Source organism: Rhineura floridana, chromosome 15, assembly GCF_030035675.1.
Source record: "Rhineura floridana isolate rRhiFlo1 chromosome 15, rRhiFlo1.hap2, whole genome shotgun sequence".
Lineage (NCBI taxonomy): Eukaryota > Metazoa > Chordata > Lepidosauria > Squamata > Rhineuridae > Rhineura > Rhineura floridana.
The window spans coordinates 12,805,637-12,947,115 of NC_084494.1; the positions used below are offsets into that span (position 1 = coordinate 12,805,637).

Sequence of the window (141,479 nt, forward strand, 5' to 3'; positions counted from 1 at the left end):
TCACCAAGGCACTGTGTGAAAAGGCACTGATAGCTAAGCAACCAACTCGATGCTTAAAACCTTTGAGGACGGCCACCCCTCGCCAATACCCAAAATGGCGGCTGCACCTCAGCAAGGAAACTTCTTGCCCTTTTTCAAGATGGGAGGGTTCCAACCTATTATTCCTCTAACTGTATTTTTTCCCTCGTTTCGCCCTCATCCGAGATGGCGACTTTTGCCCCTCTCTACCTTCCTCGGTTGAGAAGCTTTTGCCAGCGCCCAACATGGCGGAGCCCGACCTATCGAAGAGAACAGCTTGTAGCAGCCTCTTTACGACGCCGTCTTTCTTTTTGCCCATCACAAACATGGCGACGGGCGAAAAAAAAAAGGAAGGCAGTGAGACTAAAGGTTCGGAAGAAGGGAAGCCCCGAGTCCTCCTGGGTAGACGGTGAAGCAGTGGCCACTTCCGCCGTGAAGAGGCCTCGCCAGCAGTAAAAATGGCGGAGTCGGTGCTCGAAGTTGTAGGGAAGCTGCAGTCGCGGCTCACGGGCAGTTCGGAGCCCAAGAAGGTAAAAGACTCCCTGAAGGGAAGGGGGAAGCAAAGGTGGGGTGCGTGGGTGGGCCCCTCTGGTAGCCTAGTGGTTTGGAGAGCTCTGGCTAACTGAGTGGACAAGAGGGCCCCTCTTTTTGTAAGGGCCCCACAGCAAGAAAGACGGGAACTGGGGAGGGGTCCCTGAGAAGGAGGTGGGGAGGGGGCTCTGAGAAGGGGATGCCTCGGGCGGTGGGATCACTGGAGGTGGGGCCCTTTAATGTGGGTGATCGGGGTTAAGGGTTCCACCCCCTGCTAAAATTGTGACAAAGGGGTGGGGTGGGGAAGAAGCTTTGACTTTTTCCGCACCTGGGAGATGGAGAGATCAAGAGATCCTCTTCTCCAACGTCGGGGGGCGGGCGGTTAGCAGAGCTCGATTTCCAAGGACACGTCCCTTAATGTATATAAAGTTATTCTCTCTCCTCCCCAACGGTATCGCGGGTGACATCTCAGTCGGGGTGGTTGAAATGAGGGCTCCCTTCAAGTCCCCTTTCCAGTGAGTTGCTTGAACCCCCTTTTAAGTGTGTGCCGATCAGGGTGTGGGGGTTGTCAGCATGGACCTCTGGAAGGGTTGTTCACATGCCAGAGAAAGTTATCCTATGTGGGGGTGAAGGAAGAAGGGGGATCTCCCTTCTCAAGCTTGAATGAGGGATGTTGGGACTCCCCCCCTCCTGTCAATATCAAGGGAGTTATCAGAGACATCTGAGGCAAGGCAGCCCTTTAGTCCTGTCTGAATGATCTCCAGCCTTTTAAAATCCCATCGGGACTGATGCAGCATTGTGATTGCCCTCTGATTTTCAAGCTGAAACTACTTTAGTTGTGTTTATGTGGGAAGAGTACATTGTATCCTTATTACTTGTAAGCACCATGTTTGGATGTATCCCAAAAATGGTTAAAGCATGTGAAGAGGTAACTGTGATATGTGACATTCATTATGTGCTTGGGGGGGGATATGAAGGGTGTGTGGGGCAGACATGGTATCTCTGAATAGCTTAGCAGAAAAAGCAGGTTGAAGAAAAGGGCTGGATTTCTTTTTCTTGGGCTTGTAGGAGAGGGGTATTCTAGCAGGTCAGAATAACTTTAGCATCTGCTGAATACCTTGTTGTAACTTTGGACTGAACCGATTTAAAGTAAGAGCTAGGGGAGAGAAGAGAAGGTTTCTGCTTTATGTACTTGAATACATTAAGTGCTGGAGGGAGAGCACCTTATCTCTGGTGCACATCCTTAAACTGTGAAGCAAAGAGACTTTGGATCCTGTGTTTTAAGGGTTTCGGATTTTCTGTTTGCTCGGTTCTGTGCAGCAATCGGGGTTGCTTTTTCTGCAAATTCTTTGAAATCATATGGCCCTCTTCCTTTGGAATTCTGGGAACTTTGACGTGGGGCTTCCAAACAGTTCAAAAAGGCTTTTGGATCTGCATGTAAAATGCTATTTTGTGGTGGTGGTGGTGGTGGGGAAGTGGCTGATTTTTACAGAAAGTTTAGTAGAAAGAAACCCAGAGCTATGAAAGGAAGGAAGGCTTCACCTCCACCCTTACTTAACTCTCCCTAATCTGCATGTCTACAAGCATATTGTATGTGTGATCTTCTGTATGTATTTGGGAGAGGGGGTGGGGAATAGCATGCATAGCTAGAATCTGGGGTCTGCTCTGGAAAATCTTGGCTTCAGCTTAAAGAAAAACGTGAAGGTTCTAGTCATCAGGAGTGGGGAGCAGACGACCGCTTTCCAAATGGTAGCTTATCATAGTGTACCTGTGATCATGTGAGATATCGGGATAATCTGTGATATCCTGTCAAGTGATAAGGGGACTGCTACCTCTCCCCTGGCTTTTTGAGTGAATGCAAATGCCTGGCAAAGTTCTCGTAGTACAGCCAGTTGCCCCATGTGGCTGTGTGGGTACTGTGATAACACTTGGCAAAAAATACTACCCGTGTCCACCCCTCAGCCTGAAGAATCAAGTGAACTGTGTCTGGAGCACAGTTAGAAACCAGTAAGACAACTTCCAAGGAAGAGCTTCCACTGGAAAAGCGAGCTCAGGTTATTTTGGTGCTCCAGGCAAAAGTTTGAGTTTTGCTTTACCCCTGCTGTGCATATTTTGTATGTTGCAGGAAGGATTTTATTCCCTCAAGAGTTTTCCCGATTGCAGTCCCTCTTTTCCTTCCTTCACAAATTGTCAAGGGGAATGGGCTGCAGTTAAGAAAAAAAAATTGTGTCGGGTGGCATACCTGTATGCTAGACCACTGTTCTTCAACCTTGGGTCTCCAAATGTTCTTGGGCTGCATCTCTCATCATCCCAGCCAGCTTAACCAGTGGTTAGGGATGATGGGAGTTCAACAACTTCTGGGAACTCAGGGTTGAAGAACACTGCACAAGACCATGAAGCACGGAGGCTCTGTGCTGGGGGATTTTATTTAAATCGTTTCTACCCTGCCCTTTAGCCAATAAGGCTCCCAGAGTTTCTGGCTTACATTCTTAAAAAAAAAGAAAAGAAAAAGACACAGAAGGAAAAAGGGATAGAATGGAATTATTCCTCTCCTCCTCTCAAATACCAATTTCCTAGGCAGTCCCCCTCCTGCACTTTCTATGAGGCTTGAGGTCTGTTGGTCAGGAGACAGGGTTTTTGCATGCTCTATAAATCCCAGGGATAGCCAACATGGTGCCCTCTGGATGTTGTTGCACTAGAACTCCCATCAGCCCTAGCCAGCCTGGCCATGATCAGAGCTGATGGGAGTTGTAGTCCAACAACATCCGGAGGGCACCATAAATCCTTTTTTCTATCCGCTTGTTCTTTCCTCTCTACCAGTTGCCACCTCTTTCCCCATTCATTTTTAAATAAATGGCGTGTGTGTACCTTTATTCTCTCCCCTTCCAAATTTTGTGTAAAGGAAACCCCGTTTCTGGGCTCAGGGTAAATGAGACAGACTATGTGGTTTGTACTTTTCCTTGTTATTTTTACTTAAAACTTTTCAAAGATGTTGATTTCTCTTTTGGGGAAAGGTCTGAAGTAGCAAGGTGGCTAAAAGGACTGAAGCTCTCAGTGCTGGGTTTTTTTGCACCAGTAAGTCTTGTGGGGGTTCTGTGGCCAGGGAAGAGGTAGTTGGGATCAGAGGAATTCCTATTCCACCTCCCTCTGGTGTTTATGAGGCATTTTCTGTGTTTCCTTACAAGATTTGTCCATTATTACTTTTTTTTTTTTTGAATGGGGATATTAGCTGGGAGCCTCTAAGTGCTAGCCACTAGCCTATGCAAATACATGCTCAACCCCCTGGGATGCAGAACACAATACAACCTTGGCTGCAAGTGGCTGGAAAATGTTTGCTCTCTAACTGAAACTTTTGCCTCTGTGCCGCTAATCCAGGATTGGGCAAGTGCGTTTGTGCACATGGTGTTGCTCAGTGGTCTGAATTGCAAAAGCTCTTTACAGCTCATGAAGCATTTCTTTTCTTTTTTGTTTTCGTAGACTGGGTTTCTTTCTACAGAGAGGCAGAGAGAGGGAGAGAGGTTGACCAGAGGCAGAAGGAAACGGAAGCAGAGCTCTGGCTGCGCTGGGTGTAAATAATTTGGCATGGCGTGTTTCGCCTCATGTGGCTCTTGTTGAGGCCAGCTATAAAAGCAAAACTCTGCACTAAGAGAGGAACATAGGAAGTAGCCTTCTAGTGAGTCAGACCATTGGTCCATCTGGCTCAATATTGTCTGCACTGACTGGCAGGGGCTCTCCAGGGTTTCAGACAGGGAGTCTCTCCTAACCCTGCCTGGAGATACCAGGGCTTGAACCTGGGATCTTCTGCATGAAGGGCAGATGGCCGTACCCCCTAATGGCAAGACAATTGTACAGGCTCGCTTCGTAATTTCAGTTCAATTTAGTAAATGAGTTTGGGCTTGACCATCGCCATGTTAAAATATTTTTTGGGTTGTGTCCGATGTTAGTCCTACTCAGAGCAGACCCATTGAAAACGATGGACCATGAATTTCAGTGTGTCTGCTTTGAGCATCACTTGGATGAATACGACCCTTTGCTTTTACACCCGCTAATGAAGAAAAAGCAGCACTGCTTGAAACACGTTGGCCAACCAAGTGACTCTCGGAGTGCCTTTGGAGGCCACCTCTCCCGTTTGTCTTTAGACTCGGCAGATGGGGAGAAGGAGGGCCGTGTTCCTGTGTTTCTGATAGTCGTGTAAAAGAAAAGAGTTTGGTGGAGGCTCCTTTTTTACCCCGGAGAGCTAGTGTGGTGTAGTGGTTAAGGTGTTGGACTACGACCTGGGAGACCAGCCATGAAGTTCACTGGGTGGCCTTGGGCCAGTCACTGCCTCTCAGCCTCAGAGGAAGGCAATGGTAAAACCACCTCTGAATACCACTTACCATGACAACCCTATTCATAGGGTCGCCATAAGTCGGAATCGACTTGACGGCAGTCTGTTTCCATTTTCACTTTTTTACCCATGAAAAGACAAGTTGCCCTTGGAAGAATTTCTTCTCCTCCACAACGGGTAAATCTACAGGAGCTCGGCCGTCGGGGAAGAGCCATAACTTAATGGCGGAATGTCCCGGTTTGATCTTTGGCATCCTCTGGTAGACCTGGGAGAGATCCCTGCCTGAAGCCCTGGAGAGCCACTGCTAGTCTGTGTGAATACTGAGATAGATGGCTTGATCTCTCTTTGCCACTGGATGCGCAAGTTGCTTCTGCAGCTCAGAGTCCCTTGCGTCAGCAGAGATAGCCTGGCCGTGGTTATCCATGCTGTGGTAACCTCCAGGGTAGACTACCATTGGGTGTTCTATGTGAGGCAATCTTATTAGACTGTAAGGACTGTAAATAAATTATATCCATATTCATGTTTGAAAATGGCAGGTAGTGCAGAATGTGGTGGCTGCATTATTGAGTAGGTGCTATGATCCTATTGTACCTGTGCTCTTTCAGCTGCAGTGGCTCCAGTTCATTTCTGGGCTCAGTTCAAAGTAGAGATGTGAAGGCTAGGAAAAACCCCAGCAAGATTCAGGGGGAAAGGGGAGGCTTCCCCCCATTTTTCTGGTTCCCCCCCCCCAGGCTTTCACCTCTTCAGTTCAAAGTGCGGTTTTGACATTTAAAACCCTTCCCAGCTTAACACTTGAAGGCCTGACTATCTCCAGATGTACCTTCCCATACATTAAGTGGAGGGCCTCCTGTGGACTCATCGAAGGTGAGGTGGATGGTTACCAGAGAGAGGACCTTCTCAGTGGTGACACCCTGATGATGGAATGCTCTTCCCAAGGAAGTTTGCCTGGCCACCTGCCTTATTACCCTTTTGGCATAGGCAAAGACCCTTTTTATTTTTCCAAGTGTTTTAGATAACCATTGTAATCCTGCCTCAAAATTCCTTGAACTATTACTAGTGGGCTGCTTTCTGCCTTGGCATGATGTCTGGCTGGGCCAGAGACAGTGTACTTCTGGCTTTATTGGGCATTGTGCAGAGATGGCACAGCCATCAATAGGCCTATTTAGTTAGTTTTTCTATCCTACCCTTCCTCCCAAAGGAGACCAAGGCAGCAAACCAACAAAGCCGTAAAACAACCCGGTAAAAATAAATAAAAATGTCTTGAAACATTTCCAAACAATCGCATGTCCTCGCAGTTAATAATTTAATGCTTGCCAGGAACACTATCTTTCAGCCAGGGAATAATGAGGGGAGACAGATGCACCTCACCAAGGAGAGTATTCCACATAAGGGGAGCCACCATTGAGAAGCCCCTGTCATGGGTCAAGGCCAACTGGGTAGCAGCCAGTGGTGACACCGCTAACGGGACCTCACCTACCCATTGTAGGGCTTGAGATGGTTGAGACTGGGGGAGTAGCTTTTTTAGGTACTTGGGTCCCTAACCCTTTAGGGCTCTGTATGCCAGTACTAACACCTTGAATCGGGCCAGGTAGCTCACAGTGGCCAGTGCAGTGCTTTCAGGACCGGTGACTCATGGTCCCATCTGACTGCCCTGCTGTCGGAAGGCAGAGCTGGGGTCCCAATCCCGGGGAGCTGGATCCCGGAGAGTTGGGAGAAGAGTATTCGGATGGATGGCAGAGGGAAGGGGGAGGAACTTCCCCCCTTTGGAGCGAAGACGAAACAGAGGAACTGCCAGTGATAAGGTTGCTTAGCAACGGGGAGCCTGAGCCCTCCCTGGACATTCTCACGCCTCCCCCTCTTTCAGGCTCAGAGCAAGAGGGGGAAGAGGGAGGGCTGCTCACAGCCGAAAAGCGGGGAGGCAGTTTACCATCAGCCCCTCCCCTATCCCCCATCCTGGAATCGGAAACTTCAGAAGAGGAGGGGGTGATGCTTCCCCCCTCACCGTGCACACGCAGACAGCTGAAAAGACAGGAGAGAAGGGGGGGAAGGCGGGGAGTACCTGAGGGGCAGTTAAGGAGGAGCGAAAGATTGCGCGCCCGTTTGGCCCCTTCTTAAAGAACAGGCGGGAAGAAGTCCCTTGCTCTGTCAACTTTCTCCCAATGCCGCAGGACCTGTATCCCTGTATTGATTCATGAGAAAATGCAGTCTTTGTTTGGACATTACCCTAATAAAACACGAATTAACTACAATCGTTGGTCTGGTTCCTGAGTCACATCCTGGGCCTGACAGCTTGACAGAGCCACCTAAATCACCCTCAACGCTCTCTTCACTTGACTGGGACAAGGTGTCAAAGGGAGCAGTGGGGGGGACGAACCCCACTTCTGAGACGGAAGAAGTGGAACTCCTGAGGACTAAGGTAGCTGATTTGCAGACGGATGTTCAAGCCCTGCTAGCAGCAGTCAAGGTGCTGAAGACGGATAATCAAACCTTGAAGGCCACGATAGACCAGATGCGAACAGCCCCTCCAGCTGCCGTAGTAAAGGTTCCCATTGGATTGCCCCCAAAATACGCGGGACAAAGTGATCAGTTGGCAACCTTCGTGGCTCAATGTGAGTTATATCTGGATGTCAGGCACACGGAATTTCCAGACGATGGGGCTAAAGCAGCTTTCGTGATTAGCCTCCTGGAGGGAGAAGCTACAAAATGGGTGACTCCGTATCTCGTGAGAAAGGATACTGTCTTAGGAAGGTACAGAGGATTTATACAGGAGATGACGGAGATGTTTCAAGACCCGCAAAGGGCTGAAACAGTAGCGCGGCAACTAGGCGCTCTGAAGCAAGCTAAAGGGACTGTTTCCGAGTACACTAACGCTTTTAAAATTCTGTCCCAGGAAACTGGTTACAATGACGCCGCCCTGATGTTTATGTACCGGAGTGGATTAAATGCTGAAATCCTGGATGAGTTGGCCAGGACCTCCCCCTCCGCTGACCTACCAGGGCTCATCCGGCTATGCCTACAGATAGATCACCGGATGGAAGGAAGGCGCCTGGAAAGGAAGCAGGAGGTCCTGAGATACTCAGCCTCGGCATCCCGCAACAAGACCCTTCCCACTACAGGGATGGCAGGTAATGCAACTGAGGGACAGGGAGGGGCTAGGCCAAGACTGTCGGAAGAAGAAAAGGAAAGACGACGCCGGGAACGTTTATGCTTTTATTGTTCAAAGCCGGGCCATGTGGCCAGAGACTGTGGACTGAAAGGGGGGAAAGCCGAGCCGTCGGGAAACTAGAACACCGAGTCCACGTGCAGGCCGGTGGACTGGGGGCAGCGTTGTATAAAGGCCCCCCAATGATCCAACCTCCCTCAAAGGGGGTGTTGGTCTTGCCTATTCGGATTACAACTTCCAGAGGAGTGGTGTTTAATTCCACTGCCTTAATTGACAGTGGAGCCTCCACAAATTTTATTGATGCAAAGTTAGTCAAGCGTCATGGAATTTCCCGGTGGAAACTGGACGCTCCCCTAGCTGTGGAGACTATCGATGGGAGACCCCTGAAGTCAGGAGGGGTGACACAAGCCACGGAGGAAGTGAAACTTCAAATCCCTGGGCACGAAGAGTTCATTTCGCTATACGTGTCAGATCTCTCGAACTTTGAGGTGATTCTGGGAATGCCCTGGCTAGCAAAGCATGAACCAAAATAAGTTGGAAGGAGGCGGTGGTGTGGTTCACCTCACAGTATTGCCAGGAGAACTGTCAACCTGAAGGAATCAAGAACACCTTAGCGGGGGCAGTGCAAGAGATCGAGCAAGTGACCCTGCCGCCAAAGTATGAAGAATTCAAAGATGTGTTTGATGAAAAAGAGGCAGAGACTTTACCCCCCCCCACCGCCCTTACGACTGTGCGATTGATCTAGTGCCAGGAGCCAGCATCCTATCAGGGAGAATCTACTCTCTCACAGAGAATGAGAGGGAGGCCCTGAAGGAATTCCTGGATAAAAACCTGAGGCGAGGATTCATACGCCCCTCACAATCCCCTGCTGGAGCGCCACTATTGTTTGTGAAAAAGAAGGGGGGGGAACTCAGACCCTGTAACGACTATCGCGCATTGAACCAGATCACCATCCCCAACAGCTACCCGCTGCCCCTGATCTCAGAGTTGCTGGACCGACTGCGCTCTGCCAAAATCTTCACGAAGTTGGATTTGAGAGGAGCGTACAATCTGATCAGAATGAAGGAGGGAGATGAATGGAAAACAGGATTCTTGACTGCTTACGGACAGTATGAATACCTGGTCATGCCGTTCGGGCTTTGTGGAAGTCCAGGAATTTTTCAAAAATTCATGAACGACGTGTTTAGAGACTTGTTGGACACGTATGTAATCTGTTACTTAGATGATATCCTGGTGTTCTCAAAGAACCAGGAAGACCACGACCAGCATGTGAAGACGGTGTTGAAGAGACTGAGAGAAAATCACCTGTATGCTAAATTAGAGAAATGTGGATTTGACCTCAAGTCTCTAGACTTCCTTGGATATCGAATCTCAGCGGAAGGCGTGGAGATGGACCCAGGGAAAGTAAGCTGCATATTGGACTGGGGCCAACCTGTCACCAAAAAGGATGTACAACGGTTTTTGGGGTTTGCCAATTATTACAGAAAGTTCATTCCAGGGTTTTCCAAATTAACAGCTCCTCTGACTGACTGTTTAAGGGGGAAGAAGAAGTTTCAATGGACAGAGAACGCCACCGAGGCCTTTGAGGAGCTGAAGAGAAGGTTTGCTACTGAGCCCATTCTGCGCTTTGCTGATCCGAACCGCCCTTTCGTAGTGGAAGCAGATGCTTCAGATTTTGCCATCGGGGCGGTCCTGCTACAATTAGACCAAGAAGGGAAGGAGCTGCACCCCTGTGCGTACTTCTCTCGGAAGTTAAAGCCTGCAGAGAAGAACTACACAGTTTGGGAGAAGGAGCTGCTGGCCATCAAGGACTCTTTTGAAAACTGGAGACAATACCTAGAGGGGACCTCTCATCGAACTGAAGTGCGCTCCGACCACAAGAATCTTGAAAGCCTCCAAACAGCCAGAAAGCTGAACCAGAGACAGATAAGATGGTCCCAGTTCTTCACTAGGTTTAACTTCCAGATTACTTACCATGCCCAAGCCAAAAACCAGAGAGCGGATGCCTTATCCAGACAGCCACACTACAAAGAAAGTGAATCCGAGGACCAGCCTCAGTACGTAATTCCGCCAGAGAAATTAACGTTGGGAGTATGCCAGCCTTCATGGGAAGAGGAACTCAAAAAGGCACAACAAGAAGATGCTGACATGCTAAAATATCAGCAGGAGACGGGACAAGGTCAAGACTCAGAAGTAACCTTTCACTGGAGAAATGGACTGTTATGGTTCAAAACCGCCAGCGGCGGTTCATAAAAACACTGATTCATAAAAATTCATAAAAATTCATAAAAGAAGTCTACCGGCTGCATGGATTGCCAAACAGCGTAGTCTCAGACCGAGGAACTCAGTTCACAGCCAAATTTTGGAGAGCAATGTGGAAACAGTTGCAGACGGAATTAAAACTCTCCTCCGCCCATCACCCCCAGACAGATGGGCAGACGGAACGCTTGAACGCCATTTTAGAAAGATATTTACGAAGTTATGTGTCCTATCAACAGACTGACTGGGTATCATATTTGCATTTTGCAGAGTTCGCCTACAACAATTCTCTGCACTCCAGCACTCAACAAACCCCGTTCTTCGCTAATTATGGATTCCATCCTAAAGTCTTTCTAAGCAGCTCAGAAGGAATGCTGGTACCGGCAGCTGAGAACTTCCTTAAGGAATTGCAAGCGGCGCAACAGACACTGAAACAGCAGTTAAACGAAGCCAAAACGGAGTACAAGCGAGTTGCTGACCTGCACAGGAAGGAGGGCCCCTCCCTTCAACCGGGAGACCAGGTATGGCTGTCTACCCGCTTCCTCCAGATGCCGGGCAAATGTAGAAAATTACAAGACAAGAGGGTGGGTCCTTTTGAAATAGAAACTCAAATCAATCCCGTGGCGTACCAACTGAAGCTGCCTGACACGTTTAAAATACATCCTGTGTTCCATCGATCCCTCTTAACGAAAGCCGCCCCTCCCAGTGCGTTACGGCCGGAGGAACCTCCCGGAGCTCCACTCCTGGTAAATGAGCAGCTTGAGTTTGAAGTTGAGGAGATCTTAGATTCCAGGATCAGACGCCACAAGCTGCAGTACTTGATTCACTGGAAAGGCTATGGGGTGGCTGACAGATCATGGGAAGATGCAGCTGATGTGCATGCTCCAGAATTGGTAAAACTTTTCCATCAACGTTTTCCCCACCGTCCCAAGCCAGACAAGGGGAGGGGGGCACAGCCTGGGAGGGGGGATGGTGTCGGAAGGCAGAGCTGGGGTCCCAATCCCGGGGAGCTGGATCCCGGAGAGTTGGGAGAAGAGTATTCGGATGGATGGCAGAGGGAAGGGGGAGGAACTTCCCCCCTTTGGAGCGAAGACGAGACAGAGGAACTGCCAGTGATAAGGTCGCTTAGCAACGGGGAGCCTGAGCCCTCCCTGGACATTCTCACGCCTCCCCCTCTTTCAGGCTCAGAGCAAGAGGGGGAAGAGGGAGGGCTGCTCACAGCCGAAAAGCAGGGAGGCAGTTTACCATCAGCCCCTCCCCTATCCCCCATCCTGGAATCGGAAACTTCAGAAGAGGAGGGGGTGATGCTTCCCCCCTCACCGTGCACACGCAGACAGCTGAAAAGACAGGAGAGAAGGGGGGGAAGGCGGGGAGTACCTGAGGGGCAGTTAAGGAGGAGCGAAAGATTGCGCGCCCGTTTGGCCCCTTCTTAAAGAACAGGCGGGGAGAAGTCCCTTGCTCTGTCAACTTTCTCCCTATGCCGCAGGACCTGTATCCCTGTATTGATTCATGAGAAAACGCAGTCTTTGTTTGGACATTACCCTAATAAAACACGAATTAACTACAATCGTTGGTCTGGTTCCTGAGTCACATCCTGGGCCTGACACCTGCTCACCGACCTAGCACCCATCTTCTCACTAGCTGCAGCTTCAAGACCGTCTTCACTGGTCTGGGTTTGGCAACTGCTTGACTCTGTCAGCTTCTGGTACCGGTCCTGTACTGCATCCTTGATTCTTTCTAGACAAGCCCCAGCAGTGGAGGGCTGAAGGCAGGGTGCCTTTTGCTTTGAGAGGCCTTGGAGAGCTTCCAGCGATTCGGATGGGAGAGAGAAGGAATGGGGTTGCCTTTTGCTGCATCGGCAGGATTCTCGTTCTGCATCATTTGCCCACAAATGGTGTAGCTGTTATTGCTCAGCAGGACTGAGTTCCCTCTGTGTGGCTGCCATCGTTGATGGATTTGTTTCTTCTTCCCCTTCCTGCCTCGCTTCTACAAGGAAAACCTCCCTTTGCTCCGCAGACGCCTCACTCCCTTTTCCTTTTTGTCTCTGCAGCTGATGAAGAGTTTGAAGCGGCTTTCAGAGTTGCCTATTACGGTTGATATCCTTCTGGTAAGAGCTCTTTTTGTTATGGTATTTTTTTTTTTTTATGCCCAGATGTGCAGTTGCGGGGATTCCAAGCATCACTGGGGGTATGCTCTAACTTAGGACCGTAGAAAGCTGCCTCGTACCAGGTCAGACGTGCAAAAAAGAGAAAACTGTATCTCAAAGATCCCAAAAAGAAAGTTTTCTGTATTTATACAGTAGGCCCGTTGTGTTTTGGCCGAAAATGCCTTGATCGAGGGCTTGTTTTCTTGTTTCTTAACAAACCAGACTCCAAAGCTTCTGTTGTAAAAGAACCAGCAGGGCAAGGTCATACAAAGCCAGACCATTGGCCTGTCTAGCTCAGTACTGTCTACACTGATTGACAACGGCTCTCCGGCCCTACTTGGAGATGCCGGGGACTGAGCCTGGGACCTTCTGCATGCAAAGTAGATGCTTTCTCACTGAGCTGCAGCCCTTCCTCAGAACTTTAGGGATAAGCAGTTGGCGGCTGGATCTGGCTCCTGAGGACTTTCCATCTGACCCCATCATCGTTCCTGATCTTGGGAATTCCGCCACTAATATCTCGGTAACTCTCTTCCAAGCTGAGACCCAAGCAAAGGACTCTTTCATCCTTTCCCTTTTCAGCGCCACCAGCAGGAGAGGCTTTGGCCAGGCCATTCCCCCTTTTGAGGCACAGGAGCCGCTCAGTCCTATGTGCAAGCCAAGGTTGGGGGCGAATGGTCATGACCTGGTATTTTTCCTTCTCCTAGAACCCCAAGATCCAAACAGAGCCAGGTGCAAAAGATACGCACTTGGAATTAGAGGAATCTCAGCCCAGGGATTTGTGCCAGAACTGAAGGGAGCTCACAGGCCATACAGACACGCACACAAATCCACTTCTGGTTACCACCAGCGGTGGCTGGTGCCCGTTGGGACTAATAGGGCAGAAGGCAGGGAGTCCAAGCAGTGCGTAATGCCAGTGCCAATGACAGGCAGAGCCAAACCAATTCTAGTTTTCTCCTTTTCCTTCTCCCCTCTGCTCAGTTGCACATGGGCAACACTGAGACTGGAGGAAGGAGGAGGAACCTGCCAGCCGCTGCCACTGCTTTGGATTAGTTGCAAGAAGACAGGCAGGTTGGGAGGACGGCTGGGGGCAGACTGAGATTGGTGGGGCAGTGCCCCATTGGCCCCAACTGAATGAATGAATGAATGAAACTTTATTTTTACCCCGCCCTTTTTCCAAACTGGAACTCAGGGCGGCTTACAAATAAAACTACATGTAGTGAAAAACATACAAGAATATACAATTAAGATACAATTAAACTATACGCAACCTTAAAACCATGAAACAGGCACTTAAAATACTAAAAAAACAATTTAAAATAATACAATAACAGCAGAAAACAATAAACAAGCCTTGTAGAGCCCAATCCTAAACACTTTCTATCTCAAAAGCCTGTCGGAATAAAAAAGTCTTTGCTTGCCGACGGAAGGATGGCAAGGAGGGGGGATTCGTGCCTCCCTAGGAAGGGAGTTCCAGAACCTAGGAGCAGCCACTGAGAAGGTGACCAGCTTCCCCCCCCCCGCGCTTTCTTTATTTCAGCAATATGTTGTGTGTATGTTTGTGTAATTTTATTGTTGCCATTGCTAAACAATGGGGTGCTGAAAATCCTTGCCCATCTACTTCAGATCCCCCAGAGATCTAAGTGCAGATCCTGATCTACCTTCTGCCCACCCTTGTGTTCCTAAACTTTGGGTCCTCAGGTGTTGTTGGACCACTGGCTTTTTTTCACTGTGCTCTTGGGTTAGATTAAATTTGCCCATCCGAAACACACACACCCCCAATATTAGTTTCTGTTCTTTTTGTCTTTCTGTTGATTTTTATTTTTAGTGGATTTTTATTTGGTAGTGTTTTGAGGGTTTTTAACTTACAATCCATTTTAGACGTAACTGTTTGAGGCTGAAAGGAGGGGTAAGAATAAACCAGCAAGCTTTATTTTATGGTCTTTTGGGGGAGTGGAAATGACTTTGCCTGTCCGAGGTAATACTAGATCTATACAAACTTAAAAAAAAAAAATACACAATGACTACCATTTATTGTCCAAACCTGAGGTTTTCTATATCCCTTCTACAGGAGACTGGTGTGGGGAAAACTGTGAACGGTTTACGGAAACATGAACAGGTTGGAGACTTTGCCAAGAACTTGGTGGCGAGGTGGAAAAAGCTTGTGCCGGTCCCACAGGAAGCTGAACGGTAAGCCAGATTTATCCCTTCATTTTGTTCTCTGATGTTAGAGCGGTTCAACAATGGAACCAATGACCTAGGGAGGTGGTCGGCTCTCCGACACTGGAGGCATTCAAGAAGCAGCTGGACAGCCACCTGTCGGGTATGCTTTAAGTTGGATTCCTGCACTGAGCAGGGGGTTGGGCTAGATGGCCTTACAGGCCCTTTCCAACCCTGATTCTGTGATGTCTCTTTACACTGGTTGACATCTGGGAGCTTGTACTTCATCAGCTGAAGGCAGATCTTGCCCCAGAATAATCTGAAGAATCCCCAAGTGCTCTATGTGGGTTGTTGTAGCTGTGGATAGAGACCTGCTCTGTGGAGTATGCTGTGTGGGCTCGAGCCCAGGAATTCCATCTGTTTTGGGGTACTCAGTCCAGTCACTGTGTCTCAGCCTAACCTACCTCACAGGGTTGTTATGAGGCTATAATGGGGAAGGGCAGAACCTTCTTTTTTATTATTTTAAATGTATTGTTATTATTTCTTGCTTTTTGCACACGTCTCAAGGCAATATACAAAATACAACACAGCAGCTACAATTAAAAACAACACTGAAAATAACAGCAGATGCATTTAAAAACCACCCAAAGTAGGCATCCATGGCAGAGGGCTATTCATCCAGCTGGGAAAGCTTCTCAGGAATAAAGTATCTTCAGTTGTTAATGGAAAGCTCAGAGAGTGGACGCCTGTCATTTATTTATTTATTTATTTTCATTTCTAGACCGCCCATAGCTAATAGCTCTCTGGGCGGTGTACAAACAGGATTAAAATACAATATAGAATAAAATCAGTAACAGAGAAACACATTAAGCTAAAAACATTAAACATAAAGCATATCTCGATAGGGATGCTGTTCCCAGAGCAGGGGCAGCCACACTGGGAAAAGACCCTTCTCTGTTTGAAACCCTGGAGAGGTGCTGACAGTCTGTGTAGAGACAATGTGCGCCAATGGTCTTGCTCAGTAAAAGGCAGCTCTCTCCGTTCCACAGGGCAGAACATCCCCCTTGGTCTCTGGTCTGCCCTGTCCTGCTCTAGTCTGTGAACATTAAGAATATAAGATGGGGCACTTCTGGTGGTTCCCCACGCCCTTGCGGGTCGGTTGGCCTCCACCAAGGACTAACCCTTTAGTGTGGCAGGGCCTGCTCTGTGGAACCCCCCACCAATAGATATTCGGCAGGAACCATCCCTTCTTTCTTTCAGGCATCTCTTGAAAACTGAGCTTCTTAGACAGGCTTTTTAACATGATTTCCCCCCCCCTTCCAACCAATGCAGGATTTGTGATGATTTTATTGTTCTTTTTAATGATATCTTTAGTGGTTTTTGATTTTATATGTGTGTATGTCTTGATGGACTTTTATGAACGTATGGCCTATAAATACTTCAATAAATAAACAAAATAAATAAGAAAAGCCCTGAAGCTGGTGCAGGTCTAAAGGCCAATCGTTCCAGCAGTCAGTTCTCACAGTGGCCAACCAGATGCCTATGGAAAGCCTGAAAGCAGGACCGGAGTGCAACAGCACTCTTCCCACTTGTGCTCCCCAGCAACTGGTAGGCATGCTGCCTCCAGCGCATACTCAGAATGCATGCTGCCTCCGGTACTAGAGGGTAACATTTGGCACCTTCATTATACAGTTTTCTTCTCATGCTGAAGACCTCTTTACCTTGACCTTGGACACTTGAGATGCTTATTTTGAGAGCCCGCCCAATTCTTGTGATTCTAATTTGTTTTAAACTGTTTTTGAAGTTGTGTTTTACATTGTTGTGAACCGCGGAATCAAAATAATAACAATAATAATACATAGCCATTGTGGCTAATAGCCATTGATAGCCTTATACTCCATGAATATGTCTAATCCTCTTTTTTGTAGAATCTTTTTATTGATTTCCCCCCCAAATACATGAACAAACAATTCAAAGACCAGTTCAAACCTGTAAAAGGAGGGTGAAAGGGAGGGAATAAAGGAAAAGGCATCTGAAAGATACGAAGGGGACGAGATACATCATCATTTGTGTGGTTCCTTAAAAGAGTTTCATTATAATTGCATTCATTTCCAGGTGTTTTGAGGTTGGCTGTTGTAGTCCAGCCGATAAAACAGAGATGTTAAAATGTCTAATCCTCTTTTAAAGCCGTCCAGGTTGGTGGCCTTCATCACATATTGTGGCAGTGAATTCCATAGTTTAACTACACACTAGTGTAAAGAAGTACTTTTTGTCTGTCCTGAATCTTCTCACATTCGGCTTCATTAGATGACCCTGGGTCATCTCCCTCACTAGGAGAGAGAGAAAGAATCTTGCCTTTGTTCACTTTCTCCACATTATGCATAATTTGCCCACTCCGGTATTTCTCAACCTTCTGATCATTCAGATACTTCCCCCCCCCCGGCATTACAGTTGGAGGTACGTACCATTCTTACAACAAAATTTTATTTGTTTCAGAGAATGTCAGTACACATAAACTTTTAGTTGGAAGGGAGGGTATAATTTTTAATGAAGAAGAGGAGCTCTTTTCTCTCTGCCCCTAGTATTCCAATAGTAATCGGTGATCTGGGCATGCCATGGGTGGGAAGAAGACAAGCCCAGAGCAGCAAATCACACAGAGACACAGCAGGCTGCATCTCCCTACCAGGAATGCCTGAATGACCTGATTTTGCTCAATCCAGAGGGGGAAAAACAGAATTGTCCACCTCTATGAGATGAGGGTAGAAATATGGGACTTGTCCAGAGGGAGAATGGGCAGCCTCCTCTGGGGTCAGATAACCGGCTTGGTCCCTGAATCGTGTGCAGTCCAATAATCTGCCTGCATCTAGTCCACAATTGGGTCACGGCAGGAATAGCACGCCTCCAGGAGAGGGTGGCTGAGAGGTGGCATGGTCCTATTCATGGAGAGATAACAGCAAGCAACTTCCTCCATGTGATGGCTCCTTTGGGCTCTCAGGAGTCTTTAATTTTATTTATTTTTATTGTGCGTCACTAGCCGCTCTATTTTAGTGCACAGTCTGGGAATTGCTAGCCTCACTGCTGCTTAGCAAAGAATGGGCACTGAGAAGTGCTGGTAACAAAGGCAAAGCCAATTGGCCTCTCCTGCCGTTTGTTAGAGGAGGGCAGCGACTAAATGTGTGTGCGCATGTCTGTGTAATTTGAACTAGAGAGGGTTGTGCCATCTGCATTGCCCTTTCCTGTGCTTTGTGTGTGATCGTGGAACCTGGGTGCTGATGTTTGGCTCTCTTGAATGAAGACTGCAGAGCGCTAGTTCTACAAATCCATAAAACACACACATACTTTGCTTAAACCTGTTCATTTGTGTGTGTGTTTTTTTAAATTCCGCCAAATCTCAAATAACAGATTCTGGATTTGGACTGATAGTGGGAGGGAAAGTAAATAAGACACTGTCAAGGTGGTTCAGTAAAAGAACGTGATGAAAGATAGAAGCTGTGCTCCTTGAATGCAGGGGCATGTCATAGACACACATAAGACATGTAAGCGGTATCTTCGACCTTCAGGACATGAAACCTGGTCTCAAAAATCTGAAGAGTAGAAGCTCTGCAGCAGTCTGCATATTGCAGAACAGGGAAGGGGAATCTCCGGCCCTCTTAACGCCGTTGGAGTACAACTCCCATCATCCTTCATTTTTGGCCTTCTTGGCTGGGCTCATGGGAATCGCAGTCTAGCGATAACTGAAGGGCCACGCGTTCCCCACCCTTGTTGTAGAACTGCTGAAGTCAACAGCCTGGGCTGTATTCTCTTTCTGCCTCAGTGAAGGAAGGGTGAGTGTGGGGATAGCCAACCTCAGAAGCAGCTTAGTATTCCCTATGTTGGGTCCCCCTGATCTGCTGTTTTTTCTTTTTTTCACAAAGGCATAACCTTGAACCCGTAGAGCGCAGTTATGACCGAAGCATCTCTAGGAAACGGCAGCGAGAGCCTTCCCCCAAAGAGGACGATGAGGTCGATCTAGACTACGCAGAAGCGTACCAGCCTTCTTGCAGCCAGTCGTACGAACCAGACTACGGGGCAAAGAAGCCCAGGAAATACTCTGAGCCCGAGAGAACCCATCAAGCTGTGAGCTATGGCATTCCACAGGACAGAACGTGGGGCAGAGACTCCCCAGTGCTCTCCTCTGACCAAGAGTGCTCCGACTATGGGCATGCGGCCTCGCCCGAGCCAAGCGAGAGCCCTCAGGAACTGTACATGGACCTCTGTCGAGCTGAGGAACAGGAGAGGGAGCCGAAGTCCCTTAACCGGAAGGCCAATAAAGGCCACGGCTTTCAGGACAGGCCAGAGGGTAGCCACAGCAGAAACTTTGGTGACGCCCAGGACAAAGTCAGCTCCGGTCGGGGCAAAGAGCACAAATCTCACAAGGAGAAGCTGCGGCCGGATACCAAGGCGGAGGAGAGAGGGCCTACATTTAGCCCGGAAAGGCTGCTGCCAAAGGGCTCCTCCAAAGAGCCCCTCCGAGACTCTTCCTTGGCGGGGGGCAACAAGGAAAGGCTGAAGCTCTTGGAGGGCGCCAAGCGGGAAAAGAAAAGGGAACGCGGGAGCGCCAAGAAGGAGAAGCTGCACGCTGACTTGGAGGAGGCGTTGGACAACCACACGAGGAAGCAGAAGCACCAGGACTCTGAGAGGGTCAAACCGGAGAAGGCGAAGCTCAGTGGCATGGAGGCTTCTCCCGGAGATCGGGAGAAACGCAAGCCGGAGGGTGACCCCTCCAACAAGAGCAAGGAGAAGAAGGCTTCTGGCAGCTCCAAGAACCCCGAGGGCAAAGCCAAAGCCTCCGAGTCGAGCAGAAGAGCCGCCGGCTTCTCTCCTCCAAGCGCTGGGGAGGTGGAAGTGGACGATGAGTACGAGAAGCCGAAGATGTCCTTCGAGTCCTACCTGAGCTACGACCAGCCGCAGAAGAAGAAGAAGAAGGTAGTGAAGCCCTTGCCTCCCGTCCCGGAGAAAGACAAAGGGCACGGCAAGCAGAACGGTTCCAAGTCCAGTGCCAAGGGCTCCGACACGAGCCGGAAGGCCCACAAGCAGGCCAGGGAGAAGAAGCAGCTGGGGGCCAGCAAAGCGAAAAAGGTGAGCCTTGTGTTGGGGTGTTGCCCCTTCTCTCTGAGAACAAAGCAGAAGCAATTAGGAAATGTGCACTATTGTGCCGCTTGATTCAGACGGCCTTTTTAATGGCTTGACATGAGAACTGGGCCAGTGTGGCCAAAGTATTGTATTTGAGATGGTTGCTGGGAGATACCTGGCGAAGGTCATAGAACACTGTGTTTCATCCTATGTGTACTTATTGCGTATCTGTGCACCCAGGCTATTAAGTGCTTGTGATCCTACCCATTCTCCTGTATTGGCCCTTTATGCCTTGGAACTCCCTCCCACATTTCCTATATCAGGGATTGGGGAACCTGTGGCCCTGCAGTTATTGTTGGGGCTCCCAACTCCCGTAGGCCTGAGCCAGCATAACCAGGGTTGAAGGATGTTGAGAGTTATAGTCCATAATCGTCTGGAAGGCCGTGGGTTCCCCATCCCCGGCCAACATGACGCCATCTCTCTTGCCCTGCCAATCGCTCATTGAGATTGTGTAAAGCTTGCTTAATGTCTAGATTCTTAGGGGGTTCTGTGTTCCCCAGGCACTAGTCCACAGAGGCCAGATCAAGCCAGAGGCTCTGTAATAAAAATTGGAGCTGCCAAACAGTGACAGCTTCACATGTATGGAGTGCATGTGCTCGCATGGTGTGAGGTCACAGGGCTGGGCAGAGTGCCAAGGAACAAAAATGCCCCCTGCACGATCCCCCTCGGTGGCCATGCTAGCGGGGAAATACACTCATGCAAATGATTAAGAAGTATATCAATGTTTTAAATAAATAAATGTCATAGGGCTGCTGGAAAGTAGGTAGAAGTGTGTTGGGGGCTGCATTCAGCCCTCCAGTTGGCCATCTCTGGCTTCACCCCTTTGTCTTCATCCTCAACTGAAAAGAAGATTAAGCGCTTGTGATTGTATTTACTCTTGTTCGTAGGGGAGGGTGGGGCCACAGCTTGGTGGCAGAGCATGCGCTTTGCATGCAGGACATCCCCGGTTCAATTCCCGTCAACTCCAATTAACAGGATCAGGTAGTAGGTAATCTGTATTCAAAAACCCAAAAAACTTCTGCCTGGGACTCTGCAGAGCAGCTGCCAGGTCAGTGTCGATCAGGCGTGGAGAACCTCAGGCCTGTGGACCAAATGTGACGCTCTAGGCCTCCCTGTCTGGCCCTTGGAACTCTTCCCTGGGCTTCCTGGCTCTGCCTTGCACCCCAAGTGTGTTTGCCTGGCTGGAGTGCATCCTTGAGTTCTCTTAATGCTTGCCTGGACGGAGGGTGTAGTTTAGAGCTGTGTGTGTAGAAAGCAGCCCATCGCACAAAGGTAAACTTCACAGTTGTTCGGTCACTTTTGCCTCTAGCCTCACCTGCCGCTGGCGTGCGGCCCTTGGAAGGTTGCCTGGTAGGGGATGCAGCCCCCGGGCTGAAAAAGATTCCCCATTCTTGGTCTGGATAGTATTGGGCTAGATGGGCCAATGGGCTTCTGTGGTGAGCAGCGGGAATTGCCTGTGGGCAATCAGGCAGGGCAGTGTTTGCTCACTGAAAGAGGTGCCGCAAATGGCTAATCAGGGTACGGGGAAGAAGGCAGGCTAGTGAATATTCTTATGGGCTAACAGCTTTTTCACAAACTATTTTGCGGTGCTGTCTTAACTCAAACTCTTTCTTTCCTCCCCCATCTCAGGTGCTCATCGACGTGGTGCCAACACTTCCTGACATCCCCTTGCCTCCAATCCAGGCCAACTACCGCCCCCTTCCTACGTTCGAACCGATCCCCCTGCTCCAGCCAAAAAGGAAAGGTAACTTTTGAGCCAGGAATGGAATTCCCTGGAGAAAATGGTTTGAAGTTGGGGGGTGGGAGGCGGGGAGGCTGGAAAGAAATAACTTTTCCTTGGCGGTGCAAGTCCAGTGCAGGTTTTCCATGGTCTCTGTTGTGAATGTCGTCGTCTTTGTTTCCATTTGTGTGCCTGCCCTTTTCACCTAGTGGCCCCCCCTTGAGGCAGCTTAAGAACGTAAGAACAGCCTGGCCCATCCGGTCTAGTATCCTCTTCTCACACCTGCCAACTAGATGCTCATGGGGCCCCCGCAAGCGGGGTCTGAGTGCAAGAGTGCACTTGCAATTCCCAGCATCTTGCATTCAGAGGCATGCCGATTCTGACAGTGTAGGTAGAACATAGCCACCAGGGTTAATAGCATGCTTGCATCAATAGTCAAAACACTTCAGTTCTTTCATTTTTTTTAAAAAAAGGACAAAAAACAGCTTATAAAATGAAGCAAAACAATCCGCTTACTAAAAATGGCTGCTACAGAGAATAGCCGCAGAGGCAGAGCTTGGAAAAGTTACTTTTTTGAACTACAACTCCCATCAGCCCCAGCCAGCATGGCCACTGGATTGTGCTGATAGGAGTTGTAGTTCAAAAAAAGTAACTTTTCCAAGCTCTGCGCAGAGGTCATGGAATGCTACCTTCTAAGGGCTCTTGGAACGCCGTAGTTGTTCCTTCAAGGCCTCTAAAGATTTCACTATGCCACCCTCCTGAGGGAGAGCATTCCATACTTGGGTGCCACTGCTGGAAAGGCAATGCTCTGAGTCGCCCTCAAGGTATCTAGAAAAGGGCGTCCTCTGAAGATCTTGAGCAGAAGCAGAGAAAGTGTGGTGTTCCAGGTGTTGGACTTCCAACCCCCATAATCCTCGACAGTTGGCCATGCTAGTTGTGGCTAATGGGAGCTGGAGTCCAGCAACATTGGAGGGCCACACATTCCCCACCTTTGGTGTGCAGGGGAAACAAGGTGCACCTTGGACCTTACCTCATTGATATATGCATGTTGGACTGAGGAACAGGGTTACTTAAATGTTTATCAGGATCTGGTAGCTCACACTTTAGAAAATGTAAGCACCTCTGAGCCCGGCTGGAGATCTTTTCTCGACCTCTGTTTGGCTTACTTTGAAATGCAAGCAGGGATTTCTCTCCCCCTTGTCAGCGCTTTGCCCTGCAGCGTGTTCCAAAGAGGGGAAGAGTGTCTTTCGTAGGCTGCTTTTGGGTGCCTGGTAAAAAAGACCTGTGATCCATGCTTCGTTCCAAAGCCCTTTCCTTCTCTTTCGTTTTGCTCATTATGCTCTTAATGACAGAAGGGCTGCATTTCCGTTAGTAGAGCAGCTGCGTTGCAAGCAGAAGGTCCCAGCTTCAATCCTTGGCCTCTCCAGGTAGGGCTGGGAAGAGACTCCTGGAGAGCTGCTGCCAGTCAGTGTAGACAATACTGGGGTAGATGGACTAAAGATCTGACTCGGCATGTAAGGCAACTTCTGATGTTCTTGTTGTTGTTAATGATATTTTTAGTCACTTTTTCCCCAGAATGAAACTCAAAGCGACTTACCAAAAAATCTCAGAAATATATGCCAAATAAAGATAACAGTACAAAAAGGAAAAAAAATATATATCAAGCAAAACTCAGGAAACAATAATTAAATAAATAAACTGCAATACAATAAATAAGTAAATTACAATTCAAATACAGTACAGCATACAGTTAGGAGTCATATTACAAGCCTAAGTAGATAAAAAAATGTTCTTCACACCACAGTTAAATTATAAAATAATAACCATTAAAACTGTGTAGTAGTTGTAGTAATTCTTATTAAGAGAACGTGTAAGCCACCTCTCCAGGAATCTTAATGGCACATGTTCATCAATTTAAAACAAAGTAATACAAATTAAAAATGGTTCATTATCATATGATGGCTATACCAGCCTTTCCCAACCTTTGGGTTCCCCAGATGTTGCTGGACTACAACTCCCATCAGCCCCTGCCAGCATGGCCAATGGACAGGAATTATGGGAACTGTAGTCCAGCAACATCTGTGGACCCAAAGGTTGGGAAAAGCTAAACTGACAAATTCATGGAGTCAACAGCTAGAAAACCAGGCATGGCCCTCCAGATGTTGCTGCACTACAGCACCCATCGTTAGAGACAATTGGCCATGCTGGCAGAGGCTAATGGGAGCTGCATAAGTTTCCCATCCCTGCAGTAAGCCATGATGATTACCCCATAGAATCTCCCATGTTCAGCAACATACCTGAGTACCTGCTACAGGAACTGTCAGCTTCTTAGAGGCAGCTGTTGGGCCAGTGCTGGAGGACAGTGCTGTCCTAGGCAGATCTTTGATCGGCTCCAATGATGCAGTTCTTGGGAAGGGCTCAACCAGCCATGGACATATCCTTGAGCCTCGTGTTGTATCCATGTGAACGTTGTTCTGGATCCTGAGAACTGACAGTGATGTGTTTCTCTGCTTTTATCTCTCTTCCCCCTCCACTCGTCTCTCAGTACTGTCCTCCCCCATAGAGGAAGACGAGGCTGGCTTCACGGGGCGCAGGCTGAATTCCAAGATGCAGGTATACTCGGGCTCAAAGACTGCCTACCTCCCAAAGATGATGTCTCTGTATGAGCAATGCATCAGGGTACTGAGCAATAATATTGACTGTGAGTATTTGCTGGCTGGGCTCATTTACCATAATGGGGTGTCTTTGGGGGTGGATGGGGCTCTGGCTGACTGATCAGCTCTGTACATCTGCTGATCTAAATGTGGCAGAACTGAAGTTTCTGGTTCCCTGTGATGGCTAAACGTAACCATCCCTCAGGGGTGAATATTTGCAAGGGCAGAGGGAGGGCTGCCTAGCCATGTTTATTTCCTGTCTTGGGGCTGTTTTTTGGAGTGGCAGAGAGTAGCCAGGGGGACAGGTTGTGGTGGAAAATTGAGTGGGAGAAGAGTTTCGTATATTGTAGTCTTTTCACCTGACATGTCGTCCATGCTTTGTAGTCTTTCCTGCAAGACTATCATGGGCTGGAGAACCCCATTTTTGCCCTCATAATATATAGTTCTGCCCCGTATCCCACCTTATACCAGACTAAGCAAATGCTTAAAATAACCTGGGGTTTAATATCCTCCCTGCTGGACCCTTCTTCCCCCCCCAAAAAAAAAGTGCCATAAAAGGGAGGAAATGCTTTGGTTGCAACAAGATGGCATCATGTGGATCTTTGCCTTCTAAAGGAGATCTTGTCCCAGCAGAGTTTGTTTGGTATTTCTTCTTCCTAGTTGAACACTTCCTAGTCCGTGTGTGTGTACCTCTTTCTTGGGTCCTATGGGGCTCGTTGAAACGAATACTGCAAACACAATTACAATGTTTGTTTTATATATATATATATTTAAACAATAACTGAAAGGAACATAACACCATGTAGGCCAACAGAATATATCATATATCTTCTTAACATAATAATCTCCAAAGTCCAATGCATTCAGCAAGACATAAATGAAGAAGTTGCTTGCAGAAAGTCCAGTAGAGAAAATTTGGAAATTTCCAAATTGCAAACTTCAAAGCCCTAAATAAAATATAATTTAAATTCAAATACATAAAGTCACAAAAGAATTAATTTACTCTTCCATCCCCTTTACACACATAATTGTAAAACCCCATTACCTAATTCAAGGTGACAAGGGCCTAGTCCTTACTCCCTGGCATTAACAGCTCCTTTTCTCTTCAGCTTCCTCACGGTTTGTACTCAACTCCTTAATACAATCCTTCCATAAGGTTTCTCCACCCGCTGGACCAAACCAATATAACTCATAGGGGTTACATTTGCATCCCAGGGGAGTGAGAAATGGAATGATTCCTTCCTTCCTTCTGCATCCAAAGAGTTCCAGTCTCAGCTCGGCCTTTGCTGGCCCTTCTGGCATTGGGCATTGCCTAGCAGCAGAGCACCTGCTTTGCATGCAGGAGGTCCCAGGTTCCATCCTGCCATCGCCAGTTTGGGTCTGGAAGAGCAGGCTCCTCTCTGAAACCCTGGAGAGTGTGGATGGGACTGAGCGAGATGGGCTAACAGTATAAAGCATGATGGACCGAGGGTATAAAGATGGACTTGGTATAAAGCAGCTTTCTGTGTCCCTCTTGCCTTGAAGCGGCTGCCACTCGTAACTGCCAGTGCCAGGCATGTGCGGCTTTCACCATAGAGATGCAGAGCTATAGCAACTTACTTATCTGCATCCATAAAATCGTGACCAATAGCAGCTTTCAGTTTACTTTCGTACGTTCTGTCTGTGTATCGCTCTGGCTTTTTCTCCTTTCTGTCTCTGCATCAGGGTCCTGATGCAATCAGGGACAGGGAACTTGTGGTCCTCCAGATGTTGCCGGACTACAACTCCCATCATCCCTGACCATGGCCATTTAGTGGAACTGATGGGAACTGGAGCCTAACGACCTCTGGAGGGCCATAGGTGCCCTATCCCTGTCCTAAGTAGTGGCTTTCAAATAGAAACAGGAAGTGGGCTGCTTCTCTGTCTGATCTCTCCCCCCCACCCCCGTTCACTTTCTTCATTATCGTCTTGCTATGCCTTCCTCAAACCCTTCCTTGTGTGGTCTTTCCCATCCTTGCTGGGAGAATGTTCGCCCTCCAGGTAGATACCAGGAACTATTGCCTTGGGAAGGGGCCGTAGCTCAGTGGTGGAGCGTGTGCCTTGCGTATAGAAGGTCCCAAGTTCAATCCCTGGCAACTCTGGGTAGGGCTAGGAGAGATTCCTGTCTGAAATCCTGGAGAGCTGCTGCCAGTCAGTGTAGACAGTACTGAGCAAGATGGGCCAATGGTCTGACACTGTATAAGGAACAAATTATCCAGGGAGGTGGTGGGCTCTCCAACACTGAAGGCGTTCAAGAAGCAGCTGGACAGGCACCTGCCAAGTGTGTTTTAAGCTGGATTCCTACATTGAGCAGGGGGTTGGACTCGATGGCCTTACAGGCCCCTTCCAGCTCTCCTATATGATTCTAAGGCAGCTTTCTGTGTTTCTATAAGCCTGATGCGCCTGCACCTGCAGGCGGTCCAGTTGCAATAACCTCTTCCCACATCTTTGCCCATCACCACCACCAGTCTCTGTGGCTGGTTAAGCTCAAAGCAGCCTGGGCCTCGCTGATGCTTACTGCCCACTCCCTTGCCGGTCAGTGACCTCTTAGGGTAACATCTGCGATGATCTGGTTCAGCCTTTGCCAACCTCGTGCCCTCCAGATGTTTTGGACTCCAACTCCCATCAGCCCCAGCCAGCATAATAGGTGTGGTGAAGGTCAACCGAGGCGATTCCGACACTCCCCTGAGTTTCAGAAGCTGCTGTAGCAGCCTGTCCATTAGAGGGGGTCAAACCAATAAGCTTGTTTGCCCTCTCTCTGGGGCGTTGCTTGGAAAGTGAGAAATCTGACTGTCTCTTTTCTCCTAGCCATCTATGAAGTGGGTGGCGTCCCTTTTTCTGTACTGGAGCCTGTCTTGGAGCGATGCACCCCGGAGCAGCTGTACCGCATTGAGGAGTGTAATCACGTGAGTGTTATAAGATGGAGGGGGGGGGGAGAGGGGGTCAAGAACTGTATACGTCTGTTGTTACTGTTTGTTCACTACCAGCTGCAATTAGTGTGTATGCTTCTGCCACTGCCGCGGTCTGCGTTCGCCAAAATGCTAGCCTTGTGTGGCCTTTCTCCAGGTACCCCCTCTAAAGGAAGCTCTAAGGGTGGGGATAAGGGAGAGAGGGCTTTTTCAGCTGTGGGTCCCCATCTGTGGAACGCCTCCCCCCACTGAGGTTCACCTGGCGCCTTCGTTGACATCTTTTTGGCACCAGGTAAAGACTGATCATTTCTCTCAAGCCTTTGATAGACTTAAGTGGTTGTTATTCGTGTGTGCTGCCAAAGCTTCCTGTGGCTGTTAGGGTTGCTTTTGTTTGCTTCCTTGTTTGGTTTTTAGGGCAAGAGCAGGGAACCTTTGTCCCTCCAGATCAGGGGTCCCAAACTGTCGTCCGTGGCGTCACTCAGGTGGTCTGTGGCGTGTCTGTGGACTTGCGGTTGAAGATGGGAGATGGCACTTCAGTCGCATGAAATGTTCATATTGATTTTTAATTGTGCTTTAATGGCTTTTTTATTTCTTATGTTGTATTTTATTGCATTAAAATCTGAGTTCTGTGCAATACAATAAAATACAATATATGCAAAACAAAAGAAGCAATAAAAATGCAATTTAAAAATCATGCAGCGTCTAGCACACAATTGCTATAACCGGCAGAAAAATGATTCAGCGGTCTGTCAAGACCCTCAACAATTTTCAAGGGGTCTTGGGGGGGGGAGTTTGGGAACTGTGGCTCCAAATGTTGCTGAACTACAACTCCCATCAGCCCCAGCCAGCATTGCCAATGGCCTGGCATGATGGGAGATGCAGTTCAGAAGCATCTGGAAGGTCACAGGTCCCCCACACCTATTTTAGGATATCATGTATTTTTGTGTTTTTAAAAGTGTTGTAAGCCATTTGGAGACCTTTGAGTAACAAGCAACTAACAAAGCTGACTGGTGATTATGATGATACGGCTTTTCCCCTGGGCCATAAACTTCCATATCCCTACCTTCTGTTGGGCGGGTCTAGGCTAGGTATTGCCCAGCATCCTTTCCAAGTGAGGTGGTGGTTGTTGCTTTAGCCTTGGACCCAAGGACCAAATGCAGCTCTCTAAGCCTTTCTGTTTGGCCCTGGAGAGTCTCCCAAAGCTATGCCTCTCCTCACCAGCCCTACTGTGTCCTCACCGCAAGTAATTTGTCTGGCTGCAATGTGGCCTTGAATTGTGATCATAACTCTTGCTCGCTTGGGTGGATAGAGAGATGTGGGTGCGTGGGGGTCATAGAATCATACCATTGGAAGGGGCCTATAAGGCCATCAAGTCCAACCCCCTACTCAATGCAGGAATCCAAATTAAAGCATACCCGACAGGTGGCCATCCAGCTGTCTCTTGAAGGCCTCCAGTATTGGAGAGCCCACCACCTCCCTAGATCATTGGTTCCATTGTCCTACTGCTCTAACAGTCAGGAAGTTTTTCCTAATGTTCAGTTGAAATCTGGCTTCCTGAGCCCATTATTCTGTGACCTGCATTCTGGGATGATTGAGAAGAGTTTCTGGCCCTCCTCTGTGTAGTAACCTTTCAAGTACTTGAAGAGTGCTATCATATCTCCCCTCAGTCTTTTCTTCTCAAGGCTAAGCGTGCCCAGCTCTTTCAGTCTCTCCTCGTAGGGCTTTGTTTCCAGTCCTCTAGTCATCCTCGTTGCCCTCCTCTGAACTTGTTCCAGTTTCTCTGCATCTTTCTTAAAGTGTGGTGTCTGGAACTGGATGCAGTACTCAAGATGAGGCCTAATCAGTGCCGAATAGAGGGGAACCAATACTTCACACAATTTGGAAACTATACTTCTGTTAATGTAGCCTAAAATAGCATTTGTCTTTTTTGCAGCCACATCACACTGTTGGCTCATATTCAGCCTGTGATCAACAACAATCCAAAGATCCTTCTTCCATGTAGTATTGCTGAGCCAAGTATCCCCCATCTTATAACTGTGCATTTGGTTTCTTTTTCCTAGTTGTAGAACTTTGCACTTATCCCTGTTAAATTTCATTCTGTTGTCTTCAGCCCAATTCTTCAGCCTATCAAGATCCCTTTGAATTTTGTTTCTGTCTTCCAAGGTATTAGCTACTCCTCCCAATTTTGTACCATCTGCAAATTTGATAAGCATTCCCTGCACCTCCTCATCCAAGTCATTAATAAATATGTTAAAGAGCACTGGGTCCAGGACTGAGCCTTGCGGTACCCCGCTTGTTACCTCCCCCCAGTTTGTGAAGGAACCACTGATAAGCACTCTTTGAATATGATTCTGTAGCCAACTGTGGATCCACCTGATAGTTGTTCCATCCAACCCACATTCAGCTAGCTTGCTAATCAGAATATCATGGGGCACTTTGTCAAAAGCTTTGCTGAAGTCAAGGTATATTATATCCACAGCATTCCCACAGTCAACCAGGGAGGTTACTCGTTCAAAAACGAGATAAGATTAGTCTGGCAGGATTTGTTCTTGATAAATCCATGTTGTCTTCTAGTAATCACTGCATTGTTTTCAAGGTGCTTACAGATTGACTGCTTTATAATCTGCTCCAGAATTTTCCCAGGGATTGATGTCAGGCTGACTGGTCTGTAGTTCCCCAGTTCCTCCTTTTTGCCCTTTTTGAAGATAGGGACAACATTAGCCCTTCTCCAGTCATCCGGCACTTCGCCCATCCTCCATGATTTCGCAAAGATAATAGACAGCGGTTCTGAGAGTTCTTCAGCCAGTTTCTTCAATACTCTAGGATGCAGTTCATTGGGCCCTGCAGATTTGAACTCTTTCAATGTGATTAGGTATTCCTTGACCACTTGTCGATCAATCTCAAGCTGCAATCCTGCCCCTTCAACTTCACATTTGCCTGGACGGTCATAGACCCTCTTTTGGGAGAAAGCTGAGCCAAAGTAGGAATTGAGCACTTCTGCCTTTGTCATCCGTGATCATTTTGCCATCCTCATTGAGTAGCTGTTCCACCATTTCTTTTCTCTGTCTTTTACTATGGACGTACCTGAAGAAAGCTTATTTGGTGCTTTTAGCATCTCTTGCTAACCTCAGCTCATTCTCAGCTTTAGCCTTCCTGATGCCATGCCTGCAATTCCATGCTACCTGTCTGTCCTCTTCCTTTGTGGCCTGGCCTTCGTTCCACTTCCTGTATGTGTCCTTTTTTGTTTTCAGGTCATCTCTAAGCTTTCTGGGAAACCACATTGGCTTCACAGTATGTAGGAACGTCTTATTTCTGTGTGTCTGGAATGTACCCTTCTGTACACAGGAAAGAGTCTCATCTGTTGCTTTGCCTCCTTCAGGTGCGGGGAGTCTTTGGCCTTGAAGTTGTTGCTGAACAACAACGCCCATCATCCGTGGCCATTGGCCATGCTGGCTGGGGCTGGTGGGAGTTGTACTTCAGTAACATGTGGAGGTTCCCCATGCCTGCTTTAGAGAATATATCCAAAGCAGTCGGAAAACTCTTTAAAATGCTGTATAATGCCAAGTGTTATTAAATGACAAACGGGCATTGACAGGTGAGGTGTGTAAGGAGGGAGAATATATCTGTTGCAAGGCTCCCCAAGGGGGTACAACCCGCTGCAGCCTCCCTGTCAATTAGGGCCTGGCTACCCAGTGACAAGGGTGGTGGGAGGTTTTGCCCCTACTGCAGTGGAGGCTGATCCATTAGGGCAAACGGGGCACTGCCCCACCAACCTCACTCTGCTCTCAGCCAGTTGCTACCTGCCTGCTTTCTTACTTATATCCAGTCAGTGGGTGGTCTGCTTGTTATTGGCCCTGGCTCTGCCTGTCATGGGCTAAGGCTCCAGCTACTTTTGGTCTCCCTGCCTTCCGCCCTCACAGTCGCAGTGGGCACTAGCCACCCCTGCCCTACTGCGGCCATATCCCCAGTGCCAACGTGTTACAGTCTCCCATAGAAATGAAAGGCAACCATTCACTTACATTGGTGATAGCAGAGGGTGAAATAAACCTGCTGCTGGCAGTCCCAAGCACGAAGAAGCCAAGCCTCTCTGTGTAGCTCTGTATCCTGGGTCCTGTTTGCACTAAGGTGTGCCTGGATTTTAGGTATTTATAAGTTGGACCCCCAAAAAAATGTTGCATTGTGGAGCTCTCCTGTCCAGGGTGCCAGCCAGTCAGTCATGCCCTTCCATAGGATGTTCCATTCCTTTCTCCCTCTGCCAAACTGCTAGCTAGCATTCCTTGGCCACAGAGCATGCTCATTCTTCAATGGGCTTTTCGAGGGGAGATCGCCTCCCCCTTTAGGGGGTTTTCGCTACACTGTACTACTTTAAAGCTTGCATTTCCCCTAAACTTGCTGATACCTCCTCCTTGTATGTGGATGATGCCATTTTGGCTGCATAAGGATCTGAGCTTGGAGAAATAAGTTCAGTATTAGTATATACAATATGATGAAGTCTTGTATTTATCTGGGCTTTCCTTCTGAGCTCAGAGTTGTGGTAAGTAACCTCACAACAATCCAGTCAGGTAGGTTAAATTGAAGGTCACCCAGTGAGCTTCATGGCTGAGTTGAGATTTGAACCCAGGTGTTGACATTCTAACCCAGCCTTCCCAAACCTGGACTTAAAACTCCATCAGTTCCAGCCAACCTAGCCCAATGTTCAGGAATGATGGGAATTGTAGATTGGACCAGGTTGAAGAAGGCTACTCTAGCCATTACACTGCATAAGTGGTGTCTTTGGTGAACAGAATGCAGTTACCCATATAACAGTCCTGCTTACAGCAAAGAGGCATCTTCCTCGGCTTTGCCAACCTTACCAAGAGTGTAAATCATTAACTCCTTAAAGTTTGTGTACAATACTGAATACAGTGAGCCTGATTGCTTTGCAAGGGGAGGTCCCATTTGAACAGCATCTGCACTGAATAGTAAAATGTTGAGTTCAGAACTCATGGATTTAAAGTTGGGGCTTGCCGGCCTACATTTCTGGCATGTAAGACTTGAGTGCTGATGTGAAACTTGTTCTACCCTCTTAGGCTTTCTAATTCAGATTTTGAATCACAAAAGTAGCCAACCTCTTGGGTCCCCGTCCCCCCACATTGATGGTTTTAGGGAAAAAAAGCAGCACAATTTTAAACAGGATGCGTGTGTGTATGTTTCCTTCTTGAGGCAACAAAACTCTCTGTTAAATGCCACATCTATCGTGCTTTGATGAGAATCCTTATTACAGCTTTCCTCAACCTAGTGCCCTCCAGATGCTTTGGACTACAACTCCCATCATTCCTGACCACTGGCAATGCTGGATACCCCATGGAACATCTCCATGGGAGTTGTAGTCCAAAGCATCAGGAGGACACAGAATTGGGGAAGGCCTTATTATCTCTGCTGTCTGCGAGGAAGAATCTCTTAGAGCACAGCTGGATTAGGACTTCCTCACTTGCAACGGAGAGATGCTGGTTTTTTTCTTCCAAGTGGTATTCAGCAGAAGGAATTAGATCTTTGTTAGAGTAGTGAGTAGTGCATGTTGGTCACCAGCTGTTGCAGTTGTAAATGAGCCTCTGGAGTATAAGTAGAGGGGAAAAGAGAGAGAAGTGCCACATGTTTTTGGAGACTGAAAAACACACACTAAAGAGCCCTTTAATTTCCTTGTGCTCCAAGGGGGACGAAATGCATCCTCCCTAGACAACCAGGAGGCAGGTGGTACAAGTGGTCTCTCAAGAGCAGCGGAGAGGGCACCGAATAGAGAGCAGTTTGTGTGTAAGCAACAAAATGGCTGCTGTAATGACTAATCGCCAATTCGGTGCACTGTGTAGAGGGCCCTCAGTTTTCCAGAAGTGGCTCTTGGCACTGATCAGAGTTGCTCCCTCCTCCCTCAGGCAGTTAACCCCTGAAGTACCTTTCCCCCCCAAAAAAGAAACCATGTTGGCTCACATTAACGATAGAGATAATCTATCATTCCTAATTTAAACATATGTTACTATTATGATGATTATTATATTCTGCTTGATTGTAAACCTCTAAGTGGTTTACAAAAAAAAGACATTAAAATTGTCAATAAAAGACAAAGTTAAAAACAGGGTTTAAAAAAAAAACCCAAAAATGTTGTTGTTGTTATTTGCTCTTCACCAGTAGATCCCAGGGCAGGTCGCAACAACATACATTATTAAAAACAGTTTGAAACATACTGCATTCACAACTAGAGAGGGTCCTAAAATATATATATATCAAGTGTCAATATAATTAAAATCTACAGTTAAACTGGAATTACAGATTAAAAGGCATGCCAACGTCTACATGTCTGGATAGGAACCAAAATGTTTTTAGCAGGTGCCAAAAAGAGTATAATGAAGGTGCCGGCCTGATGTCAAAAACAGCTTAGAGTGAAAGAGGATGATGTCAACAGTTTCTAGCAACCCTTTTCTTTGGGGGGGGGGAGAGGAGCTGTGTTTGGACCCTGGGTGAGAACTAGGGTGGATGCATGGAGTCCTGGGTGAGAGCCAAGATGCTGAGAGGTGAGATGTGTGAGAAGGAGAAGGAACTGATAGCGGTTTATATTTCTCAGTAATTTGTATTCATGAAACACTGGTATATGTAACATAGTGTGTTTTTGTATGATTTGTTCTTTAAGTTGTTTTAGTTTTCTGTAAATCGCTTAGTGCTTATATATTAAGCGTCATAGAAATGGTCTAAATAAATAATAAGCAGGAAGATCCAAAGTGTAGGTCTTGCCACACTAAAAGATCAATTTCTTAACAAGTACAGAACGAATAAGTACATGAGAAGGTTGGAGGGGCTCGATCCAAATCCTCCCTCCCACTTTGCTCCAGCTCATTTGCACCCTTTGCTTCTTCCTCCTTGTTTGTCAAACGCTGCCAACCCCAACCCAGACTCTTAATGGAAATGCGGGGCTCGTGACAATTTTGTACATGGGGTGGACTCAGATGGGGAGAGAGTGGCTTGCCTAAAACCCTCTAGAGAGTTCATGGCAGAGATGAGATTTGAACTAATGGCCTACACAGAAAGAACTACACTTTTGCCTAAACACTCACTCTCTAGGACAGGCAACAGATTGATTTTTTATTAAGGAAGAACCACTGGGAGTGAGGTGCGGGAGAGGAGCCAGGAAGGAAAAGATTCCGGCCAGTCAGAGCCTGGGGCCAACACAAGGAGGAGCCAATTTTGACCAATTAGGCAAGAGTTCCCATGTGATATCACAGTTCTCAGGGTGGTTTTTGATGTTTTCCTACAATAATTTGTGGTTATTGTGGTTCTCCTAAATACTGCACTTTTTGTCTCCGGTGTTCCCGATTTTCATAGAATTTGGGATATTTCTCACAAGTGTTGGATGACACTGGGGAAAATGAAAGGAGGAGGTGGACATGATGCAGAGTGGTCTGCATGGGTGCGATCGAACTAAACCATACTCAATAGTAGACCCAATGAAATCACTGGGCTTAAGTTACTTAAGTCAGTTTTTCTTTCAGTGGGTCTATTCTGAATATGACTAATATTGGATATTGCCTTATTTTTTCCCCACACACACAAGGACTAGAAACCTGGATATTTATTATTTTTCTTAAACAGAATTCTCAAGTTGGCAAGTTCTGCCTCAAGAAAGCTGGTTCTTTGCTCAGCAAAGCAAAGTGAACGGGTGGAGTATTAAGTTAATCTTTGAGGTGTTAGCCAATGCATTGCCTTCTGATATTCCCAAGCTCTGGGCTCAAGTCTTTTTTTTCTCTGCTCCAGGTTTTAATCGAGGACACCGATCAGTTGTGGCGCAATCACTGCATTCGTGACTTCAAGAAGGAGAAGCCTGAGGAGTTTGAGTCGTGGAGGGAGATGTACTTGCGCTTGCATGAAGCCCGAGAGCAGCGGCTGCTCATGCTCACCAAAAACATCCAATCAGCTCATGCCAATAAACCCAAGGGTATTTTTATTTATTATTTCATTTATAGCCCACCTTTTCTTCCAAAGAGATCAAGGTGGTGTATGTGGCTCATGTACTATTCATTTAATCCTCACAACAGCCTTGTGAGGTGTTGGGAGTAAAGTACCAACACAAGCAACCTGTACCCAGTGGGGGGCAATAGACGGAAAGGCAATCTATTGTTCCCACTGCTGATTCCTCCTCTAAAGTGTTTGTTGTCTTTCACGGGCTTCGCTCCTCCCCTTCCTCCATTCTCCTCCTGTCTTTGTTTTCTTTCACTAATGGCTCCCCGAGTGGAAGCTGAAATCTTCAGGATGTAAGACTTTATGTCTTTGTAGACCTTCTTTATCCTTTCAACGACAGTTTTAACAGACTAGTTATTTCTGCCTCTCTCACATGAGGGGGGTTAGATAGTGACTGACCCAAGGTCACTCATTGAACATCAGTGAGGATTTGAACTCTGCTGTCCCAGGTCCTTTCCCAGCAGTACACCACACTGGCTGGGTAGTCAGCCTGGGCCTTGAGAGAAACATACTAGCAGTTTGTTTCTGAATCTGAAAGGCACTGGGAATTTGGACTGCCCACTTCTTTTTGTATATATATACTCCTGCTCTTGTGATTTTAGCAATAACTTGGTGGACAGAAATTTAACATCTAGGCTAGAAATAATGTGAAGGAAACATCTTATTTCCTTTTCATTGGTGAATTATTTATTATGAAAACCTCAAAGTGATTTAACAATAAAATACCTTCAACAATAAAAAAATGTTTCTAAAACAATTTCATGTATAAACACAATTTCAAATCCAGTACAAGACTGGGATAAAAATCTCCATTTAAAAGTCTTTTTGAAAAAGGAAGGTCTTCAGTTGGTGCCGAAAAGACAATAGAGACGGCGCCTGTCTGATGTGTAACAGGAGGGAATTTCAAAGGGTAGGGGGTACCACACGAAAGGCTCAATTCATATATGGAACAGATGGTATCTCCAATTATCTTCATTCATTTAGCTTCTCCATGTCAGACTAATGTTTGTTGAACGCACAAGAACAGGACATAAAAGGTTTGGCAATCTTGTAATAATGCTGTGGGTCTTCAGTCATAGCTCTTGTACAGGCATGGCTGTGTCTGGTAACAAAAGTGAAAATGTGAAGGCTTTGACTCCGTCCTAGGAAACAAGAAATTGTGCTGCAGCCCTTTTAACAGCTGCTTCTCTAGGGCTGCCAACTAACCAGTGAACTGGTCTGGCTTGCTTTTTAAAACAAGAAGCTTTTCACAGTGTGAAGTGAAACATTATTGCCTGCTAACATCTGCAAATCCAGTTGCTGTTAAAGGAGCTATAAAAAGGCCAGTTGAAAAGTTGGCAACACTGCCTTGTTCTATGAAGCAGAGTTACCACACTCCCTCTGAGATTAGGTTCCCTGTTCCTTTAAGAGTGCCAAGGAAGGCAGAGGTTCTAAAGGAGTAGCTTCTCCCATCTCAGTGCTCCAGTGAGGGGGGGAGTTTTCCTGCTGAATATTTCCCAGATTTGGTACTTTTAAAGGGATGGCACCTATTCTACGAGACTGTGGTTCTGGTGATGCATGCTTGAGTTGCTCTTGGTAGTTAGCATAGAAATAGCCTGTGTCTCCCAGAAAAGGTGCAGAGGGAGGAAGCCTTCATTGGAAGAGATACAACCTGCCTGCTTGATGTCAGGAGGTAGCAGTCTGTCTTTTCTCATCCCCCAGTGGCTTGAGGCCTTGAGCAAGGGGTAGGGGAAAGATATGTGGGACTTCCTTGCACAAGGTTTTTTGACTAACCCTGAGGTTCCCATTCATTCACCTTTTAGGCAGAGTAGCCAAGATGGCTTTTGTCCATTCAGTGGCCAAGCCACCTCGGGATGTGCGGAGAAGGCAAGAGAAATTTGGGACTGGAGGAACTGCAGCCCCGGAGAAGATCAAGTGAGTCTTAAATCATATCTTTACTCTGCTTTTAATATTGAGGAGGAGAGGACCCGAGGGTGTTACCTTGGTGATCTATTCTGGGTTCAGATTTGTATTTTAGCAACCCAGCAGGTCAGGGAGTAAAGCTTAACCAGAAATGAAGGCCACAGACTCGAGACTTTAACTGAAATGAATAAGTTAATTTAAGAACATAAAAAGAGCCTGCTGGATCAGGCCAGTGGCCCATCTAGTCCAGCATCCTGTTCTCACAGTGGCCAACCAGGTGCCTGGGGGAAGCCCGCAAGCAGGACCCGAGTGCAAGAACACTCTCCCCTCCTGAGGCTTCCAGCAACTGGTTTTCAGAAGCATGCTGCCTCTGACTAGGGTGGCACAGCACAGCCATCACGGCTAGTAGCCATTGATAGCCCTGTCCTCCATGAATTTGTCTAATCTTCTTTTAAAGCCATCCAAGCTGGTGGCCATTACTGCATCTTGTGGGAGCAAATTCCATAGTTTAACTATGCGCTGAGTAAAGGAGTACTTCCTTTTGTCTGTCCTGAATCTTCCAACATTCAGCTTCTTTGGATGTCCACGAGTTCTAGTATTATGAGAGAGGGAGAAGAACTTTTCTCTATCCACTTTCTCAATGCCATGCATAATTTTATACACTTCTATCGTGTCTCCTCTGACCCGCCTTTTCTCTAAACTAAAAAGCCCTAAATGCTGCAACCTTTCTTCATAAGGGAGTTGCTCTATCCCCCTGATCATTCTGGTTGCCCTCCTCTGAACCTTTTCCAACTCTATAATATCCTTTTTGAGATGAGGCGACCAGAACTGTACACAGTATTCCAAATGCGGCCGCACCATAGATTTATACAACAGCATTATGATATCGGCTGTTTTATTTTCAATACCTTTCCTAATTATCGCTAGCATGGAATTTGCCTTTTTCACAGCTGCCGCACACTGGGTCGACATTTTCATCGTGCTGTCCACTACAACCCCGAGGTCTCTCCTGGTCGGTCACCGCCAGTTCAGATCCCATGAGCGTATATGTGAAATTAAGATTTTTTGCTCCAATATGCATAATTTTACACTTGTTTATATTGAATTGCATTTGCCATTTTTCCGCCCATTCACTCAGTTTGGAGAGGTCTTTTTGGAGCTCTTCCCAATCCCTTTTTGTTTTAACAACCCTGAACAATTTAGTGTCGTCAGCAAACTTGGCCACTTCACTGCTCACTCCTAATTCTAGGTCATTAATGAACAAGTTGAAAAGTACAGGTCCCAATACCGATCCTTGAGGGACTCCACTTTCCACAGCCCTCCATTGGGAGAACTGTCCATTTATTCCTACTCTCTGCTTTCTGCTTCTTAACCAATTCCTTATCCACAAGAAGACCTCTCCTCTTATTCCATGACTGCTAAGCTTACTCAGGAGTCTTTGGTGAAGTACCTTGTCGAAAGCTTTTTCACAGTCTTAAGTACACTATGTCTACTGGATCACCTCTATCTATATGCTTGTTGACACTCTCAAAGAATTCTAATAGGTTACTGAGACAGGACTTTCCCTTGCAGAAGCCATGCTGGCTCTGTATAAACAATGTGTCATTCACAGAATATAGCATTTTGTAACATTTAAGTTTCCTCCTATTTTGAAACAGTCCATAAATTACACAGACAGTGCCACAGGATTCTGTTGTCTTCAGCTGGGGAAATGTGTGTGTGAAGGCAAGCTAGCGAGTGAGTGAGAGAGAGAGTTCTCTTTGAACATCTCTTTTATTGTCCAGGAACTGGAACAGAATTGGGACTTCAAAGTACCTTGCAAGGCACTGCTAAAGCAGTTTTTTCTTACATTTTAGCAGGAGATGCCAATGCAAACCACTTCCTGAATCAGGGGTTGCATGGAATCCTGCTGAATTGAGGAGGAATAGTTGTTGCTTAAATTTATATCTTGCACTTCCTCCCAAAGGAAGCCCAAAGCAGCAAACAAATGATAAAGCTCTAAAAACATATTAAAAACAATTCCAGTACCGATGCAGAACAGGATAAGGCATCTACTTAAAAGATGTGTTGAAAGAGTTGAAAATGCTGATGAGGCAGGGTTAAATCCTGCTTGGTTTGCCTGCGCACCCCCGTTCCCCATTCTCTGCTGTTCCTTTCTATCCTGCCCATCAGATGATGACACGAGGGTGGTTTGGGGAAAATGGCCTTGCAAACCACCTTGGATCGCCTGACAGGGCAAGGCCCGCAGGCAAGAGGTTCTCTGCCCCTGGCCTAATGGCAGGGCCAGCCTTACCTTCAAGTTTGAGCCCCACCAACAAAAGCTTCCAGTTGTAAATAAAGCAGATTGGTTATGCAGGGTTTACTTAGGACATTTTAAAAAAAAATCTCCTTCCTTGTTTCCCCAAGGAGCCCGGAGCAGCATACACAATTTCCTCCTGATATTTTATCCTTGCAACAACCTTGTGATGGAAGGTTAGGCTGAGAAAAAGAGACCTGCCAGGCCCAGCTTTGCTCAGTGAGCTGACATCTGAGACATGTACTTTTAGTACCCACCCTATTTTGGGATTTTAAATTGTTTTTGATGTCGTATTTTAAAGTTGTTGTAACCCGCCCTGGGACCTTTGGGTGAAGAGTGGGTAATAAATGATGATGATGACGATAATAAAAAACTTGACAACTTATCCTCTACACTGTGCCAACTTCTTAAAGGCAGAGTGGTTGAAACTGTATCCCTTGTTCCAGTAACAACCTGTTTTCATGGTTGCACGCAGAGCGAACACTCACCCAATCCATGCTTCCCTTTCTAGGATTAAGCCAGTGTACTTCATGCCAGTGAAAAGCAGCACCGTTCATGCAGAAGAGGAACAGTCGTACGATGGACCCAGCACTAGCAGCGGCCACTCGGGTCCGTCCGCGGGCAGCGCCTTCTCTGTGAGCTACGACCCAAGGAAACCCCCTGTGAAGAGTAAGTCAGGCTGACGTGGGAAGGCCGCTTTCTCCAGTGATCGTGCTCTGCTTGAAGCTGCAGCTGCTGGTATACCTTGTAACACAGCAGGGATCAGTGCTGGAGCTGGAGGGCATCTTGGTTTTAAGGAGGTGGCAGGGAAAAGTGTTTCCCTCTCTGCGACAGGGATGGGGAACCTCAGGCCTCTCTAGCTGGCCTCGGGACTCTTCTTAGGCCACACCCCTTACGGGGCCTGCTTTGCCCCCTCCTTGAGTGTTTTTGCCCAGGTGGAATGTCTCCTTGAACTCTGATGATGCCTCTTGCTTGCCTGGGTGGAGGACAGAGAGGGCTGTGTGAGCGCATTCAGAAACTGGCCCACGGTGCAAATGTGAAATTCACACTTGTTGCTCCACTCATTTTTGTGCCTCTGGCCACGCCCGCCACTGGTATGTGGCCCCTGGAACGTTGCCCAGAAGGGAATGCGGCCCTCTGGACGAAAGAAGTATCTCCCATCCCTCCTCTGTGGCTATTGCCTAATAGCCAGGACTCTGGCTTTTCAGCTGTTTTCTGAGGAGTTGTAGGGGTGTCTCGGAGGGTGATGATGTTTGTTCCTCTGTGAAAAGGTGAGCCACAGTGGATGGGATTCCCTGAATGGTGGCTTGTCCACTATCACTGACCTTCCTTTGTGGTGTGTAGTCATAGAAGACTGTTCTGCGCTCAGTTTGCACAGGGTGACCATGAGGCACATCTGGGCCAGCCAGTGGAGTGGGGTGTGTTGTGTGCGGAGCAGGGATGGGCAACCTGTGGCCCTCCAGAGATGGGTGTTCCAACAGCTCTCAGCCCACCTAGCACGGTCAGTGATTGAGGACAGTAGGAGTTGTAATCCCCAACGTTACCTGGAGGGCTGCTGGTTCCCCATCCTTGGTGTAAAGACCTGACTTCAAATCATGGTACCACCATACGCTCCCTTAGGGAAATCTTTAGCTCTCTGCCTTGAGTCCCCTGTCTGTGAAATGGAAAATAGAGTGACTGCAGAGGTGTTTGCCCTCTTAAATGGTTTTATGCTTGCTTTTCTTTAGATCTGGAACTTGGCCTTTTTAAAAAAGTGATGGCTGGAGGGGCTAATGCATTGTATCCAGTGAAGTTTTACTCAGAGTAGACCCACTGAAATTAATGGGCCCAATTTGGTCATGTTCATTAATTTCAGTGGGTCTTCTCTGAGTAGGACTAGCATTAGAGACATCTCAATATTTCTTTGGCATAACGGGTCGAGAGAGAAGGGCTGGGGGTGACTTGCAAGCCCCGTGTGAAGACGAGTTATGAACTAGGGTAGATTGGGCAGGTTTGAGGGATGGGGGGGATCTTAGCTTTTGTATGGAAGGTTGATGGGGTGGAAAGTCCAAAACATCTGGAAGGAAACCAGGTTGGCAAAGGCTGCCAAAAGATAACACAGTATGAGCCAAGGAAAGAAGCCCATACCCTGTAAGGGACCAAACCCCTTGCCCAGACCTCCTCTTATTTCTAAGTGAAAGATAGCCCAGTTTGGAGAGTTTGCCTATAACAGTCAGGACTAGAATTTTTCTCAAATACAAATTTGGAGCCTTAGCATTCCACGGGCACTTACTGGAATCTGCATGTTCTTCAGTGTGTTTGTGATCAAGCACACTCTTGCGCAAGACAGTCTCAACTTTTCCTTTTCCTCCCTTCCCCCCCCCTTTGTTTCAGAAATTGCACCGATGATGGCAAAGACGATTAAAGCATTCAAAAACCGATTTTCTCGGAGATAAAGACGCCCACACGCAAGCGAGAAGGGAATTCTTCTCCTCTTTTCATGGAAGCAGTGCTTAACCGGAAAACAGGGAGGGTTTGGGGGTGGCCAAGAATCCCCCCAAGCCCCACTTTTAAGACCAACAGCACAGTATTGTTCAAAGCAGCCCTCTGATTCCTTCCTCTGCTCCCATAACCTGGTCCGTTTGTCTGGCGTTTTTAAACTGTGAAGTCTTGGCACTTGCTGAGATAAGAAGGTCCACAGACTGTTGCTCTTTCTTCAGACTCTTTCTCTGAACTCCGGAATGGAAAGGAATACCTTCTTCCTCTACCTACAGTGTTCTTTTCTCAGTCCCAATGTGTAAGGATCCAGATCTCTCCCAGCATCCAGTTTGGAGGGTTCTTTTTTTTTTTGCAGATAATGTAAAGAGAGGCCTTTAGTTGGAACTCTAGCTTCTGCTGCTGCTTTTCAAGCCCTATTTGGAATCCTAGAACCCTGGATCACCCCACAGTTTTGCTAGCCCCCCTGGTCTGGTCATCCCTGCCACATCACTCTCTTATCCCCTCTGTTCTAAAATCCCAGCTTTCAAACTTTCCTCCTACCCATAATTTTGTTTATGCCAGATACGTGTCGATTTGGCTTTTCTGTATGTGGGCACGAAAGAGTTGCTGGAGGTGGCCCCTCTTGTTTCTCACTTGCCTCCATTTGGCAATAGGCGAAATAAATATTTTCCTCTCGTTTTTTTATTTTATTTTTTTAACTCATAGGAAAAACAGCACAAAATTTGAGAGGAGATGAGGCCTCAGGAGGGAAGAGAAAACGTCAGTTTGCACAAATCTAAATTTTAAGTACTCTCCTGAGTTTTTAAATTGATCTCTGCTTTTGAAAGCCACATTTATTTTTAAAATGAGTAGTGATGTGTCAGGTTTTTCGGGTTTGGTTCTCTTTCACCCACCCCAACTGCCCTTAGAAGAGATATCTCTCAGCTTTTTTGTTGTTCCAACTCAGACTTCTAGTTTTTGGTCAAACTGTTTTCTGACCCTTTTTTGTTTTAAATGACAACAACTGGCACTTTAATCAGTTCCCTGCAAGGAACTGTGGGGGAGATGCATGGAGTAGTTTTACAATCTGTCTGCATTTTCACATCCAGCTCCTTGATGGGGAAATGATGAAACCTCTCTCACTCGGGAGACTTAGATGGCACCTAATCTTAGATGCTCCAGGCGAACGAAGCAGGTGTTTTGTCTGCCTGAGAGCGGCGCCAGCAGCTTCTGCCACCGAACAGAGTCTGGATCAGCATTTTCCACACAGAAGGAACCAAGGGAAAACATACTGGGAGTTTCATCTATCTTGTCTGTATTTGGAGAGTTTGAGGCAACTGTACTTCTTGGGTCCTGCCGTTTTAGCGCTGGAGTGGACACTGGGACTAAACACATTTATTTATGCTGACGGTCATGGGTATTGTGTGTGTGGGAAGATCTGCATCAGTTCTGGGAGACGTGATGCCATGTGTGTCTCTAGCTGTCAAGGCTGAATGAACTTTGACTAGGAGGGTTTATAAAGGAGCCTGGTCTTTTCCCTGGTAACATGGAGGGGAGGGGAAAAAACACTCTCCTGGGCGGTTTTGCTCTTGTATACTCTGGCCTTGCAAGGATGTTCAACAGTTTGACTGACACACAATTGGTGGTTGCTGAATTGCAGCAGCTGAAAAAGCCCTGCTAACTTTTTTTTTTTAAAACTGCGAATTCCTCGATGATGCTTCGGACTGGATGGGACCTTCTGAAGTGTGTGCCATGCAGGGTATGAAAACCCTCTTGATATTCTCTCTGTCCAATCTAACCCCCCTCCATGTTCCTTGAAGTTCCAAGTTTTTTTATATATATATATAAATATATATATAATTTTTAATTATGACGGTGTTTGAAAATAGGACTCTTGGTCTCTCTTATGCTTTTTGGAGCTGATTAAAGTTCCCCGGAAGCTTTAATGACATTGTGTAGCATTTCAAATTGTGTTGTGATGTTGGGGAAAGAAACGAAAATAAAATCATGCTCCTTTTTTGCTTTTTGCTGTATTTAATTTGCTGTATTAATTTAGTGTATTATATAGATAAATCTTCTGCCAACTGTTGTATTTTCTGTGTATTTTCTCCTTTTATAATTGGGAGTGGTGGGGGCGGCAATGGGGGAGAAATGGAAGAGTTCTCAACCACTGAGGGAAGAGTGTCAGATGTGTATCCACAGGATTCTCAGGTGTGGCAAATGTTGGATGCCTAGGGTGCGACCCTGGAAAATCTCCCCTTTGTTAGCCACAAGGAGAAAGGGAACATAGGCAGTGGTGGCTGGTGACTCCACACCACTGGGTCAGTGGACAGCTCCATGGAAGTTTAGACTAAAACCCGGAGCGGATTCCACTGCCCCACTGATGTAGATCCACCACTGGACATAGGTCAGTTTCCCTGCTTTTCTTAACCAGGGGGAACATTTGAGGAATTGCATACTTGGAACAGTCACCTGGCTGTAGCCCCTCCCACCTTGTAAAGTATGTGATGTCATTGGTCTGCACCAGGCTTGGTGTGCAGGAGAAGTCTCTGTAGCTCCACCATTGATAGGTCACAGTTGGGGGGTAGCTGTGGCAGCTACTGGGTTGGGCTGATGTGATCTCAGGCTTGCTTGACTGAGAAATGGGCAGCTGAGTGGGCTTGTTCTGCTTGAGATCAGGTTTTGCCCTTTAATTTCTGACTGTTGTTATTGCCATCTTATTGGTAGAGATCTGAATCTGGATGATCCTCACTGCACTGCTGGTGCTTCGCTGTATTCCAACCCTGAAACTGAGTTGTCTGATCTGAGAATTCAGCTGCCTGTCAGTATTTTGGATTAGCTAGGTGGCTTTTTCCAATGAAAGTTGCAGTGCTAATACTCTGACCTCTGCCTTGGCGATACTGGAACACATTTTCTCAAATTGGAAAAGCAGATCCAGTGGGGAAGAAACTTGCACATTGCTCAAGCCTCTCCAAATTGGAGGTTGGCTTTTTCTCCAGTCGGCTGCTAAACCAATTGGCTTGAAAAGATCTTCTTTTTAATGGATGGGCATGACACACAATCTCTTGCAGAGTAAAAAGATTCTTCTTCGGGCGTCCCACACACTTTTAAATGGGTACAATTTTCAGAATTACTCTACATGTCAAGGAATCAAATGGAAGTGCCCGTTCCCCTCCTTTCTTTCTCAATTGCATTTGTATTTTGTTCCCCCAGCTGTAAATAACAATTTTCTATTTTACTTTTTTTTGGTGGTAACTATATGGAGATGAATATTTTAACTAGATAAGTTATATGAAAGGAAGAAAATTCTGTCTCAATAAAAGCCAAACACTGGACTTTTGTGTCTTTCTGATCATTCTCTGTGTTGCGGTGTGTGCCTCTTGTTTACAAAATGAGTAGTTTTTTAGGGTACATCTTCTCTTTCTTCTTAGTGCAGGGTTAGGGAAACTGTAGCCCTCCGGATGTTGTTGGACTCTAGCTCCCATCATTGGCCTTGCTGGCTGGGGCTGATAGGAGTTGCAATCCAACAACATGTGGAAAGCCACAGATTTTTTTTTGTCCTTGTCGTAAGGCACTAATTCCCAAACTTGTCCACTGGGCCTTGCTAATTTTATGTGAAAGAATGGCTGGAGGACTATGAAAAATACAACAAGCATGTGAATTCAAAATACCAATCTACAGAGGGGTTGCCTGTTGCATCTTTGAATAAGCTGGTGCTCTGACCTTACTGACTCCTAGTCATCCTTGGTTGTGGTGTGTATTTCTGGCATGTGTATGTGTGGGGTGTATGGCCCAGTGATCTGAAAGTGGTGTAGTGGAATTATTTCAGAGGAGATTGCCTGTTCTGTCTCCTTATGAGTCTTTGTGCTGGTTCCAGGTTTTGGGAGCCCACATTTACTTGCCCCCTCCCTCTCGGCCCAATCTTCACAATAGCCTGGATGGAGGTCACCAGGCAAGTGAGAGATGCTATTGTTTCCTTGCTGTTTGTGTGTGCAGAGAGGGTAAGTGAACAGGCAGTACCATTAGGCCTCTCTACCTAATGGGAGGGCTAGCCCCCTGGAACTTCAGAGCTGACAGTGCAATCCTAACCACATCTACCCAGAAGTAAGCCCTGTTAGTTCAGTGGGGCTTACTCCTAGGAAATGGGGCTAGGATTATCATCAAAGGGGTATATCCAATATAGAGCTAAGTAATTTGTTCCATCAGCGCAAAGATTTAAGCATGCACAATGGAATCTCCTCTCACTGCGTGCACCCTTCCCAAACCTGTTCTGGAGGGTTGGGGTAACCTCCAGAACACATTTAAGGGGTGCAGGGGGAGAGGAGAGGAGGAAAAAGTTTTGTTGTGCAAGTGTAAATCCTTGGCCTGATGGAAGAAATTAGTTGGCTACCACCTGAAAGGTGGATTTGATCCTAGGATTCCCACACCTAAACCACATTTATTATTTCCTGGTAGATGGAAGGCCTTCCTCACTGGGCTTGATCAGCCAGCCAGTGTGCCTGTGTTGAACGATGGCACCATAGTGATGCAATGGGGCACAGATGACTTTCTCTGTCTGCCGCCACCCTCATTAAACTTTGAGAAATAGCAGCAGGGAAGCCCTTCTCTGTGTATCATCTCCAAAGGAAGTCCAGAGTCTGGGAAACAGAGAAAACACCTTTTTTGTAGTTGCTCCTCTCCCTGTTATGGAATGCTCTCCTCAGGCAGGCCTGCCTAGCACTAACCTTGTCATTGTTTCAGGTAAAGGGATTTCGTTTTCCTGAGCATTTGGTCAACACACCCCTGATAGGATTGTGTTATTAAATCTGTTTAGTTTATGTGATTTCATTACTGTGCATTTAAAAATTTGGCTGTAAATTGCATTGAGCCTTTTTTAAACAGGAAAAGATTGTAATGTAAATCCTGGTTGAGTCTCTCTAGGGAAGGTGTCTCAAAGCCAGGGTGCCACCACAGAAAAGACTCTCCTTGGAGTTGGCTCTGAAACCTGTGAAACAGGATGTGGATCATTACCTTAGGCGCTTTTGGTAGTACCTTATGTAAGGCGATTGTTATGGTTTTACTACTTGTTTTTATTGTTTGGGTATATTTCCTTTTGTTTTTAACAATGTAAGCTGTGAGACCTTTGGGTAAGAAGCGACTCATACATCTAATATTACTATTATTAATATATTTTTAAAATATGGGCTTCAGAGGCCTGAGAAGCGGGCGCAAAAAAAATCAATTTCCAATGCATTTATTTATGTATGGGGCTCCATAGCTTTCTTCAGATTCTCAAAGGGGGTCTGTGCTCAAACCCCCTGAGTTAAAGACACTAATGACAATTGTTAGCGGAAGTTGAGGCCACTCCACCCTTTTCCTATCTCTATGATAAAACGAAGGCACGGCTTGTAAGCGACGCGGGAGGAGCCTCTTATCACGTGACAGCGAAAACTCCTTTAAAGGCAGCACTGCGCATGTGCCACCATTGTTGACATCCGGGTTCTTTTTCTCCAAGCTCCGCGCGTGTGGCAGCGTGCTTGTTTACTGCGGGGCAAGGGAGTGAGGAGGGCGGTGGAGTCTCGCGCTCGGCCATGTCGCACGGGCACAGCCACGGCGGGGGCAGCTGTTGCCATAGTGACGATCACGAAGAGCCTCCCGAGCGGCGCGGCCAGGCCTGGGGCCTTTACCTGCGCATCGACCATGAGCGCCTGGAGTGCCTCAACGAGCGGAGGGAAGGCAGCGGGGCCCTCATCTTCCGCGCCTGGGAAGACCGCGGGGACCGCCAGAAGGTCGGCCTCCCATTCTCTCTCCCTCTCGGTCTTTCTCATGTACCTGGGTACACTCTGAGTCGAGAGTCTGTGTCCGTGTATGTGTTGCCGGACTACAACTCCCATCATCCCCGGGCATTGGCCGTGCTGGCTGGAGCTGATGGGAGTTGGAGTTCTACAACATCTGCACAGCCCCGGGCTCCCCATCGAGCAAAGGAAGGGGCTGGTCGTAGGTAGCGTCTGAGGTAGGGTCGCGCGCGCGCGCGCGCGCATGAAGCACTCAAGCCCTCTCCCGCCCATTCATTGTTGGACCCCGCCCGGTGGTAACTTCACGGAAAAGTACTTTTCGTATATAAATTACGACTCGGATCATAAAATGGAAACTTTTTGTTCCGAAAAGGGGTGAAAGGGGCACCAGTCGTATGTTCTAGAGAGCTCTCTTGAGTTTAGTCTGTTGCACTGGAAACAATGAGCCTTACAGTATTTATTTAAGGCGTTTAAAATATGCCTTTTAAAGTAAGTCTTCTGAAGGTGGTTCCTAACAATGTTAAAAAAAACTGGCAAATTTAAAACCAGCAGGACAAGCACATTTATTGTGGCATATGAGATGGACTACGGCCCACATGGTTATGATGAAAGTGAGCTCCATAAAATGAATAGGATTTACTTTTCAGGGAATATATTTAGGATGGAAACATTAATGTGAAATGTGATGGTATTTTTCTCTTGCAAATTCAATATATGGGACAAAGTATTGAGGGCTGCCAGCGTTCTAGAGAGATAAGACATCCCTCCTTTGAAGCAAAAACTTTATTGGCTCCAAGTACTGTCTGTCAGCTTAAGCAGTACATTTTTTTAAAAAAATTATGTTTTATTTTTCATGGACATAATACAAAGACCAAACAATAAACCACACACAGAGTACAGTGTATGTAAAAGAAAGCTGTTTGACAACCACAATAATCACATTTCACACCCGAATTCTTGAAGGTTTCATTGTGTAACATAGGCATTATATCTTTTAGTTTTATCATTACCGCATGTTAATCTCTGTTAGTAGAGGAGAGTATCCCCAGTCCTCTGCATAGCGAGATATGAGAGATAGGTGGAACACAAGTCGGCATAGTCCTATTAATACAGGCTACGAATGTGTACCGTGTTTCATCAAAGTTCTCATTTGGGGCTATGCTCTGAACTTTTCTATAGTGCTGCATCTTCTCTGATAGCCCTATTTCACATATTCTACCCATCCATTTCTCAACTGTAAGATTATTGGCCAGTTTCCATTGATATGAGATCTCCATGTGAGCAGCCTCTGAGAGCAAGATTGTGAATTACAGGCATCTCCCGGTGTCTCATGAGAGACAATAAGGCAAGGGCAGATGTAGGAATTTACAGTTGCCTGGTGATGTCTGAGATTTTTCTCAAAATTGTTTAACTGGAGTGCAACCCCACCACATGTAACCCACTGAGCCCATAGCATCGCAACCTCTCCAACCTAAGCAGTACATTGATTGTGAAGAGGCAGGTCTAGTTACACCCCCTGTTTGTGTGTTGACAAAACAGTTTGTGTGTTGACTGGAACATGCCAGCGAGGTGGTTTTACCCCCACCCCTTGAGCTATTTTGTCTCCGGATGGATTCCCAATGCATGAAATGGGTAACTGAGTACTTATAGGACTATTGCGTAGGTAGATGAGATAAGAGAGTTGTACTTGACTATATTGGGTTTAAAGTATAAGGAGCCTGTAGGTCTGAAAGATGGTGGACTTGGATTTGTATGTGTTGACCAAAAAGTCCAAAATTCTGTGTCTAGAAAATTCTTGTATGTGATGTGCTAGATGCTGTATGATTTTTAATTGTAGTTTTATTGCTTCTTTTATTTCATATAGCATATTTTATTGTGTTACAGTTCGTGTTCCATATTGTAATGCAATAAAATACAATATAAGAAAGAAGTATTAAAAATACAATTAAGAATCAATGTGAATATTTAATATGGACAGGCCGCATACCACTTGAATGAAGTTCACAGACCGCTAGTGGTCCACGGACCACAGTTTGGGAAACTCTGGGTTAGAGTGTTGAACCCCAGGCTCCCAGCCGCTGTCTCTCAGCCTAACCTCCCTTGCAGGGTGGTTGTGAGGAGAAAATGGAGAGGAGAAGCATGTGCGTTACCTTGAGCTCCTTTAAAGAAAGGTGGTTTATGAATGTACTGGTAATAAAAATAATGTAGTATATACACTATAATTGTACATTTAAATATAGTGAAGCAAATTAGGTTATATTGACATATGTTTTTGTATCCATGCCTCTAAAATTGAAGTTTTCAGGTCACTTATAATTGAGGGAAGAATGGCTAGGAGAGGAGGGTTAGATAGATAGCAGGTCTGGTCTGGAGGCTCAGGCAATAGTACTGGGGAGGCATAAGAGACGGCCTCTTGTCAGCAGGCTTGGAAATAGCCACCTGCATGGGGAGAAAGGCCACAGGACTTGGAAATGGCCACCTGTGTGGGGTGCATAAGTATTGTTTCCAGGCAACCCAGCAGGGAAGCTTTTGCAGATTTTGAAGAGGATTGTTCTGTCATTATTTTTTTTTAGGAGGAAATGAATAAGTAATGTGTAGGTTACTAAAAAGTGTGGGCTGTGGTAACATATGTGCACTTATTTGCAAGGTTTTCTTGCAGTTTGAGTTGCTACTGCGTGGCCTCCGTGTTTCCATACTTTTCTTTGTAACTGTTTCTTTGAAACCTGTTTGCTTAAATATATATATATATATACATCCCCAAAGTAACCTGCAATGACCTTAAGGTGCCATCAAACAGATTGCATGCGTATGTAACAAATGTGCCTTACAGTGTATCTTTCTCATTGACTGGATGTGAACACTCCTTATTATATTTAATCCAGTTTTATGTCTCTTCTAGTTTGTAGAAAGTGATGATGATGAAGAGCTTTTGTTTAATGTTCCGTAAGTATCTGTTTTGCTTGGATGCGTGACTTATTGACATTTGGGTCTGTCCATGTTCAGTGCTGGCTTTTTCTTCTCTTTTAAAATATAACTTGAAATGCAAAGATTTTGGTGGAAGCGAAGCTGTGAGAGGTAGTTCTGGAAAATGGCCACTATCATCTTAATTTTTTTTCTGTCTGATTTTCAGCCAAGACTGGCTCCCAAAGCAGCTTGCAATTTAAAAACCCACAAAAACGGCAGTATATTAGGGATGTGTGAAGAGTTTATGGCAGTCTCCAGTACATAATACAGGTTCCAGACTCTTCCACTGAGAGAGGGAGGAACAGAAGGAGCTGCAGGTGGATTTGGATAAAGGTTGGTAATAAAGATGCCAATCGTAGCAGCAGCCTTTCCAGTTGTCTACAGAGTCCTTTGGTCCCAGTAGGAATGCTAACAGTGGGACACTCACCTTTGCTTTTTAATATAAGGTTTTAGTCATAGGAATGAAAATATTTTTATGTACAATTTTGTACACCACCCTGAAATCTTCTAATATAGGGTGGTTAAGGAATATTTTAATTCTACTTGGAAAACCACCAACCTGTCTTTTCTTGCAGTTTTACCGGCAATGTGAAACTGAAAGGGATCATTGTGATGGGAGAGGATGACGACACACACCCATCAGAAATGAGATTGTAAGCGGGTCTCGAGGGGAAATTGTTCACGGAGGAACTGTTGTGCTGTGGAAATTTCTAGTCTTGCCGAGGCAATAACTGAGCCGTTACTTAAGTCAGTAGTAGTAGCTGGGTAGTATGCAGTAAACAGTCACATGCCAGTTGATTTGAAATAGTCCATGCTCAAATGCTACAACCAAAGACCTAGCTTTCTTTGTTCCCGTAATTTCCAGGTCATCATGCAACAGTGGCAGTAAAAGCCACAATTGGCAGAATTTGCCGAGGTCTATCTCCTACACCAGTGGTGGGGAACCCAAGGCACAGGGGCTGAATTCGGCCCTCCATGCCCCTCTCTGTAGCCCTCCGGATTCTTTCCAGGCCACCCCCCCATTGTCCGTGCTCTGCCCCCTCCGTGAATGCGGGAATACTGGCTGGAGTGTGTCCTTGAACTCTGATAATCCTCTTGGTTGCCTGTATGGAAGATAGAGAGGAGTGTGAATGTTAGCCTACTATAGAAAGGTAAAATTTACATTCATTACTCTGCCAACGTTTGCTTTTTGCTCCGCCCACTACTGGCAAGTGGCCCTGGGAAGGTTGCTTAGAAAGGGATGTGGCCCTCAGGCTGAAAAAGGTTCTGTACCCCTGTTCTACACCAACGGCTGCCCTTCCCTTGCTTTCCCATTTCCTTACTGCTGCTGGTGAACAGGCTGTAGTCTAGGCCTTCTCCAGTCATTTCTCCTGGCTCCTCTCTTTGGCTCCTTGTTTCCTCATATGCTTGCGTTGTCCCCCTTCCTTTTAACCATCTTGTCACTTGGCTTGCCTTCCTAGCTCTCTTCTCGCACCCCACCACAATAGCAACATTCTCCTCTTAGCATCTTTGTCTCCTCTAAACAACATACGGGATATTAGCTCTTGGTAGAGCAGACAAAGTAGGGCTGTTTAAAAAAAAAAGTCAGGATGGGACCTGTGTGATTATGGGTACATGGTCTTGCCTCCACACCAGTAGGAGTCTCACACAAATCCCTCTCATTCATCAGGGGCAGTGCACATGTTTAAACTCCTGCCTGCAATGATGAAGACTGGAAACATAGAATCATGAGAGCCTTCTTTAGAGCTGCAGGGGGATATTGCTGCTTGGTTCTGTGCTCTAGGCAAACCTCCATATGGCTTGGTTGTCGTGGCATTTGCAGGTTGTTGCCCTTAACAGTTGTGGGTTGCCATCTCTGGTGATTTGAGGACAGAGTTGTAAAGGGACAGGGAGGTGGTAGATTGGGGGTGTGACTGAAGGTCCTTTAATTGCTAAAAATGTATTAAGCTAATATTTCTTTGAATTAGCAGTGTGGATACTACTGACCTACAACCCCAGTTAGTCAGAGGTCCATGCAGTTCCTTTTATTTTCAATACGGGGAGCAGTTCCCTTTTCTAAATGGTACGTTAGAGCAAAAGTCTTCAACTTTTTCAGACCCAGGACCCCACCTTTACCTCAAACATGCATTTAGGGACCATTTTTTTTACCACATATTTGTATGGTGGTAGTTCTGCTTTTGCAACACACCTTATTTATTTATTTATTTATTTATTTATTACATTTCTATACCGCCCCATAGCGGAAGCTCTCTGGGCGGTTTACAGCAATTAAAAACATTAAAAACAAATACACAAATTTTAAAACACACACAAAAATTTAAAAACACAATTTAATTTTTTTTAAAACAATTTAAATTTAAAAACACATGCTAAAATGCCTGGGAGAAGAGGAAATTAAAAAATTTCCACAAAGAAATAAAGAATTAAAAAGTTTCTACTGACAGTTGCAAGTGCTGCAGGGAAAAGCTGTGAAGGCCAGAAGGAGAAAGTAGCTTATTACAGATTTTGCCAAATTAGCCTATTCTTAGATTAGACTGCAACCCAGGAATGGGTCCTGACCCACCAATTGAAGACCAAGGCATTGGAGCAGGAGTAGCCAACCTGTTGCCCTCAGATGCTGCTAGACTACCATCATCCCTGACTTCCAGTCATAACAACTGGAGGGCACCAGGGTGTGAAGGCTGTCCTAAACAGCTGAAAAATAACTGTTGTTTTTGTCTTCTGATTTTTACTTTTGTATTATGCTTGTGCCATTTGGGCTGTGTGTTGGAGTACAAAGCCAAATTCCTAGTGGTTGAGTGCTGGCTTTGTAGACTTATTTGTGCAGGCTGACCCTTGCTATTCTCTTATTTTTCTTTAGGTTTAAGAACATTCCTCACATGTCCTTTGATGATACTGCCAGAGAACCAGATCAGATGTTCAGCCTGAATCGTGACATTACAGGAGAACTGGAATATCCTACAAAGTATGTCATTGTTCAGTTCTCACTGGGGATGCGCAGCAGTCCCTTGGCCTGAAATGACTTGGCCATACAGGGTTGTTGTGCTTCAGCAACATCTCTCTGGTCTCCATCTAACTAATATCAGGATTAGAGATGTCAAATTTTGAGAAATCTTGAAGCCATGGAGGAAAAACATTTTCTGGCAGTTTTCAGGAAAAAGAAATTTTGGGGAAAATGAAAAAAATGTGCAATACTTTTTTTAGCATTTGTAGAGATCAAAAGTCACTTTGTTATGTTAGGAACATAAAATGTATTATGTATAACTTGGTTTGCCATTAAATTATCATGTCTGGTATATTAAAAGTATAGTTTAAAAATATTTTTTGTTAGAAATGCAGATACAAGCTGCTGAATTGTAAGGAACCTAACATCTCTTTTGTTTTGCCAGCTTATGAGGAGCAGTCATAAAACAAAAAAAGGAGAAACCATCAACATTATATATATATATATATATATATATATATATATATATATATATATATATGAACGTAATTGTGATTAACAAAACAGAGGTTTTTATTGTATTAACAAAACGTTTCAGCTTCCACCTTCATCAGCTGCTAACATACAAATGCTGTTACCAAGGTGGCAGTTATAGAGCTTTGAGGATGGAATGCTCAGAGGGGCTTCATTTGCAGAAGCTAAGTAGTGGCGGTACTGTCCTCCAGGTTCAGGCCATGTGGTGCCAATGTGTCCAGAGAGTAAATCCAAAAGTTCTCCCTTTTAGTCAATGCTGCTGGATCCGTTGGGGTGTGTATGTGTGTCCGTCCGTCCTCTAGTTCTCCAGGGTCAAGCAGACATAAAGCACTCCTTTTCATAAAAACAGCTGAGAAAAATAGGGGAGAAAACCAAGATTCACTGAATACTACATAAAATTTAATCAGTCTTATTTTCTGAGCTATCCGTATCAGTTTCTGCTTCTTTGTGTTTGTCATCATACTTATCATGGACTTTTAATAACTCACAGTTTGCCCAGATTGAAACAAGCTTGTATGCACTTTCACATGTCATAGTTCAACATTTTGGGGGGGAAATTGGAAAAAACCTCCCCGTCCCCAAATTTTTCCAGGTTTTTTTCAGGCTTCACATCTCTAATCATGACTTTCTCTTTTGAACTATAATTCACAGTGTTCTTGAGCACAAGGAGCCATGGCAGTGAAACTGATTTAGATTTCTGCTGTACAGACATGCATGGTGTATGAGAGGGAATGGAAAGAGAAGGGTATCTGTCTATTACCAGACTGTTTCTTAAGTATATTTTATTTTCCTGGATAGTTCACAAGCAGCAGTTTTGCCCTTCCTGCTTAATTGCTGCTCCTGAAGCATTGAATGGGAACTGAGCACCATCGTTCAGTGCATGCAGACTGAGGACAAAGATAGGGAAGGAAAGTTGACTTGATTCCTAGAATGTAGATAAGCCTTTTCCTTACCCAGCTGCTCGAGTTTCCTTCTACAACAAAGGATTAGAGAGTCTCTCAGCAGCTGGAGAGGAGTTGAAATGTAGGAAAAGTTATCTGCCATGGGTTCCAGCCTCCTGTGTGTGTGAGACATCCACCAGCTGTCATTACTTAACTCCCATTTCCTTTTCTGTTATTATAATTATTGATTATTGATGTAAAGTTTTGTTATTACAACAGAACAGGTGATTAAGAACTCCCTTTTCTGGAATAAAACTTAGAGGAAATTTTATGATTGGGGGAGTTGCAACCCTGACTTTGAAGTAATTCAGCTTCTGAATAAGCCTGACTTCAAGGTGGCATGAATCACACGTGTTGCAGAAGAGGAAAGGCAAGAAGAGGAATGATGTAGTAGGTTTGTTGGTATTGTTGAAGTGAACAAAACTGGAACTTCAGAAAGAGTCAGAAGCCCTCTAAATGGGGGATGCTGTGAAACATATTTAGCGAACGGCACGTCTCTGAAAGCCAACAGTAGGGCAGTCACTAAAAAAAATCAAACGAACAAGGAGTAAATATAGTGGCTTTGAGGGGCAACATCTGATAGAAGGGTGTTTCAGAAATGGGTCAGCAAGTAATAGGACTCTCCCAGAAAAGCAAGTTTGCATTGGTGGTGAGTGTGCTCTGATCTGTGTGTGGAAATAGCTAAAAATGCTCTGGGTGCTGCTGGAATCCAGGAGGGCAAAGTGCTCCCTTTTCCCCTTCAGGCTTTGCCAGTTGCTGAGCTTGCCTCTTGGTCTTGAGCTGGTGGAGGCAATGAGTTCAGACCCAGCAAAACCTGTTTTCCCATCCCCGTATGACATACTGAGATAGCCATTATTACTCCAGAGACCAGAATGCAATCTCTTGTGTATCTGTAATGAGAATTTAATATTCAGAGCACCAAACTTCTTTTCTCTTTCAGAATTGCTCGCTTTTCAAATGTTTATCATCTTTCCATCCACATCTCCAAGAATTTTGGTGCTGAGACAACAAAGATCTTTTATATAGGCCTGAGGGGAGAATGGACAGAAGTGAGTAAGGGGCAGAGATGATAAATGGAAAAAGCATACACAGGAAGAAGGAGGGTCACAGCGGCATAAATGTGTATAAACCATACATTTAATTAAGAAACAAGATGACTCCTGTCCATGTGCTTCTTGTTCAATGGAGACAATACAAAAGGAAAGAGGGAAGGGAAGGAGAACAAATTCAAGTGCAAATTCTTAAAGTTACAAATTGATCTTGTGCCAGCAGGGATGGCTACTCAGGAGAGTTATGGTAGAGACATCAAACTGCATACAACTTTGTGTATGAGCAGTGGCACTTGGTATAGATCTAGAAAAATCAATGGGACAGCCAAGGTTGTTTTATATTTAAATGGCTCTTCCTGGCTGTTCTCCACTGTGTGTTCTTGTTAACAGCTCTGTTGGTTTAGTGCACAGGGGTGTATGAAAAGTTTGGCAAAATGGCTTATGCTGCAGGTCCACCCATATGAAGATACGAATAAAGTTTAAATGCACCTATTATGTCCTAATAGGTATCCCACCCTTATGGTTACTAGTGCTGATGGTGATGGCAAGGAGTCTAGAATATATCATAGCAGTGCAAGTATGCCAACCTTGCAGATAAGTCCTTAAAGGTTACGAGCTTCTTGAGCTTATACGGCTTCCTGAGGTTTACTTTTAGCACACCATATAAAGGAGCCACTCTTCTGTAAAACAAAAGCTTTCCTGCCTCATTGCATGTTGGTGCATCTTATTTCTCACACGCAATTCCGTGAGTGCAGGCCTGAAATATGCCCTTGATTTCCAACTAGTTGCTGTTTTTACGCATCTGCCAAATGATTGCTGTTAAGCTGGCCTCAAGGCTTGCTGTCCAGGGTCCGTTTTGAATATGTGGAAGTGTCTAGAGTGGCCTTCCTCAAATGGGTTGTCCCCCTGTCTTTAACTCCCCTCCCGGAGTGTGGGTTGTAAACAAATCAGTTGTTGCTATTTCCCCCCAGTGCAGTGCCCTGCTAAGTTACGCAGCCACTGACTTGACAATCCTGCTAATTTTGAACCGTGCTACCAGCAAACCAAAGTAATATGACATGTGATTCTAGGTTGTTTTTAAATTGTTTTTAATTACGTACAGTAGGGCCCCGCTTATATGGCAGGTTAGGGACCAGGCTCCCACCGTAAAGCGGAACCCATTGACTATAATGGGCCACGTGAAAATGCTGCAAAAGCGCAAAATCGGCTTTAAAACAGGGATTTTCCCCTAATTGAAAGCCGCCGCATCAGCGGAACGCTGGAAAACGGAACGCTGTAAAGCGGGGCCCTACTGTACATCCCTAATGGGTAGGTTCCCATCAGCTTAAGGCTCCTCAAAGAAAGCACAAGTTATTCTAAGTGTCTTTGCATAGTGGGCCAAATGTACAGAGTTGGAGAAAGAAGGTGGTGCTCAGTGGAAATAGGATCAAAAGGCTGATGTGGCTTTTAGACTCTGACATTTACCAGACAGCATCTTAAGTCTTTTTTTTTCTTTCTGTGCAGCCTCATCGGCATGAAGTGACCATCTGCAACTATGAAGCAGCGGCAAACCCAGCTGATCATAAAATTGATCAGATCACACCACAGACGCACTTCATTTCCTAAATGCAGAGGCTTATGCAGCCACAGACCATTGGGCAGACTTGGAAGAACATCAAACACATGAGGCAACAAGGAGCGTTGTAGCTTTCATTCTTTTCTGGGTGTATGTGCGTCTGCTTTGGAAAAGCAGGACACCAAATGTTTGCAATTAGGTATAACGCAAGGACAGTTGTGGCTTGAGACTTTACAAGTATCAAAGGAGCAGGTCTTGAAAATATTGGCCCTTGCCTGCCTGCACTGTGGTTATCTCAACTATATTGTATTGGTTAGGGGCAGAATTTTTTTTCCAGTCAGTTATCTTCCTGTTTAGTTGCTACTTCTGCTGCTGGCATACATGAGGTGTGAGGCTGCTGGGGTACTTGATCTGGGATTGTTGCACAATCTGGGATTCTGCGCTTGAATGTAGTTTATACAGAGGAATAAGCTACTGGAGTTCACGGTGAGCTGTTTGCTGATTTCAAAAGTGCATAAATGTGACTTAAACATGGCAGTATAGATTTGGCTGTGCTTCAGAGAGCGCACCAAAGCACCACATGCTGCTTCAAAAATACCATTCATTGAGTTTTTGTCAGTTTGCAACAGCTTTAGCTGTGTGTCTTCAGCCTGGAAAGCTAAAAACCTGGGAGTTTGTCTCTTCTAGGCACAACTTTCTAACTAATATGGCTTATTTTTTTCTAATAAATATGGCAACAAGTATGTCTTGTGTCTTGCTTAAAGCACTTTTTTTTACCCTCCAAGCAGGAAGTCTGTTTTGAGGTGTGACACAATTGATAGGTTCAAAATAAATGTGGACAAACACCAAGAACATAAGAGCCCTGCAGGATCAGACCAAAGGCCTATCTAGTCCAACATTTGATTCTCACAGTTGCCAATCAGATGCCTCTGGGAAGTCCAAAGTAGGACACCAAAGTAATAAAACTCCTGTATGGAAAGGTTGGGAGGCTATGGAATGCTGTCAGTATTAGGAAGGGTTTGGTGGCCCTGCACAAAAGCAGATTTTAATTTTTTTTATCTTGCCCATTCTTCAAGGAGCTCGGTATCGTACATTTAATTTTCACAATAACCCTATAAAGGAAGATTTGGTTGAGAGGGAGAGTGACTCATCCGAAGTAACTCAGTAAGCATCATGTCTGGCTAGGGATTTGAGCCTGAATCTCACCAGTCCTAGTTTAGTACTATCCATTGAATTACACAAGCTCTAGAAATGGCTTCTAATCTCAGATGGATCACTTGAGCGTGATGCACGGCAGAAGGAAGGATAGAAAATAGCAGCAAGTGTGCGTCTAGCACTTGGTATTCAACAGTCATTGCTCCCTATCATCACAATACTTATATCCCACCTTTCCTCCAAGAGCTCAAGATGGTGTACATGGTTGTCCCTCTCTTATGACAACCCTGTGAGGTAGGAAGCTGAGAGACAGAGATGGCACCCAGTAAGCTTCATGACCAAGTGGGGATCTGAATTTTGGTCTCCCCAGTCCCAATGCAGCACTCTAATCCTATGAACGTTGATTTAACTAGACTCATCCTTTGTGAATGTGCATAACCCTCTTTAATAAAGCTATATAAAGTAGTGGACATTGCCACATCCAAGTGGCATTGCATTTCATGCTAATTATGTTTCCTGAAAAAGAAGAAAACATTACTGTTTCTTGCATAGGTAGTTGGTAGCTGCCAGTCCTTAACTAAGGCTGTCTTATACCCTTACCTCAGAATATGCCCCACTGAACAGTGGGACTTGGAGCACAATCCTGTGCATGTTTCCTTAAATGTGCCAAAGTGAGAAAACTTTTGTTGCCACCAAGTAAAAGCTAAACAGCTAACTACAGCTGATTCCAGCTTTCTGTACCTCTTTGATAACCCTATTTTCACAGAATGTGCATTCAGTGCACATTTTTTAGGCTAATCCTAATACTTTAACATCAGATGGAGAAGCTTATTTGTTTCATATTTAATTTCTCAGTGACAGTAGTGAACAAGCTGCTTTCATGGAATTCCCTAGAATCTTAAGAGTTAGAAGGCTTGGAGATCATTTAATCCAAGCACCCAGTCAGTACAGAAATCTGCAACTATAGGACTCACTATTAAGTAAATATCTCAAGCACAAGAGAGTCCACTGCTTCCTAAGGCAGTCTGTTCTACTATGAAACAACTCATATGGTTAGGAAAACACTCAGAGTTTACCTGAAATCTGTTTCCTTGCAATTTCTACCCCTTGGTTCTAGGCTCCCTTGAGAGCAACAGAAAACTGGACTACAATCTGGGAGACCAGGGTTCGAATCCCCACACAGCCATGAAGCTCACTGGGTGACCTTGGGCCAGTCACTGCCTCTGAGCCTCAGAGGAAGGCAATGGTAAACCCCCTCTGAATACCGCTTACCATGAAAACTCTATTTGTAGGGTCGCTGTAAGTCGGAATCAACTTGAAAGCAGTCCATTTCATTTTTCATGTTCAAAGTGAGAGTGGGCAGATGTCAGGCTTGTTGAATGTACTTTTTTTTTTTGGAACCCCAAGGGCTACCAACCAGAACCAGTTGCAAAAGACACAGAATTAAAGAACAGGGACCGTCTGGGCTGGGGAATTTGTTTTCAGTACCAGAACTGAAGTCTGCTCACCGTACTTTCACACAAAAGTCCACTGCTGATCAGCTTTCTTCATTTCAGCAGGCCAATATAGGCGAATAGAAAAAAAGCAATTTTTTTGTTAAAACAATTGTGTCAGAATCCCTTGCTGATCTACTGCAAATGACCTAGAGATCTACTAGCAGACTCCAGTCTACCTTCTGCACACAGTTAGGTGACAGCCCTTGAGGTTTTTGACGAAAGCTATTATGGAAATTATTAGTGGAATGCTTTGTCGATAGAAGTGGAATGTTACTTTCATAGGAACAGCATGCCCTACAACTTGGGATGCTCAATATAGCCATGTGTTCAGACTTAAAATCCAAACAGGCAAAATTTATCCTGCTCCCTTGGTTCAGTTAGCAAGTAAGTATCAAAGCAGATCATGCTGTCAGACCCACAGAGACAAGAGGGAAAGTTACGTAGGATGTTGTTAAAACTAACTATAGCAAAGAGCTGCTGGTGCTGCTATTAAAAGCACAAAAAGAACAACCAGTAACGCCAACGCTGGTGTTCACCGTAATGATGAATTGGACGTAGCATCCAATGTTAATATCGCTTCCCAACAAAAAAGAGCCCTGTTGCAATATTGTTACCCCCTTAAGAAGGAACAACAGGGGACCCCAAGTCGTTGTTATTGCAGTTACTAAAAGAAAAAAGCCGCACAAAAATACTAAGCAACGTGGCTTTAAAGCCATGAATTAAAATACTGGCAAGAAGATCCTGCGGATTATTAGCGCAAACAAGCAACATGGCCGCCCCCTTTGTAGCTCCTTTTCCCGTCTCTTCCGGATTCCCTTCTAGTCGGGAGGAGCGGCGTGCGTCATCTCCGGCGGGGGTTGAAGCTTGGGCGGACCTTGCCCACTTGGCGCGCGCGCGCTGGCGGCGGAAGTTCCGGAGCGGTCTGGTGAGCTCCAGACTGATTGAGTTTTCTTCAGTCAGAAGCCGGTTAGAAAGCGACCGGGGAGGGAAGAGGTGAGGGAGTGGAAAGAGGGTGGTGGAGGAGAAGCGTGATAGGCACTGACCCCAAGCGGAGGGAGAGGGGGAAATATTCGCTATGGGGTCTTTGGGGAGGAGGTGGCTTCTGTGTGGGGAGAGGGGTGGGCCAGGCTGCTTGTAGAATTGTGGGGACCTAGGTCTGTGAGGTAACGGAGGGGGGAGGGGTGTGCTTGGCGGTGGGTGGGTGGGATTGGGGGGCATCGGTTATAGGGAAGGAGGCTGTAAGGGTTACTAGGAGGAGGGCGTGGCATGGATGTGACACCTGATGGGAGGGAAGGAACGCTTGAGCGGGGGTTGAGTTTTTTTATTTTACTTTGGCGGGGGTGAGTAGTAATGTACAGGAGTATCAGATGGCGGAAGGTGAGTGTTGGAGGTTTGGCAGCACGAGGAGGTGGTAACGTGGCCAAGGTACAACGGAAGGCAGGGTTGTTGGTCTTCTGAGGCGTGTGTTTAAAAAAGGGCTCCTGGCAGGTGTACGTATTCTTTGTCTAGGCACAGTGAAGTCGTCTGTCTTTGAATATTCCTTGTAAGTACAATTGTTCATGATGCAAGAGACTCCACTCTTCTTGGCATGTGGTCATCCTAAGAGAAAAGGGGATGAGAAAGAGGGATGAGCATAGGCTGGAAGGTGTAGGCAGTAGTAGGTAGAAAGGATGTGTGTGAAGACGAATGGGGGAAATCTGGGTAGGGTGGGACTGAAATGCAGGTAAAAAGCTACTTGTTTCCTTTCTGGAACGGTAGGAACTAAAACTGTGCCAAACTGTAGGAGAGAAGACAGGTCATTATATCTTGAAGTATTTGATATAAGCTGTATTTGACTGTGAGTAGCGATATGAATAATTTCAGGCAGTCTTACTAATAATGGATGATATTCACTCACCTTGTACCATCTTCAAGATTGGGTATAGTTGGTATTCTCTACCTTGTGCCTAGAACAAAGGTGGTCAATGTATTTATTATTAAAAGCACATATATCCTGCCTTTCCATTGCATAATAATATCTAAGGCAGCATGCAAGTAAAATAATAAAGCATGAAACATAAAAATAAAACTAAGCAACATAAAAACCTATGTTCGGGTAATCATACCTAAAAAAATAATTCAGCTGAACCCCAAAGCTTCTTGAAACAAAATAGCTTTCACTATAATGTAATAACTATAAACCACATTGAAACTTGTCAATAGGAAACAGGAAATGGTTGTCTTTGGAGGCCTGGAAGCTTAGTATTTAAAGAGAGAGACACACAGACGTGCATTCTTGTTGGTGGTTGTAAGTTGATGACATGTTGGTCTGAAACTTTAGTTAACTTACAAATTGAATCTAACATTTTTCTTGGAAGTTCCACTGTACTGGATGCTTAAGATTGCAGTCTGCATGCCAGAAGTTGTAGTTTGACTTAGACTTCATCTGCACCTTATTTTAAAGCACTGCTACTCGACTTTAACAATCCAGACTTCCCTGAAAGGCTTCTGGTGACTGTAGTTTGTAAAGGGTGCTGACAGATGTTAGTAGACCCCTTTCCCCCTCACTGAACCATAATTCTCAGCACCCTGAACAAGCAACAATTCCCAGGATTCTTTATAATAGTGCCTTAAATGTATAGTGCAGATGAGGCTTTATAGTTGGTAAAATTGTTTCATGAAAAACGCACAGAACTGATTTGTAAGTTAATCGATTTAGCAAGGCCAGAGTTTCCAGAGCAGATTATAATAGAAGCAGGCTGATTACTTGTAGCTTTTGTTGAAGATGCCGGCACAGGGTTCTTCATTACAGTTCATAACAAGCAGCCTTGCTAGATCTGGCTAAGAACCCACTAATCCTGCATGTGGTCTTCAGTAACAGCCAGGGCTGTGGAGTCAGTACGCCAGACCTTTGACTCCGACCTTCATAAATGGCAAATGTATATTAACTAGTAATAACACATTTACTGTAGTAAAATGGTAGCACAAGGCATTTCATCACCACCACGTGAATCCAGAGCTTGGAAAAGTTACTTTTTTGAACTACAACTCCCATCAGCCCAATCCCTGGGTCTGATGGGAGTTGTAGTTTTAAAAAGTAACTTTTCCAAGCTCTGGATTCACGTGGTGGTGATGAAATGCCTCGTGCTACCATATTACTATTCAGAGCTATTCGCTATGGGCGGTTTAAAAATGAAATAAATAAAAAAAATAAATAAATTACTACAGTAAATTTGTTATTACTAGTTAATATACATTTGCCATTTATGAAGGAGTCGGAATTGGTACATTTCTACCAACTCCGACTCCACCCAAAATTGCTCCCGACTCTGACTCCACGACTCCGACTCCACAGCCCTGGTAACAGCCAACTATAAATGCCTCTAGAAGGGCACAAGCAGGATATGGAAGTAAGAGCTGTGGCCTTTTGTCTCTGCCACCATCTGATGCTCAGTTGTACTGTCTCTAAACGTGGAGGCTCTGTTGAAATGTTGTGGCTAATAGCTGCTGTTAATCTTCTCCTCCATGGTTTGGTCTGATCCTCTTTAAACGCCATCTTGGTTAGCATCATCAATCACTAATTCAGTAGTGAATCCCATCAGTTGATTTCATGATGTGTTAAATACTCTGGTCTGTTTGCCCTAAACAGACAAAAGGTTGGAACCATCACAGAAATATATAGAATGTTTGGAAAAGGTTTGAGGGAAAGATAATTTATTCTTAGCGTAGTCTTCTTTCCCACAAATCTTGAACATGAAAGTTGTTCCACATTGTAGTATAGAGAATTGGTGAACATCTTCCAGCTTGTTGGGTTATATGCCTATAAGAAATGTGGTATTTCTTTACCTATTAAAAAGATGGTCAGAAAAGGGATAATCTTGAATCTGTGATCTACTATTCTTTTGACTATAGCGTAAAAACTGAAATTGGGGAATAACAATTTATTTGGGTAAAATAGGGACTAAACAGTTTTCCCCAAGCAGGCATCTACTGATGATATCCTGTTTAGGAGGCACTAGGGAGAGACTTCTTGGAACTAAAGGTAAAGGTAAAGGTGTCCCCGCACTTGTAGTGCGAGTCGTTTCCAACTCTTAGGATGATGTCTTGCGACGTTTACTAGGCAGACAGTATATATGGGGTGGGATTGCCAGTTCCTTCCCCGGCCTTTCTTTACCCCCCAGCATATGCTGGGTACTCATTTTACCGACCACGGATGGATGGAAGGCTGAGTGGACCTCGACCCCTTTTACTGGAGATTCGACTTCCTCCTTCCGTTGTAATCGAACTCCAGCCGTGAACAGAGCTTCAGCTACATTACCGCTGCTTACCACTCATTGCTGGTAGCTGGTTGGTCTGTTAGAAATAAGTCCAGAAGCAGTATCCCAGTGCCTTTATTAGGGCCCCCTAAAACACCACAAAGTAGTGAGCAACATTTCAGGTTGTTTGAAATGCCACTCACTCCCTGTTTTGTGATGTTTTGGTTGGTCCTGATGAATGTAGTATGCTACTGTTGTTTTTGGACTCATTCATGTTGGGTACTTCAGAAGCTTGCTGGGGCTGACTTTGTTAGCAACATGCCCAGCTCTGAGAGTGCTGTCATTACTGAACAAGTGTAATTAATATTGTATGGCTTCTCTTTGTTAATAGAAAATGAGCAGAGAATACAGTTGATATCCCATTAATAATGTGAATAGCTTGCTTCTCTCCCCATCACTCAAATGTGGGCAAGGAATGGTTATTTTCCCCAATCTGTTTGACTCATTCTTCTAAAGAAATGCAGGTCATAAGAGCATAGAATTGTCTTGTAGAGTCAGTAGAGTCTCTTTAGCATAGCTTTCTTTTCCAACTGTTGCTAGCCAGATGCTTATAGAGGGTATGATAAGCAGGGTATGATAAGAGCCATCCCTTGCTCCTCAGCAACTGCTTTTCTGAGGTATACTACCTCTGAGTGTGGAAGTTCCAACTCTTTATCATGGCTACTGGCCAATAGCCTAGTCTAAATAATGCTGTATCTTTTACTGGTATCTCACTGTTTCCTCCAGCTCTGAATAATTTATGAATAGACTAAATATCACAATTCGTAATTCAGTATTGAAGGAGGGCTAGTTTGCTTCTAGCCATTGTGAAAAGTGACAGTTTATTTCTACTGTCTGTTTCCTGTTTTTAACCAGTTAATCTATCCACATCTCATGAGTGCTGAGTTTTTTCTTAGAAGCCTTTGATAAAAAGTTTTGTCAAAAGCTTTGAAAAGTCATTATATTATTGGACTTTCTAAACCCTTTTGAAAGAATATGTCTAGCAGGTCTCTCATATTCACATGTTTGACATCTTCAATGAATTCACAAAAAATGGCAAGGCTTCTCTTTGCAAAAGCCACACTGATTCTTCCTCAACATATTAATTCCTCAGCTGACTCTTCTTCCTCTGTATAAGTTTAACAGCTTTAGTCCTTAATAAGGACTATCAGTGACAGGGTCAGCAGTTAACCTAATTAATCTGTAGTTTCTTGGATCCCTTTGAAAAAATAGTGTTATACCGGCTGCCTTCCAGTTGTTTGGTGAAAATGGAAATGGACTGCCTTCAAGCCAATCCCAACTTATGGCAACCCTATGAATAGGGATTTCGTGGTAAGCGGCATTCAGAGGGGGTTTACCATTGCCTCCCTCTGCGGCTAGTCCTCCCCAGCTGGCTAGGGCCTGCTCAGCTTGCCACAGCTGCACAAGCCAGCCCCTTCCTTGTCCACAGCCGCCAGCTGGGGGGGCAACTGGGCTCCTTGGGACTATGCAGCTTGCCCACAGCTGCACAGGTGGCAGGGCACGTAACCCTTGAGCCACTCACTGTGGGATGATCTTTAGCTGGCCCTTTGCACCCAGAAGATACGAGCGGGGATTTGAACTCACAGGCTCTGGACTCCCAGCCAGGCTCTCCTCCCCACTGTGCTATACCAGCCTAGTTCTCTGGTAAGGAAGCTGATTTCAGTGGTGTTGTAAGTGTTTATTAAGTGCTGAATGTCTTAAATTCAAGCCAAACCCTCATTGTTTTTGAAAACTACCCAGCTCATTCAGATACTGGCTTAAGTTTGACAGACTCATTTCACTTCTCCTCAACTAAGGATGAATGAACCCTACATGCAAGTATTATTTCCTTTTTTATAAAGGGGAGGGGAGCTTGATCTGAAGTATTGTGCAAAATCTGAAGAAAATATTAGAATATGGGACCAATATTAATTTCAAGGGGCCTTGTATAGGAGTGAAAATGTACACAGGGTTCTGAGATACCAGTGTCTGCTTTTAATTTTTTAATGCAGATGACTAGGGATCTTAAACGTTTTTCCATTCTGACATAGCTGTTTCTCATTTACACTTGTGGGGTATTCTTCATAAAAAAGACCCTGACATGGGTTTATGGGGGAAGACGGAATTGTGATTTCTGAACTGCTGGGGACTATCTCACAATTTCCCCCCCTTGAGCGAAGGCCCAGTGGGCAAGTAAATCCTATTTTCTACCCCAGCATTTTCAGCATCTTGTGCCCACAGATCCTGTAAACTAGGGATGGGGAATCTGGTTCTCTAAATAATGTTAGACTACACATCCCATCATACCCAACCTTTGCCATGCTGGCTGGGGGCTGATAGGAGTTGGAGTTAAATAACATCTGGAAGGCCACAGGTTCCCCACTCCTGCTGTGAATATAGCAATTTAAATATTGAGATCACAGTACATCACAGCCCGACATAGAATTAAGCACCTTTAACTTCTTCGCTTTTCGGTGTAGAATCTCAGCCCTGACCTTTACCTTTGTGGAGTTCTAGCCTTGAATACTATATTGCACGAGCAGTTTTTCCTTAATTTTTTATTAGACTCCAAAATGATGGTCTGGAATAAACAAGCTTGGTAGTTTCTGATCCCACTCTATTTCCGGGTAGGTTACTAGTCCAGTGTTCATTTGTGGAATGCGTCGGGTAGGTCTGTGTTTAAACTCTGCTCAAATGGCCTTATCAAAACCATCCAACTTTACTGCATGAATAACTCAACATGGTATTTTCCATGGGGAGGTCAAGAGCTAGGCTGATGGGTTTATGAAAGCTCAACTTCCAGATAAAATGCAGGAGGGACAGCAACGTCAGGAGGACTTGGCTGCTATGTATTGTTGATATCTGCCTTGGGGGAGATTGATTCAGAGCTGGTCATCTGGTCCACCTCTCTCTCACCCTGCCTGCACAAAGATATCCACTGACCCCTCTGCATACCACTCCATTCAGTCCACATACCCGTGTGCCATAAGCAAAGAACAGTTTTGTGATGAGAAAAAATAAACAGAGCAAGTTGCTTCATGTTGCTGAAATAGCAACTGTGCCCTCTTGCAGTAGAGGTGGAAGTCCTCATGAGCTGGACCTCTAAGATTCTGTGCTTGAAATTCCTGCAGGTGGTGATACATTAATGCGTATTGGGCATCTGAATGAGCTGCCATTGCATGGATGGGTGGGTTGTGCATGTGATGACCAAACAGTGTTTTTTTCACACAGTTGTGGTTTTTGTATTGGATTTCCAGGGGGGGGGAATCAGGGAAGAAGAGAAGGGAGCATGGACTTAAGAAATTGTGGGCTGTAGCAGATGGGTGCACTCATAAGTGAAGAATGATTGCTGTCTTGACATTCTGGAATTCGTATTCAAGCTTCCTTCGTGAACTCTTTCTAGCCATGTTTCTTTGCATGGCAGAGGAAACTAGAGCTGGTGTTTCCACTACAATCATAAGGGGCTAGAAACTTGATTTTTATTTTAAACAGAAGCTCACATTCTGGGTGGTATTCTCAGTCTCTGCCCCAGGCTTTTGTGGGCTACCATAGCACACAGCTTGCCATTGCTCCTGGCTGAGACTCTGCTTTGTTCTTTTAGGTGAACCTGGCAGCAGTTGAGTCATGATATGATGATTTGCACTGCATGATGAGGGCAATGGCATGCTGCCGGATATACTGGCAATGTGGCAGTGGCTTGATATCTGCCTGGCCTTTGTGGTCATACTCAAGCAGGCAGCCATCAGGTATAGCCCTTGCTTTTCATGTGTTGGTTGCATCAGTGCAGCTCCAGTGGCAGCTGAGGCACCGCTGGTTCTTGAGCCCTCATCTCTCTGCATTGTTATCGGCAATTATATAAATAGTCTTGTCCCTTTACTGATGGTATGGAAGTAGCAAAAGCTCATTTTAACCCTTCAGCTTTTTGGTTGCAGGAGGGATTTGCTGGGGCACAAATTTCCAGACAACACTGTCTTTCTTTATGCTGCAGTTCAGCATAAGCCAGTGAGTTCCTCTGTCTCCTTCATGTTTGCCTCCCAAGGCCTTAGGCAGGGCAGTACAGGGGGACCCTTGTCAAAAAGGGGCAAAGCCTTAGCTAGGAGATGACATGAAGAGGAGAGAGTGCAGGGAAGCGCAGAGTTTGGCGTTCAGCGTCTGAGCTGGCTTTCTCTAGGCTGCAAGGAATAGCATTCTGTGAGAGAAAGAGGGAGGATCTGAGGCCCAGCCCCGCTTCTCATCCATGCTGGCTGATGCTCCACCCGCTCCTCCAGCAATCTAGAGAGGCATGATGACTGAAAGGTCAGGACACTACTGAAAGTTGTGGGTTCAAGTCTTGCAGAATGAATCCCTGCCTAAACAGTGGCCTGATCCAAGGGGAGCAAGGCTTTTGGGGAGGGTGCTAATATCTGTATTGCTCCTGTAAGCATATGAAGCCCTATACAGCTTGGGACCAGGATATCTGAAATATTAACTCACCCTTTAAAAAATCCCAGTGGATCACTATGCTGTGCAGGTGAAGGTGTCCTGCAGTTACCATCTGCACTAAAGGAATCAGGCCTTTAGTGTGGTGGCACTTAGCATTTGGAATTTCCTCCTGTTAGTCAGACAGACAGGTACTGTCTCTGTTGCCTTTTTGGCACCAACTGAAGACCTTTCTCTTCCAACAAGCCTTTTAAGTAAAGATCTTCCCCAGCCTGCATCTGTTCTGGAATTGGTTTTTAGATGTTGTATTGTTTGTGGTAGGATATACATTTAATAAATACTATAAGCTATATGTCAGGGAAAGAAAAGCTTTGAGTTATTTTTTTCTGTTTTATTGTTTTATCCTTTTTGACTCTCTTTTGTTTGTGTGTTAAACTGTAAACTGCCATGAGTAACTTGGTGAAAAGGCAGTATTTAAAGACAGCAAAGTCATGGGCTGTATGTGAACAGTAGGGTTCCTTTATCCTTGATATTGGTGGACTTCATCTTGCCTTATTTCAGGTATAGGGAAACTTTGGCCCTCCAGATGTTGCTGAAGTACAACTCCATCAGCCCCAGCAAGCATTGCCATTGGCTGGGGATGATTGGAGTTGTAGTTCAGCAACTTCTCGAGGGCCAAAGGTCCCCTGCATCTGCCTTATTTCTTCCACCTGGAGATGTTCAACTCTACGGTAGCCTGAGCAAAACCTGCCACCCAAGAAGTCTAAGAATGTAAATAAATGTAAATGTACTGCCTTCAAGTCGATTCTGACTTATGGCGACCCTATGAATAGGGTTTTCATGGTAAGCGGTATTCAGAGGGGGTTTACCATTGCCTTCCTCTGAGGCTGAGAGGCAGTGACTGGCCCAAGGTCACCTAGCGAGCTTCATGGCTGTGTGGAGATTCGAACCCTGGTCTCCCAGGTCGTAGTCCAGCACCTTAACCACTACACCACACTGGCTCTTAAGAATGTGAATAGCATCAATTTAATCCAAACTCTGGACTGTTTTGATTGTAGCCCAGCCTTTTAAATACCACAGGCAACTGGGCAAACGTTTGCTTTTGCTCAAGAAGAATCAGGCAGACTGGAGAGAAGTTGATTTTACAGTCTGCCTGTGCTAAAAATGCCCATCTGTCTGGGCAGGTGAGCTAGTTCAATAAACTTTTAAAAACACTTTTTGTTTGTTCAGAAGTTGCCTTAGCTTGTTAATCAATCTGGGATCTTTGCAGTAGGATATCTGAAACGCCCAGCTCTTCTAATTTGACTACTGTTGATAGCCAACATGTTTTTGCAAAGCTGGCACAAGGCAAAGTAAATGTGTGCAAAGAGGGTGTGTGTTGGGGAGTCTTTTTGCAGTGAAAATTACAGAGCAACTCCTTCAAGTCTCTTTCCCATGAAAAGATAGCCAATTGGATGGTAGCTCCCTCTAAGTTCTTGTGGGAGTATTTAAGCTTCCGCAATACTGGCCATTGACCCTATTGTAGCCTTTTTCAAGAAGCTCACTATAAATTTCTCAAATCTTTACAGTGCCACAAGACTCCTTGTTGTATTTGCGACAGCACCGCACACAGATCTCTCTCTGAAGTTTTGTCGCCTTAGCACGAATTTCCTATCTTCAGTGGGTGGTTCATGTTAACCTCATCTCTATTTTAGGGCAGCAGACGTGCATACTGCCGGTGGTGGTGGTGGTGGGGGGGGAAAGGATAGAGGACAGGATGGAATTGTCTCTCCTGGCAGCCAATTGTTTGAGGTGAAAGAATGGGAATGCAGCCAGTCAGTTCAATAGACCAGTCTCTGCTCAACAGTTAATTGGCGTAATGTGAGTCTAGGGATGCAATCTGTCTTTCATTGAGAGCAATTCTGAACAATGGCTAATTTGCACATCATATTGAATGCATAAGGAACACAATTTGCATATTACTGAATATAACAGACAAGCATTATTAGAGAGAAAAATCAAGATGGCCTTGAAAATCCTCAGATTTGGGGAAAAGAATTAACTTTGGCTCCTCTGCACTTTTTCCCATTGGGTGTACCTAGCTAACTTTTACTCAAAGTAGATCCATTGAAATTAATGGACCTAAGTTAGTCATGGTCATTCATTTCAATGGATCTACTCTGAATAGAACTTAGATGGATACAATCTATTGTTTCTATTCTTTATTACTTTTGCTGTATTTTTTTCCTTTCAGTATTTGTAGCTCTGAGGACTCAAAATGTATACAGGTTGTTGGGATTTTGTAAATTCTTTGAACTCGTGGGCCACCCCGAAACGCTTTGAAGAACCACATGCTATCCTACCCCAGTCTTAGCAATCCCTCATTCTTCCTGTCCCTAGGCCTTTTCTGAAGCTAGTCCTAAAACAGCTGATCTAAACTATAGTGTTCTTTAATGTTATGTGTCCGTGCATTCTCTCTCAGCAATGAGAAAACATTTGGGAGTTTCCTGGGATTCTAAATCAAATATGGGGAAAGAGTGGGGAGTTCAGCTACTGTGTGACAGCCAGTTTTTGGGATGTTAGTTACATATATAGATATTAGAATGGTATCCAGTGCACTCACTCCTTTACTGCAAGGGTTTATGCTTCCAGAGTTGAACTCCCCCCTTTGTACCCCCCTTAAATCTGTTCCGGGAACTCCCCCAACCCTTTGGAGGAGTCACTTGGCCCTATATTAAATCAAAGCCTACATTTCTCTAGTTGCATCTTTGTTTTGAATCTTGCCTTTGAGAATATAGCATTTCTTACTCTTACATCTGTACATTAAACAGACCCAAACATAAATTGTGGGAAAGTACCTTTTGATAAAATACTAGGGGGGGAAATCAAGGATGTTTTGGTGTAGAATAGGATGTTATTGATTAGATCAGGGGTTTCCAGCTGTGATCCATGAACCACCAGTGACTTGCGAGCTTCATTCAGATGGTCCATGGAGTATCTGTAAAAATACAATCTAATATGGTACTTTGCAATTGCTACAACAGACAGAAAAATCATTAAGTGGCCTGCTAAAGACCCCCAGCAATTTTCAAGTGGTCAGTGGGGGGGGGTGTTTGGGAACCACTGAACTACATAATCCATTACAGACTCAAACTCCTTAAATTCTATGACATGAGTCTAGTAGAAGACAACTATAAAAAGTGTGCAGAAATGTGTTCAGAGGCTATGAATAATCTGAATCCCGGCATCCAGAGGAATATTTGTAGCTCAGCATTTCAGGCAGCTCAGACTATTACTATTTTTCCTTTACATCCCTAGCGCTACATTTTGTGTTAAATATTGCTCTGAAGAAGAACTGTACAGCCTGAAATAGGTTGTGATTTAAAGAATTTTACCAATTGTGTTATCCATTAGTCTTTTTGCACTTGGCCTGGGTGTACGACCCTCTTTCTAGCATCTCAAATCTCCCAGAAACTCAACAGAGTCTCCCAATGAACTTTTAAAGTAAATGTGAAGTCTCTCTGAATCCAGGCTGGGTTTCGCTCTGTGGGCCTAGAGATGGATGTTCATCCTGTTCTTGATGGGGTTACACTCCCCTTGAAGGAACAGGTTTGTAGCTTGGGAGTTCTTTTCGATCCTTCCTTGTCTCTTGAGGCCCAGGTGGCCTCGGTGGCACGGAATGCTTTTTACCATCTTCGATTGGTAGCCCAGCTACGTCCCTATCTGGACAGTGACGACCTCGCTTCAGTTCTTCATGCTCTGGTAACTTCTAGATTGGACTACTGCAACGCGCTCTACGTCGGGCTGCCCTTGAAGACTGTTCGGAAACTACAGCTAGTCCAGAATGCAGCGGCCAGATTGTTGACGCGGACCAGAAGGTCCACTCATATAACACCTGTTCTGGCCCGTCTGCACTGGCTTCCTATTTGTTTCCGGGCTAGATTCAAAGTGCTGGTTTTGACCTATAAAGCCCTACACGGCATGGGACCGCAATACCTGGTGGAACGCCTCTCCCAATATGAACCTACCCGTACACTGCGCTCAACATCTAAGGCCCTCCTCCGAGTACCATCCCATCGAGAAGCTCGGAGGGTGATGGCTAGAACCAGGGCCTTTTCAGTGGTGGCCCCCGAACTGTGGAACAGTCTTCCTGATGAGGTGCGCCTGGCGCCGACGCTACTATCTTTTCGGCGCCAGGTGAAAACCTTTTTATACTCCCAGGCATTTTAAAGTGTATTTTAACAGCATTTCTGTATTTTGGACGCTGTTTGGTTCTTTATTGTTTGTTTGTTTTGTTTCTTGATTTATTGTATTTATTGTATTTATATATTATGCTTGTTTTTATCTTTTTGTACACCGCCCAGAGAGCCTTCGGGCTTAGGGCGGTATATAAATTAAACTAAATAAATAAACAAATAAATGGGACAGTCCCTTTGCCAGTGGGAGCTGCTGGAACTGGCTGACCCAAATTTCCCAGCTGTGGACACTCTGCCTTGAGACCTCATTGTTTGCAGCTTTTGTTGTGTTTGGCTCCTAAGCCAGGGTGCTCTGGGCTGTTTATTTATTTATTAAGTTTATATCCCGCCCTTCCTCCCAGAAGGAGCCCAGGGCGGCTACAACCCTGGCTCTGAAAATCTTGGTTTTTGTTTTTAACCCAGGAACAAGCTTCTAGTCCTCATGTGGGACAGGGACAGAGATGAAAGGAGATGGACTTTAGGATGGGAACTTGTACACTGTGCACTCATTTGGAGAGAGGCCTTCACATGCCATTTGCTTCAGTTCCCTGCCTGGTCAGCTGGTTATAAAAGTGACTGAGCTCATAGCATAGTTGTAAGGCCAAACCAGATCAAGTGTTGGAGAGGGGCTTTTAAGTTAAATGTGCTGTGTAAATAAATATATTTGTGTATGTTTCTTTCTCTTTCCCTCTGTCCCGCAGGTGTGAGCTGTTGAAGCCTCTATTGGTGTATGTGCGGTAACAACATGTCTGTCCCCCTCCTCGCTGATGCTGTGACCGTTTCAGGGGCAGAGCGGGAGACTGCAGCGGTAAGGACTTTGTCACTGTCTCTCCCTGGCTTGCCATCTGTTGGGATCCAGGAAGATTAGGGGAATTAGCTGCGTTTCTTTCTCCCCCCCCCTCCTCTCAGTTGCTACTAAGTGCCAAGGGGCTGCCCTCCCTTTAACTCAAAAGCTGTTTGAGAAAAAGGGGTGGCAGAGAAGTTGTGTGGAGAGAAACCTTTGTGCGGGGAGGGGTGCGGGAAGAGATCAACATGGTTTTGTTCCTTTCCAGTAAACCATGCAAATGTTGTTTGTGTAGGGCCTGCACAAAAACAGCACTGCTGCCTCTGGCAGGTAATTAGCCCAACTGTATCAAATTGTATTGGCCTTGCTGCTGCTGCTCCTCTTGCACTAACAAGGAAATATATGACCAAGGCTTGCTTATCCCCATCCCCATTAATGCAAATGTGGGGTTGCTGTGGTCGACCACTGTGGCCAGGCACTTCTGCAGAAACAATACTGATACCCACCAGGCTCCAAAGCTCCTGTAATCCTCAGCCTTGTTGCTGACCCTGCCTGTATTTGCACCATCAGATGTACCTTGCTGTTTTATTTCCTGCCTCTGTGTTTGAGCTGTGCCCCCCACCCGCCACAAAAGATCCAGATTTTGCAAGGATAACACATTACGTAAATCAAACACATTTTGCCTACATCAGCTTATTTTATAATAATCCTCTTTCCAGGATTCAGCCTCCTGAGGGTGGGGGAGAGAGATGCTGATATATGGTCTGTTGGGGCATGGCTATAGGGGACGATAAAACAAGGGGCACTAAAACTGCATCCTGTTGGCCACCATTTAGTTCTGCCAAGTCCCCATCACTATCTTGGGGGATTTTAAAAAATATATATTTTTGAATATCAAAGCTTAACTATCTGAGACTGGGAGGGGTGCATTAAAAAAAAGATTTTTCTGCACTTAAACATACAAATAAATCTGTTATTTCTTGGTTGCCTTTGCGAAATCTATAGGTTCTGAAAAGCTTTGGTGACTTTGTTTTATTGTCTACCATCCCAATCGTAATGGCTAGGAAATTGCTCTTCTGTTGGAAGCAAAAACCACATTTTTCGGAACTCCAGAACGCTTTTAGCCATATCGTATATATCAAGATCTGCAACAGGAACAAAGCTTAGGAGCCCTCTAGCTCTCTTTCAGTTCTGGCTTGTGAACAGTCTTGGAGGTTGAAGCAGGTCAGGAGGCATGACCTCAAGGTATCTGATGGCGCAAACAGGCCTGCCTGCCCACAAGTGGGTCTGTCGCTGCCAAAAGATGGCAGGGGTTAGCATTGTGGGAACCTGACACAGATGTAGCCAAGCAGTTGGTGAACAGAAACTTTTAACCCCTTCAGCTGGATTTGAATTGCTAACTTCCCTGAACTATCCAATGAAGAATCCTGTTTTTCTTCAAGAAGGCTGGAACTCCTGGTAGTCAATAGAAATGGAGAAGCAAAGCCCGACCAACACTGCAGCAAGGGATGGTGTTGGTAATGGTTTCCTCTGTCTGGGCTGCTGGTCAAGAAGAATTAATATTGATAACCGGGGTGGGTGAAGAGAGATGTGAGTGGTGGGGAGCTGGCCACCAGGTTTTCTATGTGAATTTTCTAAAAGCTGAATTCCATTGCACAGATAGGCTCCTTTCTAAATGGGACCTGTACACCAGTGTGTTCCTCACTTCTAAAGTAAACTCCCCAGTTCTTCAAGAAATTCTGAATTCAACCTGTGTAAATTTTTGCAAATTGGCACAATTTCTCCTTATTATGCAAAACCTACTGCACAACTTCTCCTGTTTCCATCCTCAGCAAATATGTTTTGCGGAGGGGACAGGGGTTTTGTAAGGTATAGAAGCCTCAACCACTGGGAACCACATTGGGCCACCTCTTTGGCTCTTGAGACTTTGGCAGGCATCGCTCAATTCCAAATAGACCTCCACATCCATAAGGGGTAGAAGTTGCTCTTTTTGAAAATGAAAACAGATTCTCAGGAAGCCAGTGTTTGTGGTCCTGTGAACATGTTTGTTTTCTTTATGGTGGGGGATCAGATGATTGAACTAGGCAAGAGTTGGGGAGCAGGTGATAGCAGCCTGTCAGATTAACACACATGGCAATAACCTTGGCCAGAACTTATTGTGGCGGCAGGGGATATTTTTATTTAACAAAAATTATATATTGCTTGCTCAAAGAAAAGACCTCTAAGTGGTTTACAAAAGGCAATATAAAATATTCATTTAAAAATACCAATGAAAACAAACATTAAAATGCAAAAGAAAATCAGTAATTTTAAAACAATTGTACTTACTAAAATCACATGTTAAAATTGCATGCTAAAATTACATGCCTATATGGGTTTGCTGAAAACAGTACAGCGAAGGCACTTGCCAAATATCACTGAGCAGGGAGTTCCAAAGCGTAGGTGCTGCCATACTAAAGGATCTTGCAAGTCTAGAATGTACATTATGTGGCATGTGTAAAAGTGCCAGTTCCAGAGAGCTAAGCAGTCATATAATGAGGGAGGTGATTATCTTGCCTGGTTTTAGAAATCCTAGGTGACAGGCTTCCCTGCATGGCTTAGTTCAGGTTCTGTGATTGGCCTCGGTCTTCCAGATGCAGATGTGTATGCAACCTGTTAGCAGTCCTTTTTCCAGTCCGTTCTCTGACTACATCTGAGGCACAAACTTGGTGACGGGCAGATAGTCTCTAGTCTTAGCCTCTCCTTCTCACCTTCCTGCTTTTCCTCTTCAGCATAATCTGCTGCTTCTTTTTTGCAACTAATTGGCCTCACAGGATGCTGCCAGTGTGCTTTGCCAGTGCTTTGGAACTTGTTGTGCTGGCTAATGTGTTTATTTTCTGCTTGGTTTCACAGGTCATTTTTTTACATGGGCTTGGAGACACAGGGTGAGTATTCAGGGTGGGGAGAGCTGTATAATCAAAGCTGTGTGGATGATGCAGGGGGTGGGGTGGGGAGGGGGAAAGTCCCTCTTTATTCCAGCAGCCTGGACCAGAAGGAGACCAGTGGCCCTGTTTCTAGCTGGGAAATGTAGCAGGTCTAGTTAGCAGGAGGAGAATATTTGCAGCAACAGGATTGGAACAAGAAGATGCTGAGAGAGAGAAAGGGAAAGGCTTACCAGTCCAAAACATGGTTTCACATAGGAAGTTGCCCTACACCAAATCAGACCCTTGGTCTATCTAGCTCAGTATTGTCTACACTGCCCTTCCCCAACCTGGTGCCTTCCAGATGCTTTGAACTACAACTCCCATGTCGACGTGGCCAGGTAGGATGGGAGTTGTAGTCCAAAACATCTGGAAGGCTCCAGGTTAGGGAAGGCTGGTCTTTGGTTACTGACAGCTGAGGTGTCCTAGGTTTTGGACCGTGGTCTCTTCCACCCCTACCTGGAGATGATGGGGATTTAACCTGGGACCTTTGTGCCACTAAGCATGTAGACAAAATGTGTAATGTAGTTCCTAGACTTTACTTGGAACATGCAGGTGTGGGGGATCACGCGTTTGATTGCTGCACCAATGTGAGGACTGTTCTACTTAACAGGATTGTTGTTACCAATGCAGCTTATAGGAATTTACTTGACTCTTTAGGCAAAGCTCTGCATTAATGCTTTTTATCATAACGGGCAGCTATTGGAATGTCCTACCCTTGCTTTCCAGTGGAATGTCTTTCATTGGATTGGCAGAGATAGCCAATGAAAAATGTTTGCTTCTCTTGACCTTTCATTTGTGTGCTATGCAGTTCGAGTTCTGATCTGTGTTTTGTCTGCCTCCCCTACTTAAGGCACAGCTGGGCTGAGGCCCTGTCCTCCATCCGGCTCCCATATGTGAAATACATCTGCCCTCATGCGTAAGTGTTGCCTCTGCCCTGGGTTAGGCTGCCACAAGCCTCAAGAAAGAGGTCTCCACTCGGGGGGTGCATGTGTGTATGTGTTAGCCTGATCAGTCTTGTTTTTCCCAGCCAGAAATAAACTTCCCTGCTGACTCAGGAATGTCTCTCTGTCTTGTGATTATTTGATTTTTCACAAAAAGTGACCCAAAGCGACTTTCAAAGTGGAACAGGCATTAAAACCAAGTATAAAAACCAGAATAAAATACAAACCTGAAAAGCACATTTATGTATATTATAGAGATCTAACTCAACCCCCAACCCACTAAAAAAATGAGGAAAAAAGAGGCCACAAATACATCTCAATACCTTCTAGATCAAGGGCCAAAAGCTTGGACAAATGGAAATGTTTTTGTCTGGCACCTAAAAGCAAGTAATGATGGTGCCAGGCATCAACCTGATGCCCTCCAGATATTTTGTACTCCACTTCCCATCAGCCCCAGCAAGACACATCATCCCTGACCATTGGCCATCCTGGCTGGGGCTGATGTCCAACAACATTGGGAGGGCCACAGGTTCCCCATCCTTGCTCTGGGGCCTGTGTCTGGATTTAAATTCCAGCCAAAGTGGACATGTTCTCTTTGCTCGTGGAGACTAGGTTGCAGACAGCTTTGTTTCGTTTCCCCTTAATTTGGACCCTTATATGCTACCTCCAGGTTCAGAGGCAGCCTAGGGAACAACAGCAGTAGAGGGCTGTTGCCTCATGTCCTCCTCCTTCCCAGGGCTTCTGGCTGGCCACTGTGGTTGCTTTTTTTAAACAACAAAGACAGAATGTCAGCTTCATCCCAGTTTCTTCCTAGTTGGTTTGAGCCAGCTCTGGCTGTCTCAGGGTGAGGGTGGCACTTCCCTACCACAGCTTAGTGACTGTGTGCTGCTTTTTAAGGCCTGTGGCTTGAGTTTGGGCTGCCCTCCTGAGATCCTGCTCTTGCCAAAGAACCTCTAATCATATCCTAATCTGTTTTTTAAAGAAATTATTTTTTTGCCAATGGTAATACTGCAGTCACACAAGCATCACAACAACAACAAAAACAATGATTTGGTGGGAACAATAACAACAGCCATACTAAGCATTACAGTTTGAGGGTAACACCTGGATCTCAATAATGGTCGCCCAATCCCAAATCTAGACATCAGGCACATTATCGACTTTTGTATTAGACCGGACCAGAGTGGGAGTTGAACACCTGGAGGTTGGTTAGTGCAAAGCTTCCTCGCTGACAAAAAGGCCACCATTTTTGTCTTCACAAAGGTATCAGCTTTAATTAGCTGATATTCTAATCTAGTGGCTGGAAGGAGCCCAGTAGATCTTGGTAGTGAACCCCACACTGTACCCCGATGCCCTATGCTTCAGCTCAATGTGGCATGCATGGATTAGCCTGCATCAGCCATTCGGGGGAAGCCAAGCACCAGAACCAAGAAGGTGGGATGTCACATAGAGAGGTGCTTATTTCTAAAAGGCTTCAGTAAATCAACCCAAGATCTTGGGGCACAAAGACACGCTGCCTCCCCATCTCACCCCTTGGCACGAGTTAACATGAGGTGGACCAACGGAATCTGTGCCAAGTGCTTACTAAGGGGTTCACAAATAATTTTGTCTGTGTTACTGTTCCAGACAGTGAACTGTGTAATGGCTGTATGCTTTGGCATGGGTTTCCCCCCACTAAGCCCCACTAGCAGTAGCTGCCAGGTGGGCCGTAGTCAGACATTCACATGCCAAACTGGGCTGCAGAAGCCACTCAGGAGATGTGGCTCTTGCATGTCGTCACGAGAGTGCTAGCAAGCAAGATGGGGATGCATCAGTTGGGGTGCAGCTAAAGCAGGGTGGTGGTGGCCACGGCTAGCTTACAAATGACAAGCAGGCGTCAGTTTTCTTTCCTAGGTAGCCCCATGGACATGGACTTGCTAATGATAATGGCAGGATGAAGGGGGAAAGGGGTCTCCGAAAGAGCGTTCTATTAATGCAGGTGTGGGAGACCTTTGTTCCTCCAGATGTTGCTAAACTACAGCTCCCATCATCCCTGGCCATTAGCCATGCTTGCTGGGGCTGATGGGAGCTGGAGTTCACCAACATTTGGAGGGCCAAATGTTCCTCACCCCTGCACTAACGCCTGCTTTGTCCCACATTCTGTCTGTTGAAACACTGGAAATTGTTAACTGGGAAGACCCACGCAGCTCTGCCGTGAGCCTGCTACCCTCTCCCTCTTCCTCTTACCTTGGAAAGCAGCCATGCCTGTTCTTGTGACACTGCCTGGGTCAGGCTCAAGACAAAACGGAGCAGCTTGCTGACTGCCCCTGACTTGAGTCTGGCGCTTTTCTCAGTCGCAATATGCTGATGCTTTCAGCCCTGGACTCACTTTGGCAAGCGCAGCCTCCGGAGCCTTTCAACCTGAGGGAAGTGGCTGATGCTTTCTCAGCACCTCCCCAGCAAAAGCGCCAAGCTCAGGCTCCAGTCAGTCCCCATATGTCCAGGTCCCAAGGTGGGCTGCTAGGCAACCACACCAAACACGGCCTGCTCCAGGAGGGACTGTGTGTGTCATGTTTAGTATGGAGGTTGGGGCAGGCAGAGCCAGCTGTGTGTGTGTGTGTGTGTTTGTACTGATCCTTGCCACCTGATTCTTTATAAAGCTAACCCAGCCTGGGCAGTCCCTGAGGTTGGGTGTGTGGGGGGAGCTTACAGCTGGCAGCTCTATAGCCAGACCTGGGTCTTGTGTATCCCATACCTTTTGGAATCAGACTGTGCAAGTGCAGAATTCAGGTTCATTAGGAGCCTCGTGACCTGTACGCTTCCTACTGGAGCATAACGGCCTGCTTTTCTCTCCCTCCCTCCCTTCCTTGCAGGCCTAGGATCCCCGTCACCCTCAACATGAAGATGGTCATGCCATCCTGGTTAGTATCAAGCAATATAAATGTAATTGCTGACAGGTGATCGTCAAGCCCTGCCCTGCTGCCCTGAGAGGCCTTCTTTCCCAGGCTCCTCCTGCTGTAGGGCCTGTGCTGCACATCAGAAGGAAGTACGCTAGTGGCCGCCAGCAGGAGTAATGGGAAGAGGTGCAGATGAAGGGCTGATGGGAGGGGAGGGCAAAGGTGGCGGCGGCGGCTGCGTGGAGAGGTTTAATGGACCTGATGAAGTCCCTCGGCTGCCTGTACCTGGCCAGTCCTTTTTGCAATGAATGAAACTTTATTTTTACCCCGCCCTTTTTCCAAACTGGAACTCAGGGCGGCTTACAAATAAAACTACATGTAGTTAAAAGCATACAAAAACATGCAAGGAAGGGTTGGTTTGTGCGTGTTTCAAAGGGGACACACCAGGGTTACTCCTATGGGGCTGGGGAACACATTTAACCCCACAGAAGAGTGGGCCTTTTAAACAGGACATCTCGGCCATCAGATGGAGGGCTGCTGCCTGCTGAGTTAACTGTCGTTGCCTGTAGCTCTAACCCACAGCCTTTTAACGGCCTTTTAACAATTAAGTGTCTCTTGTTTGAATGTCCATATATTTCACTTACATCTAGGTACTTCTACAGACTTTGCCTCCGGCTCTACTTACTTTTCTGAGCAACAGCATTAATATGTATTTTTCATATACAGTTATGGTCTGAAGGCACATGAGGCCAGCTCCTGAAGCTAAGCAGGGTCAGGTCTGGTCAGTGCCTGGATGGGAGACCGCCTGGGAGCCATATGTAAGCCGCCTTGGGTTTCAATCATGAAAAGAAAGGCAGGGTATAAATGTAATAAATAAAAAAATAAGACTTGGTGGAATGAATGTCTGAATCGATGCATGTCTCAAGCTACCGGAGAGAGTGGCGGGTGGTGGAATCCTCTCCACCTTCCCTGCAGAGGCCTTCTCTAATCGCTACCACGATTCTCCCATGCAGAAGAGTTTGGGATGGTGAAGCTGCCATTGCACCGTGCAGCCGTCAGTCTGTTTGCTTAGCCAACCCCATGCAGGCTCCTGGTAGGCCAGAGAGCAGCAGCTGACTTTCCTTTCTTCTTCCAGGTTTGATTTGATGGGTCTAAGTCCTGACGCTCCTGAGGATGAAAGTGGAATTAAAAAAGCTGCTGAGAACAGTAAGAGAAGCTTGCCTGGGGTAGCTGGAGGGTTGGCCTCCCTTTCTCTGAATTGTAACATTTGAAAAGCCAAGAGAAAGGGAGAGACTCCAAGTTCCTTTCCTTGAGCCATAAAGAGCCTCTGTCCAGCTGATGGGTTGTTGGGAGCACGCCTCACTCCAACTAAGGAACAAACAGGAGCTGACTTTAAGCTCCCAATTATTTGTTTGGAGCTCCGCCTTTACCTGCCTCACATGATGTCTGGTGTAGGGCGAGTGGGTGTGGCTTCCCCAAAACAGCCTCATTGGCCAAATGAGGAGGCCTGATGGGCCAAGTCTGACCCATGGGCTGCAGGCTACCCACCTCTGTTATTCAAAATCAGACCCATTTCTTAATATTGGCTACACAGATGGGCAACTTTTAGGGGTCTTTCCAGCCCCACCCATACATTTCTGGGAATTGAACCTGGAATCTCCTTCATGCAAAGCAGGTAATCTATCACTGAACTACAGCCCTTCCCAAATTGTTAATGCTGGCCGGAGAAAGAGAGGAGGTGAACCCTTTCAGCAGGAAGGAGCTGGAGAGAGAGAATGTGTGCTCCCAAGATGAACTCCTCATTTGCAGATGTCTGGCCCTTTTGCATCGTGCCTGCCTTTGTTGCATTTCAACACCAAAGGAGAGCTGTTGCTGGATTTTGGAGGTCTGCTGTGTATGGTAGACTTACCCCAACTCTCTCCCAGCAAAGGCTGGGAACTGGGAACTCTCTGAAGAGGTCTCAGGCAAGCTACAAATTCCAGACAACAGCCATGTTGACCCACTGCAGCAAAGCCAAGAGCCCTCTGGCAGTTTAAAGGATAGCTTGTAAGTTGTGGAGTCACATTCATCAGATGCAAACCACGATTCTCTTGCACTCCTCCCCCCCCCCCCGTTCAGAAACTGCATTCCTTTCCCCTTGATCTCTGCTGCCCAAGGCGTTGTGGGAGAGAACATCTTGCGCTTTTTAAAAAAATGTGGTATTTTGAAGCAGAGTAAACTCTGTGAAATAAGTCTGCACCAACAGATTTTGCCTTCATAACTTACTGTGGACCCAACATATTTGGCGCCAAAGATGCAAGGCCTGTGATATTGGGCCACCTTGAGCTCTCTCTCTCTCTCTCTGCATTCCAGTTAAAGCAGTGATCGAACATGAGATAAAAAATGGGATCCCAGCCAACCGTATCATCCTGGGAGGCTTTTCGCAGGTGAGTGGGGTGGGTGGGCAGGCTGCATCCCTAGGATTGCCTCTCTGTGTGTGGACAGTGGGATTGGAAGTGAGACATCAGCACTGATGCTGGGGAGAGATGCAAAGCTAGCTGCTGCTGCCGCCTTGCTGAGGGCGAGAGCAGTGGAAATGCCTGGCTTCCACTCAAGCCACTCCCTTGAACGTATGTAGCTGCTCCTAGGGTGCCGAGGCGACGGACCATAGTGAGGGCCTAAAGCACTGAATTTAACATGTGCTGCAAAAAGGGGTGTCCTGAGTCTCACTCCATTTAAAGCAAGTTTCTAGCTCTTATGGCCATGGGAAAGCTAAGGATGAGAGTGGGGGCAGAACTAGACTTCTGGAGTAGGGTGCCGGCCTTCCTAACTGCTACTTCCCTGTTTCCTTCTGGTAAGCAGATTATTGCATGCCCCCAAAAAAGGGAAGCCTTCGAAATTTGTGTAGACAGACTATGGCCAAGCTACAGAATTTTGGCTCTTTATTTTTGCAAGGTTTAGGTGACGTCATGCTAGGCCTGTCTTTGTCGAGCAGTTAATTTGAGCAGGAGGTGGTGAGCATGCTTCTCTGGGAGTGTGTTTGTGGAGCGTGGCCACAAATGTTACGTGCCTTTCGTGCAGGTTGTGTTTTCTGAGAGCCAGGAAGTTTCCTACAGGGGGTGGGGAGGGTGCTTCACAAGGGTGGTGGCAGGTAAGAGTTGTGTGCACCCTTGGCATTGGCAGAGGGTCCTTTTAGGGGCAATCTCTGACCTGCTTTCTAACTGTGGCTGTGCCCCCCCTCCCCAGGGTGGCGCACTCTCCCTCTACACGGCGCTCACTTGCCCACACCAACTGGCTGGCATTGTGGCCCTCAGCTGCTGGCTCCCCCTGCACAAGGCCTTTCCTCAGGTACTGTTGCCTCCCCCCCCCCAATATTGCTGTTATCTCTGTGGGTGGGGCTCAGTGCATGCACTGGTAGAGTAGCTCTTCTGCAATGAACTTGCTAGATACTACTTTTCCCAGAATGCAATGTGTCACTCTTCCAGTTTTCCTGGGTTGTTCACAGCTTGGTTTTCCTGCCCTGCTGCTGTTTCCCCCTTCCCTCCTCCCCCCCCCATTGCAGGCAGCAAATAACGGCATGAACAAAGACATCCCCATTCTGCAGTGCCACGGGGAGGTCGACCCCATGATCCCAGTCCGCTTCGGAGCCCTCACTGCCGAGAAGCTGAAGGGCATTGTGACCCCGAGCAGGGTCCAGTTCAGAACCTACCCAGGAGTGATGCACAGCTCCTGCCCTCAGGTTAGTTGGCAGCTGATCAGCCTCCTTTCCCAGGATGCCTGACTCACCTTAGCCCAGTTTAGTTCCACTTCTTGTAGCTGGGGCCTGGTTGCATCCAGGGTGCATGCTGAGATAATTGGGGATAAGATGCCCTCTCTCTCTTCCTTACTCTGGGGGGGTCCAAAAAGGCCCTGCACCTATCGCCTTAGTCTTCAGAGGTTCACTGGTGGCATCCAAAAGCAAGGTGTCCTTTGAGGTGACCCTTTTGAAATGCCTTCTGCTATGAGCCCTTATTATGGCTTGCAGTTTCCCAGGAAGGCTGTGCAGACCTGACTGTCCCAAGGAGCCTATTTCTGATCTTGTGCTGCTGCACTTGGCTATTTTCAACTGGATCTGTATTTTCTTTTAACTGATAAATTCCAAAGAGGTGGCAGTGTTGAAATGGAAATGGACTGCCTTCAAGTCGATCCCAACTTATGGCAATCCTATGAATTGGGTTTTCATGGTAAGCGGTATTCAGAGAGGGTTTACCATTGCCGTCCTCTGAGGCTGAGAGGCAGTGACTGGCCCAAGGTCACCCAGTGAGCTTCATGGCTGTGTGGGGATTCCAACCCTGGTCTCCCAGGTCACAGTCCAACACTCTAACCACTACGCCACACTGGTGCTCAGCAGTATTTGGAGTAATAACAATAGCAGGAGTCCTGTGGCAGCTTAAAGGCAGACCACAGCTGTCACGGCCCAGCCCAGCCCCCCTCTCCTGAGAATGCAGAATCTCACAGTACTTTAATTACTGCTTTTCTTTTAGATTTGACTTCTGTAAACTGACTTATGTTTGGGTTTGAGCAGTGAAATAAATTCCTGTGAGCTGCCTTGTCAGCCTGTTTTTGTGGCAGCTAAAAGACTGCTTAATTTAAGGGGGGGAAATCAATATGCATGTGTGGGCAGCAACTCATGCAGCATAGCAAGGAAACTGGCCAGATTTTTTCCCCCCTGGACTCCTGAAAAGCTCCGTTCTCATTTCAGGTCTTGGAATGTTTCTCAGTTATGTGGCCCCTATTGCGATGCAAGGAAGCTTGATGCTCCCTGAGTACATGAGCAGGGCTTTCACTGGTTATTGCTTTGGGGCTGTTCCATCTTTGAAAGAGGAGAATGCTTCCTAGATGTGTATGTGTGTGTCTGTCTCTCTCTTTCTCTGCCTTGATTCCCCCCACCTCCTGCTTCCCCAGTGTAAAAACCTCTCCTTTTAATCTGTGCAGGAGATGATGGCTGTGAAAGAATTCATTGAGAAGCTGCTGCCCAGGATTTAAACCGAGCTACTCGAGACTGTTGCAGGGAGAGGAGATGGAGGTCACCACCTGTGACCTTTAACCCTTGACCTGCCAGCTGCAAATGGGAAGCCATGGCAATCCACCTCCACTTCAGCTGGTTTCTTTTCTCTGGCCTTTTCCTTCCTCCTGCACCGTCCCCCTCCTGTGCAAAGGGAGGGGTACCCTCCCTCCTGTACAGGGAGTGAAGGTATGGAGCGGTTTTAAGGTACAGCTTGAGACCGTTATGTGGCTGCCTCCTTGCAAATATACTGTTTGGGTCACCTGATTTCAGCCTTTCCCTGCTATTCCTCCCCCCCTCAACCCTACACAAGTGCTTGCTGTGGCAATGAACTGGTGGTAGCCAAAGGCTACACTTACAAAGGTATTATGAGACTGTGTTGTGCACTCTTACAGTATTTGCAGGCAGTGTCTGCAAGGTATCTGAGCTTCCGGGCGGGGTTGCCACCGTCACACCCACCGCTGCCACCATGCCTCCCCTTTGCCTGCAAAGTAGAGCCTGAGCCTGTCCTGGCTTACGTCCTGCTGGAACCGCCTTAGTGGAGCAGGGTGGGTCAAGGCCCCCCTCTCAAGCTGCTGGTGTGTGGCTTTCTCTGGGCTGGGGAGGCAGAAAAACTGCTCCTGCCCCACCCAGTTGCTCATTCCCTAGAGCTCTGTACCTTAAACCCTGCTCTGCGATCCCATCAGCACTGTCGGGCGAGAGGAGGAGTGGAATGGTGCTGGCTGGCTGGCTGGTTGGCAGCAGGGCATCACCCAGACATCTCCTGGGCCCGCTTCTCTGCAGACATCCACGTGCAGCTATTCAGTGTGCGCACAACTGCCAGGCCGTGCTGGAGTTCCCATTGGTTGGGGCACAGAGGTGGGGGAGGGGCTCCCACCTCCCCAGGAATTGCTTCTAATGTGTGTTCTTTTTTAAAAGCTCTGTTTCTTTCTTCCTTTCTTTCCATCTGTCTTTTACAGTCATCTCTGCCATGGTTCTCCTCTGGCACACTCACTTGAGTCTACCTTGCTTTATCACTACATGGATAAGGCAGTGTTTGCCCAGAGGGAGCTGGACACACAGCAGGCTCTCTGCAGCCTCCTGGGCATTATACCTCTCAGAAGGACCCACCGCTGCCACTCCAAACCGCCAGCAGCTCCCCCTGCAGCCGAGGCAGTGCCTCAGATGCTGTTGCTGGGACGCCCTGAATGCCTGGCTCAGGGCATCTACTTGGGTCCATTTCCTATCCGGTCCATATCAAGTAGATGCAAGCTGGCTTTTTGTGGGGTGGTGGGGTGCAGCCTCCCTCTTTTTTCCCGCACCCCCGTTAGTAGATTTGCCAAGCGTGGATCCCTTTCCTAGCCCTGGCGGCTGGCATCTTTTGGGGGCTCTTCCCTGAGTCTTTTGTCTGTCTGGTTTTTTTTGCTTCACAGCCCTTCCCTTTCACCCAGGGTAAGTCTCTCATGCTCAGTTCTGGCAGGAGGCTTTTCTGTGGACAGCAAAAGTTATCTCTCTGCCCTCCCCCCAGCCACTTCCATACCAGAATTACCCTCCTAAGTGGGCTGACACCAGTGCTGACAGCCAGGGACAGGATCTATCTTTTAAAGGAGCTTTTTTCCTGCTTCTTGTGAAGGGCTAATGTTGCCTTCCCCATTCTCCTAGTGTGTTCCTCGTTGCATGGGCTCACTCTGCTCACTTCCTTCCCCCAGCACCACATGATCCTTGTGGTTGATAGCAGAGGCAACAGCAATGAAAAGGAGTGCTGGGAGAGCCCGGCAAAGGGGAATACGACCATCTCCCTGTGGGATACGTGCTGCATCCCTGCCAGAGCTTTCAACACATTACGGCAGCCCTCAAAGGAAGAGTGGTGGCGGCTCTCCTTCCTGCTTTCAATGCAAGACTGTCCTGTTTGCCTTTTGAGGAGTGGCTGTTGCTGCCACCTGAGCTGCTGCCACTCCCCCCCCCCAGTCTGCTGTTTGCTGACCGTGGGGCTAATTTGGCTTCTCTCTGCCAGGTGAAAGGCTTTCCCTGCTAAGAAGAAAGCCTCCAGTTTAGGGTTGCTCTGTCTTGGGCACAAGGAGAGGCCTAACTCCTTTGGACAGTACCCTTTTTAGCAGCTTGCCAGCTAGGTCCTTCTTCAGGTTGCAGAGACTTCCCAGATCTAGTTATGTACAGGGCCAGTCACATGCCTTGGTGCCAAAGACACTCACATTCACGCAAGCGGAAAGAAAGGGGGTGGCCTGTTTGGAATGGACTGGAGCAGTCTGCATGGCCTCTTCATCACCAGAGAAGCAGAAAGCAATAATGCTTTCGTAAACTAATTTACGTTAGACCCATTTTAAAGGATCTGCTTAAAACAGCAAAGGTGCCTGTTGCTTGCTCCTTGGAGGTTTTGAATCCTGTTATTCTGCTTTGTATTTGGACTGCCTAATGGGTGGAAGATCTGTGGCCTGGTCTTGCACCTGCAGCAGAATGAAGTGGTAGAACCCTGAGGTGGTAGAGGTGGCTGTCCCACTTAATGATTCCAAGGTGTGCTTATGTGCACCATTCACGTAAGAATCAGATCCATGTAATCAAAATTGAAGACACAGCACATCAGAGAGAGGTTCTTACTTAGCCCTCTCCTTGCCTGCTGGCTTTCTTCTCGCAGGGACCTGTGTGTGTGTTCTGGGAAGCGGTGCAAGTCATGTGGCCGTCCTGCTCCCTCTGCGTTCTGTTGTATTGGCTGGCTGCCAGGCCTGGCTTCCCTTCTCTACCAATTGAGCGTGGGTGAGCAAGCAGGCACGAGGGACCAGTCTCCTGCGCTTGGGGTCTGGCTCGCTGGCAGCTGCCTCTCTCCGCCTCTCTGGCCACGAATTGGATTGTTTTGCAGAGGAATTACACAGATAAGTGCCCCGGCCTCTGCTGCCACCACCATTGTGACTGGATCATCCTCACAGCAGTTGTCAAAGTGGCCTGCAAGTCATGGGTATCTCTGGAGGGAATGTGTTACGAATATGGAAGCCAAGGAAAATAGTGGCTTCTCACTGTTCCTGCACGTGACTTAACTTTCTTCTTCTCCTCCCTCTCTCCTTCCCTTTTGTCGTCCTCATACCTAGTTTTTATTTTTGTGTTCCACCAAGATTAAACAAACACAACCACCTGTGCCTCACCTTGTTCTTTCTTCAGCGTAGCCAAAATATGTGTTTCTCCTGCAGTCATTAAGTGTTTAATGCACTGTACGGCTCTTGTTTAGATGAGTCACTAGCCTGTGAAGTTAGTAGACCATAGATCAGGGGTAGCTAATCTGGAGCCTTGCGGCTGGTGTAGACCTACATCTCCCATCATCCCTGAGCATTGGCCATACTGTCTGGGGCTGATAAGAGTTGTAGTTCAGCAACACCTGGAGGGCCACAGATGAGCCACCCCTGCTTTATTAGATCACCTTCTCTCACAAGACGGGCAGCAGGGGAAAGAGGACCTGTGTGGTCTTCATGAGTAAACCAGGATTTGATGAGCGGTATTCTCAGTATAGGCCCAAATAACGATAACAATACAATAATTCCTGCAAAACGGAACAGAAATTACTAGCTTCTATTCCTAGAGTGCAGTCTGTGTCCCACAGATGTGTCCTTGTCTTTCAGGAAAATACTTGTGTTTTTCTCCCTTCTAAAATAAAATAAAAAAAAAGTCCTTATTGCTACACACACAAAAAGCCTCTACAGCCCAAACTGCTGGATGGCTCTGAATCCTAAAGTGTATGTTGTGTGGGAGGAATACTCTGACATCTAGTGCTTGAATATTGTGTGTATAAAAGGGCTTTATGTAAAAGGTTTGAGTATAAGATGTTCTTCCATTTAACATCAGTTTAGATCTGTTTTTTGGGGGAAAATCCTTCTAGTTCAGTCGCAGCCAGCTCTACCATTAGGTAGATGTTAGGGAGAGGGGAGCAGCTGCAAGGTGATGGGAGGACAGAGCTGTGTGTGCACCATGTGCTCTGCCCTGTACTTCTTCAGCTGGTCTGCTACTCCATCTTGTCCCGTGGAGAATGCTAGCATTGGAGTAAGATTCATCTGCCACTCTGGTCAGTTTCCATAGGTGAAACGGGGTGTGTACATTATTTAATTTTTCAGGCAGCTAAATCTCTTGGGCAGAGCTTCTCCAGAGGCTCGTAGTTTATTCTGTGGAAGATCTCTCCTGGCTCTATTACTTGAGAATTATTTCAGCTGAAGCTGGGGACTTTCTATATACAGAGCAGGAGCTGCTATTGTCCTGAGCCGTCACCTTATTCACCCAGGAAACTGATAACCCAACCAAGACAACATTCTTGTTGCAATAGGTCTTTGTTGCCTGGTGGTGGTGGACATCGAGCTGAGAGGTCTAAATTCTTGAAAGTGAGAACAAGGAAGTTCCTGCTCTCTACATTTTCACTCACCAAAAAGGTTAATGTATTTTGCCTCTTGAGGAAATGGAGATCTAATCCTACTCTGCCATGCCAGCGTATATTAGTCAAGGCTTTGTAAATACCTGGCTTTGTAGGCAGGAAGCCTTAATCTTCCACCTAATTGCACACAGTCTCATTGAAGTCAGTGGGCTCTGTTTCAGCATCAGGACATGCTTGCATTTTACTGCTGGTGCTGTAATAAAAGCTGGAAGGGATACTGGCACTTATCACTCTCTGCAAATCAGTTTGTGTACATTTTCCAGTATTAACAAATGTAAATACTGATTAAAAAAATACAATTTTTAAAAAAGCAAACCCTCAACCCCCTTTGTCTCAAGTCAACAAACTAATGCTGGCAAGATTAAATGTTGGTGGTGGTTTCTGGGAAATGTTCGAGCATGTTTTATAAGGGGATTCCTCTGTGCAGCCTTGTTAACCAGGGTCAGACCGGAGCAGTACTCTAAAAGAGCCGAATTACTAAGATGGGTCTAAAGCCATGTTTTGTATACTTCCCCTCCCTTTTACCTGGACAAACAAATGAGAGCCACTGAACGCCAGAAAGCTACAGCTGCCAATCAGAAAGTAAGTGGTTTTATTCAACATTTTCACCATAACATAAATAGGGGGTGCTTCTTCTACCTTAGTGTTTAATCTGGAACTGGCACTTTTGGTTGATTCACTTTTTCCAGGGCCTGGACAAGAATGACATTGTTATCAATAACCATTCACTTGCATTTTCCCCATCCAGCCTTACAAATCCCTCTGAAAACTCTAAAAAAAATAAACTGGCTCTTTCTGGACAGGAAATAGCAGCAGCACCATCCCTGCTGCTGTAGATCACCTTTCTGCTGCTCCCTTTGTGTTTTGAAAGATACTAGGGTGACGTGTGTTGCCATGTTGCAGGGGGTTGAGGCGATTGCTTCACCTTTATGCTACAGCACATGCTCAGTGTGTAGTTTAATAGTTTTTTTAATTGATGCTTCTGTTGGCATTAAAAAAATATGCACAGTAGTCTCATGATGGTGTGTAAACAAAGACGCATTTTAGTTCTTCTTAAGCAATGCTGCTGAAAGGACATTCTTCAGTTCGTTGTAACTCACTAGGTCAGGGGCTGCCAGCATGGCACAGGCGAGCTCATGTGGCTGCTGGTACCTTCAAAAGAGCTTAGTAAATACCTATGATGAGAGATTGTTTGATCTTCCTGCTCAGTTTGTGTTTGCACTTGGCCGTGGAGGCCGGGAACAGACACCCACCATCTCTTCCATCCACAACAGGAGTGTTATACCATGTGTTACACACATAGCAGCCATTTTGTAACTGGCACTAACAGCAATTTCTCCAAATTACAGATGTGCCCATTGGCTCAAAAAGGTTGGCACTGGGTTATGCTCAAAACTCTTGCACTAGGTTATGCTCACTAATGTAGATGGAATACAGTGATATGTGCACCTGTGTGCTACTCCTGTGCCCTCCCCCCCACCAAATGTGAAAACTGAGCTGCAATTCTACTTGTAGCTTACAGTGGGAGCACTAACGTGGTAGTGTTAAAAGATGCTGATCTGGCAGCATCCAGAACTTAAAAACAAGTTTTCTTCCATTGGAGGAGAGTAGCCTTGAATGGGTTGCTCCTTTTGCTCATTCCAGTAGGCACTGCTATGTAACCACTGATTTGTATGTGCCATGCAGTTGGGGGATGAGGGCTCCCTCCCTGTTTCAGAGGCCAGCAGAGCTGTGTTGAACTTGAAAAGTGTCTACCTTTTCCCTGGCAATACAATATTTTGCAGAACTTGCTAAAACAATATTTGATAATGCAAGAAAACAGAACAACTCTTCCATGAGGCATTTTAATAAGGCCCCCTCAGGTTAGACTGCAATCCTATATACTCTTCCATGGCAGTAAGTCCCACTGGCCTTAGAAATAATTTCTTCTGAGTAGACAGGCACAGCCTTCGGCTGACAGTGGGGCTGAAGTACCTCTGGCACCTGTTTCATATGTTTGGGTGGTGTAAAACGGCATGAGAGCTCAAGCTTGAATGGTGAGTTGCTTGCCTACTCTAATGCAGTGAAGGGTGCACAATTGTTTTGTTTTTTTTAAATTAAAAATCAAGTGTCTAGTCCTGTTTATAGAAGAAAACACCTTGGCACCAACAGCACTGTCTGAGACATAAAAACAAGCTAGGATGGCAGAAAGAATGACCTGTAAATCCAGTGTTCTTCAAATTAGGGCCCCCAGATATTGGATTACAACTCCCTTCATCCTTGACCATTGGCTAAACTTGCTGATGATAATGGGAGATCCAACAAGATCTGGGAATCCTAGGTGGAAGAACACTGCTATAGTCAAGCAAGGAGAGCTGTTTTCTCCATACAGCAGTTCCTTGGCAATCTGTTCTGACTACATGTTCTGGTTTCCCATAGTGTGAGATACACACGCCCATGCCACTAGCATCATTCTCTATAGCAAGACTACTACAGCAGGATTTTGATTCAGTGGCATGTAACAAACAAATTATGACTGCTGTTGCATGTGTCAAATTTGCGTTAAGCTGCAACTGATTAAAAAAACAGAAAAGGTGAATCATTCCAGCAAGCAAATCCTACCTGAGTCTCTATTTGTGCAATTGGTTGCTACTGTAAAAATTCTCTCTTGAAATGCTTCAGAGATTTCTGTGCAGAAAAATAGTGGCTGAGCATCATAAGAGGCCAGAACTATTGGTTCCAGTGGAGGCCAGACAGGTGGCTGCTTTAGGAAGACTCACCCTACTTCAGGACTGGCCCTGACAGAATACATTAACAGTGGAAAGAGGAAAGCTGATTTGCAGTAGTAAGGATGCTAAGTTGACTCTCAGTCACTGAAGGGCAAAGGAATCCAAGGGTGATTGTGAGCAGAGCTACCCAATGCAACTGAGCTTCCAGCCCAATTGTAGCCCACATCTCTACTCGACCAAAGCAATTAACTGTACAGATTTATGCCACCAACTCTCGCAGCTACAACTGGCACCTAAAGAGGAGCCTAAGAAGTTCCTCTCTCTCCACCCCACTAATTTAACAGCTGCCCCCCATGCCATACAAATAAGCGGGTTTTGAACTTCTTCCCCATTTCAGAACAGTTTGGCCATACATATGAAAGTCTGCTATTTGGGTAAAAACCCGTGGAGCCTTAGGCTCACCAAACTAGTTTGACAACTGAGGATCCTGGTTTTTATGGGGCTAAGTGCAAGGAGAGCAATTTGCTGGGATGCTACCACCTTCAGTCTCCACTGCTGCACCACCCAGCCCTAAAGCCTACCCTAACCCTCACCATGCTGGGCTTTGCAGCTACCATTAGAGCTGAGTTTGGGTTAACCTTTGCAGAGGATCCTGTTTGCTTCGCCTCCGCAGACACACTGGCAGATGCTTAAAAATGTTGCTCCATTCATGTTCAGCTTCAGCATTTGTTCCATCCTAGTTTCTGTACCAGCCGCCACCTCCTGCCCTGCTGAAATCTAACAATCTAAACTCGCCCATCCCATCCTGCTGCCCTCCAGGCGTTTTGGACTTCCAACTCCTATCAGTCCCAGCCAGCCTGGTCAATACTCAGGGATGAATGGAGCAGTGATGCAAAGCAGCCTTTGGAATGCAGCTGTGGGAGGGTCGTCTAAACTGAAAAGCAAGGGCTTTTTGCTGCAGGAGCTAGACATGCCGTCAGAACCAACACCTTTATTCTAGTTTTCATCACCGCCGCAAGGCTTACGTCAAAGGGCCCCAGGGTCACTCATAAGTCTGTAGTCTACCCTGCTAAGGGCCACTTGGCCTAGCACGGCTTGAAGCTACATCAAGCCACAAGGCTGAAAATTTCTTAAATTGCCAGCTGAAATGTTGGTGTACTTATTCCACCCCCTGCTATTTTATCACATCGGGACTGGAGAACCTGCCAAACTCCCAGTTCCCATCAGCCCCAGCCAGCATGGCTAAGGGATGGGCCAGAGCTCAGTGACGGCATCTGCCTTGCATATGGAAGGTCCCCGGTTCAATCCCCAACATCTCCGGGTAGGGCTGGGAAAGACTCCCTGTCTGAAACCCTGGAGAGCCACTGGCAGTCAGTGTAGACAATACTGAGCTAAATAGACCAGTGGGTCTGACTAGGTATAAGACACCCTCTTCTAGTCCAGTGGCCAGGGATGATGGGAGTTGTAGTCCAGCACCATTGAGAGGACCAGCCCTGATTTACAGAAGGCTTTACAATTTAGAAATGGGAAACCCAGGAGCAAATGGCAAGACTCCACGGCCCTACCTGAAGTTTTCCAACTACATTTTAATGCTCGTGCTTTTTCCAGAAAGAAGAAAGAACCTTCTGCAGCCTCTTCCTCTGCCCTTACAGTTCAGCACCCCATTGACCAGACTGCATCTGTCAAAGCTGGCAGCAGAAGGTGTGCTCTCAAAAAGCCAAGGTCATCCCCACGAGAGCAACTTGGGCAGGCAGCCCAATGACAACCTTTGTGGGCTGCCACTGAGACTTTTTAATTGTCCTCCCACTCCATGGGAGGGGGTCTGAGCTCCTGGCTCCCTGTTAGTACCAACCTGTTGGCTGGCAGAGAAGGTTCAGGGAAAGGCACGCGAGAGAGGGGGAGAGAAATGGGTAGAGTAAGAGGGCAAGATCCATCCTCCCCTTCCAGAGTCTATTTGGTCTCTAGGAAAAGGGAAGAAATGAGCAGGAGCCATCATCTTCCCTGAGCAAGGAGTGAATTGGCCCTTGGGACTGGATTAGTTCAACGGTAGTGATGGAGAGGACAGGAAACATCTTCCAGGTGCTAGTTCTTGCTGAAGCCAGTGGGGTTCTGTGACTGCCACCTCCACAAGTCCTCACCTGAAAGAGACGGCAGGGGAGAGGTCGAGAGAATAATGGCAAATCCGTTAAACTATGGAACTTGCTGCCACCAGCTTGGATGGCCTTATTATTACTATTTATATACTGCCTGTCACACCACCATCTCCGGGAATGCAGGGCAACACAAAACACTATATACAGTCAGAAGTCAAAGTGAATTAAAAACTCTTAATGACAGGCGTCAAAGCAGAAGAGGCCAAGGTAAATAAAAAGAGCTTCAGCATGGGCCAAAACTAGTAGTGTTGCATGTGCCTTATTTGAGGCGGGGGGGGAATTACAGAGAAGGAGATTAGGAGATTAATGGAGGCTAAGGCTATCAATGGCTATGGTCGACCTCCACTGTCAGAGGCAGTATGTATGTATGTATATGTTTGTGTGTGTGCGTGCGTGCGTGTATATATATATATATATATATACTGTTTGTTGCTTTCAAAACTGTCTTATCTATCTATCTATCTATCTATCTATCACATTTATATCCTGCCCCTCCTCCCAGAAGGAGCCAGGGTGGCAAATAAAAACATTAAAAGCACTTTAATACATTTTTAAAACAAAAGACAAAACATATTAAAATAAAACATCTTAAAAACATATTTAAAATCCTCTTAGAAAGAAATTCCTACAGATGCAAATTGGGATAAGGTCTCTACTTAAAAGGCTTGTTGAAAGAGGAAGGTCTTCAGTAGGTGCCGAAAAGATAACAGAGATGGCGCCTGTCTAATATTTAAGGGGAGGAAATTCCAAAGGGTAGGTGCCACTACACTAAAAGTCCACTTCCTATGTTGTGCAGAACAGACCTCCTGATAAGACGCTATCTGTAGAAGGCCCTCGCCTGCAGAGTGCAGTGATCGACTGGGTATATAAGGGGTAAGACGATATTTCAATATGCGTTTGCTGGGAATGCCAAGTGGGGAGGGCACTGCTGTGCTCAGTTCCTGCTGGTTGGTCACTGTAAGGACAGGATGCTAGACTAGATGGGTCCTCAGCCTGATCCAGCAGGGCTCTTTTGACACAGATGCCAACACAACAATTACCCCACTAGACTCCATGTGAGCGCAGATCAGCAAAGCAACTTGGCTGAAATGGGGAATAAAGGCTGGAGAGCCGTTTTCCCCCTAGCTTCCACCACTAGAAAGGAAAGGAGGGGCAAAGACTAGGTGGAAGGGAGCAAGGGGCGGCCTTGGTGGGGAGGTTCCACTTACACATTTTGTCCAGGCCAAACTCAGCTTTCCAGCGTAGCTCCTGTTCAGCTAGGCCCGGGTTTGCATAACAGGAGGCCACATCGCCTTCCCGACGTGCAACAATCTTGTAGTTTATCTAGACCAAAGACAGGAGCTTGTCAATATGTTATTGGAAATTGAGTGGGTGCAGCTACTAGGATGACAAAAATACAATACTACTATTAATTTGACTTATTAGTCGCTCACTACAAAAAGAAGTCTCTAAGAGACTTACAAGAAGATTAAGAAGCATTAAAACAAACATTACCATAAAGTCATCACAATGGCTGTTACAGCAACAAACAGCAAAACATTTACTGTAATCCTTCAAATGCTTGGGAGAAGAGCTCTGAAAGAACATTAATGATGGCACCAGGCAGATCTCACTGGGGGGAGCTTTATTTATTTATTTAAAAGCATTTATAAGCCACTTAACATTTAACAACCCCTAAGTGGTGTATAACCTAAATAGGATTGCATTCCTTCTACCAAAACTAAAAGAGCTGGTTGAAGTTATGCACTACTACCCTGCTGGCTGGGGCCAGTGGAATTTGCTGTCCAGCACATCTGGAGGGCACCAGATTGGGGAAGGCTGAACCATGGGATTGACCAGGCAGGGGTGCCTTCCTCTCCCAGCCCCCTTTTCCTGGGATTCCAGCAGGAGTTAAATCCCCTCTCCCTGCACCCTAGTTGGCTTGTGACTAGGGAAGGGGGAGAAATTCGATTCAGTTTACATTTCAAGCTGAATTGGTCAATTTTGCACTTTCTAAAACAATATGAGAAGCGAAACGCAACCATCCTTCAAAACTTATTCAAATTTTGCAATGCAGTTCGCCAACCAATGTTTACAGAAATGCATACATTGGGGGGAAAGGCGCTTATAGACAAGTGAGAATAACTTGCAAAAGTGCATTGTATGATGAGAAATGGTTTGCAAAAAGTGTACTTTAGTCAAAACTGCCTACAAAATGTGTTTATTAGGAGAAATGTGCACTATAATGCTGGATAATCTTCCTGAGGATTTTTTTTAAAAATCACAAATTGCTGCAGAAACGTGAAGAACTGAATTTAAGACTGAAAAAAATGAGAAGCTGAGGGACACAAAACTGACAGATCTTTCCATCCCTGCTTGTGACTCTACCTCTCTTCCCGATGCCTTCTCCATAGCTTTCACCATCTGCAGGACTGAGTAGCCAGTGCCGGTTCCAAGGTTGTATATCTGCAAAGACGCAGGTCTTGTGATTAAGGCTTTGTCCCATTATACTGTTCTGTAGCACGTGGTGGAATCCCATAGTTTCCTCCCCTCCCACGCAAATGAAGGCAACGGCTATTATGAAACATGCGCTTCCTTACCTTACAGCCACAGTTCTCCTTGAATTTCTTCAAAGCTGCAATATGGCCTTTGGCGAGGTCCACCACGTGGATGTAATCCCGAACACCTGCCAGAGAAGGAAGGAAGCCCATCAGCCAGGACTCTGCTCACTCAGACTGGGTGGTCCTACACCTGACTTAGTCCAGCCTTCGCCAGCCTGGTGCCCTCCAGATATTCTGGACTACAATTCCCATCAACCCCAGCCAACACAGCCCTCCTAAAGGTCTCCTAGTAGGGCATGCAGCCCTTGGGCTTAAAAAAAGGCTACCCACCCCTGCCCCTAGAGCACAAACAAAAACATAAACACACACATGTGTGTCGCTTGGACTGCAGGCTCACAACCCCCCCCCCCTTTTCACATCTTCAGACCTCCAGGATTTCAAGCAGATTTAAGGCTGGAGGCTTTCATTTTAATACTAGGATGATTCCAGACACTCACCTGTCCCATCCAGTGTGTTATAACCATTCCCAAATATGCTCAGGTACTCTCTGCGTCCCACAGCCACCTGGAGAAGATGGAGGAAGAAGCAACAAAGAGGCACAGGAGTTAACAAGAGCATCTCAACGCAAGAGACGGAGCACAGCAAGTTCTCCCAGGGGTTTTAGGTACCTGGGCAACATAGGGCATCAGGTTGTTTGGGATGCCCTGGGGGTCTTCTCCAATCCTTCCCGACTTGTGAGCTCCAATGGGGTTGAAGTATCGGAGGAGAATGGCGTTCCAGTCCTGTGAGAAACAAGCCCGGAGGTCCAATCAGAAATATCTCCTGGGACAGTCTTGCAGGGAGCAGAGTCCCCAAGTGCTAAGGCGTGCCATGGCACAGTATGTTGGTCACTTACCGGTTCCGCCTTGCACAAGTCTCGGATCATCTCTTCAATGAAATACTTGGATTTCCCGTAAGGGTTGGTGCAGCTTCCGACTGGGTGGTTTTCATCAATGGGGAGGTAGGCAGGGTCGCCGTAGACTGTGGCTGAACTGCTGAATACAATGTTCTTGACTCCATGTGCTTTCATGGTCTGTGGAAAAATGGAGACCACTGAACTCAGGGTTCTTCAGCCTTGGGTCTCCTGATGTTGCCGGAATACAATTCTGCCATCCCTGACCACTGGCTAAGCTGGCTGGGGACAAGGAGAGTTGTGGTTCAATAAGTTCAGGGCCACCAAAGTTGAAGAACACCGAGCTAGCTTGGCTCTGATTACAGGCTGTTTGACAGCGATCTCCAGAGCAGCAGAAAGCCCTGATGATAAGCTAAGAGCAGGGGAGGCTGGTCCACTAGGGAGAGTGGGGCATTGCCCCATCCACCTCAGTTTCCCACTGGCCAGCCCCACCTGTCTGCCTTCTTACTTACAACCAGTCAGGAGATGGCTGTGCCTGCCATTGGCTCTGGCTCCACCTACTGTTGGTCTCCCTGTCTTCCACCCTACCAGTCCCAATAGGTACCAACCACCACTGGCTAACAAACCACAAAGTGCTAGACCAGGGATGACCAACTGATGACCCAAAGGGTACATCCAGTCCCTGCCCAGGTTGACTCTTCAGGGAATGGTTTGGGTTATTGCCAGGGGTGGGCAGAAGGTAGAACAGGGTCTACTGGTAGATTGCCAAAGTTCTCCGACTCCTTGTGGTCTAACATTAGTAAAAAAAACTTTTTCCTTTAAGAACATAAGAAGAGCATGCTGGATCAGAGCAAAGGCTCATTTGGTCCAGCATCCTGTTCTAACAGGGGCCAACAAAGTGTCAAGCAGCAAACCAGGTGTTGCTTTCCAATTCACAAAGATACCCAATGCAGGGCAACAAGCTGTCTAGGCGCCATTGGCAGCTGGTGGCTCCATGTCAGTGGGGCAGTGGAATCTGCTCCAGGTTTTAGCCCCAAATTTTGAAAGTTAGAACAAAAACCTGGAGCAGATTCCACTGTCCCAGTGACATGGAGCCATCAGACGTCACTCCTCATCAGCAGGGCCTTAATGGGAGGGAAGCAGTGTTTGGCCTCTCAGCGAAGGAGGATCTGCCCCGCTCTCAGGCTGAAAAAAATGGCCCTCCTTGCGTTACATCAGGGGTAGAGACCAAGGCAGTTGCGACACCTGTGATGCCAAAAGCACTTTGGGCTGCTCTCAAAGTCATCTGTGCCACATGTGAAATGTGGCTGGTGCAATGGATGTCCTCCCCTGTACAGACTTACAAACCTGGCACACTAATGTGCGTGCCACTCACCTCCAGTAGCCGTATGGTCCCGGTAAGGTTCACCTTGTAATATTCCAGTGGCATCTGGACAGACTCTCCAACGGCTTTGAGGCCTGCAAAATGCATCACGGCGGAGAAATGATGCTGTCAGGAAAGAGAAGGCGGGGTGTGTTAAGAATATGACTGCTGATGCTGCGCAGAGAGCTGCGGTTCACATTTTCCATTCTTTTATACAAAAATGTTCCCATGATGAAAAGCCAACAGAGCCCCAGAAGCTCTGGGATGTGGCATTCCTTATGAAAAATGCCATTTTCTGCATCCGTTGAAGCAACTTTCGGCCAAGCTCGCTATGCAAACACACCCAGGAGCCAGATCCCCTTCAAGGCAAAGCCTTTGCTAAGGGGCAAAGGAGCTGGATTTTAATCCGGCACAATCTGCAATTGGACTGTGTGGCTCCCAGGTGGTGCAGATGCCACCTCAGTTTGGGGGTTGAGAGGTGGGAGCTGTACCATTCGTGGCAATCCAGCAGAACTCCTCAGCGCAGCCAACCTGGCCAGAAGTAAACACATCTAGGGTGGAAGCAACATGGCACTGGCACACAGGTGCTCTGATGCATGCCCATCAGGAACCATAAACCTCCTTAGAGGCTGAAAAGGGTGGTGGGATGGGGGAAAGCAACAGGAGGATGAACAGATAGCAGAGGCAGAAGAGCCAGAACCCCTGTCTTGTATGCCCAAAGTGATTCCAGTGTAGCCCAAGACAGCTGGGATGGGAGATCTAGGGGACCACCACCAAAGAGGCCCTGATGCTGCCTAGTAGGCAAGAACCCAGGCACCAGAGAGCAGAAGCTGAGCCAGGATAATGCCCCCTGAGGCAGTGCCCCCATACTCATCTCAACAGGTTTGATAGGGTCAGGCCCTCACCTTCTCGAAGAGCTCATGGAGACCCGCCTCATCAAGGACGTCCAGTTGCTGGAATGGGATCTCCTTACCCACAATCTCCTTCACCCGCTGAATACTCTCGGGCACCATGTTGTCCCCTGTCGAGAAATCCTGCTTTTAGCATCATGCCAGAGTGGGCCAAACTGGGCCAAATCACTGGAAGGTTTCATAGATTCAGGCCTCATTTGCACTATACATTTAAAGCAGTATGATATCACTTTAACAGCCATGTGGTTGGCGTACAGAAGGTCCCAGATCCAATCCCCAGCACCTCTAGGTAGGGCTCTAGGAGAGACACTGCCAGTCAGTGCAGACAATACTGAGCTACATGGGCCTCAATATAAGGCAGCTTCTTTATGTTCATATAGGTCCATGTAGTTGAGCGTATCAGAGTTCAACCTTAGGTCGCCAGATGTTGTTGGACTACAACTCCCATCATCCCCAGCCAGCTTAGCCTACAGTCAGGGATGATCAGAGATGTAAACCAACACCATTTGAGGAAGCACATCTGAAAAAGGCTGATCTACATGACCTTGCAGCAACTCTCCAGGGTTGCAGACAGGGGACTTCCCAGCTCTACCTAGAAACGCAGCAGGTCTGATCCAGCCAAGCTCTTATGCCACAGGCTGAACTTGGAACACTCTGCCTGCAAAGCATGTGCTCAGTCACTGAGCCGCAGCCCGTCCCCCCAAAATGCCTGCAAAACATCTACCCTATATACCAAGTCAGATGTCTGAAAACAGTATTGTAGACACTGATGGGCAGTGGGTTTCTGACAGGGGTCTTTCCTATGGGGAGAGGCCAGGGATTGAACCTAGAACTTTCCGCATGTGAAGCAGGCACCTTACCACTAGGGATGGACAAATCTGTCCATTTTGGTTTCTCTTAGTTCCTCATTTTTCCAATCTTAAGTTCAACCTTGATTTCCACATCAGTTTGTGATTAAAAAAAAAAAAATCCTCATGAAATTTCATCAGCATTTTAGTGTGAATTTATCCTAACAGGAACATTTTTGTATGGAATTTTGCCTAATATACACCTTGTTGCAAAGCCGTCTTCCCCAATATAATGTGCTTTCGTATGATACTTTCACTAAGATATGCATTTTCATGCACACTTTACCTCAGTCTACGCATCTTTGTACATGAGACTTGGCTGGAGACCTGCACTACAAAATTCAGAGGTGTGCAAATTTCAAAGGGTGGCTGAGGTTCAGCTCCTGTATGCCTTCGGTGAGTCAAATTTCTTCCCATCTCTAATTACCCCTGAGCCCTTCCCTCAATGCTAAACGACAGCTCCTGTGAAACAAACGGCTGGCAAAGAATTGGCTCTCTCCTTACCTTGGATGGCGTTGTGGAAGTTATCAATGACCACAGGGGCGTAGCCGGCCTTGACCAGCTCCAGCACACAGTGGCTCCCTATGTAGCCGGCTCCGCCCGTCACAAGTACCTTTTCTGACATCGTCACCTGAAAGGGGACAGGGAAGCTGCCTGAGAGAGAGGAGGGACGGGGGCCCTGCCTGGGAACCTCAGAGCCACAGGAGCCTTGACAGAGGGACGAGGGAGTGTGTGGGTCCCCCCAGTTGACATCTGCCTGTATGGCACACATATAATAATAATAATAATAATAATAAAATTTTATTTTTAAGCCGCCTATCTGGCCGAACCAACGGCCACTCTAGGCGGCGTACATAAAATGAGAATTAAAATACAAAATATGAATACAAAATAACATCTCTGATCAATCAACCCCCCCACATCAGGGTCCGCCAGATTACCCAGGAGTCCCGTAGGCTCGCCGAAACAACCAAGTTTTTAATCCTTTGCGAAAACCTACTAGGGAGGGGGCATGACGAAGTTCATATGGCAGAGAATTCCAGAGGGTGGGGGCCACAATCGAAAAGGCCCTCTCTCTGGTCTGCACCAGCTTAGCTGTTTTAGCTGGTGGGACCGAGAGAAGGTCTTGTGAGGCAGCTCTCGTCAGGCGGCATATTTGGTGATGCTGAAGGCGCTCCTTTAGATAAATTGGACCGAAACCATGTAGGGCTTTAAAGGTTAAAACCAACACCTTGAATTGGGCTCGGTAAACAACTGGTAGCATCCTTCATTTCTGAGAATCCCACCTGGACCAAGGCAGGTGTTTCCTAGAATGAATGCACAGCCTTCGCATACCACAGTTGGACTGACAAAGAAGCAAGAAAATGGGCAGCAGTGCCTTGGGGGGGCACTGAGGCACCTTCGCCAAAGCCCCCCACCCCACTACTGGCACTGGTGTTGGCTCAGGAATATAAACTTAAGAGTGTAAAAATGACCCTGCCGGACCAGGCCAGAGGCCCATCTAGTCCAGCATCCTGTTCTCACAGCGGCCAACCAGATGCCCCAATGGAAAGCCCAAAAGCAGGACCAGAGCACAACAGCATCTCCCCCCACTTGTGATTCCCAGCAAGTGGCATTCAGAGGCATCCGGCCTCCAACTGTAGAGGGAGAACACAGCCATCATGGCTAGTAGCCACCGCTAGCCTTATCCTCTGTATGAAACAGCACTGCCCGACACATGGAAGAATAAAGCAGGCCTTAATGTGAGCATTAATGTGAGCCTTAATGTGAGCCTTAATGTGAGCATTAATGTGAGCCTTAATGTGAGGGCCGGCACCACCGTTAAGGCAGGTGATTTTGAGTCATTCAAGGACAACAAATATTATTATTATTATTAATTGTACTTTTGCTGTCAGAATGAGAAACAGTCACTTGTAGGATACCTCAGATGCCAAAATAACTATGCCCCTTATTGTCCTTTAAAGCCCCTTAAAGCCTAGAAACACCTGTAGGTCTGGTGTGAGGAACCTTTGGCCCCTCCCAATATTGCTGAACTACAACTCCCATCAACCCCTGGCCATTGGCCACACTTGCTAGGGCTGATGGGAGTTCTAGTTCAGGAACACCTGGAGGGCCAAAAGTTCCCTACTCCAACTTAGAAGGTGCTGCTGCTCCCTCTCCTCCCACACAAGAAGGTACCCCTCTTTTAAGGTGGCACTTGCCATCTGCAGGTTTGGGTGTTTGTTTTTTTAAGTTCTCATATGAAATAAAATTTTAAAACATTAAATACCTGCTACGCAATTAATCTGGGGTCACGTCTTTCAAATCTGGTGTGAGGAACAGGATCTGCCCAGTGGGCCGGATCCTGACCTCCTCCACTGCCCGTGGGCCATTTTGACAGGTCGGCAGGATCTCCCACCAGTCATCCACCTGATGCCAGGTGACCAAGACAAACAAAAAATCCTTTGCAGACATGGCTTGAGCCGCATCTACAGAGGATCCTTCACATTATTGGCTTTAATCCAAGCCGGTGATGCAAAGGGGTTCTGGCACTTACAGAAAGCCCAGCTTTGGAGGTTGCTCTAAATGCAGACTGTAGCCAGCTTGCTGTAAGTGCCGATCAGCTGACTAGTGCATACATGAAGCCCACTTTGGGCAGGCATCACCCACACTATGGAGTAACTAACTCTGTAGCATAGTCAATTGCTGCAGGCTGGCTGTCTCCACAAAACAGCTGATCGGCACCCAGAGCCTCCCATTGCCAGGGAACAACTGGGAATACTATAAAGGCTTGTGCTAGGGCATTATTAGGTCCATGAGCTGCAGGTTTTCCACCCCCGTTTTAAATCAAGTAACATTTATAATCAGTTGATTGATTCCATAAAAGAAGACACAGACCTGAACTTACAAGACCTGAACAGGGTGGTTCATGACAGATGCTCTTGGAGGTCACTGATTCATAGGGTCGCCATAAGTCGTAATCGACTTGAAGGCACATAACAACAATAAAACAAAGCTCATACATTATTTGTTCATTTATTTACTAAATTTCTATTCTACTCTGCCTCCCAAAGGAGCCCAGGCCGGCAAGCACCAAAATGTTAAAACAACATAATTAATGCATTGCCACTCTCCTTCTGATTTCAGAGAAGACACTCTCTAAACCTTTCAGTTATGGAGATATAAAGGGAGAGATGCAGGCAATATTCTACCTGCTTGCTTTAAGCCTTCTAGCTAACGACTGTCACAGCACTGGGATGACTGACAAGTCCCTGGAACTTGATTGTATTAACAATAAATATATATTAGACAGCTTTAAGCATATTCGTGAAACCCTAAATGCAGCTGGTCTGTTTTTCATTGACTTACAGCTTTCTTCTCTGTTGTGCATTAGCTGGAAGATTGCCCTTTCCCCAGGCCCCCTTCTACCCTTGCAAAGTGCCTGGAAAGGAGAGTGAGCATGTACAGAACTCCTGCCACTGGGAAATCAAAGCCAATCTTCACAAAAACTAGCACAAAGCCTGGCCCGTCGACACTCTGGAACTTGCATGGAACCCGTTTTACCAACTGAACAGTGGTGAGAAAGGAAAAGAAGGACGCCCACCTTTTCCCCATTCAGTATTCCGGTGGTGGCTGGTGTCCACTGAGACTGGTAGGGCGGAATGCCGGGAGCCCAAATGGAGGTGGGCCCAGAGCCAATGAGAGGCATTGCCAGCTCATTCTAGCTTTGTTTCTATCCTCCCTGCTGAATTCTACAAGGGCAACTCTGAGACTAAGGAGGAGGAAGCGGGCAGGCACCGCCACCCCCTAGTCTGGCTGTAAGTAAGAAAGCAGGTAGGTGGGGGCAGGCTCAGGTTGGTGGGGCAGTGCCCCATTTGCCCTGATGGACTAGCCTCAACTGCAATACGCTCTCAGTGCCAGGGACAGGCACCACAACGGCCTACCATTTAAAAAACTAGCATTCACTCAACCATTCAGAAAAGTGAAGACATCACCTCCCAGAACTTAGCTGGGGGGCTTGAGGCTGCAATCCTAGCCTTGTCTACTCAAAGGAAGTCCCAGTGAATTCAAGCGGGGTTAAGGACTGCACCCTAAGCCCTTTTCTGTCAACTTACTTAAACACGTCCGGGAATGGAGTGTGTGTGGAAGGTTGAGGATCCACCACAGGCAGAGGGATGGACCCTGACCAGGGAGTCAGTTTGCTGAGATCCACCCTGTTTTGCCCAGGAACCAAAGAAGGGGTTGCCAATACCACAGGGCAGCCGCCCAAAAGCGCACCTCTGGCAGTGGCCAGACCCGGCAGGCTGTTGGGCAGCCCAGCGTCTCTGGCCACTGAAAGAGGCATCTGTCCTTCTGCTCCCTGGGGAGCAAGGTGGGGCCTTAACAGGAAGGGGTGGACGGGGGTTTCATCATCCCAAATGGACAATTTTTCAGAGAACAGACACGCTTTTAGTCTTGAGCTGGCTGGGTTGAGCGTCTGCCCAGAACAGAAGCCCTCAGAGTAGCAGCTGGGAAGACGGTGCCAACAGGACAAACGGCTTACTCCAAAGGCCAACGGAAATAATATCTGAATATATGTACACAGAAAAACATTCATGTTGAAAAATCACTACAGAGCTGTGGCTGGATTGTTCAGCCAGGTCTCAGGTTCAAATCTAGTTTCTGCTGTGCTCCCAAAAAGCCTTGGCCAGATCACTATTCCCTGAGCCTCCATTTTCCCCATCTGCAAAATGGGAACACTTTAGCTTCCTCCTGGTTCCTGGATCCAGGAAAAGCTCCTTGCCCCTGCCTTCAAACCCCTCCAAGGCCCTGCCCCTACCTTACCCCATTGCTCGTATATCCCGATAAACCCTTGCCCAGGATCTCCCCTCCTCCAGTCCACTACCCTCACCCATCCCAATGTCTTCCGCTGCCTCAAAAGACTCTGCCCATTTTCTCTTGCCGCTCGGGACTGCTTGATGCCACCTCACTCCCTTCAAAATCCAGTCTCAACCCCATCCTTTCTGTGAAGCTTTTGGCACAACCCCATCCCCAAATCCTACTAACACTAAACTTAAGAACATGCAGCTGAAATAGACGCATAACCCTCAAATTTCCCCACCTCCAATTTTCCCCTTCCTCTGTGGTCTCCCCACACCCACAGTCAAATTACAGACTGTAACCCCTATGGGGCAGCGACTTGTCTGCTTGTACATTGTAAAGTGCCAGACACATTGCTGCCTATACACATACAGTAGGGCCCCACTCATACAGAGGGTTACGTTCCGGACCACCGCTGTAAAGCGAAAACCGCTGTAAAACGAAACTCATTGAACAGAATGGCTCTCGATGCCCGAAACCCACAGTAAAAGCGGAACAAGCGCCATATGAGTGGGGCTTTAGTCTAATTGCGTCTAATTGAGACCACCTTATTAGTGAAGAGCCTTAAAGCGAAGCGCCGTAAAGCGGGGCCCTACTGTATAAACATATACATACACACACACTAGGTGCTGTGCCCCTGCTTGCTTCATTCACCAACCCTGCCTACCCCCTCTCACCTAAGCCATCCTCCCCCTCCCTTTACATGTCACCAATGCCACCGCTTCCCTTTACATCTGCCTGCTTGTGTCTCCATCTCCCTCCATCGCTGGACCAGCAGTTGTCAAAAGTTTGGCATCACACTGTAGTCTGCTGCACCATCTGCTGGCAGCAAAGCACGCTGCTGCATGATGACTTTCTTAGGCAAATATTAGATAGATAGATAGATAGATAGATAGATAGATAGATAGATAGATAGATAGATAGATAGATAGATAGATAGATGAAATGGAAATAGACTGCCTTCAAGTCAATTCTGACTTATGGCGACCCTATGAATAAGGGTTTTCATAGTAAGTGGTATTCAGAGGTGGTTTACCATTGTCTCCCTCTGAGGCTGAGAGGCAGTGACTGGCCCAAGGTCACCCAGTGAGCTTCACGGCTGTGTGGGGATTTGAACCCTGGTTTCCCAGGTCATAGTCCAGCCCCTTAACCACTATACAGGCATTCCCCACTTAATGACGCTTCACTTAACGTCGCCTCGCTATAACATACATGCTCCATACGTCCCCATACTCCACTTAAGGTTCGCGCGCTTCACAATAACGTACACTTTATTGGCATGATGCCGCTGCCATCTAGTGGTGATTGCGTGCAGTACAAGTGAAGACAATTGCTTCACTTAAAGTTTATTTTCGCTTAAAGTATACTCTCCGGTCCCATTGCGAACGTTAAAGCGGGGTATGCCTGTACCGCACTGGCTCGATTAGATAGATTAGACAGACAGACAGACAGACAGACAGACAATTAAAAACAAGTTGGGGCAAAGAAATAGAAGGGACGCAGCACTTGGCAATCTGCAACCAGGAGTATGCCTGCGCACTTCCCTCTTAGATATCTGTCTAGACCAGCCTTCTTCAGCATAGTGCCCTCCAAATGTTTTGGACTACAACTCCCATCAGTCACAGCCAGCACATGGAGCACATGTAGTCCAAAACATCTGGAGGACACCTGGTTCAGGAAAGCTGGCATAGGCACCTAGAAGAGGGGGGCTGTAATGTGAGGAGCTTGAGTGTATATTTTATGCAGATGGCCTTAGTTTTTTACAAAGGCATACACCAAAAACAAAGAAAGAAAGAATCCACTTCCTAAAAGACAAATTGGGGGCACGTATAAGAAAATAGGAGACTGTGGCTAGCAAAGAGGGCCTCAATTCAGTGGTTGAGCCCATGCTTTGCATGCAGGAAGTCCCAGGTTCAATCCTTGGCATCTCTGGGTAGGGCTGAGAGAGATCCCTGCCTGGAACCCTGGAGAGCCACTGCCCGTCAGTACAGACAACACTGAGTTCGGTGGACGAACGGTACATCATACAAGGCAGCTTCCTATGTTCTCAGCACAGGAGCTTCATCCAATGACTCAGGCCCGTCTGCTTAATGTAATAAAACCTTCATGAGGACTTTTGCTCCTTTAAACACATTTGATTCCAGTATTGCATTTAGATATATTTTCTAAGCCTTGTTAGCCAAAACAGGAGCCCTGATGACATTAAGCAGCCAGAAGGCTTTTCCCTTGCCATTTCTCCTGGCTGAACAGACCATCTGCTTGGCCCCTTTCTGGGACTGCCCTGGCGTAACCTCACTCACTCCTCCACCCATGGACACTCAGCCTGGGTCCAAAACCATATTTGCAATTCATTTTCGGTTGCTTTATAATCTGTGATCTTTGCTGCAGAGTGATTCACATTTTAGAGCTTTTATTGCCATGATAGGCGCAGCATATCTTGTGCTACTGGAAACAGTTCTCACCGCCCTCCTTAACAGGGTTGCCAACTTTAAAAAATATATTTACTGGTTCTGCTCCGGCATCTTTAACAACAGCTTGACAATTTAGCAGGCGAAGCTTTGCCCATCTCTTTGTTAGGAGAAGCTTCACCAGCGGATCTTCTCTTTACTAAAAGCACAGGAGCAAGGCTAGCAAAAACGTTGGCTGCTCATTTCCTGTACTGCTAGTTCTGTAGGGGGAAAAGGGAATTAAGGTCAGCACCAGTTCAACCTACTTTCTGGCCCCACAGCTATGCTGAAGAACAGTCACGCAGCCTGGGTGTGCGGCCAGTTATGTGGCTGGGAGCCAACCTGCTTCAAAGAACAGGATATGGGGACGTCAGAGCTACACGCTCTCTGGTCAGAGATTTAAAAGGGGAAGGGCATGAATGAGTGCAATTCACCTGTGCGCAGGGTGAACCACTGTAATTAGACTCTTCTAAATATTAACCACTGGAATGACAGATGGATCCAGGCACGGCCTTTTCGTAGGCAACAACCTACTTTATCGGATGCACGAAGGGCTCCAGAAGGCAGTAGGCAGCGCCACACCCAGGCCACCTGGCTCTGCAGGCACACCTTGCGTGTACACAACTCACTCTTCCGTGATTCAGATGTAACCCTGATAGCCCAGTGAATGAGTTAAAGTGACTCAGCTATGCAAGAAGAACCCAAGCTGGCAATGACTGCAGGAAGAAACACCATTTGAGTCAGGGCATGGTGGAACAACATAACAAGGCATTGTGAAGGTCAAGATGGAAAAATCTGGGAAACAGCTCAACTAGGCTTAACACAAAAGTATGCTTTAGGCCAATACTGAGCCTGGTTCAAGGTCCTTGTATTAATTTTCAAAGCCCTGAACAACTTAGGTCCAGGGTACTTTAGGGACCACCTGAACCCTTACATCCCAGCTTGATCACCTGAGATCATCTGTAGGAGCATCACTGGTCGCCCCCCAAGTTGGTGAGGCTCATTTGACATCAACACAAAACTGAACTTTCCGTGGCCCCCTTCTGGGGAATGTTCTTCCAGTAGAGATTCGGCAGGTACCTTCTATATTAACTTTCAAACGTTTGCTGAAAACTTTTCTTTGTCTACACAAGCCTGGCAGCAAGAAAAACGTTTTCAGTAACAGTCTGCTGCTGGATTTTTAATTGTGTTTTTTAAAACTGGATTATAATTGTTGTAAACTGCTTTGATGTTTTTAATGAAACTGCACTATACAAATAGTTTTATACATAAATACACACAGCTTTTGTTGTTGTTTTAAAGTTGCCATGTCTGTGAATTCAGACCTTGCAAATAAATGCATTCTCACAGGTACAAATTGCTTTATACCAGAATGTGGTGTGACTTGCACCAGAATGTAGTGTGGCATGTCCAGACGATTTTTCAGAGCGTAGCAAAAAAAGAAAAATAAACCCAGTTAAGCTTCAGTATTACTTGTTTTACAGTACTATTTGGCCATGGCTGCACCAGAGAGAGTATTAAACCTTTTCACTCATGCTTTTTCCCTAATTTAAAATCCCCCCCCCAAAAATCCCTCTGGTATTAACTCTGGTACCTGTAATGTTGGAGGGTGGGGTGGGGGGGAGATTTAGATCAAGGAAATAGCATCCGAGCAAAATGTCAATCACTTCCTTGATCTTCAAGACAACTGTGTGGTGTTAGTTAGTAATTAGTTCAACAAAACCCTCCCCACACAAATCACTGGAATCCTGATCATAGATCTACAGCATTGCAACTAGTTCCAGAGCTGCACCAATAGCCTTTGCATATGAAATAGTAAGTTATTTTTTAAAAAGACACCTATATTGGTAATATGCAAATATATTTATATTTAATAAATTGATTTATGTGTCAGTAAAAGACAGGTGACAAATCAACTAAAAATTCTATAATCGGCAACTACTCCACAAAGGGGCTGAATTATATGATACCTCTGCCCGTGGGAGCCATGAGCTACAGACAAGTTTGTGCCGTTTTCAAACTGTACTGTAGCCACAGCTTAAATGGATCATGTACATCCCACCCCTGCACTGAACTCAGCCTATATCAGCTTTTAGCACCTGACTGCAACTCAGTAGTTGCAGTCGCAACTCAGCAACTGGGGTCGGCATTCATAGAACCAGTCAGTAGCTTAGTCGGCACAGATTGAAAGGTAAAATTGCTGCGACCTCAAAGAGTTGTGTTAATCAGCTTTAAGAATTCACAAGCCTAGATCAACATCCACTGAAGAAATCAATTTATAGCAACTCGACCATGTAAGGGGTGCAAGAGATCTCAAGGTGCTGAGAATCTTGGGATCAGCCTTCAGGCTGATGAAATACCAAGTGAGGTTAACAAGGCTCTTAGACATGTTTAAAAGTATTTTACAAATCTTACCCCATTCTTCAATCCTATGAGGTTGGACATCGTTATTATTCTCTATTATACACATAACTGCCAATACATGAAACTCCAGAAAAGTATGATAATTCTTTGCCCACAACTGTAGCCCACAACTGTAGCTAAACACTCTGTTGTTCCCATGGCATCACCCAAGTATGCCAATCCTGAGTCCTTTTACACTGAGTGGAAAGTGGGCTCCTGAGGTGCATTCAGACATAGGGTTTATTGTGTTAGTTTTACTTGTTATAATGGTACCACTTCTGTCCTGATTTCTAACATTCCTTTCACACGGCAGTCCTTGTTGCATTATAGAACTGTGGCTTTTTGATAGATATACTGCTAGTAAATTTCGTTCACACCAGTGAGCGTTGTATGACCCAACAATGTCATTGGACACGTCGCTGCTTCCCCACCTTTTCCACACATGCACACTTCTGTTCCCTTTCCCCACTTCCTGTGGGAAAGAACTGTACGCTGGTATACTGCCCCAAAGTCTGTCAATTTACTCCCACAATTTTTCCAGATTTTTTTCTGGCCAAAACTAACACAGAAATGAGCTCTAAATTTCCACTATAGTTAGATTTCCAGAAGTAGCTTTTATGTCATGTGAAAGATCAAATAAAATGCAGAAAGGATCAGTTAAGGAGACGTCGGGAAAACAGAAAAAGCTGCTGTCTGAATGCAGCCTTGGGGAGGAGATCACAGCCACGCTGTTTCTTGGGAAGAGGGATTGACTGTTAAACCACTCAGGGAATTGTAGCTCTGTGAGGGGAACAGAGGTCTCTTAACAACTCTCAGCACCCTTCACAAACTACACTTCCCAGGATTCTTTGGGGGAAGCCATGACTGTTTAAAGTGGTATGATGTGGCTTTAAATGCATGCAGCAGATGCAAAGAGCACCAGCTTGTGTAGAGAGAATTCTGAGGACCACCCTCTAGATATTTCCATTCTGGCCAATGGAAGGAAAATTACCAACTGTCTGTGTACTGTCTTAATATTGTGAAAGCCAGATAAGAGTGCTAATAAAGGTGTTTTTGGAATTATCTGGTTCAGTAATTTGGAGATGCAATCAAAGACCTGGTCTCTGAAAGTTTTTCTCCCATGTAAAAAAACGGCCACCGTTCATTCACTCCTGGACATCCAATGCAGCTAAATGTTGGAAGATTCAGGACAGACAAGACTTCCTCACGCAGCACATAGTTAAACTATGGCATTCACTCTCACGAGAGGTAGGGATGGCCACCAACTTGGATGGCTTTAAAACAGGACAAGACAATGTCATGCAGGACAAGGCTATCAATGGCTACTACGCTGCAACAGTTAGGCTCTCCCTCCACAGTCAGAGACAGTATGCTTCTGAATACCAGTCGCTGGAATCCGCAGGGGGAGAGAGTTCCCTTGCATTCAAGTGCTGCTTGTGGGGTTCCCAGACACATCCGGTTGGCCACTGTGAGAACAGGATGTTGGACTAGATGGGCCATTGGCTTGACCCAGCAGGCTCTTATGTTTTTATGTTCACCTGCCTCTCCCTCTGACCCAGACATGGTGAGGAGAAGCAGAAGACAAGAGGATTTGATAAACTAATGGAGAATAAGGCTGTCAGTGGCTAATAGCCAGGATGGCTACGCTGGGCCTCCACGGTCAGAAGCAGTATGCTTCTGAATACCGGTTGCTGGAAACTGTAACTGCAGGGGAGGGTGCTCTTGCACTCAGGTCCTGCCCGTGGGCTTCCCATGGGCATCTGGTTGGCCACTGTGAGAACAGGATGCTGGACTAAATGGTCCATTGGCCTGATCCAGCAGGGATGTTCATTCCTGTAGGGAAAAAGTTCAGCATTGTGGAGAAGCAAAATCTGCCCTCTGCCTGTGATGCTGGGTGGTCTGAAGCCTACAGGTATGGATTGTGCAATGGGCAAAGTGAAGGTGTATCAAACACACCTGGATCCCTGCAACATACTAGCTTTCTTTCTACAGTCTATTATAATACATAGGAAGCTGCCTTATACAGAGGCAGACCATTGGTCCATCTAGCTTAGTATTCTCTTCTACACTGACTGGCCACAGCTCACCAGGGATTCAGACAGCAGTCTTTCCCTGGTCTACCTGGAGATACTGGGGAATGAACCTGGGACCTTCTGCATGCAAAGCATGCGCTCCACCACTGAGCCACAGCCCTTCCCCATAGGCATTTTACTGGTTATAACTTCAGAGAGAGAAAAAGAACAAACTTTATTCTGCCACAAGCTTTCATGGAGCAATTTGTTAGTTTCCAAGGTGCCACAACACTAGGTTATAAATATAATTTATTATCCACAGTTCAAAGTGCAACAGCAGGCTGAAAGAACAGGCCACCACACCATGCTTTGATGTTAATGCACATACATGTGCTTGCATGGGTACTAAAAAGATGATGCCAGCACTCACCTCCCGAGACTAAATTTATGGAGATCCAAGGAGAAAGGAAGACTGGGAATTCAACCTAAATGCTCTCCCCACCCTGCAAAAATATTTGCCCCAAAGGCAAACAGCAACTGGAGGAACAGAGGAGGCGGCTTTATGCCAAGTCAAACCACAGATCCATCTAGCTCACTACTGTCTACACTGGCTGGCAGCAGCCCTCCAGGGTTTCAGACAGAAATCTTTTCTCAGTCGTACCTGGAGATGCTAGGAACCGAACCTGGGAGTTTCTGCATGCCAAGCAGATGCTCTACTTCTGAGCCACAGACCATAACGTGATTTAGGACAGGTCCCCAAAAGTAAACAGAGACCAGCTGGCTGGATTCATTGCCCGCTGGCAAAGAGATCAAGCAGGCCAGGATAAAGCTTCACCTGCTCATTTGCAAATGTGTCAGCCTGCTTTTAAAGGCACAGGAGCGGGGCTAGTAAGAAAAGGTGGCAACCTTCTTGCACAGAAGCAACCACGTTACCAACCTTCCTCTCCAAATACAAAGAGATCCCATTGATCCCCAAAAACTCCGTCTCCCTTTTTTAAGGGTGGGAAACAGCTCTATAATACAATGACAAGTGGACTGTCTTAAAGTCGATTGCGACTTGAATGGGTTTTTCAATAATAGCACCTTTTTAAATGAAGCAATACCCCAGTGAGCAATACCTTTCTTCCCATGAGGTTAAAAACCGCCACGGGACTCCCTGGCATTCACACCCATTCACATCACACAGTCCTTGCCCTCTATCAATGTAGCGCACTCACCTCCAGTCCTGCAATCGCCTCCTATAGGGTCTCATTCTGTGGCGCGGCTCCTTTAAGGACTTTTGGCTCTCCCCCCTCCCCCTTTCCCTCCTGGCCACGCCCCAGCCCGTAGCGCGGTGACACGCAGCAGCTTCCCCATGGAAACGTGTCACTTTTCTCCCACCCCCTGGTACGGGAGATTGAAAGGGCCAAAAAGCTGCAACACCATCTCTCATTGTATAGACAAGACAGCGTTGGCTTTGGAGAGTGTAGTAACTAAGCATCATTTTAGTTTTCTAGGCAGGTACGAGGCTGGAAGTTTTCTGGTGGAGGCCCAGGAATACTTTGGCCGGGCAGGAATCCATGCAGATCAGCCAGAAATTAAATGCAAATTGTCTGATACGTTTATAGTCATTCAACTGTATTGAAATTTAAAAATAAAAATTAAAAAATTAAGTGCCCGAGTGCTTGTCAGTTATCCCAGGATCTTTGTAGTCAGGCGCAATCCGGATTTACCGTTTCTGGGGGAAATATGATTATTAAAAACAAATTGCCAACAACCGGTCTGCATTATCATTCTATGACCCGTTTGTAGTATTAAGTACCTGAATGGAAGCGCCCTCGGTGCAACCTAGTAATAAAACCAAGCGGCGGAGTTGGGTATCGTCTGAAAGTACATGAGGCCACCACTCTGCTGAAGCTTATAAGCAGGTCTGGGTCTTGTCAGTGTCTAGATGGGAGACTGCCTGGGAACCACATGTATACTGCCTTGGGTTCTATGATGAAAAAAGGCAAGATATAAATGTAATAAACAAATAACAAAAACCCTATTTATTTATTTATTTATTTATTAAGCTATTTTTACCCTGCTGTTTAGCCAAAAAGGATCCCAAACCAGCTTACAAAGATCAGAAGACAGTCCCTGCTCTCAGCCCTACAGTCTAAAAAACATGATACACAAAGGAAAAAGGATAGGGAGGGAAGAGGGGAAAAGCAAGCTCCTTAAAGTTACAGATCCAAAAATGACCAGCGGAGATGGAAACCATCCTGGTAGCCTGATTTTTTTGCAGTTCACAATGCAAGAGTCTATACACAGACAACTAAGGCATAGCAAATGCTGGTTAAATGATCCTTATGTCAACTTCAAGATTCATTTACTGGTATGTGCATCTCTAAAGCGATGCAGAGGACAGCCATCCCCTATCCTGAAGCTGCAAGCACCACTACCAACAACCTTGCCCAAGTCTTGTCCCCCTCCACTCTCTAGTAGCTACATGTCCATGCATGGACACAAGAGGGAAGAATAAATAGGTGATTGAAACCTACCAGAGCAAGGGAGATGAAGTTATTTCAGAGCACAAGAGGCCATCACTCCCCACTCTATTGCTAAGTCCAGAAGGCCTGTCCTGTTTGTTTCGGCAACTGGTTGACATCTCTCACCTCACTACTTCATAGCAGTTCCATTTCTCCCACCCGTGGGTGGGAGGACGCAGGGGTCACCAGCTAGGTCTACCCACCAACTTCTTCCCCCCTCTCAGGAGGGGCATCTGAGGCACATCAGTGCCTTGCATCTCCTTTTCCCAGGCACACGCCCCTTCCCTGAGCCTACAGTGCACCAGAGAGAGGCAGGTAATGGTGAGTGAAGAAGAGCTAGCTACTTTAGAGCCAGGCTGTTAGCAGGAGCCCAAAGAGGAAGGGAAGCTGTGAGCGCTGGTGGATGTAAGGGAAGGGCTACCATCACACATGCCTGTGGCTTTTAGCCACGTGCATATGGCTTGAACACGTGCAAAAGATAGATGGTGGCTGGCAGCAGTGACTCCTGTCGGCCCTTGCCAGTTAGTAGCCACAGAGAGATGTCTGGCTATGTTAATTGCTCATGCTAGACTGGAGCAATCCAGAACTCGTGTTGTAGTTCAGCAAAAGCTAGAGGGCCAAATGTTTCCCACACCTGATCAAGAATACTTATATATCCCTTTTTGTACCCCGAAGGCGTTCTTAAAGCAGGTGACAAGAGTCACACAATAAAAGCATACTCAAATCTAGTATGGGAACAAAACTGACATGGCGACACCACAGAACCAGGTTGCATTTCCTACCCTTGCTTCCCCCTTGGAATCAGACCAAACCACAGCTCCCTCTAAGGTTCTCTGAGGCAAGGGAGTGGGGCTGAACAACTGGGTCTCACTTGGCCTGTGACAGAAGCAGGCTTCCCTTGCTAGCATTACAAGGCAGCAGGTCTTGTTAGGCAAAGGAATGGAATTGAGTAGCTGGATCTTATTCAGCCTGTTATGAAACCAGTATTTCCTTGTTGGCAGTTGGCAGGCCACTAGGTCTTGCCTTTCTTTCACCAGAGTACATAAAGCAGTACGCGGTCCCCAGACATTCTCCTAACCACACACCAACCAGACCAGACCCATTTAGCTTCATGCTGCATTATGCACCTTCAAAACATGATCTATTTTTAGCTATGTTAAAGGTAAGTTCATTCAATCACTCCTGAATGAATGGCACAGCTGTGCCTGGAGCTAGTTTGGTTGCCCTTGTGCCCAGATGGAGAAGCATCTACTTTATCAAGCTGCATGAGACACACAGCAGATTTACCCACCCTCAGTGTTTCTGCATTAGGCATAAAGAATCTGAATGGAAGGACGCAAGCCAGAAACAGTGACTCATGAGCTGTTTTTAAGATAATTCTGTGCTGTCCTACTTTGAGACAGACTATCCATGTGACCCCAAGATGTGGCAGAATTACCCACCAAGCGGTGGAAGTTGGATGGATGGCAAGAATCCCAGATCAGTGATGCATACAGAGATATAGCGAGCATCCTTTTGTGCAGGTAGGCCCCCCTCCCTAAGTCAAGGTGCACAGTACCCTTTTCACGAAGATCCATTTATCTTCAAAAAGTAAGAGGCACATAGCTCTTTGGAAAATCACGTTACAGGCATTACCTGATTTATGAGAATTAATTTTACAGATTGCAATATTTGTATCAGCAGTTATTTCTTAAGAGTGCACTGCCCCCGAGTGGCCAAATCTGTGAACTGACATCTCCCTTGCATTTCTTTCTTTAAACGCAGGAGTGGGGAACTTCCAACCCATGGCCTGAAACGTGGCCTTCGTGATTCTCCCCAGGCTGTACTTCCCAATGGCCCTGCTCCACACACCCTCAAGTGCTTTTGCCTGACTCAAAACCTGAACTGTGATAATACCTCTTGCTTGCTTGGATAGAGGTATGTCTGTGTGTCAAAAGCGCTTGCTTTTACAAGACTGGAATGTAATCTACTGAACAAAAGGCAAGAGTCACATCTGTTGCAGCATCTGAGTCTGCCTTTGGCCCTGCCCACAACTGGCAAGATTGCCCGCAATGGAATGTGGCTCTCGCTGAACGTTTTGACATGTCGTAATTCTCATCAGGGCACAGGGTCAGATGGCAGACATACTGAGAGAATGCCACCCCTCTCCTTGCCTTGCCAAGCACAGTGGCCACCCCTCCCTGCAGACTGTCCATTCTCTGGAGGAATATACCTCCAGGTGTCGATCAAACTACAAAATGCTAGTAGGTCTGCTAGCTGAGAGCTTTGAGAGCCAGTCCAACCTGACTGCCCGCTCCTGTCCAAAGCAGCATTCAGGCTCTCATTTACATCTCCTCCAATTATAACAGCCCCACTCCTAAATTTCTGCAGAGAGTCCACCGTTTTCTGGAGAAAAATGTGTTGTCCAGCACTGGGGGCATAAATTGAGCCCAGTGTGAAAGTTCGACCTCTCAGGGAGCCTTTTACAAATAGGAATCTGCCTTCCGAATCAGCTAAGTAATCATCTATTTGAAGTGGACAATTTCGCGCTATCAGCACCACAACCCCTCTTGACTTTGAGGTGCCTAGAGCATATAGCAGATCTTCAATCCAGGCGCCTTTAAGGAGACGATAGATTAGTTTCTTTTTAGACTGGTGAGTCTCCTGAAATAACACAATATCTGGGCGGTGTAGTTTTAATTCAGCTTCTACTGGAGCTCTTTTGAGTGGAGATCCAATCATTCTTGGATTTACATTCCAAGGAACCACCTGAAGGGGTGTGTTGTTACATAGCATGAAGTGGTTTATTATAAACAACCGTCCAGAACCAGTGTAGTTTTAAGTCTAAGATAATCGGGGTGTCTAATAAAGAGAAATTTTGTAAACGACTGGCTAACTTTACAGGGAAAATGTCCCCTAAACAGGAAAAAAACTGTAAGAAACCATTCGGATATGAAGGCACTTTTCACAAGGCAAACTGTCGCAAGGCCCCACATAACAATGCCCCCATAATATTAGGATGGAGGGAAGTCAGTAGAAGTTAAAATCAACATTCTCTCACCTATGAGACTCAGCAAAAAACCAGTGAGTTTAATGTTGTATTCTGCTGCCATTAGTAAGAGCACTAGTTGCAGACTGTGATGTTCCTGTATGTGAATGTAATGTAAATATGGTAAGTGCAGGTTTATTATAGGAAATATGGTAAGCGGAGTGAGTGAGAAGGGGGAGTACATGGGCTGTAGAATGCTGGATGATGATTGGCTGTATGTTTGAATGGCTGAAGGTATAAATGAGAGGATGACAGTTGAGTCGGGGGGAGTTGTTGAGAGGTGGGTTGGTTGAAGGTGGTGGGTGTTGAAGGTTGTTGTAGAGAGAAGATGGCTGTTGAGAGATTGGATTAGGAGTTCTGAGGCATATATTAAGAATTAAGAACATAAGAGAATCGTATATGAAACCATACGCTTGTCAACAAAATCTATAAGTAATCTTGTTATTCCTAGTGTTATCAATAAATATTTTCTTGATTCCTTAGCTGGAGTGTACAGACCAGGGAGGGAAGGCAGGGTAACCAAGGCTGAAGAAGAAATTGTATCTAATGGTGGCAGTGGTATTGTATCAGCATTCAGTACCACAGAGCAACCCAGAACTGTGAGCTTCATAGGCAAGAGGCTTCAGGGGGGTTGGGAATTACCTAAACACACAGACACAAGGTATCAAAACAGCCAGGAAGAGACTAAGGCACAGTCTAGAGCAGTGGTTCCCAACCTGGGGGCCGGGACCCCCAAGGGGGCCGCAAAGTAATCCAGAGGGGGCCGTGAACAGTAAAGAAATGGATTTTTTTTTTTTTTAAAAAGTCTTCACTCCCTCGACACTGTCTGCTTTCCACTGGTGCTGCAGATGACACCTCCCCCTTGCTCCAAACGAGAGGGGAGGCCTTTTGCTGAAGCGCCAGAGCATCTTTCAGGTGCACTAAGGGCAGACATCTGCCTATAAAATACATGGCAGATGCCAAAGGAGGCTGAGGGTGGGGCTACCAGGAAGAAGAGGGGATTACTATCACTGACTCCCGTCTCCTTGCACTGCCGCTACTGACAACACCCTTACTTAGAATGAGAGAGGGGGGTTTGTGAAGCAAAAAGAAGCAAGGCTGCAAGGAAAGGCTGCTTTCCCCCTTCCTTCCTGGCAGGCAGCCTGGCTCCCTGGGGGGAGGGGGTCACAAAATATTTTCAGCTTATAAAGGGGGTCCCATGCTCATAAAGGTTGGGAACCACTGGTCTAGAGGCTATACTGGATACACAGAGTGTTGGGTAGTGTGGCCTAGCAGGGGAATCTTTTGAGATATGTGCTAGAGTGGAGAGAGGTAAAAATAAACACGACGATCCTGAGTGCTGGTAGCCACGAGTGAGAGCGTCACAGGTGGTGCCAGGGGAAGGACGTCACACAGACTGGCTAGTTTTTTACGTGCTTTCTCTGAAGGCACTGTTGAGACAGTGAAAGGTTGTCTTTCTTTCTTTCTTTCCCCATAGCTCTGTCGTTTAATTCATCAGGGGGTTGAATGCCTAATTCATACAGAATAAGTTCAGCTTGCTGTTCATCATTCGCAATGTGGACCTTGTCCATTGAAGGTACAATTAGTTTAAAGGGGAACCCCCATCTATAGGAAAATCCCGCTTCTTTCAGGGCGTTTGCATATGGGAGTAGAGAGCGGCGCCTTTTGAGGGTTTCAGGGCATATATCCTGATATACTTCTACTGTTCCTTGTCCAAATTTCAATTCCCTAAAATTACATAATTCTTTAAAAGGTTTTCTCTTATCTTAAATCTTTCGAATCGTAGCATTATGTCTCTGGGCAACTCAGTGTAGCACCCTCTTTGATTAGACACTCTATAGGCCCACTCAATATCATTAGCAGTTATGGAGGTCCCCAAATGTAGATCTTGAAGCCACGCGATTAAGAAAGATATCATATCTCCCCCTTCCTCTTTTTCAGGAATCCCACGTATCCAGAAATTCCTATGGCGGACTTGATCCAAATGTTCTTCCTATTTTAGCTCTATGTCATAAACTGCCCGTTTCAAGATTTCTAATTCTGATTGATTATCTAAGCTTAGTGACTTGGCTTTGTTTGATGTTTTTGCTATCTCAGCTATGTTAGTAGTCACTGCCTCTAATTTAGATTCTAAAGGCTTATGTGCTATTGCCCAGTCCGCCATAAGCACCTGCCTCACCTTTGCAATGTAGTCATCGATTTCAATAGGGCTGTCAGTGGTGCTGGTCGATTTCATGCTTTTCAGGGTTTTTGAGACGCCAGGTACCATACTGCTGTGGTCGCTGTCTGAAAGGAGACCGGAGGTGGTCTGGTCGATTGCTCAGCTTGTATCTAGCCGTGGGATCTTCGTGCAATCCTCCTGTGATCCCTGCTGCATTGCCTACTGAATGCTATCTCAATGGGGAGAAAGCACTGTTTTTAACTACTTTCTAGGCCTCACGGTGTTCAGAGCAGGGCTGTGGAGTCGGAGTCGTGGAGTTGGAAGCAATTTTGGGTAGAAATTTACCAACTCCGACTCCTTCATAAATGGCAAATGTATATTAACTAGTAATAACACATTTACTGTAGTAATATGGTAGCACGAGGCATTTCATCACCACCACGTGAATCCAGAGCTTGGAAAAGTTACTTCTTTAAACTACAACTCCCATCAGCCCCAGGGATTGGGCTCGTGGTAGTTGTAGTTCAACAAAGTAACTTTTCCAAGCTCTGGATTCACGTGGTGGTGATGAAATGCCTTGTGCTACCATTTTACTACAGTAAATTTGTTATTACTAGTTAATATACATTTGCCATTTATGAAGGAGTCGGAGTTGGACAGTAGAAAAATAGAGGAGTCAGAATCGAAGGTCTGGCGTACTGACTCCACAGCCCTGGTTCAGAGAGAGAGAATTATGCCACCATTACTGTTGGAGGCTAGCTCTGCCCCCTCCATTACATGGCATTCTTCATGTGACAAAGAAGAGCGGTTGTTTTTATTTATTAACATGCTTCTGTAGCAACTTTACAACAATCAAACTAGATTAAATATTAAACATTTGAATATTAGATAGGCGCCATCTCTGTTATCTTTTCGGCGCCTATTGAAGACCTTCCTCTTTCAACAAGCCTTTTAAGTTGAGACCTTATCCCAGTCTGTGTTGGAACTGCTTTTTAATATGTTTTCAAACCTTTTTTAAAACAATATGTTTGTAACTTTTTAAAAAGATGTCTTCAAGGCTTTTTCAAAAAAAAGTTTTTAAAGATGTTTTGTGGTAATGTATTTTAAAGTCCATTTTTATGATGTTTTAAAGTGTTTTTAATGCTTTTGTTTGCCGCCCTGGGCTCCTGCTGGGAGGAAGGGCGGGATATAAATCAAATAATAAATAAATAATAAATAAACAAACAATTCAAACAATAAAGAACAGGGGGCAAGGTTGTGGTTTATTTCCAAAGGCTGGCTGAAACAAAAAAGGGACAGCAGGGGGGACGGATGAGGATGTTGTACCTTTCCTTAGACAGGAGCTCCATTAGTATTGGAACTGCTATAGAAATACCGTACTCCGGGTGGAAGCTAATGTTGCTTCCCCATCACAAACAATCCAGAGTTGGGCCCCATGAGCTGATTTTAAGTGCTGGAAGGAAGCTTCTTGGCGGCACCAATGGCTGCCCCAGCACTGGCCGTTGCAACTGTCACACCAACTTTGGTACTCAGTGCAAGTCCTGCTGCGCCTGCAAAGAGAGAGGAAGTCACTGCTGTGCTTGCATGAGTTCCCATCACTTCTTGGAGATGTGTTACAGAAGCACATTTAACGCCTGCCCATTGCATGCAAAGAACTTGTGGAAAGCCACCATGGGCTACAACCCATTGTTTCTTCTCAGAGACAGCCCCCCCTCAAAAAAAAAAAAAGAAAAAAAAAGAGGAAGGTGGGTGGAAATATGTGGTGCTTGGCAGAGTTGCGTTGAAAGATACAGCAATCCCGCATCCAACACAAGGTGTAATTCCGGCCTGAGAAAAACAGTTTGCACCTAAAACCTAGGTAAAAAATGCATGAGTACAATGGAGCCCAGGAGCCTCTCCCTCCCTCACACAGCATGCTGGCTACCTGCCTTTCTCCCGTTACAGGGGCGAAAGAGGGAGTCTCATCACCCCACAAAAATTATCCTAGCTACCTAGTGATTGACTTTTAGTTCAGTATGGGGGCAGCAAAGGTTTCTTGGCGCTGTTCCATTTGGTTTAAAGCAACTGGCACGTTTTAGGTTCGAGTTCAGCTGCAGTTTACTGGAAAAAAATAACTCTCTGGCCCAGTCTTTGGGTTCAGCTCTAGTTCAATGTCTTAGAATAAAGAGTTTGGCCTTCATTTTCCTGCCATCTTACCAACAGACTGGAGTACTGCCACCGTGCTGCCTGCCGAGACTGCTCCACCACTGGCAACGGCTGAAGCTGACATCATGCTGGCAGCGTAAGACCCTGCTGCAGTGCCTGCACTGGTGAACCCTACTGCTCCAAGCACCACCGGGACAGCAACAACAGTGATGCCTGAATTGCAGAAACGAAGCATTTCCAATTAAAAAGGCAACTGAAAACTGAATATACACAACAGCAAACGTCTCACTCCAGGTATTTTGACAGATGTGTGCTGTGCAGTAAGATGACAACTGTATGGTACTACACATATATGAGAAAGACAGAGACAGAGAGAGAGACAGACAGACAGACAGAGAGAGAGAGAGAGCCTGGAAAGGAGATATCATGACCCCAGAGTGCAACAGTGACCAGGACAGTGAGTCAGAGGTTACAGATTCATTGGCTAAGTAGCCATACTGGGTTTGTAGCCCTGAGCCTGATGAACAGGGGATCACCAAACCTCAGGCTAGCAGGCAGAAACCCCTTCAACTAGATTCCACAGCACCAGGCCCATGCAACCAGAACCAGGACCTTCATGGATGCCTTCTCTCAAGCCCAAAGAACTGAGGGCCTCCCAAGCTACTTCCCAAGTCTAAAGGCACAAGGAGCGCACCAGGCAGGGGTTCATGGAGAACAGAAGTGTCCATCTTCAGACCAGAGGGTTGGACTGTAGTTCTCAAAAAGAAAGGAAGGAAGGAAGGAAGGAAGGAAGGAAGGAAGGAAGGAAGGAAGGAAGGAAGGAAGGAAGGAAGGAAGGAAGGAAGGGGAAGTGGACTGGAGGCAAACTCAAAAGGAGCAAGTTGCTCACTTGGAGTTGTCCAGCCCAGAGCCGAAAGAATGAGGCTGGAGCGTGTGTGCAAGTAAATCTTGTTTTATTAGAGTAATGGATACATCAAAAGCATTGCGCTTCATAGGAAACTCTATGCTAACTCACTAAAGTCCCTAACTATACTCTAGACATGCTCTGCAGCGTGTGAAGGAAGTTGATTCAGCGAACACCGCCCCCTAGGAGCGGCAGGCTTATATAGGAAATGTTTTCGAACATAATCTCTGACTCCTTCGTAACTCCTGTCTTTGCCCTGTCCATTTCTCGCAGCGGCGGGAACAAGGAGACAGGGGACGCGCCTCCAACTGCTCATCCGAAGACACCTGTTCCCAAGCAACAGGCTTGAGGTCAAGAAGCGGTGCCTCATTGGAATCCTCCTGGGAACTGCTTGGGAAAGGAGGAGCTGGCACTGACTCTGAAGCTTCCCCCCACAAGTCCTCTGCATCAACTGGGGGCGGTGCGCTCAGCTCCTCGGAAAGGGCGTTACTCGTGGGAACTGGCTGGAGAGCAAGCTGCCCCCCTCCCGCACGATCCTGCTCAGACACAACAATCCCCAACTCTGCTTCTTCTGACTGAGGAGGCACCTGAAATTCATGCCTCCCCCCTTCCTGTCCCTTCTGAGTTGGCTGCAGCGCAACAGGAGTTCTCTGTGGTGCTGCAACACCTGACGTGCCTTTCTCTGTGGAACCAGGAACCTGTGGCATTGCCACAGGACACCAGTGTATAGAAGCACAAAGAGACTGTTCTGCACATAAATCTATTGGGGCGTTCCTGCAAAGCACTGACATGTAATTTCTAAGGATCTGGGAAACATACACAGTACTAAAGCAGTTGAGAATGGGCTCATGTTGATTGTTCAACAAGTACTTGGAGCAAATATTTTTAAAAGGGAACGTACAGATGCATATGCACAAGGAGTCCTTGCTTTTCCTTCTCTCAACAGTTCAAGCCTGCTTCTGCCTGTCTAGACAGACATACCGAGAATCAAATGGAATGATGATTCAGTAGTCTGCTTTGCCTCTTCTCCCATGCTTCTCGAAGGCTGGCCACCATATTTTAAAATGAATTTCATTAATTTAAATACTGTTAAGTATATTTATTAAATTAATGGTGCATTCACAACCCCCTCCTTTTTTAAATAGGGGGTTTTGTGTTTTTTTAAAATTGAAATACTGCTTTGGGGAGGTGAACAAAATGGGTTATTGACCTCACCAGTCCCCAGCCATTCAATGCTGTGGAGTAAGGGTTTAACCTAGCATAAGTGACAGGAGAAGATGATGTCAATCCCTCCCCCCCAAATTACTGGCATGCTGGAGCTGGGTTTTTACTCCAAACACTCAACCTCTGTTACAGGTTTGCAAACTCCCATGAGGAGTAACTATCTGCTGACATTTAACATTTTTATCCTTTTTAGGGAGCCTCTGACCACCCAATTAAGGCTGAAATCCTGTCTGTTTACTTGGGAGTAAATTCCATTCATGTAGCAGAAACTCAACAAGACGGACTTCTAAGTCTGTGGACCACTGGTGGTCCATAAGCTTCATTCAGGTGGTCCATGGCATGCCTGCATTAAATATTCACAGTGATTTTTAATTGTATTTTTATTGCTTCTTTGATTTCTTACGTTGTATTTTATGGTATTACAATTTGAATGCAGATTATAATACAGTAAGATACAACATAAGAAACAACAAAAATGCAATTTAAAATCATGACGCATCTAGCACAGTGCATGACAAATGCTGCAACTGGCAGAAAAATCCTTAAGTGGTCTGCGAAGACCGCTGGCAATTTTCAAGTGGTCCACTGGGAAAAATGTTTGTGAACACTATTCAAAGTAAAGCTGCAAAGAGCTGGGCAGTCAATCTGACCACTTACCTACTCCCAAGGTTGCTGCAATCATAGCTCCCATTCCCATGTTACCCAGTCTTGTCCACCTTTCTGAAAAACAAGAATTGTTTTTTAACAATTTGCACACTACCTCTCTACAAATTGCATTTGGAGACGTTTACGAAGAAGTAAAACATCCTTCAAATCAAACTCTGCTTTTCAGAAAGCCTTGGGACGATCCCATTATACCCTAGTTCAGTGGTTCCCAATCTGGGGGCCGTGAAGTAATCCAGAGGGGGCCGTGAACAGTAAAGAAATGAATTATTATTATTATTATTATTTAAGTCTTCACTCCCTCGACACTGTCTGCTTTCCACTGGCGCTGCAGATGACACCTCCCCCTTGCTCCAAACAAGAGGGGAGGCCTTTTGCTGAAGCTCCAGGGCGTCTTTCGCCTGAAAAGCAGGCTAAGTGCACTAAGGGCAGGCATCTGCCTATGAAATACATGGCAGATGCCAAATGAGGCTGAGGGTGGAGCTACCAGGAAGGGGATTACTATCACTGATTCCCGTCTCCTTGCACTGCTGCTACTGGCAACGCCCATACTTAGAATGAGAGGAGAGTGCTTTTTGTGAAGCAAAAGAAGCAAGCCTGCAAAGAAAGGCCGCTTTCCCCCTTCCTTCCTGGCAGCCAGCCTGCCTCCCTGGGGGGAGGGGGTCACAATTTTTTTTCAGCTTATAAAGGGGGTCCCGTGCTCATAAAGGTTAGGAACCACTGCCCTAGTTACATTAGTGTAACTAAAGCTGAAGAGTATGTAATTTTAAAAAATCTAAGGGTCCCTCCAGACGTCCTTTTATTATGCATTCATGATTATTTGTGCTCATCACTGCCACAACCATTTCTGGACCAGGGGAACTTGACCCCAGTAGTTCAGGCATCGGTGACTTCACAACTGGATTACTGCAATACCCTCTGTCTGGGGCTTCCTGTGTGCTTGACCTGGAAACGACAGTTAATACAGAATGCTGCAGCATGGTTGCCGACAGGAGTGACTCTGTCGGCATATAACACCTCTGTGCAGAGAACTGCACTAATTGCTGATTTCTTACTGAGCCATTCAGGGTGTTACTATTGGTATATAAAGCCCCTTACCACATCGGACCACTTTACTTGTGGAATCACCTTACTCCACCTTAAGCGCCCACTCAACTGCTTTGATCTGTGGAACTGGTACTACTGTTGCAGGTGCCACACAATACTTGTTCCACAGTTGTAAGAAATCGGTCTTTCAGTGCGATAGCACATTGAAACTCCCTGCCTACTGACATCAGGCAGGCACCTTCGCTGTATTCTTTGTGGTGTCTGCTTAAGACATTTATGCTTAGGCAAGCCTATCCAGACATGTAGATGCTGATGCATTTTAATCTCTTTTTAGTTTACTGCCAATTTTAATTGTATTTTAAATGTTTTAATTGCTTGTTTTTAACTGCTTTTATTTATTTGTTTGTTTGTTTGTTTATTTATTATTTGATTTATATCCTGCCCTTCCTCCCAGGGCAGCAAACAAAAGCACTAATAGCACTTTAAAACATCATAAAAACAGACTTTAAAATTTATTAAAACAAAACATCTTTAAAAACATTTTTTAAAAAAGCTTTAAAAACATCTTTTAAAAAAAAGCTTAAAAAAATATCAAAAAGCAATTCCAACACAGATGCAGACTGAGATAAGGTCTCAACTTAAAAGGCTTATTTTACTGATAACTTTACTATTTCTTGTAAACCCCTTAGAATTTTTGTTACAATCAAGTGGTATATACATTTTGTAAAATAAATAAATAAAAATATAATGATGCTATGGGGTGGTCACACTTTCAATACTGTTTGCACGGTGCACCTGCAAATGTTTTGGAGTGATCACACTGTTTCATTTCCAATAATTGCATATCCCGTAACTTCCTGCTGAAATCTTGTAACAAATCGAAGGTTTATTTTTGTCCCACTTTTGTAATGCTATGGGGCCCTCTGGACAGCTATAACGTGGCAGCATTGGGGAAGCATTGCAGAATAAAAGCAGAACAAATCCACCACTAATGCACGACTATTGTGTCAAGATTGAGAATATGTTTCAAAATACAGTCTGTATCTGGAATTGTTTTTCAAATTTTTATAAAGATGTTTTGTTTTTAAGATGTTTTTAGTATTTTAATGCTTGTTTGCTGCCCTGGGCTCCTTCTGGGAGGAAGGGTGGGATATACATTTAATAAACAAATGAACAATACGCCTGCAATAAAACAGCACTGTGGAAAGGTTCATATTTTTCCCATTTACCCCTGCCTCCAATTTCCTTTGATACTATGTCTTTTTTATTGCAAGCCCTTTGGCACAGGAACGTATCAAACTTGTCTTTGTAATGTGCCACGTATGTAGATAGTGCTGTATAAATAAAATAATAAATAAGATAATCAATAAAAATGCAAGACAAGAAAAAGTACGCATCCAATAAACAGCAGCCAAACTAAGGCAGACTGAGTTAATTAAAGCAATAATTTATGTACTGTACCATCAAAGCCCGAACACAACTAAAAAGTTCACCAAAACTGAACACCTAAAATACATGCTGGTGAAACCAGTGGGTTTAGCCCCATAGCTGCTCTCCACCTCCCATGTGCAAGCGACAGAACTGCCTATGGTGGGTGAAACCTAAGGGGGAAGTCTGCTATGGAGGATAAGTCTCACACCAGGCCACTGTAACAAGATGGCCTCAAGTATCATAGCAGTTGCCCTCCCCACTTCACCCCACATTTCCTGACTGCACCATTTTCTCCTTGCTCCATTTACGTAAATAGAACCCAAGCATCTTCCACTTACAACTCAGGACCTCTGTACCCAAGATAGCATCTATTCCATCAACTTGGCTGGGGTCATCTATGGAGGCTGTCCTCCAGGTATTATTTATTTATTACATTTATATACTGCCCCATAGCCGAAGCTCTCTTACAGGTATGTCCATCATCTAAGGTGAGGCTGATGGTGACAAGGGGAGAGAGCCTTCTCGGTCATGGCACCCTGCCTGGCTTCTATTGTTGCCAGTTTTGGGGGGGGAGAAGAGGAAGCGTTTCAGGTGATCCTTAAAAACCTTCAAGGAGGGAGCTTGTCCAAAGGGCAAAGATACAGAGGCAAATTGCCACAATAAAAACGGTCACATTGCTGTTTTGTTGTTGTTATATGCCTTCTAGTCGACTACGACTTATGGCAACCCTATGAATCAGAGATCTCCAACAGCATCTCTAGTGAACCACCCTATTCAGATCTTGTAAATTCAGGTCTGTGGCTTCCTTTATGGAATCAATCCCTCTCTTATTTGGCCTTCCTCTTTTTCTACTCTCTGCTGTTTTCCCCAGTCTTTTCTAGTGAATCATGTCTTCTCATTATGTGTCCAAAGTATGATAACCTCAGTTTCATTATTTTAGCTCCTAGTGACAGTTCTGGTTTAATTTGTTCTAACACCCAATTATTTGTCTTTTTCGCAGTCCATGGTATGCACAAAGCCCTCCTCCAGCACCACATTTCAAATGAGTTGATTTTTCTCTTATCCGCCTTTTTCACTGTCTAACTTTCACATCCATACATAGAGATGGGGAATACCATGGTCTCAATGATCCTGACTTTAGTGTTCAGTGATACATCTTTGCATTTGAGGACCTTTTCTAGTTCTCTCATAGCTGCCCTCCCCAGTCCTAGCCTTCTTCTGATTTCTTGACTATTGTCTTCATTTTGGTTAATGACTGTGCCAAGGTATTGATAATCCTTGACAAGTTCAATATCCTCACTGTCAACTTTAAAACTGCATAAATCTTCTGTTGACATTAGTCTTTTTGACATTCAGCTGTAGTTCTGCTTTTGTCCTTTCCTCTTTAACTTTCATCAGCATTCATTTTAAATCATTACTGGTTCCTGCTAGTAGTATGGTATCATTTGCATATCTTAAATTATTGATATTTCTCCCTCCAATTTTCACACCTGATTTATCTTGGTCCAATCCCACTTTCCGTATGATATGTTCTGTGTATAGATTAAATAAAAAGGGTGATAAAATACACCCCTATCTCACACCCTTTCTACACAGTCAAAGGCTTTGCTGTAATCTATAAAGCACAGGGTGATTTTCTTCTGAAATTCCTTGGTCCGTTCCATTATCCAATGTATAATAATAATAATAATAAAATTTTATTTGTTTTTTATTTGTTAGTCGCCTATCTGTCCGACTTAACGGACACTCTAGGCGACTTACAACAGCAATTAAAATACAATGTATGTTTGTGATATGATCTCTGGTGCCTCTTCCCTTTCTAAATCCAGCTTGGACGTCTGGCATTTCTTCACTTCATATATGGTAAGAGCCTTTATTGTAGAATCTTGAGCGTTACTTTACTTGCATGGGATATATATTGTGTAAGTCGCCCAGAGTGTCTGTTAAGTCAGACAGATGGGCGACTAACAAATAAAATTTTATTATTATTATTAAGGCAATAGTTCAATAATTACTGCATTCCCTGGGATCCCCTTTCTTTGGAATTGGGATATGTATTGAATGCTTCCAGTCTGTGGGCCACTGTTTAGTTTTCCATATTTCTTGACAATTTTTTGTCAAAATTTGGACAGATTCAGTCTCAGTAGCTTGTAGCAACTCTATTGATATGCCGTCTATTCCTAGTGATTTGTTTCTTCCAAGTATTTTAAGAACAGCTTTCACCTCACATTCTAAATTTTCTGGGTCTTCATCATAGGGTTCCTCTGTGAATGCATCTGTCATCCTTGTATTTCTTTTATACAGTTCTTCAGCGTATTGCTTCCAGCTTCCTTTTATTTCAGTGCCCCTAAGCAAGCTCTGCTCACGGCCGGAGTTCGATTCCAATGGAAGGAGGAAGTTGAATCTCCGGTAAAAGGGGTTGAGGTCCACTCAGCCTTCCATCCATCCGCGGTCGGTAAAATGAGTACCTGGCATATACTGGGGGGTAAAGAAAGGCCGGGAAAGGAACTGGCAATCCCACCCCATATATACGGTCTGCCTAGTAAACGTTGCAAACTTGCAAGACATCACCCTAAGAGTCGGAAACGACTCGCACTACAAGTGCGGGGACACCTTTACCTTTAAGCAAGCACAGAGAGCCATTTCCTCACTGCAGGGGAGCGCTCACACATCAAGGAAGATTCTTTCCAACAAGAAGCAGGGAGCAAACCTGAGCCAAATGAAGCACTGAGAGAGGGGCGTGTGGTCTGTTGTCCACACAGTGCCAGATTTAGCCCCCTGCAAAATACATCCCCCAACTTTGGGGGAAGAGATAAACCAAATTAAAATTTGCTTACCTGAGGATCCCAAACTGCAAGCTTCTTCTTTTTCCTTTTCCATCTTGGCTGATGCAAATCGTTGCGCGGCGGCCCACACGGAGCCAGACGTAAGGCGCTTTTCACAGAAGGACGACAGAGAAAACATCGGCATCAAAGCCAGGCAACCTCACCCGGAAAAAAAAAAAAAGGCGGAGATATAGACAGACCTGACTGACCAGCTTGGGGGAAGAGGAGGGGACGCGTCAGCTCCAGCGTCGTCGTATCTCCAGCCAAAATGAAAACAAGCCGTGGGCGGGCTTTAGAGCAGGAAAGTGGCTGGGATTGGAGGACCTCTGGCCAAGCTCCCACGCTGGGAGTACGGCTCTCTTTGGATTGCACCAGTGCAACTGAGCGGCTCACGCTTTGGCATGCTGGACTCGAACGACCTACTCAAAAGTATTCAAAACAGATTTAATCTCCCTCCTCGTGCAACGCAGTCCTGATCATGATTGGAAAATGGAAATGGACTGCCTTCAAGTCGATTCCGACTTATGGGCGACCCCATGAATAGGGTTTTCATGGTAAGCGGTATTCAGAGGTGGTTTACCATTGCCTTCCTCTGAGGCTGAGAGACAGTGACTGTCCCAGGGTCATCCAGTGAGCTTCATGGCTGTGTGGGGATTCGAACCCTGGTCTCCCAGGTAGTCCAACACCTTAACCACTATGCCACACTGGCTCTCCTGATCTTGATTAGGCGCCCCTAAAACGTAACAGGAGACGGAAAATAAGAGGCACTATCATGTACATGTGGTTATCGTGTGGCTTCCCATCGAGGCGCTGACTAGATCCTGGCTTGCTTAGCTTCATCATAAGCTGCATTTGGATCATGCCGGGGTGTCAACGGGGGGGGGATCCTCCTAACAAGGAGCTCCCCCCAAGGAATATACTTTGCCTCTTCTGTGCCCACCAGATTTTTTTTTAGGCGCCACTACTGGGATCTTGCCTTGGGCTCTTTCCTACCTTCCTCCAAAGAGCTCAGGTCAGCTTTCCTGCAGTGTTCCCATTTTATTCTCATAAAAGCAAGTCAGGCTAAGAGAGAGGGACTTCAATGGGGCTACTCTGAGTAGGACTAGTGTTTAATACCACCAAGAGTGTTGTCTTGAAGAGACCTGGGTTCAAATCTCTGCTGAACCATGACAACAGTCAATGTGTGGCCTTAATGGCCATGAATAACTTCAGTTATTTAATTTCAACGGGCCTATCCTGAGCAGGACTGAGTTGAATACAGTCTGCTGTGTTGGGGTACACTGTATGATATATTGCTGTGATCGGGGGACTCTCCCCGTCAAGATTAACAATAAATTTATGCAATCAAAATTATCAGGCTTCTGATATTATTATAAATGCATAATGATGTCATAGAATCATAAAAAAAAGTAACTGGGGATGCCCACCCCAAAATCTACTCTGGGCCAGGACAAATCATACACTCCAGGAAAGGAGGGTGTCCTGTATGAGATGCCACTGCTTCCCGCCTGGCCCAGAGCTTCTGCTGGGCACAGGGCACGGATGAGAGCATCTATGCAAAACCAAACCAGACAAAAACATACAGGAAAAAATAACTAACTGGGGGTGCCCATCCCAAAATTTTTCTGGGCCAGGACAAATCATACACCCCAGGAAAGGGGAGGGTGTCCTCTATGAGATGCCAGTGCATCCCATCCAGCCCAGACCTTTCGCTGGGCACAGGGTATGCATGAGGGCATCTACACACAACCAACAGAGAAAAACACGCTGAAAAAAACTGGGGGTGCCCACCTCAAAATCTCATTTTTATGCATGTTTCCCCTAATATATGCACAATCCTGGAACACTTTTGTTTCCTAAACAGAGAGCTAACCCTTTTGTTTCTGACAGGAAAGGTCTCAAAACCAGGGCTGTGGAGTCGGAGTCGGGAGCAATTTTGGGTGGAGTCGGAGTCAGTAGAAATATACCGACTCCGACTTCCAAATAAATTTTGATTGACAAGAAGCAGTTTTGGGTGGAGTCAGAGTCGGCGTCGGACAGTAGAAAAATAGAGGAGTCTGAGTTGGAGTCGAAGGTTTGGCGTACCGACTCCACAGCCCTGCTCAAAACCCTCCGCAGAAGAAAATGCTGAAGCTCCAAAATTCCTCACCAGATACTCAGCTGACCACTTGTTTCTGCTGAAGAGGTCTTGTGTAAGACCCCTGCATTAGTAGTAGTACCAGTAGTACTTAAAAATAATAATAATCCAATATATGTATTTGTGATTACAATCCCTGAGGTAATCCCTCACTTACTGTGTAGAGAGATTTAGATAATAGTTCCTGTAAACCTGGCATGCTTTTAGCAATCTGTGGAAATAGTTTTCATTTGATACAGCGGGTCACCGGAACCAAATGGCTAGATTGTGCTCAGCACAGGAGCAATTAAAAGGATGTGGTGATAAAACCACCCACCGATACATCAATACACACACTTGACAAACCACCCACCTAAAAAAGTGCATTAACTAGGTTCCACACCAGCATTTACTGCAAATGAGTAACAGGTTATTTTTTATTTATCTGTAGTAAGGAGAAGTCCTGATTAAATGCAGGCCCACCCAGCAGTTGAGGTCACCTTCAATGGTTTTTCTCCATGTACCTGTCTTCTGAGGCCAGCTATTTGGTTACTGTAGAAGTGATGTTCTCAGTGCTGGCACCCAAGCGATGGCTTTCTTCTCCAGGGCAGCCACTGCATGGAGCCATCAGCATTATTGTTTTTTAGGCAATAGGAGAAACCGATTGTTCTTTCGTTCTTTTAGCAATATTGATCCTTTCATCTGATTTTTCGTTTACGTTGCTTGGTACTACACTTGTTTTGCTTTTATAGAAGCTCGAGACCTTATTGTGTTTAATTGAATTTGTTTAAAAAACTGCCTTAAGGGCTTCAAAAAAAGGCTGAAGGGGACAGTGTAAGTCAAACCTGAATACAAAATAGTGAAGTATTGAATACTCCTTATTTAGATCCTAGTATTTTTTAGATCCTCAGTTTTTTCCCTTACCCATCCACAGTAATTCCAAAGAATTCAGATTTTACTATTAATTTTGTGCTAAGTCATTTAATAAGCCCAACAAATACATTATCTCCCAGGTATTTGTTAAAATGAAAAGTACGTTATACATTTTTACGGGCATGTACATTTTTACGGGCATGTAGTTCTTCTAATCTCAATTCTTTGAATGTTATCCTGTAACTTGACCATGTCTGCCAGGGTTTCGGCCCATAACTTTTATCAGTCCCATTGTTATTTGACAACCTTGTTTTACCCAGATAATCTTTTAAGGTCAATTGATTAACCACTTTGCTGTAGGAGCCCTATCAATTATGTTTATCAATTGCTTATGTATTACCAAAACCAGATCAACATGAAACAAGCATGCAAGAAAATTCACTGTTTATCAAAAAGCCTAGTCATCTACGGATGAAAAGGTATTAAAGTGTTCTCTTTTATCATCATCAACTTTATTCTACTAGCCATGGACCTTGACACCTTTCATAGTTTCCATATAATTTTCCATTACAAGTTGCAAAAAATAAAATAAGTTTTAAATATTTTTCCAGTATAATAAAACCCCAAGAAGATTTGTGCAATTTCCTCCTTTACATGAAACCCAGTCTATTATTTATTATAACATTTCTATATTGCCTCCCATGTCAAGTCTCAAGGTGAGGTACAACAGTATTAAAATACATATCAAAACATTAAAATACAGGAAGAAAATGCCCCTGAAAATCTAGGGCAGAACTGTTATATACTGAGACCAAGTACCAGCAAACACCTAGAAGCACAAATGTGTTTTTAAAATAGGCCTAATCCTCATTGCTGTGCAAATTTGCCTAAGCTCAGAAGGAAGGTTGCTATGTATCTGAGCACCATCACAGAAAAGGCCCTCCCTCTAGCGGCTACTAACTTTACATCCGTAGGATGCACCATGACAAATCAGCTGATTGTAATGATCCTGTAGGACAGCAAGGAGAAAGGCACTTCAAGTGTCCTGTAATGATCTGCATTACCAAAACAAACATGGCCCAGTAGCCTATTGCTCCCAGTGCAACTCCTGTAAGAGTGGTATGATGTACACACAGCAGGTTGCCCCAGTAAGCAACCCAGCAGCTGCATTTCACACTAGCTTCAGCTTCTGGACCAGCCTTAAGGGCAGCCCCACATGCAGCATGCTAGTCATTCAGTCTTGAGGTTACCAATGAATGGGTCACAGTAGGCAGGCTACTGGGCATAGGTTATTCATTTACCTAATAATTCCCTTCATTAACATTCCCTGTAGAAAACCAGACCGATCCTTTTTCATATGATCTGTTTCAGCTTCCCACAACCTGGTGCCCTCCAGATATTTGGGACTACAATTCCCATCAGCTCCAGCAAGCACAAGTGTGCATAAATCTGGGTTGTTTTTTTAAAAAAATACTTGTCTGGCATACTGAACACCCCCATGTACCTCTAAAGCATTGATCTTCAACTGGTAAGTTGGTACCCACTAACAGGTTGCAGCCTGATCTAAGGTGTGTTGCAATAGCAACATTATCACCAAAGAAATACATGGTAAAAATTTAAGAAATGGATCCCCAAATGCCTCTTTGGATTAAAGGTGAGTCATGGGTCTGAAAACACTGAAGACTACTGCTGTAACTTAGAAGTTGATGGGGTGGGGGGAGGTCCAGTAAGATATGATGGGCCACAGGTTTCTCAGCCTTGCTCTAACCCAGCCTTTCCCAACCTTGTGGGCCCCAGATGTTGCTGGACTACAATTCCCATCATTCCTGACTGCTGGCCATGCTGGCTGGGGCTGATGGGAACTGTAGTTCAGCAACATCTGGGGACCCCAAAGGTTGGGAAAGGCTGCTGTAACCAATTCTGATAAATTTTCCCCAGCAGCAATAATGTAACCATAACTTGGCACCAATTCCTCTACATGGGCCTGCCAGATTTGCTAAAAACCATCCAGCCATGGAGACTTTGCTGTTCCTCTTCTTCAAAAAGACTAAGTGTCTAATGAAGGAAAGGACAGCTGAACTACAAAGCAGCGAATGAGCTGGGAATCTAGGAAAAGGCAAGGTGTTGTGAAAGGGTGTGTGTTGCCATGGGCAGAAGGACAAAATGGGGCCATTTATTTTTGGCTGGAAGTAAACAAAACTGAGGCAGAGCTGTTCCAATGGAGAAAGGCATCAGTTCCCATTCCCACAGAGCTCCTGAGAAATAAAAGGGGGAGGAGGAATGAATGGAGCAGAGGGATGGGTGTGAAAGGGGCATACACCCCTTGGCCCATGGGGCAGTGGCTGAAACAGATCAAGGCCAAGTCAGCTGGGGCAAGAGGTGGCCTAGAGGGGAATCCCAGCTGCGCTTCTTTCCCCAGAACTGGAGTCCACAGCTAGTCCACAAGGGGGAATGGAGGCCTGCACACCTTCCCCCCCAAACAGGACAGGGAACTGAGCTTGCCCCACACTCCCCAGGGAAGAACGTTTTTTTTGGGGGGGGGGAGATTTAATTGGCAGGAACGCTGTCAGAGAGAGCTTGCGTTGAGGGAAGGCTGCCCTATGAGTCTTCAGGAGGACAAGAGCTTGGGTCAGAGCAGGATCCTGCCTTCCGAAACCCAACAAGACGACTTCACAATGGTTTCAGAAAGGTTGCTTTCTTTACTTCTAGACAGCAGCGTTATTTAATTGGTTCATTTTTTGCGAGTTAGACAACCCTGGATAGGTGTGGTGAACAGAAGGCAAAAGCAATTGGTTTTTTCTAGTTGCCCACTAATATTGTCACAAGTTGACTAAGAAGGGCATCCTGGGGATGCCCTGTAGAGCCCTGTTGATAAAGCACAAAGTTGCTTACAGGACTCCAGATGGGAGAAAAATGTAAGCTACTCCCCAAACATAATTGCATACAGTGAATTGGGGGTGGGCAGATGATAGAGGTGTATAAGATTATGTGCGGTGTAGAGAAAGTTTTTCTCCCTTTCTCATCATACTAGACTTTAGGGCCATCCAATGAAGGTGAATGCTCTGTAAAGGTGCAACTAATGCTAGAAGGTTCAAGACAGACAGAAGGACGGACTTCTTCACAATGCACTTAATTAAAACTAGGGGATTTGCACCCACAAGTTGTAGTGATGGCCCCCACCTTGGATAGCTTTAAAGGGCAAATTCATGGACGATAACACTATCAGCAGCTACTAGCCATGATGGCTGTGTTCCACCTCCGCTTTTGGAGGCAGTGTGCCTCTGAACGCCAGTTGCCGGGAATCGCAAACAAGGAGCGTGCAGTTGCACTCGGGATCTGCTGGTGGGCTTCCCATAATGGGCATCCAGATGGCCACTGAGAGAACAGGCTGGTGGACTATATGGGCCTTTTGGCCTGATCCAGCAGGGCTCTTCTGTTTCCCCTGCAACAAATTTGTTCCTTGGAGGCAAGCTGTGACCAGCAGAAAAACACAAGTTCTTTCCAGAGACCCCAAGACAGTTAACTAGGTGCAAATAACAGTGCTTTAGTCTACATTTAATGTCTCTTTTCTCATGATAAAATTTGGTTGACTCATCATCCCGTCACTGAGTTCTGAGACCACCGGAGAGTGCTTAAATAAAGTCACGAGAGCAAGCCCAAACATGTGGGATTCTACGGTGCCACTGCAGTTTTGCCCCCAACAGGTCCCATAAAGGCACCGCCCCGCTTCACAGTTTGCAGGAGGCCTGGGCCACTTTCGAACTGGTCCTCCTGTTCAGCACCTTGGAAATAAACGTGCCTGCTCCGAGAAGCTTCGGAAGGTCCACACCCTTCACAGGAGAGAAGGTAAGAAGAAAAAAACATGGCTGCTTATTTTGTACATGCAAAATTGCTTTACACTGTGTAAGACTATTCATCCATCTAGCCCAGTATGGTGTACTCTTGACTGTTATCAGTGATCCAAGGATTGAGACGTTGGTTTTTCTAGCTCAGTAACCAGTGCCCCCTCCCCTTTTTTTTTAAACAGAGATGTGAACTTGGGACCTCCTACATGTGAAGCACGTGCTCTACTGCTATGACATAATCCTACGTACGAGAACCCAGTTTTTAGGCAGGTAACCTATGCAATGGAAACCTTCAAACAGCTTCCTGTTTCTACCAATACATATATAAATTTAACACACACTGCGAGATAAAGCTGGGTCTGCATGCTTTAATTAGGAGGTTCCCCCAAGTACAATAGTAGCTGATTTGTTGGGAGTAAAGCACCAATGCATGTTACAAGTGACCTGAATCGGGGGGGGATTGCCTTTCTATCTGCTGATTCTTCCTCCAAAATGTTTGCCTCTGCAGGCTGTGCTCTTTCCTTTCCTCCCTTCTGTTCCTGTCCCTGTTTTCAGCTAGTTAGTAATGGCTCCCTCAGTGGAAGCCACATGGCTGCTTCAGCATGTGTGACTTTTCCTCTTTGTAGTAATAAACCTTAAGTTTCTTTATCCTTTTATTTTTATATATATATAGGCACGAATAGGCAAAAAACCTTGCAGTTTAAGAACGTACCTATAGCCAACAGGTATTTCTATCAAACTTTAACAAGCAGGAAAATTGGGCAGCTATAGTGAATGCACCAGGGGAGCAGGAGACCTGACATCCTCTCTGAGACGTTGTACTGTCCTACAAATTTGTCAAAATGCAAACACAATTTGGGTTGGTCTTTCACAGTCCAATCCACTTCCTGTGTAGCTTGGAAGAACAGGGAGAAGGAGGGGACGGCAGGTTTGATCATTTGCATGCTTTTTGAGTTCAGTGAGTTTTATTCCTGTGCAATCATGCTTGGGATAGGTGAAACTGACCTGGGGGAGGGGCATGGAGAGGAGGGAGGAAAGAGAGGGGAGGAGATTGGGTGGGTGGGACTGGGCAGAGGGGAAGCCCCTTTCCTTTCCAGAAGGAAAACACTGTGAACAGTGTCATTGCTTTTCAGCGTTTCCCCTACCTTTTTATTCTACAGCAGGCACATGTAGCCTCCCACCCAAATTTAAACCAAAGCTGACCCTGGCCACATCCACACCAGACCTTTATTTCACTTTAGACAGCCATGGCTTCTCCCAAAGAATCCTGGGACGTGTAGTTAGTGAAGGGTGCTGAGAGTTGGTAGGAGATGCCCTGTTCCCCCCCTCCCAGAGTTTCAATCAGAACAGCTGACTGTTAAACCACTCTGGCCACTGGAGCTCTGTCAGAGGAATAGGAGTCTCCTCTCAGCATCCTTCACAAACTACCCTTCCCAGGATTCTTTGGTGGAAGCCATGACTGTCTAAAGTGAAATCAAGGTCGGGTGTGGCCCTGCTTAGCCAAGCCCAGCAGTTGTGAGTCTGGCTTTTAGAATACTGACAGTTGGTTCTTACTGTGCATGCCTGGACTTATCATCTACTCAAATGCTAAATTTCTTAAATTAATTAAAAACTGGTGAGGCATTTTTTAAACTGCAGAAGATGAAGGTCAGAGTATGGGTCAAGGTCAGTAATAGGATTACAGGTACTCTGTGCACATGGCTGATTTTTAATCAATTTCAACCGATTATGAGACCTCTGACAGAAAAAAGTCCAAAAGGGTTCTGGATTTTCTCTCTCTCCTTTTGCACAATGAACTCTTGATTCTCTCTGACTGTTTTGTGTATTGCCATGAAAATTTAGAGGGTTGTTAAGCAAGCATTTCTGAGTTAAGAACTATAAATTTTGTAAGGTTTTGTTTTGAAATCAGCTTACAGAAAGCAGTAGTATGGCATGGGGGGTATATTCAATCTAACATTGCGGAATGTGAAAAATTCATGCTGGCTATAGTATACAGCCACTCTTGTGGCTGTATAATACACACACACACCCAAAAACTCTAACATGATTAATCAATGAGTGCCAAAGACCTCTAAAAGCCCAATAAAACAAAAACAGATGCACTAACTCAAAAAGCCAAGGGAGAACAAGTAAAGTCTAGTGGAAAACATGCCCCCCTCCTATAATCTAGTACTTACTGTGTGGATGCCAAGACCATTGAGCATATACACCATGTCTTCCGTTGCCACATTCCCAGATGCTCCTTGTGCATAGGGGCAGCCTCCAAGACCAGCGACTGAGGAATCAACCACACTCACACCCATCTGTGAACAGAAGTAGAGCCCTTCTATGAAAAGCCCTGCCTAGTGATTCAAGTAAAATTACGGCTTGTGGGCTGACTAAGTAGACCAGGGATGGGAATCCTGCAGCTCTTCAGATGTTGCTGGTTTCCATCTCTCATCAGCCCATCCACCATGGCCAACCACTGGGGATGATAGAAGCTGTAATCCAACATCACCTGGAAAGTTACAGGTTTCCTATCCCTGAACAAGATTAAGAATCCAGGTCAATGGCTCTGCTTCCCTTTTCTTTCATAAAATCTACACTGCCCCCTTTCTTCCTGGGTGTCAGAAACTCCTGTACGCTAGGATTTAGGGAAAGGTGGACATATGCTTTAGAGAACATTCCTTCTGGAAGAGCTCTATGGGTCATTTCAAACATAGCCTGGATGCATTTTGCAAGGTCAAGACTTAATCTGGACCTCATGCAAGACTAGCCAATGTCCAGGGTTTGCTTGTGGCGAACATGTGTATTGAATCAGATGATTTGGGCCATCCATTTTAGTAAATGATATCTTGACCTGTGCAGCCATGAAAATAGCGAAGAGCATACCTGAAGGGCCACCAGTGTGTTGGCGAGTGCCTGCCCATACGTATCATGGCAATGAACAGCAAGTGCTCCAACAGGCACCTCCTTCATGACTGCAGAAAGCATCTCCTTCATGTTGCCGGGAGTCCCAATGCCGATGGTATCACCGAGGGAAATCTCGTAGCATCCCATTGCATACATTTTCTTTGAAACCTGCCACAAAGAACAGAGCAACTTACAGGAGGAACAGATTCACATCAACATCTCCTTTCCCTGGAAAAAAGATGACGGAACCCTTTCATCATCATCATCCCTTTCTTCTACAGGACTGGACGTCATGGCCGAAAAGCATTCAGATCCCTGTCTTCAAATCACTAATATTTACTTCTAATTAAATGCCTTCTTTGGGTGTTCAAATCACTTTATATACATTATCTCCTTGAAATCCTTACAAAAATGTCTGTATAGTAGGCGGGTGTTATAATCTGCATATTGAACAGTGGATTGCCTGAGGTCATCTGGTGAGTACATCGCAAAACTGAGGAATGAACCACAGTTCAGTCTCTTAAGCTTAACTCTTACAACTAACAGCTAGCACCAGGATGGGAGTCATCTTTTTATTACACCGCTATCTCCTTTTATTACACTGTTATCAATCCCTTTTCCCAGGGAACTGTGGGAATTATAGCTCTGAGAGGGGAATATGGGGTCTCCTTAACAAATC

The 141,479-nt window shown here is 45.9% G+C and overlaps 6 protein-coding genes across 11 annotated transcripts in view; 3 read left to right on the forward strand and 3 right to left on the reverse strand.

The window, feature by feature from the left end:
* Positions 1 to 395: 395 nt before the first annotated feature.
* Positions 396 to 45,041, forward strand: ELOA (elongin A). The gene is made up of 11 exons (XM_061597131.1): positions 396 to 548; positions 12,349 to 12,405; positions 14,513 to 14,631; positions 18,516 to 19,719; positions 21,403 to 21,517; positions 24,039 to 24,194; positions 26,974 to 27,071; positions 34,854 to 35,034; positions 36,860 to 36,971; positions 39,767 to 39,924; positions 41,629 to 45,041. The coding sequence occupies exons 1-11, from the start codon at positions 477 to 479 to the stop codon at positions 41,688 to 41,690; spliced, it is 2,334 nt and encodes a 777-aa protein (XP_061453115.1). The 5' UTR covers positions 396 to 476; the 3' UTR covers positions 41,691 to 45,041.
* Positions 45,042 to 47,158: 2,117 nt separating this feature from the next.
* PITHD1 (PITH domain containing 1) lies at positions 47,159 to 58,216 on the forward strand. Its single transcript, XM_061597812.1, has 6 exons — positions 47,159 to 47,480; positions 50,386 to 50,429; positions 51,026 to 51,103; positions 53,311 to 53,415; positions 55,810 to 55,918; positions 57,422 to 58,216. The coding sequence occupies exons 1-6, from the start codon at positions 47,283 to 47,285 to the stop codon at positions 57,521 to 57,523; spliced, it is 636 nt and encodes a 211-aa protein (XP_061453796.1). The 5' UTR covers positions 47,159 to 47,282; the 3' UTR covers positions 57,524 to 58,216.
* A 2,736-nt stretch (positions 58,217 to 60,952) lies between these two features.
* LYPLA2 (lysophospholipase 2) lies at positions 60,953 to 89,765 on the forward strand. 5 transcript variants are annotated; one of them, XM_061597808.1, is made up of 10 exons: positions 60,953 to 61,049; positions 73,733 to 73,839; positions 76,708 to 76,739; positions 77,629 to 77,694; positions 80,572 to 80,619; positions 81,731 to 81,801; positions 82,948 to 83,021; positions 83,821 to 83,922; positions 84,137 to 84,313; positions 85,549 to 89,765. In XM_061597808.1, exons 2-10 carry the CDS (start codon positions 73,762 to 73,764, stop codon positions 85,597 to 85,599), a joined length of 699 nt encoding a protein of 232 aa, XP_061453792.1. In that variant the 5' UTR covers positions 60,953 to 61,049; positions 73,733 to 73,761; the 3' UTR covers positions 85,600 to 89,765. The 5 variants fall into 5 exon arrangements, with proteins under 5 accessions (XP_061453792.1, XP_061453795.1, XP_061453793.1 ...); XM_061597809.1 differs by having other exon boundaries at positions 60,965 to 61,090; XM_061597807.1 differs by having other exon boundaries at positions 60,966 to 61,117.
* Positions 89,766 to 94,717: 4,952 nt separating this feature from the next.
* GALE (UDP-galactose-4-epimerase) lies at positions 94,718 to 114,318 on the reverse strand. The gene is made up of 11 exons (XM_061597806.1): positions 114,255 to 114,318; positions 101,940 to 102,066; positions 100,582 to 100,697; positions 99,689 to 99,802; positions 98,317 to 98,493; positions 98,090 to 98,203; positions 97,919 to 97,985; positions 97,461 to 97,546; positions 97,249 to 97,326; positions 96,090 to 96,204; positions 94,718 to 94,866 (listed from the first exon to the last, which is right to left on the reverse strand). Exons 1-11 carry the CDS (start codon positions 114,297 to 114,299, stop codon positions 94,811 to 94,813), a joined length of 1,095 nt encoding a protein of 364 aa, XP_061453790.1. The 5' UTR covers positions 114,300 to 114,318; the 3' UTR covers positions 94,718 to 94,810.
* Positions 114,319 to 122,076: 7,758 nt separating this feature from the next.
* Positions 122,077 to 131,341, reverse strand: LOC133370346 (interferon alpha-inducible protein 27-like protein 1). Its single transcript, XM_061596532.1, has 4 exons — positions 131,087 to 131,341; positions 125,766 to 125,828; positions 123,032 to 123,193; positions 122,077 to 122,385 (listed from the first exon to the last, which is right to left on the reverse strand). Exons 1-4 carry the CDS (start codon positions 131,217 to 131,219, stop codon positions 122,282 to 122,284), a joined length of 462 nt encoding a protein of 153 aa, XP_061452516.1. The 5' UTR covers positions 131,220 to 131,341; the 3' UTR covers positions 122,077 to 122,281.
* A 6,246-nt stretch (positions 131,342 to 137,587) lies between these two features.
* HMGCL (3-hydroxy-3-methylglutaryl-CoA lyase) overlaps positions 137,588 to 141,479 on the reverse strand; it is an 18,288-nt gene continuing 14,396 nt past the window's right edge. For both annotated transcript variants that reach the window (XM_061597125.1, XM_061597124.1), the window contains exons 7-9: positions 140,780 to 140,968; positions 140,086 to 140,211; positions 137,588 to 137,893 (exon numbers count right to left, since the gene is read on the reverse strand). In XM_061597125.1, the coding sequence (XP_061453109.1) occupies positions 137,792 to 137,893; positions 140,086 to 140,211; positions 140,780 to 140,968 (417 nt within the window). In that variant the 3' untranslated portion in view covers positions 137,588 to 137,791. The remainder of the gene's footprint in view (positions 137,894 to 140,085; positions 140,212 to 140,779; positions 140,969 to 141,479) is intronic.

Coding starts and splice junctions, on each gene's coding strand:
- ELOA (XM_061597131.1), top strand. CDS start 477: ATGGCGGAGTCGGTGCTCGAAGTTGTAGGGAAGCTGCAGTCGCGGCTC. Junction 14,632..18,515: donor GTCCCACAGGAAGCTGAACG/GTAAGCCAGATT, acceptor TTTTTCACAAAG/GCATAACCTTGAACCCGTAG. Junction 39,925..41,628: donor AAGGAAACCCCCTGTGAAGA/GTAAGTCAGGCT, acceptor CCTTTGTTTCAG/AAATTGCACCGATGATGGCA.
- PITHD1 (XM_061597812.1), top strand. CDS start 47,283: ATGTCGCACGGGCACAGCCACGGCGGGGGCAGCTGTTGCCATAGTGAC. Junction 50,430..51,025: donor GAGCTTTTGTTTAATGTTCC/GTAAGTATCTGT, acceptor CTTTTCTTGCAG/TTTTACCGGCAATGTGAAAC. Junction 53,416..55,809: donor GAACTGGAATATCCTACAAA/GTATGTCATTGT, acceptor TTTCTCTTTCAG/AATTGCTCGCTTTTCAAATG.
- LYPLA2 (XM_061597808.1), top strand. CDS start 73,762: ATGTGCGGTAACAACATGTCTGTCCCCCTCCTCGCTGATGCTGTGACC. Junction 77,695..80,571: donor AAATACATCTGCCCTCATGC/GTAAGTGTTGCC, acceptor CCTTCCTTGCAG/GCCTAGGATCCCCGTCACCC. Junction 83,923..84,136: donor TGCACAAGGCCTTTCCTCAG/GTACTGTTGCCT, acceptor CCCCCATTGCAG/GCAGCAAATAACGGCATGAA.
- GALE (XM_061597806.1), bottom strand. CDS start 114,299: ATGCCAGGGAGTCCCGTGGCGGTTTTTAACCTCATGGGAAGAAAG. Junction 99,803..100,581: donor TCCATGAGCTCTTCGAGAAG/GTGAGGGCCTGA, acceptor CTTTCCTGACAG/CATCATTTCTCCGCCGTGAT. Junction 97,327..97,460: donor AGGAGAACTGTGGCTGTAAG/GTAAGGAAGCGC, acceptor GCGTCTTTGCAG/ATATACAACCTTGGAACCGG.
- LOC133370346 (XM_061596532.1), bottom strand. CDS start 131,219: ATGCCGATGTTTTCTCTGTCGTCCTTCTGTGAAAAGCGCCTTACGTCT. Junction 123,194..125,765: donor TGCAGCAACCTTGGGAGTAG/GTAAGTGGTCAG, acceptor TCTGCAATTCAG/GCATCACTGTTGTTGCTGTC. Junction 122,386..123,031: donor GGCAGTACTCCAGTCTGTTG/GTAAGATGGCAG, acceptor CTCTCTTTGCAG/GCGCAGCAGGACTTGCACTG.